The 125,149-nt window shown below is 37.9% G+C and overlaps 3 protein-coding genes and 1 long non-coding RNA gene across 6 annotated transcripts; 2 read left to right on the top strand and 2 right to left on the bottom strand.

The window, feature by feature from the left end:
* Positions 1 to 46,361: 46,361 nt before the first annotated feature.
* tmtc3 (transmembrane O-mannosyltransferase targeting cadherins 3) lies at positions 46,362 to 70,006 on the bottom strand. The gene is made up of 14 exons (XM_041037507.1): positions 69,866 to 70,006; positions 68,968 to 69,181; positions 68,422 to 68,640; positions 65,471 to 65,570; positions 63,220 to 63,335; positions 62,733 to 62,905; positions 56,479 to 56,731; positions 53,930 to 54,078; positions 53,110 to 53,230; positions 52,895 to 53,006; positions 51,126 to 51,229; positions 50,250 to 50,419; positions 49,480 to 49,706; positions 46,362 to 47,708 (listed from the first exon to the last, which is right to left on the bottom strand). The coding sequence occupies exons 2-14, from the start codon at positions 69,154 to 69,156 to the stop codon at positions 46,834 to 46,836; spliced, it is 2,808 nt and encodes a 935-aa protein (XP_040893441.1). The 5' UTR covers positions 69,157 to 69,181; positions 69,866 to 70,006; the 3' UTR covers positions 46,362 to 46,833.
* On the top strand, positions 50,568 to 62,160 carry LOC121181570. The gene is made up of 3 exons (XR_005894053.1): positions 50,568 to 50,639; positions 61,061 to 61,189; positions 62,045 to 62,160. It is a non-coding gene; the product is annotated as an uncharacterized LOC121181570 (long non-coding RNA).
* Positions 70,007 to 70,041: 35 nt separating the features above from the next.
* Positions 70,042 to 101,307, top strand: cep290 (centrosomal protein 290). Of its 3 annotated transcripts, none has more exons than XM_041037506.1 (51): positions 70,042 to 70,746; positions 71,284 to 71,361; positions 71,500 to 71,569; positions 71,671 to 71,714; positions 72,235 to 72,369; positions 72,746 to 72,799; positions 73,908 to 74,054; positions 74,263 to 74,445; positions 74,703 to 74,792; positions 75,672 to 75,794; positions 76,292 to 76,415; positions 77,008 to 77,180; positions 77,540 to 77,702; positions 77,816 to 77,916; positions 78,013 to 78,079; positions 78,568 to 78,671; positions 79,539 to 79,614; positions 79,833 to 79,966; positions 82,653 to 82,817; positions 83,933 to 84,082; positions 84,183 to 84,298; positions 84,395 to 84,497; positions 84,900 to 85,130; positions 85,592 to 85,765; positions 85,885 to 85,996; positions 86,398 to 86,603; positions 86,853 to 87,004; positions 87,652 to 87,763; positions 87,918 to 88,373; positions 88,526 to 88,690; positions 89,007 to 89,114; positions 89,374 to 89,508; positions 89,591 to 89,860; positions 90,474 to 90,581; positions 90,717 to 90,916; positions 92,142 to 92,355; positions 93,025 to 93,162; positions 93,405 to 93,626; positions 94,703 to 94,825; positions 94,915 to 95,057; positions 95,152 to 95,307; positions 96,153 to 96,276; positions 97,663 to 97,797; positions 97,972 to 98,058; positions 98,261 to 98,425; positions 98,525 to 98,647; positions 99,028 to 99,197; positions 99,456 to 99,597; positions 100,154 to 100,227; positions 100,725 to 100,819; positions 101,040 to 101,307. In XM_041037506.1, the coding sequence occupies exons 1-51, from the start codon at positions 70,642 to 70,644 to the stop codon at positions 101,282 to 101,284; spliced, it is 7,290 nt and encodes a 2,429-aa protein (XP_040893440.1). In that variant the 5' UTR covers positions 70,042 to 70,641; the 3' UTR covers positions 101,285 to 101,307. The 3 variants fall into 3 exon arrangements, with proteins under 3 accessions (XP_040893440.1, XP_040893439.1, XP_040893438.1); XM_041037505.1 differs by having other exon boundaries at positions 78,556 to 78,671; positions 86,401 to 86,603; XM_041037504.1 differs by having other exon boundaries at positions 78,556 to 78,671.
* Positions 101,308 to 101,402: 95 nt separating this feature from the next.
* Positions 101,403 to 106,042, bottom strand: c5h12orf29 (chromosome 5 C12orf29 homolog). The gene is made up of 7 exons (XM_041037508.1): positions 105,855 to 106,042; positions 104,907 to 105,024; positions 104,688 to 104,783; positions 104,482 to 104,598; positions 103,651 to 103,848; positions 103,344 to 103,513; positions 101,403 to 102,995 (listed from the first exon to the last, which is right to left on the bottom strand). Exons 1-7 carry the CDS (start codon positions 105,942 to 105,944, stop codon positions 102,810 to 102,812), a joined length of 975 nt encoding a protein of 324 aa, XP_040893442.1. The 5' UTR covers positions 105,945 to 106,042; the 3' UTR covers positions 101,403 to 102,809.
* Positions 106,043 to 125,149: the final 19,107 nt, after the last annotated feature.

The following is a 125,149-nucleotide window of genomic DNA, read 5'->3' as shown; positions in this document are numbered from 1 at the left end:
CCAATGATAACTTGGGAAAAAGCTGCCTAGAATAATGTGTTATGTTTGTGGTTGATTAGTCAGTAAATACAAAATGTCCTCTCTGAAACCTTGCCTTCAAGGTTTCATCTCTCCCAGAAGAATTTCACTGTAAGAAGTAAATCCTTCATCAAAGCAATAACATCAGTGGGAGTACTTGGCCTCAGGCCTTCTGTCGACATCCACTTCACAATGGTGCCAACATCTCACACTTTAGTACCTTGAGTATGTTATTATTTTTACGCAACATTTAGTACATTCAGCATAAACAAACAGGAATGGATTTTCATTCTCTGCCAAGAAGGAGGGAATTACGCATCCCTCATGGTCTATTTTACCCATATGAACAATCTTTGATATTACTTCAGCAACATATATTATCAACATGTTCTCATGAATAGAGAATCTTTTGCCTTGAAAGGGATCAAAGAGCTACACCTAACAAACGTGTAAAAATGTTTTGCTTTACATTTCACAAACCGTGAAAGAATTACTAGAAATCTGTATATTGTGGTCTGGGGACTATATCACCATGTGTACATCTACTACCTCTGATTTAACAAAAAAAAAAAAAAAACTTTTTAAATCTCACTGAACTAGCCTATACAACGTTAAAATGAAGTCTCACTTTCCTCTGTCCGCCCATGTAGAGCTTGTGTTAATGCAGAATGTTAATGGTCATAAGTGCTTAAGTGCATCATTGTGGGAGCCTTTTAATGGTTTGGTATTTCAAGGACTGTTCTTGGCAGGTTACTTGGTTATTTCACTGACAAAAAAGTAACTATGTCCATTTCTCTGTCTCTCTCTTTCTCATTTCTCTTCTAAATGACTTATCAACTGTGGTGTGCCACAGGCTCAGTTCTTGAGCCTATGCATTTTATGGAATTAGGCTGTGATTTTTTTTTCAATGATACAAACTGTGTCATTAAAAAAAACATGTTTATTCATGTTTTATGAAAATGACAGTAAAGCAGAAGTCCATAACTTTTCACTCACATTTTTGTTTTTCTTGGCCAGAGGTTTGGGATTTCCATAAAATCAGTTTATCAAGTGTTTTGTGGACGCCAAGGACATGTACATCACAGCATCCAATGTTATGGTTTGGTCTTTGCTATCAGGGAACAACAGGAAGGCTGTGAAAAGTCCATTGTTCATAGACATGTTACTGTACGATGAATGTACAATTGTGTTGCTGAAGCATGACTTTAAGTGCCGTGTGGGACGTGACATAAACAAGTCAACTGATCTGGGCCAGTAGCATGTATATGGAGGACATGTGACTCAGATGTTACCCAGGTCACACAAGTCTCTTCCATCCATGACCATAAGTGATTTGATTGCCCTTTAAATAATAATGTCATAGTAGCAATCACAGCTCTATGACTTCAAGCCCTTGAATGAGGGTTTTGTGTTTTTCCCCTAGTGCTGTGAGAGGGAGACTTTGAGACTTTGACTGAGGTTGGGATTTCAATGAAACATTACAAGGAAGCAAAGCAAAAAAAAAAAAACACACAAGAATGTAAACCTTAGCCTGAAGTGAAAGTACGATACAGCAGATTATATCAGTGGAATATTTGAGAGAAAATGTTCGGAAGAAAAAAAGGCAAGTCATGAGTCAGTTGTGACCCATCTGGCAGCAGATGGGTCACAACATGCCATGTCATCATCTGCCACATCATCTGTCCAGAGTGGGACTCAAACCCACGACCCTGAAAGATTGAATCTGATGCTCTACCAACTGAGCTAACTGGGCGGCGGTCACAGTAGTTGTATGAACAAAAAACGTTTGCTTAACAAGATCCTTCCCTTGATGAAAATGAAAACTTAAAAATATCACTTTGTAAATCTCTGAGTTTGAGGAAACAAAGTTTATAGGCTGCTAGCATAGTAGATAAGACCCCAGGGATCTGGGGATTGTATAGGGCATATTATATCCATAGCTCATCGCTGACTGAGGGCATCACTTCTGCGCAGGAAATGACCTAAATCCCCAGACAGCCTCTGTTGAAGTAGTTCTCCTGCTTTCATAAACATGGCCTTGAGGACTCTCTCCCAACACCATCTTTCATAACCACCCTGTTTTCTACCTCACAGCCAGGAGCTTCCGCTTTCCCATCCTTCCCCTCAGACAGCTCCCAGCTGCCCAAACCGATTAAGGCAGAGCATTGCGACCAGACCTTTTTTTGTTTTTGTGACTGTAAGCCAGCTGAACTTAGACCACAGTGTGCTGACTCTTAGTGCGAGTGCACTTGATGGATCAGTCCCTTATGTACCCATGAATGCGACTTGGACATGTGTTCAAAAAGGCTTTTGTTTTTTATCTTTGAAAAATTTGTTTTCAGTTGTACTTTGTCTCAGCCGAAGACAAATGTGCTTCAGTGTTTCTCCACCAATTCTGTTCTAGATAACAGTTCACAACTCTATCTGACAAAAAGCAGTTCAAGTGGAGTCACTTTGGAAAGGGATTTAACTGTGGGTCGTATCCAGAAATAACAATGCATGCAACTGTAGAGTGGTAGCAGCAGCTTGAAAGCCTTTACTGCCAACATCATGAGCCAACGAATAGTAAACACAATGAGAAAACATCACACTGCTCAAACAATGGCTCAACTGTTTATGTGTTCCTTGAATAATCATGTATAATACAGAAATGCTTAATGATAAAAAGGACTGGGTTCAGTGGTTTCACTGAAGATCTACATCAGATTTGAGGGAATGTGGCCAAATATCTGTCACAGCTGACGTGAAGTTTACAGAGACACAGAATTTAAAGGCCCTGAAAACTTAATTTCTCTGACAGCTTCTTAATGTGACTAATGGGATCTTGCATAAACAAAAAAATTGTCAGCCAAAGATTATTTTACATGAAAGATGTAGTAGATTTTGGTTTCAATTCAACAACTCGCAGTAAAGTACCATGACAAAAAATATTAAAGCAATCAAAGTCCTCTAAGACTGACTGTCACACTTTCTTGACATTCAAGCAAGTCTTGCGGGCTTAGACATGTCACTAAAGCAGACTCACTTTCCAAGCTTACAGTTTTGACATGCCAACTTCCAGTAAAACATTTTTGATCACTTAATGATAGGCCACTGACAATAGCCAGTGCTGTTCCTAGGTAAGCCATAACAATGGGATTGGAACTGGGTCGAGTTATCTACCAGACACTCATAGTTAAATGTACTGTTCCTGGTTAAAGAAGCCATCAAGCCAAAAATCAGGTGGTTAAACACTGGGCACAGTATCTGACATGCCAGCCTGTACAGACAGTCTATCTCTGTTCCAACTGACTGCCTTTTTGCAGTGTGCTTAGTCTATAACAGGGTTATTTTAACATAAGCTGATCATAAGATACTTTAAAATTAAAAAAAAAAAAAAAAAGCAAAGAACAGAGGATGAGTAATCAATCAGTCGGACTCGTATAACTGCCGTCATGCAATTGTAACGTACTGTGACACGTTGATCCTCTCACCACCACAGCAGCATGTGTCAGCATGTGTCACATTTTCAGCACTGGACCTTTGTGTTTGTGCACATTTTTCTCACATTTGTGTCCTCATGAGTCACACTGGTAAGAGTGGCATGTGGGTGTGAATTTTTTCGGGTGCGTCCAGGTGTGTATTTGCACAAGCCAGTATAACTGTGTGTGTGTGCGCACGCGCATGTGTGTGTGCAGGCAGCAACAGAATCATTACAGGCAAAGTGAAAGGGCGTCATGAAGGCAAGGTTGTGAATTCTCTGCTCCCCACTCTCCTGTGTTGGCGCATACATTAACAATACACACACACACTAACACAAAAAAATCCACATTATCTAGTCTCTTGAATGCATGACAAAGCTCTTTATCGTCATAAACTGTCTTTTTTGTGCATGTCTCCTCCCACTCTGTCTGTAAGTGTGTGTGGGAATCAGCACAGGACCCCAGTCACAGGTCAGGGGCTCTAAGGTTACTAATAGCCCACACCAATAGACTTGTGATCCACGTCTTGCCCTTTATGGCACTCTTCCCTGCGGCCAGAGGAGAATACCTTCCCCCCCCAGGTGGGGAGCGAGGGCCTGGCCAGCCCCGTCCCGAGAGGACGTAACAGGAGGCTTATCGGAGCGCTGTGCTGTGCTGTAATACTCCTGTGAAAGGTCTTTCAGGCCGCCTCCCAATATTGATTTTTCTGGGCAGGAGGGAAATCGAGAAGGCCCCCCTCAGAAGCACTGGAGCTGGGGAGGAGGAGGAGGAAGAGACAGGTAGAGACAGAAGGTTAGGAGGGGGGAAGGAAGGGAGGGGTGAGGGTAAGAGCGACAGACAGTAAGAGACACAGAGAAGAGCTGCGTGTACTTACACACCCAGCTGCTGGCCGTGCAGGCTTAACGTTTTTCATTAACGTTTTTCGTTGTTTACATTCACTGGCCACTGCAGACTATGTCTGCTAAAAGACTACATACATGTTTCTGACTATAAAAGTCAAATTATTCTCACAATTTACAACCCCTGTGCGGACTATTAATAAAAACAAATCACTCTTACTGCTGGTGTGGTCTGAATTCCGCAGTTTTTTTCTGTTTGATTCCTCCTCGTCGCAGGGCAGTAACACCGCTGTGCTTTCAACTTTTGGAGTGTTTACATTGGTCTTTGGTATCCTGAGATGCAATCTCATTCTTGCCAAAACCCACTTTATCACTTCATCACTTCATTTCAGGCATGTGGTCTGTAGGGGAAAAAAATATGTAAAAGATAAGAACAAAGAAAGAAAAAAGATGTATGAAAATACATAAGAAAGAGTATTGACATTCAATATATTGTCATTGGTAACATGATTTTTTTTTTCAAAGACTTTTGAAAAATGAATGGTCGCAAGTTACAAGGTTTCCAGCTTGCTCTGCAAAAACTAAAAAACAGAAATCCCCATGTAGTTTCCTTCCAGCCACAGTGCAGGACAATGGCAGAAATTCCTTCATTTCCCAAGATTCTGTTGAGTGACACATCATCATTAGGGGACCTTACTGAATGGGTCCACAGGCAGAAAACAGGAAACATGTCTACTGATGAGGTAAGGTGTGTTTACATCTTGTTTTTTTTATTTTTGTGATATATGTCTGTGATAGGTTTAGTTCAAGTTATGAGTTATGAGTTTAACATTTAATTTTTAAAATGGAGATTATGTTACTTCTCCTTTTCAAAATAACAGTTTTCTGTTGAGAGAGTTCATGTCTGAGATTACCTGATTTGCCATCTCGCATTCAACATTTATTGTATGTGGCAATAGCTATTTTGCATAAAGTTAATACAAGGAACGAGCATTTCAGTGCACTCCCATTGGGTAAAGCCCACCTACCCCACCAGTTTCCCTTGTTGATAAGGGTTCCTGCCTTTTAAGTTGATGATTTGATTCAGACAGGAACTTATTGGAGACGATGTGTGTCGAGCAGGAAATAGGGGCTGGTTGCAAACAAGTAGCAGCAGGACATTTTCTCAAACTGAAAACTTGAATTGTCTCAAACATGCATCAACCCAGAGATCAACTGATAAATAATCCAGTGACAAAGGTCAGTGCAATTTTGAGTGTCCTTGGGATATGAAGCCAGTGTGGGTGACAATATTTACAGTAGATGTAGCATATATGTAGATTTAACTTTTTTTTTGCTAGCTGTGGCAGTGTGGCTGATATTACTTTCACCCTGCTGGGTTTGTGTTTGGCTATGCATGTGTTATCATGGCAAAATGCTTCACTGGAGAGGAATTACTGTATCAGGAATTACCACAGAGGTGGTTTTTCAGTACTGTGGCAGGTGTTTACAGGTCTATCTGTCTGTGGACAGGTTTTGTCAGTGTCACAACTCTGCAAGATGCAGTCACAAAACTTTACAGATGTGTAGTTGAGATCAAAATGAAGGTTGAGTTCTAAGATGGGTGTGGTCCATCACAAGATAGTCTCTAGTTTTGTTTTGGAATAAATAGAACCTGGGGATTTATATTATGAAAATCTGCTTGATACACCTGGGTTGTGTGTGATATGCTGTATGTTCGTACATCAGTGTGTGTGTGTGTGTTTTATTTGTGATTCACTAAGGGACTGCAGATGAAATGCACACTAAACTAGTTATCGTGCAGTTCGTAAATGGCTTTATTTATGCGTGACAAAATAATCACAACTCATGGTCCACTTGTTAGCTTTTGCTAGCTAATAAAGACCATGACATGCTAACCACATGTCATGGTCTTCATTAGCAAATCATTTCTTGGTATCCTTGCAGCCATGTGATAACAAAAATGGCCTTTTTGCGTCAGATGTGAATGGCCTCCTTTATCTTTCCCTGGGTGTCCATCGACTCCAGGTTGATGGCCTTTGACTTCCTTTGACATCGACCCCAGTCGATGCTGTTTCTGGGTGTGGTCTGCACATGTTTTCCGTTACCAGTGTCCATTCAACGTTTTCACACATGTAGTGTTCACCAGAGCTGTTGTACGTATTGTCCTACACCACTGTAGTCTTCCACTCCTTCCGCTCCTGTGTTCATTGTGTACCAGCAGATGTCTTAAGGTGCTGGATGGTTTGTGCTGACTCCTTGTGACTTGTAGACGATTACTCAAGGCAAAGACAATTTTTTAATGTTATCGATTTTAAGTGGAATTGTAATGTGATGATTTGATCTTATCATGTTTTCTTTTCCAAATTTCTCTGGTTTCAGTCCAAGAGGATTTTATCTGAAATTTGACAAATTTTGTTGTTCTTTTCTTTTTCAGTTTTACAGAAATAAAGAGTTTTGTCTCATTTAATGCATAAAAGATGATATTAATTTGAGCCATAAGTCCATGGTTCCATACCAATAAATCAATTTACAAGTAAAACCAAATACTGTATAAGCACCAGATACAAAAATTAACCCAAAACAGCAGTAAAATAAGAATTTTCTGTTCTTACAAATGCAACCAGAGCGAAATAGGGTGGTTACACAGGGTGAGTGGGAGACTGAACAAAATGCTGTTGAGACAGACAGACAGTGATAGAGGGAGATAGATCACCTGTGTGGGAGGAGGCGACCGAGGGGAGGAGGGGGGAGGTGTATGGATGAATCGGTCAGACAAGGGGGCCTTGAGAGCTCTTGTTCGGTGTCACCTCAGTGCAGAGTGAGAGCGTGCAACAACTCCAGCCCCCGTCATCTGATCTAAGGTCACCCTTCCACAGTGTGACTCAGTGGCTCCTGAATGCTGCTTTCAGGCCTGTTCAGCTCTACTTGACGATGAATCACTTAACTTCAGCCTTTTATTTCTGGAGAGGATCCCGTTTCTATGCAGCCATGTTTCCGCTCCGAAGAGAACATTGGTCAGCGCCTCGCCCCCACACAAGGGCTGCCTTAGGTTTGATCAGACCATCTGGTGAGCTGTTGTTTTAATCAATGTTGAATAAATGAACCACACAGGAGCTTCCATACTGTTGTGCAATATGCTTTGTAGTGGCTTTAATCTTGTGTTAACCCCCTGCACATGGAATTTCAGAGAGATGCAGTATACTCATGCACTCACACCAACATACATACAAACATCGACACCAGCATGTTTAATTATAAATTATCTAGAAGTCATATCCTATTCTATATGTTTAAAAGTTCTTGGACAACATTCAGCAACTCCTCATACTTCATTTGTGCAGTTTATAAACTAATAAGAGTAATGAAATACTTCTGCCAAAACCAAATGTCTCCCCTGAGGCATTTTATTTGCAAATGCATCGACAAAAGGAGTTGGATGGGTGTTGCCAATATTACCTAGACTTTAACAGCACACCACTTCGCTATTCAGTCTACCTTTTGACTGATTTCAAAGGGGAAACTTGATAATACTGAAAGCTAACTGACAAAAAATGCAAACAAAAGCTATCTCCCTCTTTTAGTATTATGACATGAAAGACACCTGTTCTTTCTCAGATGTGGCACAAAAAATGTGTAATGAATACCATAGATAAGCGCATCATCTGGCAGATTGACTACGCTAACGTCTGGCATGTGAAATACAGTATGTCCAGGGTCAGTATGACTAGCTTCCTGCTAAGTTACAATCAGATCCATTTAAACATGACAAAGTGAATGTAACTCTAAAATTAAAATATTCATATCCCATCACGTCTCATAGAAGGAGACGTTTTTTGTTGTTGTTTTTTTTTGTTTTTTTGGCACACAACATATAAAAACATGTTATATTTGCCCCAACCCATGTTCACTTTAGCTTAGTTTCAGTCAGCTGTTGTGAATATTGATTTAAGAAGAAAAAAATCCCTTTGGCAAAAGGATGCTGATGGAACAACAACCTATAAGCCTGGAAAATACCCATAAGTAATCTCTGAGGCTTTGAGCTTCATACCAACTGAGATGAGAGACGTGTTGTCAGCAGATTGTCACGTTTCTTCACTTAAGGGGACGTTGCACTGACTAACATTTATCCTCAGGAGAATAACCCTGACCTTAACTATCATCACCACAAGCCAAATCCCAGCCTTAACAGGAGATGTCCCTCCGGCCTGGTGATCTAAGGCACATAGTCTCAACATTTCTGGTTTGATTTTAGCTCAGTTTGGCCCGATGAGAACATTCATATCGTATGATCCTGTCAGTATTTTTTGGCGAGCACAGTATGGTCAAAGTTGGGAAAATCTTGAAGTTATGGCGAGTTTAAGGTTAAGTCTTAGCTGTGGTTAGGCACTACAACACCTGGTTAATGATAGAGAAACACTGTGGTTAATAGTTGATAAAAAGGAGAGTATTCACTGCAGGTCTTTGATGGGAAGCAAACTCCAGTCTCCAGTTGGCCTTGACACCACCACACTCTGCTTAAATCTTACTGATATACTGATATGAATCTTGAGCTGCAGAGTTATCCATACTTCCAAGGATCCTCTGATCTTTGTCCACATTTGATTACTACAAATACATCTATACATTCAGTACAACAAACACAAAATCCAACTTTACCTTTAACTTTCCTTCAAAAAGAAGGAAAACAAAAACAAAGACATGGCGTCTCATACAGTGGCTGTAGCAACCATTAAAATATCTTTAAGAGAAGAGGAGAAAATCAAAGAGACATAAAACCTCATCATGGGATTTGAAGCCTTCTTACCAGGGCTACGGTTAAGTATTCATGATTCTTCAATCAGAGAGGAGCGTTGGGAAAATTTGTATTCATGTCAGAGGAGCAAGGCGGGAATCTCTGCTCCCTAATAAAAATACATGATTGTTTGTCTGATGTTGGCCAAAAAGCACATGATGATCCTCCGGAGCTTTGCAACAATGCTCTATGGAAAGATTAATCAAAAGCGGCGACTGTAGAAAATCCATCACCGCATTCCACAGACTCGTACAAGGGGTCAAACAAGTTGGTGGAAGGATCCCGGTGACAATGGTTGAATTGAACGATGCTCTGCTGCATCACAACCTGAACAGCTTACCAGTATGTGATGAAATATGACTTCTGTCTCTGTATCATTGGGTCAGTGCCGAGCCACAGAATTGTGGCTGAAATGCCCTTAGGCTATAAGACACAAACACGAGCAAGTTTCCTTCTGTTCTATAATATTCTCTTCTAATCCTTCTACTCTGTTTGCCCTTTGTATGCTTTTGGCATTGACAGTCGCAGCATGTTAATGATGTTTTTGCAGCAATTTCCCAACTCAACATGATACAAAATTACTGAGATTATAGGAAAAACTATGGGAACTTCACTTTTTTTTCTTTTTTTTTTTTTTTTAAATCTCTCATAGGTAAATCTAGACCTCAAGCATAGGTTTAGGATTTTAAATTTTGTGTCCTGCACCAGCCAGAGGGATTTCTGTTATGTTTGTTCTGGCTCAGTGAGACTTCTCTGGTTGTTAATACCAAAGCTTGGAATGATTTATTTTTATGTATGCATTACATCTATCGGTCATCTGCTGGCAGTGCCAAGCATGCACATTTAATCTGGAACAAAAACACCATTGTGTAAACAAAACACTGTGCAACAAACTGTGACAAATGGGGAATGACGTAAAATAGAAGGAGAGAGGAAAGACTGATGGACTCAGCTAGATTTAAAGAAAAAGGTTTTGTTTACACTCTGGGTCCTCTTTGGTTTTTTCAGTTTAATCTCTTAACATCGGTTTCCCCTGTGATGTCCCCATAAGTACTTTTAAAATTGGGAAGATACTTTTATTTTGTTTGACAAGTAACTTATACAGTAGGATCTAGTCTGAGACCGGGATCAGACTTATGGACCCCATTGTATATTTTCATGTGTCCACTTCATTATTGTAGCTACGTGATATTTACTAAGGTGAAATATTCAAACCAAGTCTCCATGCTATTTCTGGTGGAACCATTCAAATTGAAATATTGTAGATGTCTGGATTCTCAGTAACTTTTATAGATGTTTACTCCCAAACGTCAGTCATAATTAGAGCCACTAGAACTTCTCTGGGTTTAAACACAGTTTGGTTTGGTGGCACACCAGCAGTAACGATTGATCCACAGGTGGGTAACTCAGACCCAGGACTACTCTCAACCTCTTATAATGCTCACTGCCACATAAACTTGCCAACAAGTACTGAGAATTAAACAACAATGTAGAATGTTTATCCATGCCCTCTGGACGACATAAGTTGTCAGTGCCTTCCAAAGCCCTTACAAATCAGTGCTGAAAAATAAATCCAGTTTATGATCTGACAACACTCTGGTTAAGTTTGTTTAGGCTTATGGTCAAAATGACATGGTTAGGTTGATGGAAACATGGTGCTTTACTTTAAATGATTAATTTGTTAAAGCTTGGGGACATTTAGCCTCATGGTAACAGCAGTAACCACTTGGTTATGGCTATATTTATGGTTATGGTTATGGTTGTGATTTTAAAAAAAATCTGTCTCCCATGTTAAAGCAGATGCTTGATTTACGCATTCATCCACCTCCTGTCTAGATGGCTCAATGTAGTGATGGGTAATTCCTGAGAAAAGTTGGGGTAATGATAAAATATACATGTTGTGAGTCTACCGTTTTATTACCAGAAATTCTACTGATGCCCTCAGCAACAACTTTAAATGTGAACAGTGTGCAAAGTTCAACTTGTTGATATTGGAATCAGAGCATCGAGAGCAGTAACTGATTAAAAGCAGTTTTTTTACAGACTAGCCCTCCTGACATGTTCCTCCCATGCCCTCCCAACAAATTCCTCAAGTTTTCTCAACATTTGTTTTTTAATTTTCATGTTTCATCTCCCTGGGTTACCATGGGAAGCTTGTTTAAATGTTTTCATGCCTCACAGACAGAGCAGACAAACCGTTGCAAATAAGGATTTTTCACAAAACACAAAGTAGAAACACCCTAATCAAAGCAGATAACAAGGATCCAAAACAATCAGAAACATTCCAACGGGCTGTTTGTCTGCTTACAGACAAACTGTGGCCAAATAAGCGAATTTATGAAGAAACTGGCAGAAAAAAAGGTGAAAGGAAAAGACGTGAGAAATGCTTCTTACAGAGAAGAGTGTCTCTGCAGCCAGTGAAAGGGCACCAGACACTGACTGGTTCTGTTGTCTCACTAAAAGGAAGCATGGTGATTTCTTTTGCATGTGCTTCTCACAGTTTTGTCCCGTTCACGCCGATTAATTCATCCTATTCTACAATGATGTCATGCCCGACAGAGTGATCCTACAGTAAAGGAATTGTACTCAACTCTACTCTTCCGTTTTAAGGACTACAGCTCCAGCTTTTAAAGATGGTGTTTTAACACCTAACACCTCTTTCATACAGGGGACCAGTGTGTTTAACTAACCTGCAAAGGGACTGCTGACACAGGTCTCCAGATGTATACATCTGTGCACCAGAACAAATACATCAGTGCTAAACTGAAACACAGCAGAGTACTTTATTCTGAGAGGCTTGGCCCGTATGAGTGGGGTTAGGCTGATGCTGTTTACCAGCATCATGGGGTTGGACTGAATGGAGCATAGATGTCCTCTAATACGATTATTATTATTATTCTTATTATTAATGACCCCAAAATGCAGCCCCAGGATGCATTTGGAAATGTGCTATGAACTCTTGAAATTACTTTCATTAATTTGCCTTTAAAAGTTTACTGTTATTTCTCACCCTTGACATTTTTCACCCCACTGCTGATTGTTGGCCACAGAGTAGGTCTGACACTTGAGAGTTAAATGTCTGGTACAACAGAGCAGCTGTTGAATGAGGAAGGAACATTCACTCATTCACTTTTACCACCTGAGGCCACAAACATTTTTTTTTTTATTCAGGTTTTTGTGTGAGTCAGAGGGTGAGTCAGAATGAGCTGGCGCTTACAAATATGACACATACAAATGCCCACGCACAATAGGCAAGGACCAACGAGTAACCAGAAGATTATAACGCCAAATCCATCACTGGGAGATCATAGCATTTAATCTGCAGGGGATTACAGGAGATAAATAAGCAATGTCTTGGCAAGAACTCCTTGAAAAACTTGTAGAGATGGTAGGATGTTGTTCATGTGGTAAAAACCACAAAAATACAAGTCACTTACAGTTACATGCACTGTTGGGCAACCTTCGAACATCAATCAAAGAAGAAACAGTGTGGCAGTTATTTCTCTTACAAATGTAGGCATTAGGAGCCAAACTGAGCTACTTGATCAGTCAGTTCTTGAACCTCTGTGTTACATTCAAACTGATTTTCTGGTACTAAAAAATATTCTAGTGCTTGCTTTCTTAAATTTGTTGAGCAAATAAAACATTTAACTGTTAATATGTCCTGTAAATGGTTACACATTTTTGCACAATCTGACTCAAACGTGTAGCAACAATCCTAGTTTTGATCAGTTAAATTTAATGTAAAATAACAAAACGGTCCTCTGTTTGAGAATTTCATGATCCATCCAGAACGTGCATGATTTGCTTTCTTTCAGATTTCACCTTGCTGAACTACGCAAGTGACAATCATTAATAAAAAACAGGTTTGCTACAGGTAAACAACACTAAGTAGCAGTCTTCCAATCACTGACGCAGCTAAAATGATCCTCCCTCCTTGTTTCTTTTGAGATTGTGACACATGGGAATTTTGTTTTCCCTCTGTCGTCTTTTCCATGTAATAGTAAAGTTTCTTGCCTCAGGTTTAATTGCTGGTACTTGCCCAAAAATGTAGTGTTCCTTATGATTGTGAGTTTTGTGCCTGCAGCAGCTAATCCACAGTAGTGACGTTTGAGCATGTTTGTGTGTTTGTGGAGATGAGCGGCACTCACTGTTGTCTCTTTTTTCTTCAAAATGCCAATGCCCAGTTGTTTCTTGTTTTGTGTCACATGGGTCAAACATGCATGCAGAGTCGCTTCAATGGTCAGACAACACCTTGAGCTGGGGTGCATGCTGTTGTGCTTATGTTGGGACTTTAGTTTGTTGTGTAATTCTCAGAGAAATACATCAGGTTGCTGTACATAACTGCAAGTGATGTGGACATCAGCCAAAATCAACTATACTAATTCTGTGTGTGCTTTAAGACGAGTCCCTGGGAGTGGTGCTGGATTGTGAGACGAGTTTGGTGTAGTGTCTGCAGTCAGAACTGAAGGTCACATAACACCCACTGTATCTAAAAGATTCTTTCACATTTGCAACCGTTACACAATTCAGAGCTTTAATGCTGTGCCCGAAAGGCATTTTCCTCATACACCTCCATTATAAAAGAGATGTTTGTAAAACTGTTGACAAGACATTTACAACTGCAAACAAGGTTGGCTGTTTCTCTTTGCATGATATATTTTTAATCCACGGAGGCTTAATATTTGTGAAACATTCCCAGAGTCTAGAAAAAGCTCCAGGAATAACCTTTATACGGGGTCAATGGGCCAAATAAGTCAGAACCAAACACAGAAGCTAGAAAACTTTTCTGCTCAATGTGCAAGGTGAGCAATTTTTATCGAAGTGAGCGTCAGCTTTGAGTCTTGTATCCAATTCTTACAGTACATCCATGATTAAAACACAGCTGACCACACAGAAATCATGCAAACATTTCCAATTTAACAATGACTGAACAGTTTTCTCTGGAATGAATGGGGTGCCATCTTGGAACACAGTGTTCTCTTCTCTTAATACATTAGCTTTAAGATCTCAGACAGGCTTTAAGACAGGCCTCCATTTTGTCAAAACAACCGTGACACATTCTCTGGGCGACACGGTCTTTTGCCTGTAGTACGCCTCGCAGGCTTCTCCCCTGCTGGTCAGCTGCACAGCTTGACCTCTTCCACCCTTGAAATTACCCTGCCCATACTCCTCCAACCTGTCCGCCCTGACATGATCTGTCAAAAAATCTCCAAGCTGCCCCCGTCCCCCAGATAGCACAATGAAACAGTGAGACGAACTGCTACAGGGCTTAGCCATAACATTGTACATATTTCATTGCTTTCATGAGAGCAAGAGCATAAAGCCTTTTCTTGTCTTCATCTGTGGGTTTTACAAAACTTGTATAGAACTGGAAGGATTTAAATAGCTGTTGGCAGCTTCTTGTCTGTTCTACTCATCAGGTGAAATTATAGCCAATGACACAAACAAGTATTCATAAGAAGTATACAAATTAAAATGGTTGTTAAATTTGGCATCATCTGATTTTCCCTGGTCTCCCAGCTCTCAAGGGAAACAATGTTCTTCTACTGACTTGTCATGTTTTGCACGCAATCGATTCACAAAGTTAAACATACCTTATCAGCTCAACTGGTTTGCATTGTGGTTGGGTTGGGTTTCCAAATGTATTCGTAAGAAGAAAGGTTTTACGTAAACAGCTAATCTGCTGAGGAATTCAGAAGAAAGCAGCTGGTACGGATTTTGCCAAGTCAAAAGAACTTTCCTGCTGAAGTGCATCAAAGTGCATCTTTTTGATTGCCAATTGAATTTGATAGTAAAGACTAATTGCCTGTGGTGTCAGGGTATTAAGGAGCTAACTGAGGTTGTCTCTCCTGCAATGCCCCTTAGCTGTGTTTATGATCTGAAAGAGAACAGTTATAGTGTCCCTTTGCTTTGGGCATGATTAATTAAAGCTCTATGAGCTCCTTTTGGTCTACAATAAACATGAACATGAACCAAACATATGAAGCAACTGTGTACCTCAAGAGAAAAAAAAAAAAAAGTTTGTGTTTGGGGGGGGGCATTTTTAATTCTCCAAATCACTGGTATTCACAGGTGGTTGTGACTTCCCCCTGATTTGTACTCATCTACCTTCATCTTTTCCTGGATTTGCCCTGCTGGAACTAAAAACATTTGTGCACATTGTGGAGTCTTATACCTTGTGCAACTTTGGCTCAAATGTCAGCCTGTTCGCCTCAGGAAAAAACACATAGGTGGTGAGATCTAAGCACAGGTCGGAGGCACCATCAAACATGCAGGAGCAAACCTAAAACATGTTACCCAGTGACTGATTGATTGACTGACTGAACTGGTGTGTCACCCTCTTTTCACCCTCAGAGGAAGATAATAAAGTAGGCATGCACATTTTCGGCAGCAACATTTTTCAAACAGGCAGGCTGTATAGTAACTGAAATAATATTTTAGCAAAAGAATGTGACATCTTAACATACAAATTATGTGCTCTCCTGAATATCACTATATAACTATATATTTCTATCTAAACTTTTTTTTAGGTGTGATTTAAGAGAGACTTCTAAAAAATAGTTTCCACACTTGAATCACAGCAAGGAAAAAAAAAAAGAACTGCTGATGCTGCCGAAAGATGAATTGAAAGAATACTGTGGTATGAATAGAAATATGCTTTCTGAAGTAAGTGAGAGTGTTTTTAGTTATGCTCCACACACACACAAAATGTAAAATATTAGTTAAACCTGCTGCCAGGTTTCTGTGTGTTTAAGTCACTTACACTGATGGTGATCCAGGGATTTAGGTTTTGTGATGCTGCTGGCGTAGAGTCACTGTGAGTGTTGGGTAAAATAGAAGTTTTTTAAATCCATCAGCTGCAGCATGCTGTAGTTTGTAATTTGATAAAGAGTGGCTTTTTCCTTTTTTGGTTTCAGGTGACGGTCCTCACAAAACACATGCCAGAGCTGCTTCAGTTCATTTGTTTTAAAGAAGGGCTTAAAGTGGTATTAGGAAATTTATTTATTTAATTTACTGTGCACAATAGGAAAGGTTGAAGTGATATGTCAGTACTCTTTGGCTATTGATGTGGGATTCCCAGTGAGCTAAATGGAAGGACCTATTGTTTGTTTTTTGATAAAGCTAAAGGTGAATTGGATGACGGTGGCGTGCCATTTAAACGACAGTGCAGCAAAGAAAAGGCCAGATTTTCAGTTTGACAGCAACAACATGATTGACTCACAGAGGTCCTAGAAGAATCTGATTGGTCGAAGTGAAAAGTGTGAACACCTCGAGTGGCCTAATGGAATTGGAAGCAGAACAGAGGAAAAAAATAAGTTACTAATTGTGAAAGATGGTCTTCCTGATTTAATAATTTACCAGTTTATTAACTGGTCAGTTTATTAAGAAAGCACAGCAACTAGACATATTGGGAGCGATGGCAGCAGGTGTAATGGTGTGTGTGTCAGAACATATTCAACAAATATGTGTATCTCTTTATGAACTGAACCAAACAATGTTTTTTATGTACTTACTTGCAAATAAGTAGAGATTTATTGCAGTGCTTATTATCATTAGTAGCCTAGGCTAATTATTATTATTAGCCTATTATTTTTTACCATGCAGCAGTTTCTAGAGGTAATAAATATATTTTACATTCATCATGGCAAGGCAATTTCATTTTTATAGGCTACTATATTTACTGACTTTAACAGCAGCAACTGAATTGGCTTGTGTGTCTCATTATGGACTGAACTGATCAATATTTTTAGAGCCATCATCCTCCATTAGTGCACTTTTTTTTGCAGCAGTATTTATATATTTACTTGTGAATTTATTCAGGCTAATTTTATGTCAGCCCTTTTTGTTATTAGTGAGTTTTTCTTACCAAGCAATGTTTGGAGGTAATAAATATTTGACTTTCGGGAAGGCAAGGGTATTTTATTTTTACAGCACATTTTACTACCAGGAAGCCCAATGTGTTTTGCATCAAATGCATGTGAAACACCCACCCACCCTGCAACAGACAGGAACTTACATACACCCTATAGGTATGAACCATAAACACTGACATATTCAGACACACACAGAGTAACTACTCACATGCTGCCTGACACTGAATGCTGAAAAGTAATGTTTTCAGTTTCCTCTTGAAAGTAACAAAGTTGTAACAGGTCTGCATAATATAAGACTTTTTTTTTTTTTTTTTTTTTTTTGCACTTTGCCCCTGAGCTACCAAACCTCCATAAGCGCAGACACAGCCTCAAATCTGTGGGTAGTGATTTTAAAACCTGCTCCAAATTCAGCCCCAACGGAGTTGGATCATTTGTATCCTGGGCCCCTAGATCCAGGTCCACAGGTATGAGAAACTATGATTTTTGTGGAGTGGTAAAATCTCCAAAACTGCTTACTGCTAATTTCACAGTTCTTTTGTATATTTCACTGACTTGGCTGTGTAATTTTGTTGCTATGATTTTTTTTATGTCTTTTTTTTCTGTCTCTAGTAAAACTCATAAACAGGACTTAAAAACACCCACTGAGAAATTCTGGTCATTTTAATACAGTTCAGATGTTACATCCTCCCATTAGTCACTGGAAGATGAAACAAGATGAGTCATTCATCCCAGATTTTAGTTTTAAATAATGATGCTTTTGTCATGCATTTTGAGCAGAATAAAAAAAGTTTAGGATTAAGAGAGTGGTGTGTCTTGTGGATCTTTTAAATCTTATCTGGGATTAAGGATAAATTTCTATCCAGCAGATTACATGCCACCTGGGTTCTTTTTCTACTGTTTCAGACCATCCCAGATTTCATTCAAGTGAGTTTGAATTTAAGACATACACATTTACCATCCCTGTGGCTGAAGGCTTATCTAATTATAATAAAAAAACAAAAAAAAAAAAAAAAAGCTGGCCAAACATGGTGTTCCAAAGAGGAAGTGAGTAAAATCAAGTATTCATCTTTGAAGAATGGGTTGATTCATAGAGCTGTCATACTTGTGATCATGAAATCATGAGAATCTTATTTGAGATGTTTGGTTTTATTTCTGTCCTCGCCAGGCCAGAGGGCTTTGTAGTCACAGCTCAAAAATGAGAAAATAGCTTTGAGTTTTAAACTCTATAGACATTGGTGTACTTTTACATTAGACACTGTAGACAGCAGTCTTTCATCTGCCTTCAAATTTCACTTAACACATGCAGTTCTTTGCAGTTAATGCATATAGTGTATTAAGCATTGGAGATCATTCCCTTTGTGCTTATACATCTCAAACTCAATTCAAATTGTGAATCATATATCTACATGTAATGATTATTTTAATAGTCTGAAAAAAAAAACTGCTTTTCATAAACACTCAATCATTCATAATCTCATGTAGGCCCGGGGATTTTGTACTACGGTCTATGATGCTTCATTCAAACTTATTAGATACTGCACAAACGTGTTTAGTATGTTACACTGATGAAGACACCATTAACAATAATTTATCAATACCCATCATTTGAAAAAATGGTACTGTATTAAACTACTATGTATGGAAGATCAAGTGAGTTATAAAATGAGGAATAGAATGCATCCTGTTCCATCCATCCGATAGCCCTTGAGACATTTGACTCAAAACCACAAGTGTCAACCACTGCCATCACTATAGCCATGCTATTAGCATGGCTAAAATACAGTTTTGAATGCGATTTTATTTTTGTTTGTTTGGGTCCTATTTTTTGAGCTGATAGTGCTCCTGTATGAAAAAAACAACTCCATAAAGAAATGGTTTTCCCAGTTTGGTTTAGCAGAACTTGACTAGCCTGCACAGAGCCCTTACCTTAACCCCATTCAACACTTTTGGGGTGACGTGCAACATTTACAGTGAGCCAGGTCTTGTGGCCCAACATCACTGACTATGACTGACTTGGGGTAAAATCCTGCAACCAGTTTCTCACAGTCTCTTGTAGGAAGCGTCCCAGAAGAGTGGAGGCTGTTATAGTAGTAGATTACTACCCATGGCCATGGAATAAGAGTTATTAGTAAACATATGCGTATGATGTTCAGACATCCACATACTTTAATCCATGTACTTGTAGAGAGGTACAAAAAAACAAGCTAATAAGCATGGAAACTAACTGCAGTTTCCTTCCATTTTCTTGACGAGATGCTTTTTGTTACATTATTTTGTGATTATTGTATCGTACTTATACATACATATAGTATTTTACAATTACTTTACAAGTGTTGGAGAATAATATGCATATGTAATTACCTGAAGGCACTGGAACTGATTTTAGTTGGTTAAGCTTTGATATATTTTTCTCTTTTGACTGGTTGTTTTTGCCATTTTTTTGGGAAAACTTTTGCATAAGTCAAAATATCATTATTATGTCTTGATAGTCCTTTCTCCTCTCTTACAACATTAACCTATTTGCACCACAAGTATCAAAATGCTCAACATGTTGCTGTAGTTGCCTTGGAAATTTACTTTTGAACAAATTGTTTACTGCAGCCATCGAGTTCTGTTTGAAATTTCCACAAGCCACAACACTACAAATTCAAACTGTTTGAATCTTGGATCCAGATTTTTTTTTTCTTTTTTTTTTTTTTTTTTTGACCTTGTAATGCATTTTCAAAGCAACCACAGCTCTGTGTGTTGTAAGCCACTGGCATGAAGACATTTTTGTTCCCTGAGATTTACATCAGGAGTTTTTTTTACTTTCTGACATGAATTATGAATGCCACATAATGCTTTGATGTTTTTTACTCTTAACAACCCCACAAGAATTCGAACTGGAAACAACTACTGTTTACAAAAAGCTTCCCCTCCGTCATACAACATTTCTGTGATGAAGATTCATGACCGTGCCAGCATCCTACCTCACTCTGAACGTAGCACGTGATTCCTGTCATGTGAAATTGCTTCAATGGATGTTTTATCAAAGCTTAATGCTGTTAAGCCATCTGTCCCTGGAAATGAGCAGTCTTCATGATTACTGAATTAAATGTTAGGTTGGCGGTTTACTAAGCTACATACCTTAATAAATTAAAAGATGGTCTGCAGTTGTCAGTCTGTAACTAGTTCAAATCCTGCAAGAAGCCCACACATACAGGGGCTGAATGAATCTGTGAAGAATGCTGAAGGTTTTGCACTTTGACTTTGAACTATGCTTGAGGTCCTTGTCCTAGATGTGGCCATACGGATTACATTACCATACTGTTTATGTATGAGGCCCAAATGCCATCAAGACAAATTCCTGGAAATTCACTGTAGACGGTCAATGAGGTGATTATGATTATATGGTAATGAAGACAGGCTATCAGTCCATCTAGTGATTGGGGAACAAACATGGAACTGAGAATGATCATTTACTGTCAGTGGTGAAATGTAAGTCTTTACTCGAGTCACGTGCTTCAGTGTACTTTCAAAATACCTAACTTGAATATTAACTAGTATTTCTGATTAAGATTTTTCTAAGAAAACATGATAACATCTTACAAAATAAAACAAGGTGAATGAGAGTGGTAAGACCAAACTAAAACAGTAAAACAGTGGGTTTTAATAAACCTAAACAATGAGCTATAAGATGTTTAAAAAAAAAAAAAAAAACAGAGCCAAGAGGAACTGCAAAGTCACTTGATAACTCTTCACATGAATCAATACTTGAAAATGTTTGGATTTTTTTTCTATTAATAACACCATGGGTTCCTCAGTGGTACGCTGATAGTAAAGAATCTATATTTACATAAATGAAATCTGAAATTGCATAAATAATTAAAGTTATATATACTCCACTACAGTAGTGGAAACTACCACCGGGGCATTTTTAAGTACTTCTGCAGGGGTTTATATGTCTGTCTGTCTAGATTTTGTCACTGTAGTGGTGTCACAACTGTGTATGATGCAGTTACGAAACTTTACAGGTGTGTTGTTCAGATCAAGACAAAGGCCAAGTTGGAAGATTGGCGTGGTCCGGCCACAGTAATGACTACTGAGCACTCGTGTGGGAATGTCAGTATGTTGATTGGCATCGCAGCTGGTGCGATCCCAATCTCTCTAGTTATCTAGTTATGTTTTAATTCATTTCTGTTACATATTTTCGTAACGTGATGGCTGGTATATAAAAACCCCAAATTTGATCTGGCTCTGAGTAAGCTGGCAACATTTGAAACCACTCCTTAAACACTAGCAACCATCCATTATGTGCAAGCAGATGTGTAGAGTTTACTGCTTTCATTCTGTTTGAAACACTCATTGATTCTCCCCTGCCTTTTCACACTTTGGCAAGTGATGTTTTTGTGCTCTCAGAAACCGCATTTCGAAAATGCAGTTTAGATGTTTGTAGTTTCTAAAACTTTGAAATCTCAAGATTGCATCAGGAGTGTACCTGTTTAGCTTTACAAAAACTGAAGTTCTAATAAACATGAAATGCGATAACCAAGAACCGAGCAGAACTGACTTGACTTGTAAATCTTGTGGCTACATTTGTATGACCATCTTACTTATTTGGGGTGTATAATTATTATATGATTATAATAATACCCCCCCCCCCAGGCTAAAAGATTCTAAATATGTAATAAATCTGGACTGTGAATGTGTAACCCATCTGCACCCATGTAAATTGAGTCCATCTGTGGAGATTACCAAGATTGAGATCTTTGTGGTGGAAATAATGAAAAATACTAGTTTTGCTATCACATCTTAAGTGTGGAACCAGTGTTACATCCTGCTAAATTTATTTAACTGTGTTGTATATCAGTGCCCAGTACACACAGGAAGAGGCAGGATTGGCAAATGTTGCAGCTTCACTCTCAAATGACCTCCTTGTGTTCTGTGAGAAAAACTATATTTAGCCACGTGGTCACTGGCCTAGTCTTATTTTTAAAAATAAATAAACTAGTCAAAAAAAAAAAAAGTGTACTGAGCATTCCAGATCAGAACAACTGTGGGAATTTAGTAAATAGACGTTGGAGCAGAGAGGCCTGCACTCAGTTATTGGCATTAGACAAGACAAGACTCCGCTGCCAAAGGACAAAATGTTTCAGTGTGAGTGTTGTTGTGTTTTTCAAGTGCTTCATAGTTGTCTTTATTACACCAGCATATCTGTTCCTTAAGCATGATTTTAACTATTTTTGACATTTATGATTCTAATTCTTACAATTCTAATATCAATCAATTTAAATAAAAAAAAAACTCATCAGCTGCTTTTCCATAGAGTTACATGTAATGCTGAAAACAAATCAGCTAGTTTTAATAAGATATTAACCAGCTGTAACATTTACCTGACAGTGTTCATTGTAAGACAAAAAGAAGCAATATGTCACCTTGGGCTCATATATTAACTAAGAAAATAATCACACACATTAAGTGAGACTGAAAATAATTGCTAGTTGCAGTTACAGGTATTTGGGAGCTCTTTTATGCTTATGAAAGTGTGGCTTTTTTTGTTTTTTTTCTTGGATTAGTGAAACATGTCATAATGGGAGACAGGAAAAATGATGTCATGCTGCAAATTGCAGCTTGCATGTTGCCCAGTTAATGTAATCCTAATGTGCCCCAGAACAATTCAAGATGAGCATCTTTGCTTCATATGCCTCACCCCATAAAGTATTTCATGTCTACAGTGGAGCACACTGAGTACATTTTCTCAAATACTGTTCAAGTACTGTGCTTTTGAACATTATGAAATTTTTTTTGTGATGTTTTATATTATTTTACATCTTAAAACAAAAGATACTTGATCAATGAGATATCTCTTTTGCTCCATGATAATACTGCTAAAGAAAAACTTGCCTTTCCAATGACGTAAGATGTTTGTGACCAACTACACTGATACCTTTAATGGCCTTATAAGAAAATCACCTCACTAATTTCTGTAGCGTTTACGCACATCTACAAATCACATCGCAGACATACTTCTCCGTTCAGATACAGCTATATTCAGCCCCTACTGGGTCCACTCAGAGACTACATATGTAACTATAAAACTCCAAACCACTTGTGTTTTATTGTTTATTTTAACTTGTCAGTACTTGTGTGGTTTGTATTTGTGTATTGTTTGTTCAGTGGGCCAGAGGTGCCTTTAAAGAACCATTACAGAAAGTGGTGTGGCTCTTTGTTTTAACCACTCCGTAAAACGGACAGTTAATTAATTTCAGTGTAGAACTCCTCGGTGGCCTCTTTAGTTTTCTCCTTAACTCCCTACTTCACCTCGTTCCTCTACTACACATGCATCCCATACCAACCTCCATTCAGCCTTTCACTTTTCCTCTGGAACTGACATCCACCTCTCCCTCAGTGAATCATATGACTGCTTCGCTTCCCTAATTGAGTAGAGCTGCGCACTGACTTTGCGTTAGAGCAGGAATGGGAATCAATCAAACGACTGGCTGTGGTAAAAAGGATTTCTAATGTTTCATCCCTTTCATCTTGCTGAAGACAGCTCCCAACCGGGCTGCTGTGTGTTGAATTAGCTGTGACCTAGAAAATCTTTTATACTTGGATGTCTCTGAATCATATTGAAATCACTCAAAGAAAGACAGTCAGTCTTGTTCACTCCCAAAGTCCATTAATGTGGCCTGTTTCACTTTGACCCTGTCAGTGAAAAGCAATACATCAACAGCAGCAGTTTGTGCGGTCTTTGAGAGGAGCCTGACTTTTTGAATGTACGTTACAGTTTTTGGAAAGTAACCTCTCTGTGAGGGTGTACTTGAGCTAAATGCTCACATCAGCATGCTTCCATACTCTCAATTAAAATGATAGCATGCTGATATTTAGCACATATAAGGTTTACCTTGCTGAACATCTAACTTTAGCCTGTTAGTGTTCTAACATATGCTGGCAGAAAACAGAATGTACAGCTGAGGCAGATGGGAATACCATGAGTGTTGCAATTATTTGGCCATAAACCAAAGTATAGGACAAAATGACATTTTGATGATGGTGCTAGATGAGACATCAAGATATAAAAGTCCCATGTCTGCCCGAAAGTCCAAAGCAATCACTTCAATAGTCAATCTCATGGTGGGGCTAAAAGAAAAGTCGGGGGATTAGTGCTACTTCTTCATCCTCTCACGCTGAACTTAGGGCAGACAAACCTGTAGTTTAAAAAGAAAGAAAAGAAAATGTTCACAAACGCCCACAGGTTCATCCCTTTATTCAGTTGTTTTTTGAATATATTCCTTGAGCTGTCTCACCACTGCTTAAATTTACTTAAAACATTTATTTAAAATTTCCCCAGCTGTGTGCAGCTCTTGCATTTCCTGTTTTCTTTGCAAGACAGAATGCTTCAACAAAATGTTCTTAGAAAATGAAAATAAATTGTGGTACTGTTTGTAAAGATAGCATGTGACTGTGGTCTATGTTTGACAAAGGAACAGTTCAAACTTTTGGTGGTATGTAAGATGTGTGAATTGCTCATTTTTTATTTTATAACAGACAGCATTTTGTAAATAAATGAACTCTTTGTGTAATACACAGATGAGGCTTTTGATTCACAAAGCCAGTATAGAATATATCACTAAATTAATAAATTAAAAACTGATGTTATGCACGGTGCATAGCATGGGATTTCCAAAAGGGAACACAGGGACAACTATTCTTGAATATGCTTTGATATAAAGGGTAACAGTGTAAAGGAATAAAAAGGGGATTTTGCAATGAAAGAAGAGAGACTTTTATTTTTGCAAGGAGTGAAGTGAGAACACATGTTTGTCTGTGGCCTCTTTCCTAGGCTATAGTTTGATTGTCTTAACTGCACTGATCAGCCACAACATTAAAACTGGTTACCAGTTTCCAGATTTAACGTGTGTATGCATATATATTCTCATATTTACAATGAGAGTTTCATGAGTTGTGAGACATTTGACTTTGTGCTGTAAGATTTCATCTTAAAGTGGGTCAGTAGAGACCAACACACGAGCAGTGCCCTGATTTACTCATGGTGACGTTAACATGGTTCCTCTGCAGGTTCAAACAAAACTCAAAAGGTCCCTCGTGACAGCCTGCATATGGTAAAAATGCACACGCTTAAAACAGGAATCCCCTTATGTAACGCCTTATGTAGCTTCTTCTAAGCCAGTAAGATGTCATCACATTTTACTTTTTTATTCCTCAAGACTCAAGAATAATTTGGCTAACTTTATTTATTTAGTTACAGTCTTATGAGAATAATGTCAAAAAGTCAAAAACCTGACTCATGTTACTATTCCAAGTTTGAGAAAGAGCCAAAACTCTTTAGAGGATTTTGGGCTCTTTAATTTGTGGTGCACTAGAAAATTTGTTTTTATATAGACTTTGTTTCATGCATGATTCCTCTTCAACCAACCATATATTACTGATTAAGTTCATAGCAATTAGAATGTTAATCAATAACAGATGTACAACATGAATGGGACACCATAATGGCCAACAATAAATGATCAGTGATTTCGCTATGCAGAGGCCTTTTGTCTCTGTCCAGTCAGTTCTTTCGTCACCTGTCCACCCGTCCATCACATAATAATAAATCATAAATGATACATCTCTCCACTGTACTGCAGCGGTTTCAAAACTGTAACTGGATCGGAGGGCATAGGTGCTGAATTTATTTTTACCAGGAGGTGTCCAGAACATGTGAATCCATATATACAGCCTATATGATAAGAGTCAGAAGAACCACACAGACCCACATTCCTACCAACCACCAACATACTAAGAAGCTGGATTGGTAAAAAAAAAACAAAAAAAAAAAAAACAAGCTAAGTATTACAATCAAGTGTGAATACAGCTACTTTTATGGACTCACTCATCACAGATGGTGACTCTCTGGCATCTGTGGTGACTGGCCAATGTAAGTTGCCTTGTGGATGGATTACTGTGAAGTTTTATACAGACATGCAGGGTCCCGAGAGGATGAAGCCTAAAGACTTTGGTGATAGCCTGACTTTTCCTTTAGTGCAACCATGAGGTTCAACTATTGTATGGATTGTAGTGGACTTTGTCACATTCATGTTCCACTCAGAATGAATTGTTTTCACTTTTGGAAATTTTTCAGGTCAGTTTAATTTGTCCAATAATTTGGTTTATGACCTTATACCTGCAAAACCAAGAACATGCCCATCAGCTTCAGTGTTCCCTTTTTTAGTGCTAATTAGAAAATATAGAAAAGTTAACATGATGAACTAAAATGGTGACAATGAAACATTATATATATTACAAGTCAGAATTGTTATTGAACGCATTTTAGCATGCTGATGTTTGCAGTTAGCTCAAAGCACCATTGTGCCTCAAGTACAGCCTCACAGAATACACCTGTAGTAGTAATACCCTAAGCTAATTATCAAGCAAGCAGCTTCCTCTTCAAGGATTACAGAGTTTTTCTTTTACACCACAGAATGACTGGTATCAAAGTTCACGGAGGTAGAACTTGACAGGAAAGATTTGCACAGATTTACAGTACTCCGCCTGGAGGAACAAATTCTCTGATTGTGACTTTTCCTTTGACACGATTTGAATTTGATACATAAAAAAAAAAAAGTGTGGCCGGGCCCTAAGTGCTGTGAGATGTTGACATAGCTGCTTTAAAGTTCTGAGTACTGCTCATGAAAAAAATAACTTCAAGCTTCTGAATACATTTTCACTCAAAGTGAAATTTAAATAAGGAGCTTCGAGACAAAAAAGGTTTAGAAAAACAGACAGACAGCTACAACTATTCACTAACACTACAAATTCATTTTTGATGTTCTTGTTTCATATATCATTAATATAGCCTTGTGCTAATATTTTTATTTAACCTGATCGTGGTGGCTGTTTACAATGAGCAGTTATCACAGTGTGTCTTATTTATTATGGTTTCTCTGTTCATGCCATGTGTAGGTTAGACAGCCATTTTCAGATGTGGCAGCAGAGACAACCATTTCTGTCACCCATGTGACATATGCCAGTCATTCAGTTAACTGATGTAGGGCTGCAGAGATATGTACCTCCCAGGGCAACTTATCACGTCACCTTCTCTTCTGGTGTTAACATTTTTCTCCTTGACTTTGTCATGTCACGTTGCTCTCATTGTGGTATTTTTTTCCTCCTAAATCACATAATTACCTTCATTAACATAGTTTCAGTTGATTCCAGTCTTTACTTGTGCCACTGATTTTCATTTCCCACTGTGTTGACAAAGTCACTGAACCCTACTTTCTGGTTTTTTTTTTTAATACTTTCTTCATGTGTATGGGAATGCTGCAGGAACATTATACAAGTTGCTAGATTTACTAACTTTTCAGACCCCTTTAGCAATTTTTTTCCCATTAACTTATGTCTGTGGTGATTTTTTTAAGACAATGGTTCTAAAACCAGGATTTTAGCAGTGCAGAGCAGTAGCTTGGAAGTGGAAGTGACTGCTGGTGTTTTTTCTTATGTATTGTGTGATTTGTTTTGAAGCTGATCAAAAGCAAAAGATCATAAGTACCTGAAATAATGTTATGTTACATTTGTAAGATGGTTAATGATATCAGCAGCTGCTTATATGGCAAGACATAGACAACCCAGTGAAGCTTTTTATTTTAATTACAGTTGTTCACACAGCTGATTTGCTGTTACCACCAATCAACAACTGCATTAAGCTGCCAGTAAAATTTACAGCTAAGACAGAGGCCTATATCTACTAGATGACAGGATGATACTAGGTTCATGCAGCTTTGAAAGGGTCTGAAAATATGACTGTTATTTCCCTCTGGCTCCCTCTGGGTCACCTCCTGGAGGGTTGGAGACCAGCTCTAGGGCCTGTTTGACAGGAGGAAAATGTTTATTAGGTGCAGGTACAAGTCTCCAACAGAGTGACACTGATCCAACGGGCTCCATTCACAAAAGGAACCCATTATTTGTTTTTTGTTTGCTCTTCAAGAATCCCCTGCAGCTCTTACCTCTATATTCCTTTCCCTTCTAAAGAAAATCTACAGCCATGCTTTCTGGGGACTTTGATCAGGTAAAGACAAAGCTCTAATCCAATTCTGTGCGGAAAAGAAAGAAAAGAAAAGAAATACGTATTGTGTTAAATGACAGCTAAACATCTAACACCTCACATTTCACATTTTTAGGTGAGGTGTTCTATTCTGTCTTTTTTTATTCTCTCCTAATAAATTTCTACATATTCCATCATTTTTTATTTTGTACTGGAAAAGTTGCTGATGATTTCCACAAATACTTTCCAAATCAATCAAGATCTATGAATCTACCATAAGCTAAAGAGTTTATGTTGTTGTTGAGGGTAAAAACTTTTTTGAGTTTTTGTTAACTGCCCCACTTGCTGCTGTTCATTTCTATCTAACAAGCTGCCTGAGCCAATTTACATGAATCATTACCATGATCCACAACTGTTATCACAAGAACCCCAAACTGTGAATTTTTACATTTTCAGTGGAGTCATGCTGTGAACTGGAACCTCAAAAATGAGATTATTGTAGAAAAGACATGAACATTAGTAATCAGATATATGTCTGCAGTGTCCCTTGTCTATGTGGAATATGAAAACCTGATGGGGAATCATGTTTAAATGTCTGGTGCATATGTCTGGCGCATTATTTCAAAATCTGGCACTTGGCACTAACATATTAGTAATGTCCTGCTTTGATGTTTCTCCGTGATAAATCTCCACGTGGCCATGTGGCCTCTGAGAACAGAGTTCAGTTCAGTTTTTTTATCTTTCGCCCTCTTACAGTTGGAGTAAATCAACAAGTATCAACCAAATAAAAGTCACATCTGTATCCATATCTGCTGTTAATAATAAACTACATTTTAAAATGAAAAGACAAACAAATACTTCTCCTCTAAATCACTCTTCATGCCATGAATCTGTTATGGGTGGGGTTCGGAACGTGATTGCTAATAATTTGTGGATGAAAGTCACACAACAGTCTGTCATCACACATCATTTTCCCTGGTTGGCTTTGACGTTCATATTTCCCAAAAAGATATTTTTATAGAGCTGTAGTGTTTCAGGGGGAGTATTTGTCAGTGTGCATTTGTTACACAATGCAAACATAATAAATATTTTTTTCTTCCCAAAACAAAACAATGCAAATCATAAAAAAAACATTTGTTGTATATGTTTCACAGTATTCATAACTATGCTGCACAAATAAAAAGCATCAGGACACTTCAAAATAAAACTGTGCTTGGCTGACTGTTTGACTCAGTATAATCCCAAACAGACTTTGTTTTTGTTTTCCTTTTTGTTACACAAGACTGTTTGACATGAAAAAAAACACAAGAGGAAGAACTACTTGGATGTATGACAGTATGAAAACAGAACGCAGGTGCTTCTGATGCATGAGGGAAAAATTCTCGCAAGAGATGACAAGAATTTCCCAGGGAGCCTGTTTGCAGTCACTACACATCAATCTTGTTTTTGATCATGTAGCCATGTTAATTCATACTTCTTTTGTCAGAAGTTAATTACCTCTCTCATGGAAATATTTGACATGATTTGTGTAAATGGTGACCCAGACCTTATTGGGGACAGATCCACTCAGTGGTAACCGGAAAGGATTTGGAGCAACTCTGATCTGGTAAAGTTTTGGGCTGATTACTTTGGGCTATAACAATATGGAGCCTTGGCGGGGCTGATCTGATAGAGATGTGTTGTAGAAGATTAAAGTTTTGGTTCATCCTAATAAAAAAAATAAGATAAAGAATTCTCACCTACCCCCATCTGACAATTTTGTTTCAGGTGCTACCCCAGTACAGTGGAGGAGGATTTGTTTATAGTGTTTTAAGCAGTGAATAATGGAATTTGAAAAATTCAGCAGCAACATGTCTTCAATCACTGACTTCACTGTGAGCAGTTCTAACTAGAATGCCACTCAGTAGAGCACATACCTCTTCCAAGGCTAAACAACCCTACATGTGTCTGACTATCTCTCACAATATAAAAAGAAAAAGAAAAAGGAAGTTGTCTGATAACAAGTGATTCCCAGATCCCCCCTTAAACAGGATTCAAACCAAAATTGAATGGTTTCTTCCCTGACGCATGCCCCATCCCTCCACCAAATTGGTATTGGTCAGTACTTTTTGCATATATCCTGCAGACAAATAAAAAAACAAACCCACCAATGAACAGACATAGATGAAAACTAACCTCCCTGGCAGAGGTAATGAAGTTTTCACAGGAATGTTTATTTCTATTGGAATATTTTGAGGATATTTTTTGTTCAATATAGAATCAAGATGGACATTTTCAGTGTAGGAAACTAGAGCTGAAGACATGTTTTACAATTTACAATTTACAATTTCTTCTTCTCTGACAGTGTGACTGAAGAGTTTGATATTCCTTCAAAGAGCAGAATGTTGTCTTGATTGACTGATTTTCAATTGAGTTTTGTGAGTATGTCAAATTGTCAAACACAGGAGTTTGTTATTTATTTTCAAAGGTAACCTGAACTGCCCTCTGACCTTGTGCTACCCATGAGTTTATTTTACTTTCAGACTGGAAGTGACTCCCACCCTGCTCCTGGATCTGCTTTAAAACCTGCCTGAGTAACACCAGCACCTCCTCTTAGGAAAGAGGGGAGCTCAGTTAAAGTGGTCTAAATCAGTCTCACATTATACCCTGTTGTAAACAAAATTTCCTAAACTGTTGAATTAAAACTCAACTTCAAATTAAGTCTTTTCACTCTGGACTTATTTATTTTTGTTAATGCCAAAGTTATACACAGAACATTGTTAAATAGACGTTCAGTGAAGCGCACAGGAACCACATTTCTATTATTTTGAACCCTCTCCTCATTCCAGTGATTAAGTTAGTTTTTCGTGTTCACTGTTGCACAGGTGCTGTGCCTGCGAGCCTCGAGTCTTCTGAGGTCTTTGACACGAAACTTTGCCTTAAACCAGGTGTACACTGCGTAAAATGCAAATGAGTTCACAAGTATGTGAAGCCAACACAAAGTTCTTGCCCTAGGGAAAATTCTCTCTGTAGTTCCATAGAAGAATTTCCTTTAAACAAGCCACACATCAGCACGTCACTACTGTATATGAAAAAAATTCTCAGAACAAGTTTCTACAAGCAGCAGTTTACCAGTGAATTTAGCAGTGTAGTGTTGGCAAATATAAAACATAATGGACAAACTGGAAGCAAAGATTGCTAAACTGCAAATGTAATCACCGTTTATTGAACCAGGCAGTCTCTTCAGATACAATTTCTCTTTTATAGAACAGATCTGGACAATTAATTTAGGCTTTTATGTCTTAAAACCCATTTGTTTTACTTTCTTTTGAGTTTCCATCTTTTTTTATGGGTTATAGGCCTATGTTGAATTCTTATTTTTTCCACAGTTTTCTGTTTCTTTTGCTCCCTCTTTTCTTGAGTACTCCTTGTAAAGCACTTTGTCAATTTTGTTTTGAGAAGATTAACTACATGACAGTATCTTGCACTAACAAAATATCACATTGAAAAATATTATTACTTCTATGTAAATAAAAATCAATCACTTGATATTTTTGCACTGTGGATTTGCAGAGCTGATATCAAGATATTCTAACTAGCCGTCAATGCCATTGGTTTTATTTTAATGAGTGAAACAGCGCCCCCTGGATTTCAACGGCTGCTTCAAGTGAAGGACAGCGCCAGGTGAAGTTACAGACGTTAATTAAAAAAACCCCAAAACAAATAAACAACAAAACAAAACCGAAGGACTGTGAATAAACTTGACTTTTGAAGTTCAGCTAGAGTAAAACTCTGGCTGTCTTCGACAAACGAACTTGTTTGATCAGCGTCACGGAATTACAACCAGCGGGAGAGTTAGCTAGTTTTTCAGCGTTGCTAATGATATTAGTTATGGTGCCTTAGTGAGACTAGCTAGCTAGCAGCCATGAAAGGTGGAGACAAGTGCCCCGGGAGGTTATATGACATGGACATAAACCATTTCGCCTCCATTAAGGTAAGAATATTGCCCCTCTCAAATAGCATCACTCAAGTCTGTCTTTATGTGTGTGTGTGTGCATTTGCTGTGGCTCCTGAGGTTTAAAAATGCCCGCTGTGGCTTTGTCTATTTACTGGCTGTAATGTTATGGATGTGAAAGCGTGCCTGGCTTGGTCTATACACTGAAGCTGCTGTTTTATTGCCTGCCGTCTGCGCACACAGACAGCAGGGACGGAGCTCTGAATAAATAAGGAATTTCCACAGTTTGGCTTTTCTTTGTCGTCGAGACGCCCAGTCAGCGTGTCAGCGTGTGTGATCTGTGGTTGTGTTGTGACTTTTGTCTGTGCAGAAGTTGTGGTTGCTTGTGTTTCTAAGCTGCGTTGTATAGTTAACAATGAGTTTTAATAGGCAACTTAGTAATGTCGGCCTTCTCTGTTGTAAGTCATGTATTTGATACATGCATTGGTACATAAAAAATGTGAATGAAGATTGATTCAGAAAGTACACACACACACACACACACACACACACACACACACACACACACACACACACACACACGAGAGTACAAACTGAGTTTATTAGGCACACTTTTTGTTTTAGCTGGTTTTTAGAGTGGTGTTACTTTGTTAATTTTGGAGGCTGCAGTTCTTGGTGTCACTGAATTGCACTGATGTGCTTCTTTAAAATTTTGCCCAAATTTTTTATATCATTGATGGTAAACTTGATATCAGAATAATTGTGTATTTCTGTATGGCAAGAAGCTAGATAAAGGACATATATGTGATAATAATTCTTGGTCTAAAAAAAATGCTCTGTGGTTTACTAATTAAATGTGGTTTGTTGTACTGCACCGCCATGCAAAGGTACTGCAAGTCTGAATGTTGTCAACTTGTAATAGTAAAAGTATGTTTACATTGTTGGTAAAATGAACCAGCAGTGCTTTACTCCATACCTTACTTTGTAAGATGACCTGTCTCGCCTGGTTTCCTTGTAAATTTTTTCCTGAGACACACTACTGTTAAACTGCATGCTTACTTTCAGGGTTAATTTCGCTGGGCCCTCTAAAATAATAGCAGTCCACGGTGGTTTAAATGGGGCAGACGAGCCTTCACGTTGGCTTTAGTCAAGCCCCTGTGGTTTAAATGGGTCTTCATGTTTAATAAACATGCTTGTGGTAAACTTCAAGGGGAACTCACAACTCGGCATATAACACGTTACCACTTTTTAGTCCATGATAATTATTCCATTGCAGTTCTGATCATTCTGCAAAGTGCATTATGTGAATGATAATATACAACAAAATATTCTGATATATATTTTAAGACACCAGGAAAAAAATGGTAGATTGTGTTCATGTAGTTATTCATTCTTGAATTCTTGAAGTGTTTTTGTAGATTAACTCAAGCACAACAATCTCAGCACAATCAAGCAGAAGAATGTTGCTATGGTTACATGTAGTTTCATTAACTTATTTTGAATATTTGTTTTTGGTGTTCAGTTACACGTCTTTTACAGACTTAGGTCAGCCACTCAGAAAATATTTTTTCATGGCTGTGGGTTAGATTTCAAGTCATTTTTGATAAATTATTAAAATGGGTAAAATTATTAATGGGGGAAACTAAAAGGCTAAATGATTTCTCAAAAAGCAGGAATTATTCACAGACTTAAGTTATGATACCTTCTCAGCTGGACTGAACTTAATGAATAACAGATGAAAAAGTATGTAAAAAAAAAAAAAAAGACTACACAGACTGAGATTTTTTTTTTTTTAAACACACGGACTCTCATTCACATAAAATCTTACATTGTAAGCCTAATCATCTATCCCTAACCCTAATGTTTATCTAAACCTAATTCAAACCTGAACCCTAAAACCAAACCAAACTGTCAAAGAGCCCTTTTAAGAAAATGTTCTCACTTTTAAGCTCATAAAGATAGAAATACAAGAACGCAGACACAAAATGCTGAATTTACAGAAAGCAGGCTGTAGGAAAGGAAGGACTTACAAGTCAGACAAGACAGCACCACAGCATTGATTACATTTTTGATATTGTCTTATCAACTGCTGCTTCCATAAATCCCTATCTGTTTGTGCAGACCGCCTCCCTGTGCCTTGTTGGCCTCCGGTTAAAAACAAATGTCTGAACTTGGGACGTGTTTCAGTTAGATTGATAACAATTTCATGTGATTCAGTGAGACAGACTATTGGGCACCATGCGTATTTACTGACATGCCACTGTGTGACATTTTTCATCTCAAGCACTTGAGTCAGAAAGAAAAATCACAGTGTCAGGGAAGGTTGTTCCACGGCTTTGTTTTCCCCGAGTGCTGACGTACACGAGGCCATCCTCATAATGTGACTGAGAAATTAATGCTAGCAGGGAAATTTTCTTGTTACTTGTCATCACATTCAGTAGGATGAAAGACAGAGTGAGAAACTTGGCTGACTCTTGTGTTTTGTGAAAAATAGATGTGATTAACGTTCTCTGAAAACTTGAAGAGTGGCTTTCTGTGTGTTATAAACAAAGCTTCTCTCAGTGGGAATGTCTGTTATCTGACATCTTTAGGCAAGCAATATCTCAGTTGATATTCTTTCAAGTCGCTCCTGTGGGATTCTGCTAACATCTGCAGTGAGCAAAGGCAAGAAAATCTCATAATATGGCTCATTGTTTGGCTGTGAGCATGTGTTTCTTGATGCTCATGGCCTTTGTGCAGTTGTCTTGCATTTGTGCAGGAACAATGCTTATACATGTGTTTATGTTTATTATATTATGTTATAAATCAGTTCCTCTCTGTGCTGCTCAGAGTTTTGTTACTGTTTTTTCTATTGTAAGGCTGCAACTAATGATAGTTTTCATTACCAATTTATTTGACATTTGACAAGCAGGAACCAGAAAAAAAAAACATTGGTAACAATTTTAAAAAATGATTTATTGTTTTAAGTCATTTTTATGTAAAAATTCACTGGTTCCAGTTGGTTAAATGTGACTTTTTGCTGGTTTTTTTATCCTATAGTCTATTTAGTTCTATTATGGCAAACTGAATAGATTTGATGGTCTGACAGAATAATTCAATTATATATTGTGTTGTTTAGCTTTGGCCTTGGGAACTGATAAAAATGTTCTGACATTTTATAGACCAAATGATTAGTTGAACATTTTTCAGTTTTTTCTTGGGTAGCACTACTTTATTCTTTGAGCCATTAAATTGGATTTACAAACAAGGACTCAGTTGCTGGTGTGCACTCTCCTGCCTCACACAGCATGTTCAGAGATCTTTGTCTTTGCGTTACAATGTGAAGTTTACCACCTAGGGTCAGAAGGAGCCGAGCACCCAGGTGGCGAACTTGGCTTTAAAGAGGAGGAAGTGAGGAGTCATGTTTGCTCAAGGACTCAAAAGCCCTTTTGGTTGGCAGGCTTCTCTGACACTTGAATGATGTATTGTTTGCCATCCCAAAATAAGCTTATCTGCCTTGTTTGCTATGCGCCTCATCAATGAGCTACAAATATAGCGGGGTCAAAGGTACCGGGCCGAGTAAATAAACAGAGGTGACAACAGTGATCTTTCACCATACAAGCAAAACTCCTGTTTGATGGTTGCTGGGAAACTGGACACCAAACCTCCAGCAGACATCCCACCAACTACTTTTAGTTTCATCCTCTATGTGACAGTGACCTGAGCAAGTCTGTAACATCCACATCGGGTCAGTACTAGAACAGTCGTGGTTAAATGACAGTATAAAGATTCAGAGAACTTTATTGTCATTCACTTCACGAAGAACAACAAAACTGTGCGTACCTGATAGTGGAGGCTGAGGATGCCAAAATACATACATATATATATATATATATGTCCGTGGTGCGTGTTATATTATTGAAACTACAAAAGTATAAAATACAGTACAATGTGGTATATGCTGTACTTATGGTATGCTGTATATATAATATTTCTATGGTATTATAATATAATATACACATGCATACTTTCATATATATCTATATATGTACATACATATATACATAATTATATAATATTGTTATAGTAGATATAGTTACGGTTATGGTATACAGTATATATTTTATAATAATTGCACATGCCAGTGGTGACATAAATAGAAATATAGAAATATAGTTCCTCAGAGATGAAACAAGAAAGTATTGCACATGTAAAATGTAAGTATAATAACAGTTATAAACAGAGAAACTTTAATAGATAGTTCAGTGATTGGACTAATTGACATGTGGAATCTTTAAATATAGGAAGACACCAGTTAAAGATTGCTTCTCCTGTGAGTAATATTTTATTTAATTTTGTAAAATAAGTGCACCAGAGGAGGAAAAATAGTGAGTGATTTGCAGGAAGCTGCTTCAAAGTTAAGGAGCAATGACATCAAAAGCATGAAGACCTTCAGCTCTCAGCTTTGACCTTGGGACAGCCAGCAGTCCCTAAGGGACTGTAGATGCCGCTGGTGGTAAAGAGACTGCAGGTGGATGAAAGAGGCTCCTGTGTTTGTAAATTGGGTTGTAGAATGCAGGAAGAAAGTTAATTAGACACTCAAGGTTACTCATAAAATCTGTGAATAAGAAGAGAGCTTACAACATGGGAAATTGGCAAAGACAGAGAGGATAGAAATTCAGGAGAGAAGGCGAAACTGAGAAAGAAATGCAGCAATTCATCTAAAAAAAAAAATTATTATGAAGAATTTTTTTTCAACTTAATAAGGCAAAACAGGTGACTATTGGTAAAATGTTTTGGGGTTGCTGAAGTTAAGACACTGACTCTACACATTACAACATCACTCATGGAAATCTTGAGCCCTATTACCTATTTCTTTTTGTCCTTGTGTCTTTAATTACATACATTTGCTGTGTTACTCTGCACATCACTGCCACAGTGACACTTTGTGTAAAATTTGTGACTTCTGTGGTCCGCTTGTAATCATTGTGTTTTTATCTTCACACTGTCTGAAAGCCCTGGTACCTCCCTTGATTCATAGATCTGAGTAATGCGTTGAATCCTTAACTAGGATGAGTCCTCATGTTTTAGGTGACCATCTGACCTTTCCTGTAGCATCACTATCAGACCAAAGTTCCCGCTTGTACACAAGAAGAATCAAAATCTAATTGGCAAATTGCCATTTAGATTACTGTGAACATTCATGCTCTGCCTTCCAATTTGCTTTCATTACACATAATTTTACTCTCAGATGATTTGTGTGGTAACTTTTGGCTGGACCGCAACAGCGGAGCCAGCCCTATAAATGACAACGTCTGACTGACTGAGTGATGAAGTTATACCATAGGTCAGCCAAATGCCATGTGACTGAGTAGTGAAATTGCTCTATTGGTCAGCCAGAAAACTGTCAAATAAAACAGGAACTGGTTTAGGCGACATTCATTGCAAAATAAGATCTATGATACAGTCACACAAAAGTGCTGGAGAAAATTCTGGAGACCTAAATTAGAATTTCAAAAAATTTGATAGGAAGCTTTAAGAAGCTTTCTTTCATTAAAATTACTAGGATTGTTTCTCATATTTTATCAGATTAACTTTAACTTCGCTTTAACTTGTCATCCATCATCAGTTTCTCATACTGTACGTGTGCACTGTGTCATTTCTGTGGCATTCCTGCGGTCCTTTTCAAGAATTCCCCTGTCAGTCACCAACTGGGTGCCACTGTGGTATTTTTTCATTGTACTTCCTGCTGCTAGTTCTTGGTGCCTACAGTCCAGTTTTTTTTTTTTTTTTTTTTCTATGACTGCTGTGTTTTCTCAGTCACAGGTAAAGAATAACAAAACTTTTGAGTACTTAAATTAATAACCTTAAATTAGTACCCTTGAGTACTTAAATTAATAACAATAGCACTAATGCCAATATTTATTTGTGTAACCCTTATTTCGTCAAAACAAAGTTACACTTGCTTCACGGTTAGTTAGAAAAAGACAAGGCTAATGCTAAAGCATAATGCTCTTGTACCTGAATGGCAGCAAACCCCTGCAGCCAAGTTCTAAAATCATGTGGAAAGGGTACCCAGGAGAGGGGAGGGTCTTATAACAGCAGATTATTGCCAGTGGTGCTGGAATTTAATGCTCAGCAATCACACATAGACGTTCAGGAGTCCATATGTTGTGCTTTTGGCCATGTAGTGTATATCTAGATAGCTAGCACAGCTTTCTTACAGGAGGCTGAGGCTGAGTTTGTGTATGCACGGACTTAAAAGGCCACAAATGTGTGCTGCAGATCTCTAAGCACATTAAAAGTTAAAAGTAGGATGTTCCTAGAATAAAGTGCATGTTGTGTGATCTCTCACATTTGTTACAGTTTGACGTTTGGCAGTGAAATTCTGTCTGGATCGTTTTTTTCTGTTTATATAGGTAAACAGAGTTAAAGTGATCAATTCTGTGAAAGATGAAAGGAAGAAGACTTTCTCCAAGTCATAAAGCTAAAAAATAGAAGGACAAAAAGTGATCTACTTTTTGTCTAACAAGAGTTGAATCAAGGGCAGCTGGACTTGGTTGTAGATATTTAAGACTTTTCATTTCTCATGATGAGAGATGAAAGATGATTCAACTCTTGATTTAACTCTTCTTCTCCTAACCATGACCTGAATGACTGAGAATCTTCACGGACGACCTACTTCTTGAACAATGCTAATGTGATAAAGACATTACCTTCTCAAGTTGCTTGACATAACAGATTTATAGCAGGGCTTGAATTGGTCCAGTACTCACTGGTGCAGAACAGTGTTGGGCAAAAAGGGCCCGATTCCTCCTCAAACAAGCTGCAGCAGTGAAGAAGAAATATGTGAAACAGTTCAGTCCGAAAGCTGCTGGGTAAGAGCTTAGATTCTTCTGCCCATGAGCAGTCTATTAATTTGTTTGAAGGTGTTCCCATTCATGTCAGTAGCTTGTCATATGTACCCTTTCTGTGCTCAGTGTGTGCCTCCAAATGCTGCATGCTGTGCAGGCTGCTGTAGTGTTCATTTTGTCAGGCATTTTTTTATTTAGTCCTAGTCCTGTGTCAAATGTCCTTGTTTTTTTTTAATCATATTTAGTCAACAACATCCTGTTTTTTTTTTTAGTCAGGTTTTACTGGACTAAAAGTCTGGGCATTTTAGTCTTTAGTCTCATTTTAGTCAATGAAAACTGTTGATATTTTAGTCTTTTTTAGTGTCCAGATTATATTGAACATTTCAGTCAACCTAGTCTAGCCAAAAGAGATTATACTCAGTCTTGTGTTACCTTTGCCCTAATTTTCAGCACCTTTTTCAGCTCCTTACTACCGGTAAATTACAATAGTCCTCACTGTGCTCCATGCTGTGCTCATTGTGGCCTGCCTCTCTGTGTCATCCTAATATGGCACGCGCAGCACAGGAAATGGAACTACTGCATTGAAAACAAGGAAATGTGGTCTGTAGTACTTTGTCTCCTCTTTTTTTTGTCAAGGAAAATAAAGAGAGATTTTTAATTTAATTACATTTGTCATTTTTTCAACATCGCATGTTGATGTAGTCACAGTTTCTGTTTAATGATGTTAATGTCTCGTCTTAGTCATGGGAAAAAAAAGGTTGTTTACGAACACATTTGATCATAGTTTTTGTAGCTGGTTTATAGTACTTGCGCCTTTTTTATTCCAATTTGTGTGCTATACTGATAAGTTGTTTTATTTACCAGTACTTTTGTAGTGTGGCCCTCCAAGATGTCCCAGAAGCCAGTAAAGATATGCCAGAATTATGTTCAACCTCCAGCTAATTTTTTTTCTCCCAGTTTTAGTCTTCTGTTTTGAGGCAAAGCAGAGACAGTGACTTTGAAAAGACGCCAGCAATTGTCTGTTTTTGCTAAGTAGCTCAAGGCTTGCTATTAGACTGCCATACTTAAAAGCCATACAACCACTATTTTAGATAACATCTTAGACAAACATTCCCCCCCAGTTAATAAAAGTAGATAAACAGTGGATCTTTATTGTTTCTCTGAGAATGCTGCCATCTGCTCACACATTGATATCTGAGAGCTGCAAGGCGCAACCACAGATTTAATCTCAGCCGTGTTGTATTCTTCATCAAGGGCACACCGAAAGTAATTACTCAGAGTAGGAGAGAAAGATCCTACATCTACTTCTCATTTTCACCAGTCAGTCTGAGGGTTGAGTGCAGCATCTCGAAAGTCACGTGACAACGTCTTTTGCCTTGAAGCTACTCCTGCCCCCACCCAGGTCATTTCATCCCAACAATTGGTAGGAAAAAAAACATCTCATAAGCACACAGCTTAATTTTGGGTCATTAGCATTTCAAACTCTTTAAGCTCCCTTTACCTCCCAGGATACTGACAGAAAGAGTGCATGGTTGACTAGTTTTTTGTGCCCCCCCCCAAAGGAAAGTTTTTTTGTAATATAAGCATTCACATGCGTATTTTTGTGCCGCATCCCACTGAAGATGGAAATGAACTAAAGCCTTGAGCATTTTCTCCAAGAGGATTCTCTGGTTTTTGAGTGATGGACAGACCTCCTTTAGTAGCTTGTATCACAACAAAACTAAGCACTGCAGGCTTACATTCCTGAAAGTTATGGCCCTAGTTATAACTAGGGTCAGTCACACAGTGTTTGTGTATACAGGCACGTCTTTCAAACTGTGCACAGATAAGGCATATGTGTGTACATATGTGTGTGTGGTTTGTCATCAGCTCAAAACGATGCACAAACAGCATAAGATGCACAGTTTTGTATAGTCTTTTTCGGAACATGTTGCCATTGCATAGTTTGTCTACCAGGAAATACTGACATAGTCTGTGAAATGTCCAACTCAGTACATATCCCGGTCACAGTTCTCTAGTAATCAAATTGATCAAAAATTCGATTTATCTATCAGATTCTTTTTTTTAGCTTCTGTGTTTTTTAAGCCTTAATTAATTAATTAATTCATTAATTAATTATTAGTAATTAATCAATCAACAAAGGAAGCATTTTGAAGACACTTGTGCTTTTGTAAATTGTTACAGATACTTTTCACAGTTGTGTGATAGTTTATAGACTAAACAATTAAACAGTCAGATAATTAATTATAAAAGTAATTCTTAGTTGCAGCCCGTTTTTTCCACAGTGAAAAGGCAGTAAAAATCAAAACTGTCCAACACCCTCGAAGCAGATATGATCATCAGCTGACATCAGTTAGTCACTAGGGTCTCGGGTCTCGGATAATAACTGCACAGCAGGTATGTGTGTGACAGCAAAAGCCCTGAAGTAAAGTGTTCAGGCCAACAGCTCATCACACTGCATGAAAGCCACATTGTGACTGGCAGCTTGACAGTTACACTCTGCTTCAGTCATGCTGACAGATCAGGCTCTGGCTCCTCTCATAGTGTTGACAAGCTCTCACTTTGATTTCCTGTGATGCTTCATTCCCACACTGTTTTGAAAGTAATTACCAGAGGCTTTATGCAGTGAAATGTTGATGATCCACATGCTGTGTTCATATTAACCGCTCCATCTTTCCTCTTTGTCCCAATACATGAGATGTCCCTGTCACCAACTATTCAACACTGCGAACAAATCCATGGCAATAGACAAGGAACAGGAAAGTAGAGTGTAACATTATTCGCTGTCGTTTTTCGAGCATTCACGTGCAACTGCTTCCTTAATGAGGATACAAATAGTTTGGATGTTATCTCTAAGTATGTCTCTCCAGAAAGTGCAGTGCTTATACTAGATATTCCACATGCTTCACCACAGACAGCTAGTGAAAGAATAGACCATGTTGTATAAATTCTGGTCTTCATGTCTTCTGTGGATTATTGAGAAAGATGGAGATACTGATTCTAGAGACAGATGTTGCTGTGTAATTTTTAATTTAATTTTTCACTGTTGGAAGCATCACAAACTTCCCCATATACACTGCTCCAATGCAGGAAGTCAAACCATGTTCATGGGACAGATATTTGCATTAGATTCTGTGTATTTGTAAATTACATTACACTGAAGACATGTTGCAAACAGACACAGTAAAACAAAAGTGACAAGTTGTTATCTCACTTTATTTAATAACCTAGACCCCCACCACCAAGGCCTATTGCATAAAAAAAAATCGTACGAAAATCAGTCACTCAAAAAAATGAGGAGAAACAGAACGTGTTGCAAACCGAATGCTTCCTTGTTCAAAGCTGTACCTACTGTTTGGGGCTGATTGAATATTTCATAACATGTTTAACACTGACATGGGCTCTGTTTAAAAAGTGGAAAACATCTATGACATGATTTACAAGTGACAGTACACACTGAAAATTAGTAGAGACAAAAAAATGCACCATGAATTCAAAGCATACAGTCACTGGTAAACAAAAAAAAAACATTACAGCATTTGCAGTGCATATAAAAGTAATAAATAACACTGGATACAAGTACACTGTAATTATATGTACATAGAATTTCAGGGCTCAACAAGATCAATGCATAGCAAGGCTTCTTAGTACCACCACAGTTCTCCTAACTTACAGTAATCCGTCTTCTTTCCTCAGTTCCACTTTGAAGAATTGCACTGAGCAGAGCCGTGGCACTGAAACAAATTATTGCACTATAAAGTGAAAACAGGAACATCATGGGAGCTGTGAAGATGTTAACATCAGCTTGCAAGGAAGAAGCAGTTGTATTTAATTTGCTTTGTGATGAGCATGATGAATTGAACACTGCTGATCTGCCTCACAGCAACAATCACAGGTCTGCTCACGTGACTATCAGGGTTCCTATTGAGGCCGTCTCCCATTTGTACAGTAGCATAAGTGTTTTTTGATGATGAGTTATTGGCCTGTTGTTTCTTCAAGTGCTCTCAGTCAGAGCAGAGACTTGTTTAAATCATCAGACCTCTTAGAAAGCAGCCAATGGCAGGCTCTGAGTTTTATAGTGGCGTCGTGATAGAAGAGAAAAGCCTGAGGAAACAGGAGCAGGAGAGATTTCTGCGTTTTTAAATTGTGTATTTGCCCACAGCAGTTTTTAGTGTTTGCAGTAACAGCAGAGTATGTTTTGACTCAGCGTGATCACAGCTGTTAACACTGAAGCAAGTGAATACAAAGGCTACTACAAAAACTTGCAAATGTAGATTTTTCAGTGCCAGTAAGCTAAAACATCCTCATCACTGTGGAGCAGGATGAAGGAGGAGATCTGTTTTCTGCAAATGTGCTGTGAAAATTCCCCCTGTGAAGTGGAAGGAACTTTGGAAAATGAAGAACACATGATGAAGCCTGACACTGAGGATGAGAGTGCGTCATTGTTGACCGTCACATAAAATGGGCGTCGCCCAGGTCAAAGCCACGTGTATGGGGCAGTTTACCGAGAAAAGCGGGAAAATCATCTCTAATGAGGCTGTAGTGTCTAAAGGATGGCACGCAGGAAAGTGGAGATGCAAGGGGGTTAATGTGACAAAGGGACTGAGATAATCATCTTTTGATAGTTGCTTCAGGCCTATATTTGAAGTGGGCTTGTATTAGAGGCAGGTCTTTAGTTTTAATTCCCTTGGTTTGACAGGTGTAATAGGGCATATTTTAGCAAGAAGCCTCTTTTTGATCCGCTTCTGTTTGCCTTATTAAAGTTTTTGCATTCAGGTGTTAATACAAACTTATCACTTTCTGTAGCTGTTTCAGATTAAAAGCCCTCTAGCTCTTCAGTGGACAGAAACCCTTCACTTCTTAACAAGGCTTTTATTGTGAAACATTGTACGTTACTACAAACTACAGTTGGCTGAGACTTTAGCACACATACGCCCATTGGGACTGAAATAGGACAGTAATACTTTAGATGAGCCATCCAGAATAACAAAGTGTTGAAAATAGTGTGATTATACTGTTGAATTTATTGAAGTGGTAGAAATGTCCAATATGTTTCACTGGCATGCACATTATATGACAGGCACCAGGAGCTTATCCACCCCTGTGTTTTCCCTGGTCTGTATTCTGGGGCCAGCCTTTATTTGTTCATGTCGACTACACCCCCGGCCATTATTGGATACTCAGCTTTTCACTGACCACCGATTTTTGTTTGAGGAAATGCGGTATTTTCTACTGAAAGAATAGGCCCTAGTGTATAAAAACAGTCCGTCATGTAATCTGTGGATTATCCAGAGTGATGGAGATAATGATTCTTGAGCAACCACAAACTAAATTCTGTTTACCTTCATTGTATTGGGCTATAAGCAGAAAACTCAGACACAGATATTTCAAAACCTGAGCAAGTCAAATCACCCACATAGTCAGATACCACTACAGGTAAGCGAAAAAAATGTGTTATTATTATTTGTTTTTAGAATTTAGGTGAACTGGCCCTTTTAAAACTCCCCAATGCATTACTATACTCCTACATCTCCAGATTTTTCTAATGTTGTGAGCAGAGCATGGTAAACCACACTGTTAGAAACAGAACTCATTAATTTTCTGTACATTTCCTCACAGACGCTGCACCACTGCAGGAAGTCAAATCATGTCAAAGGACAGATGGTTGCATTGGATGCTGTGTATTTAAATGACATTACACTGAAAATTTAGGTGGTCAGACACTAACAATAACATACTTTTGGTACATTGGATTTAAATTTGGAACTCAATTTGGGATTTAAAATTGGATTAGCTCTTGACCTGACAGCCTCTGAGGAATGGCATGATGCGCCTGTGATATGAAATGAACTACAGGATTTGATGCTGTTCTTTCGCCACATATTTCTGTAGCAGACCAACAGGAACACTGCAGGCATTGGCTTTACAGTGCACATGTTGCAGACAGACACATTAAAACACACGTGATGAGTTGTTATCTCACTTTATTTAATAACCTAGACCCCCACCACCAAGGGCTATTGCATAAAAAAAAATCGTACGAAAATCAGTCACTCAAAAAAATGAGGAGAAACAGAACGTGTTGCAAACCGAATGCTTCCTTGTTCAAAGCTGTACCTACTGTTTGGGGCTGATTGAATATTTCATAACATGTTTAACACTGACATGGGCTCTGTTTAAAAAGTGGAAAACATCTATGACATGATTTACAAGTGACAGTACACACTGAAAATTAGTAGAGACAAAAAAATGCACCATGAATTCAAAGCATACAGTCACTAGTAAACAAAAAAAACATTACAGCATTTGCAGTGCATATAAAAGTAATAAATAACACTGGATACAAGTACACTGTAATTATATGTACATAGAATTTCAGGGCTCAACAAGATCAATGCATAGCAAGGCTTCTTAGTACCACCACAGTTCTCCTAACTTACAGTAATCCGTCTTCTGTCCTCAGTTCCACTTTGAAGAATTGCACTGAGCAGAGCCGTGGCACTGAAACAAATTATTGCACTATGAAGTGAAAACAGGAACATCATGGGAGCTGTGAAGATGTTAACATCAGCTTGCAAGGAAGAAGCAGTTGTATTTAATTTGCTTTGTGATGAGCATGATGAATTGAACACTGCTGATCTGCCTCACAGCAACAATCACAGGTCTGCTCACGTGACTATCAGGGTTCCTATTGAGGCCGTCTCCCATTTGTACAGTAGCATAAGTGTTTTTTGATGATGAGTTATTGGCCTGTTGTTTCTTCAAGTGCTCTCAGTCAGAGCAGAGACTTGTTTAAATCATCAGACCTCTTAGAAAGCAGCCAATGGCAGGCTCTGAGTTTTATAGTGGCGTCGTGATAGAAGAGAAAAGCCTGAGGAAACAGGAGCAGGAGAGATTTCTGCGTTTTTAAATTGTGTATTTGCCCACAGCAGTTTTTAGTGTTTGCAGTAACAAGAGAGTTAACACTGAAGCTGTTAACACTGAAGCAAGTGAATACAAAGGCTACTACAAAAACTTGCAAATGTAGATTTTTCAGTGCCGGTAAGCTAAAACATCCTCATCACTGTGGAGCAGGATGAAGGAGGAGATCTGTTTTCTGCAAATGTGCTGTGAAAATTCCCCCTGTGAAGTGGAAGGAACTTTGGAAAATGAAGAACACATGATGAAGCCTGACACTGAGGATGAGAGTGCGTCATTGTTGACCGTCACATAAAATGGGTGTCGTCCAGGTCAAAGCCACGTGTATGGGGCAGTTTACCGAGAAAAGCAGGAAAAACATTCATCTCTAATGAGGCTGTAGTGTCACGCAGGAAAGTGGAGATGTGGGGAGTAATGTGACAAAGGGACTGAGATAATCGTCTTTTGATGGGATCACAATGAAATTTTGAGGTGAAGGCTGCTGTGAGCACAGAGGCTGATGATGTAGTGGCAGGAAGTGCCGAGTGAAATCAATAAAGATAAGTAGACATTTTTGAAATAGAATATAAGCCTCGTGTTAATGTAGCGTGGAGGGTTATTTAGCTTTCTGTGTGGTTTATGTTATTTAGAGGCACAAACTCATCCTGCCTTGAGGAAATCTGGGGAACACGTCATTTCCTTTAATTGTCCGTAATACAATCATTCTGTTTTTAAAAACAATAACACACAGAAGTGAGTCATATCTTAGTGATAAAAAAATCCAGTGATAAACAATGACTACACATGGAAAAACAAAACAAACTACTGAAGATCTATGATATGTGAAATCACATTCAGATGAAGCACACACATTGGCATCTACATCTGCCATAAGCTTTTAATAGATGATTCCAAACTGGCTTTTGTGCTTTTTGTTACAGGAGTTTCTCTGTGCAGATCAACATTTCCCTTCTTTATATAATTAGTGTTGGAACAACAGGACCATGCTGAGCGGCCTGCAAAGACATGATTAAATCAAAGAAATAAAATGGCAGTTGATTAAGAATACATACTTCTAAGAGGGAAAATGCAGTCTTACCCTGGAGCATTAAAGAGCTCTATAAAAGTAGTCCAGCTATAAATTGCAACAATGTCAATCACCACTTAATATGCGCTCAATCTCCTCTAGTCTCTTCAAGGCAGCTGCCCTTTTTTTCTCTATATCTTTAATCTCTTTAGTGGACTTACCCTTAGTCCGCTTGTCAGACTGGCTACTGTCCAAAGACTCTGATTGGTCCACGCCCACACCTCCGAGGCGTTCTGTAGAGGATTTCCGCACATTCTTCTCATCCCCAGCCCCCTTTCCAGCATCAGCACCCCTCCCTTCCTTCTCACCCTCAGTAACCTCTTCTGCCCCCTCCTTAACGCTCTTGGGCTTTTCTTCCTTAGCTGTCATGGTAGCGCCCTCTGCTGCAGTAAGCGGTTGCCCGGCTGCACTCATAGCAGCCATTTTACTTCGCACAATACTTAAGTGACGGCGCACATACTCCTCGTTTGGTGCTAGGGCCAGTGTTTCCTCCAGGCAGCGCTCGGCCCGTGGCAGGTCACGCTCCTCAAAGTATACCACGCACAAGTTGTGCTTGCCTTGCACGTTGGTAGGGTCCATGCGTAAAATGCGCTCAAAGCAGGCTTTAGCACCACGGGTGTCCTTCTTGTGGTTCATGAGGATGTCTCCCTTCAGAATCAGACCCTTGATGTGTTCTGGGTGGTGGTGCAGCAGCTCGTCCAACACAGGCAGTGCATCCATCTCGCGTTTGGACTGAGAGTAAAGCAATGCCAGGTTAAACAGGGCACTGCGGAAACCGGCCTGCAAACCAATGGCTTTACGCATCCACCGTTCAGCTGCTGCATTTTCATTGGCATCCATAGCCAGCATGCCGAGGTTGAAGTAGCCGTTGGCATCTTCAGGCTCCTCCTCCACATAGGTGAGGAAACGACGGTTAGCCTCAGGCCAGAACTTTGGCTCACCTGCCACAGAAAGCAGAGACACAATATAAGGTGTAATTTAGGCTTTATAGTCCACTGCTGATACTCTACATTATCTACAGACAGTTAAAGTCTGGGTTATAGTTAATGTTAGGAATTAATGTTACAGTTAAGAAGTTTAGGCCAAAACATGCTCTTCTCAGCTGGATCTGATGATGCATCAAGAGGAAAAAGAACTACACATACGCTTAAAGAGAATATCATATACCCAAAAAATGCTAGTCGGCCTGTTGTTCAGAGCCTAGTTCTGTTTTCGGTTGAGAAATTTAAACCTCTCCAAAAGCAGACCACCTCTGTAATCGCTACAGGCAATTGGTGATTTAAAAATGTGAACAGAAAGACTAGTGGAAGAAGGAATGTGAAGAAAGAGAAGAAAATAATTAGTGGTATGCTTGGTGGTCTGTTGTTGTGAACACCTGTGTGCACCTGGCTGCTTGCTGCAGAAAATCAAAAATTAGGTCACACAAACCCCCAGCTGTTGATTCAAAAACAGCTTTCAGGCTTTCTGCAAAGCATCTGTTACTTTCCGTTAGGGCTACAGAGTCTGTAGTGCTGCAGCATACAAGTGACCCTTTGTTGAACTTTATTTGTCATCTGAGAGATAGCGAAGTATTAACAATGGACTATACAAATAAAGAGCTACTGTAGAATGCAATGAAATTTTAAAAACAATCAAATCACATGTATATGTGATGTTCGACATGATGTTCACAGTGAACATCTGTAATTAGTCAGATGCTGTGATCAGTCAATGCTGTGTTTCATGTCCATACAACCCAGTGGTTCTCAAACTTCTTCTGGAAATGCCCCATTCAGAAGAAAATCTTGGTCGGGTGAAATACTACCTTCTCTTCTCATATGCAAACACCTATTTGCAAAGTTTACGCTCGACTACAAAATGCAGCCACAACGACAAATGCTCTGACATGGTTGCAGTTTTTAACCGACCCCATAAAGCAGAGGTGTCAAACCTGTTCCACAAAGGGCCTGTGTGGCTGCAGGTTTTTGTTCCAACCAAGCAGCAGCACACTGGACTTCACTCATTTAATCAACTGATCTCAGTCTTCAGACAGTTGATTGGTCAAACTGTGTGCTGTTGATTGGCTGGAACAAATACCTGCAGCCACACGGCCCTTTGTGGAACAGGTTTGATAAGGTGATAAGATACACCTTTATTAGTCCCACAATGGGGAAACTGCATGGAGGAAACAAGCTACATGAATCTGGCAAACAATGAGCATGTGGTCCAGTATTATTTACACAGCAACTGTTTCCTGCTCCATCAAGGGATTATTAAGGAAAATTATATTCAGAGGTTGACTGGTCTCAGTTGTGCTGAGGTGAACGTGGTGGAAAACAAGCTCTGTTGACAAGAAATATTGCTACGTTAATGACTCACCTCTTTGTTATTTCTGTTGGAACCACCCTATATAAAATTAAATAGACATGTCATGCTTAATGTTTTTTTATTGTGAAAGAGCCACTGAAGTGTGAAGAGACAGAAACTTGGCCATAAACTCAGTGCAAGCAGGGTTCATTGCAGGATGAGGGCTTACTCTTAGGAACCTGGTTACACCCTAAAGGTAATATCAAGTTATTTCCTTTGTTCATACCAGTTGAAGTTGGAAGCCCTTTAAAAAGTGCCAAGAAGTGCTTTCCATTAGCAAACTGAATGCCACTTGTACTGCAGCTGGAGACTGAACAGATTTAAACTATTCACTTCCTCATTGCAGACCTAGCAGACCTCACTCACCAGACTCCTGCATGAGAAGTGCTGAGTTGAAGAGTGCCAGCTTGTGGCGTGGGTTTAGTTCCAAGGCGTGGTTGAAGTTCTTCAGGGCTTCTGATGGGTCCTTCATCTCAATGTTTACGATAGCCAGGTTGTACCACAGGTCAGCGTTGGCGCGGTCAAGCTCCAAGGCTCGGAGGTAGGCGTCCCGGGCCTCAGTTAGCTTGTTCATCTTTAGCAGTAGCTCCCCTCTGAGTCAAACAAATAAAATAAATAAATGAATGAATAATAATACACGACTAATGATATACTGTGAAGCCTGTACACTTCAACTACATACCAAAAAAGCCAGACTAGTTGCATTTTTGTCATTCCTGAATGCAAGTTGTAATGGAGTGAGAATCTAGAAACACTATATCACTTATTCCAGAGTGGAAAGGACAAACAAAAGATGAGATCTGCTTACAAGGAAACTCAACAGAAATGTAGAAAGTATAGTATAATTATAGAAGGTGTTTTTGGTATTGCAGAAGGAAGAGGGCATTGAAATTCAACAATGTATTTGTTATTTCCAGGGGTTTGGATTTGTTAAAGTCTCAGCCAACTGTAGGATTTGCATTTTGTAACTTGTTTCCACCAAACTGGAAAAAGTGCTGGGGTACTCTAGTTAAAAGAGATTGAACGTGAAGTTACTGGACTCCTGTATGTGTGGAAAGAATGAAGGCTGATCAGTTGTGCTCGTGTATGTGGATTAGCATTACGTTATCTGATATGTAAAAAGTTTTAAATCTTGCCTGCTAATGTAGGCTTGTTTGAAGTCTGGTCTCATGCTGATTGCTTGTCGGTAGAGCTGGTCAGCCTCTTCTAGGCGTGATTCGTTGGCCCGAATCAGATTGGCCAGGTTTATGTAGACGTTCAGATGGTTAGGGGCCACACGTGTTGCATACTTCTTACCAGGAATAACCTGATGAGTGGTCAAGAGAAGCAATTAGTTTCACTGCTTTGGTAAAGTCTGAAAACAACAGTGATTTGAAAAGAATGGAACGTGTCTGTTGAGAGTGTTAATGTGCCTTTTAACTTTAACCCTCCTAACTGTCAATGTCTCTATTTCTAGTGTGAGTCTCGGTGATGGTGACGGCTCTGGATCAGCTGCTATGGTGACTAGACTAATATTGAAGATTATGGTAAGTAAGAAAATTAATAATGTAAGGTGGGAGATAAAAAAAGTGCAATTTTAATTCCAATAGGTTCACCCTAAAACTAGCCTAGAGGCAGATATTAAATTGCAGTGTGCTGCGCCATTAGCCAGTTGCCCTGCTGCAAGTTGGTGGCCATGATTGACAATGACAAACACATAAGTTTGGACAAGAGTAGCTCTCTAATGAAAGATAAACAATCACATTTTGTGGTTATACAACACAGCTGCTCAAAGAAGCAGGGGGATAGTGTGATCCACTGCCATTGCTTAACTCTGCCTACAACAAACCTCACTGCCACAGCATGAATAACAAGTGCACAGGAGGAAGCAGGAAAATATATAAATGGTGAGGAGCCAAGAGTTGTTGCTCTGCCGGATTGCTGAACAAAGAACTTTCTTTGATTGAGCTTCTGCTAAGCTCCATGCAGCTTTCTCCAAACATCGGTTGGCTGTATGGAACATGATGAGATACCTGTGGCATGAGGGATTTGGCAACCAAGTATGCATCTTCTGCCTCTTTGGACTTGTTCAAGTTCTTGTAGGTTCTTCCAACATTCATGTGAGCACCAATGTCATCTGCAAAAACATTGCATGGAGTATAAGAAAAGGCAACAGTATAAAATAAAAACAAACAAACAAAAAAAACTCATCTGACCCTGTTTATTTCTACTGTATTTTAACAAGGTTTTTCCACATTGTTTACTTAACCCAACTAATGTTAAAAAAAAAAGAAAAAACAAGAAATAAATCTTTATGGTGCATTTAAGCAAAAGTGCTAGAAAGAGAATAATCCCTCTGGGAACCAGTAAGAAAAGTAAAGTGTTGAAAGGGGTCAGTCAGGACAAGCAGAACCGATGCTTGATGATTAGCATAGCAGGAAATCCTCATCGGGTTAATGTGTTTACATCATTAATCTTGGGGAAACACTCTTGGGTGGTGAACTGGCAAAAGTGTTGCTGTCTCAGCTGACGACAGGCTTCCTGAAAAATAAGCAATGAAGCCAAACAGAAATGCTGGGAGAGGCCGTATCAGCTCTAACTGCACAAGTTATTTATTGAAATGAAATGTAAGTTTAGTATAGGTTCATCAGGGGCATGCAGTCATGTGTTCTCAGATTACAATTAGTGGATTCATCAAACAATAACTATATGTGGAGGGAGGTTTCTGAGCAGGGAAATGAAAATCCAGCAGAAATATATGTCCATGAAGAGCCATGGGCTTATAATTGAATTAGAATTTAAGTATTACTATATCAGTATTTAAGTTTATTTTCAACAGGGATCCCTTTGATCACCTCTGAGATCCCTGGAAAATCTACTCATTCAATTTTACTATTAAAGAGTACCTTCTTACATGTTCAGTTGTTCATTTGCCACATTTTGTCTAAATATAGTTGGTCTTTGGAGTTTTATTTCTTCCTCGGTTTGTAATAATTTGGTCTATTTCCGCTTACTTTGACGCATTTTACATTTTTCCTGTTTGTTTTCTTTTAGTTCCATTGTGGACCATATGAAAACTAGCAACTGCATCAGTGGAAGCTATTAGTGATCCTTGAACAATAAACAATAGCCTTTGTTGGCCTTTGTACAGTATAATTCACAAGGGATCAGAGCTTTAACTAACAGAGGGTGGAAACATTAACAGAAACACTTTACAATAAAACATCCCTATAATTGTGAGGTGGTAGGTGGTAGTACACCTCAATATAATTTTCTTTAGACAATTGTAGCTTACAAGTTTTTGTGACCGATGCAGCAACTATCTGGCAACTACCTGGCATTTTTTTCTCGGTAAACTTCCTCATGCTGCCCTCAGAAGTTGCAGAGAAAAATGAGTCATCTCACTTGTGTAACTGCACTTGTCAGTGTAATTTACAGTAGTTTCTGCTGTCACATAAAACACACACTGACTAACAGAAGCAGACCCTGACTGAAAAAAAAGACACTTAAATGCACTTGAAAAGGTATTTGCTTAACGGCTTCACAAATTCAAAAATTACCACTGAATTAAATTCAACTCTGCACCTCTGACAGTCTCAAACAAAGGTTCATTATTAGTGTGCTGTTTATCCCACTGAAAACAGCACATCATGGGAAATCTCACAATATTTCCTTTAACCCTATTATGAAATAATCTGACAAGCCCTGATAGATTTTTTCTTTACATGTGTGATACCATCAATTCATTCACAAATGTCAAAGTAGCGTAATGACTTATGAAAGTCTGATTTATGTTTCTTACCTGGCTGAACTCGAGTGGCCTGGAGAAAATATCGCAGAGCTTTTGCGTAATTGTTTTGATTCTCTAGAGCGTGGCCAACATTGTTCCACAACTTAGCATTGTTCTTGTTGACCTGAAGTGGCAGACATTTTAAGAAACATGACAAAAAGCTTGTTATGATCTGTGAAAGACTGATCTATCATCTGGCATTGCTACCTTAATTCTCCCAGTCTTACCTTCAGGGCAGAGGTAAATAGAGTGTATTCTGACTCCCAGTCCCAATTCCTGTTGAATGTTTTCACTGCATGTGTAGTTAAAAGCACTCCAATCATCAACCAGGAGACCTTCTTCAAGTGGCTACAAAGGAAAGAGTAGAATAGAGTTAGAGTTTGAAATTGTATTGATGTGGTGCTACAATAAACCAGACTTAAGACTGCTCATATTTAACATTTCTGATAATTATGTATCATGATTATGTTGTTTGTAGCATTAGTGTGCATGATGGTCTTTATATTAATAGCTATGACTGTTAATATGTAATAATGTGTGCACCTCATTTTAGAAAATGAAGGGCAAAACTATAGACACACAAAATTGGAGTAACTCTTACCATTATAACAACAACTACCCAGTGAAAAATATGTTCACAACAATAGAAATTGTGTGTTCTGTTATTCATGTTTCCCCGAGGCACAGGATTGTGAGTAATTTGTTTTGATTGTTTGGTATAATAGACAGTTTATGGTTTTTATGCATCCACTCCGGTGACAGCCGTGACTGGAGGCATTATGTTTTTGGGGTGTCTGTCCACCTGATTCTCGTGAGAAACAGGAACATTTTAGGGGAATTTCGTTGAATTTGGCGCAAAGTTAAACACAGACTCAAAGATGAACTGATTAGTATTTGGTGGTCAAAGGTCACTGACCTCACAAAGCACATTTTTTAGCTATAACTTGAGAACTAATTATATTAAATGTATTCATTAATTAATTACAGTAATTCTAGTTCGTTTTAACATTGTATACAGTTATGTAACAGTTTTGGACAAGCACTCACCCTTTATGCATGACAATCTTGAACCCATGTGCAACAAGAACACAGAAGCCCATACTGGGCACATAAAGTACCCTCTCTGCTACGACAAAACCCACAGGGAAGAATAGGTTGGACGCAGGAATAAAAGGCAGCACGATCAAAGACAGGGCCTGAGGGAGAAAAAAATACAATTACTTCAAAAAATGACTCCGTATCAGCCGTCTTATTTCAATGCACGGCTAACTAAATATCAGTGTTTAGAGATCAGAGCCAACTGATGCTGTTTCAGTGGATAAATGAGATATGAACAGGGTTTACTGATTACGGCTAAAATCTACCCATCTCAGCATGTGTGAAACAAGCTCATACCAAGAGATCTGATACTGTTGCATGGCACAACCTGAAGCCTTAGGGTTTGACAGTATTTATATACAGCATCAGTGCTATCAAAAGAACAAAAAACAGTCCAAGATTAATGCAGTGAGCTTCTTATTGAACAGTGTCTTTTTGTGGAAGTTATATGGTTGATATATGGGTTAGTGCCAGGGTATTTGGTGAGTACTAAAATATTTATTTCCATTCTTATTTCTTATTTAGTGAGGTATCTCAATACTTGTATTTGTAAAATATATATAGAGCAGCATATTGGCTTAATTTTCCTCCCTCCCCAACAAGACGTATATAAAGAATACTCGTCATCACATTAGACCAAGGCAGTGTTGGTCCCCAGGTGACTGCTGGCTGCTTCTCAGCAGACAGGAAAATTAAATGCACAGGACAGAGTTCCCCACAGGGATCAACTGAGTGCAACTTAAATCAAACCCATTGAAAGTTTAACTTCTGTATTTTCAATTTTACTGACTGAAAATGGATGACTTTCATTTTTTTAAGATCCTATAATGTACCATATATCCCATTATGCTAAGTATTATGATGGAGAGTCCATCTTTCAGCATAAAATCCTAGTGTCATGAAGATGTAATACAGACACTTAGGGCCTCATTTGTCATTTTTAGGCAAAGATGCCAATTTCACAAGTTCCTGATTATCCAGTGAGACCATGTGCTGATTTTCTTAGTCCATTCATTGTCATATAAGACTGTATGGTTGGACAAAACAGGCAATATTCAGATATTAACTTGGCCTTCAGGAGGTGTTGAGGGGCATGTTTCATCATTGTCTGAGATTTTTTAGACAATTCAACAACCAAAGAAACAATCAGAGATAAATAGATGAAAGTAAAGCCAGCAGCCAACACACCGTAGGTAGGAAAAGGCACTCCAGAGCAGGGCTCCTCAGTAAACAACTGTTATCTAAAACAACTGAATGTGTCTTGTGTTCTATGGGAGACAGCTGGCAGCCTAGCAGTGATGCTAAGTGGGCTGATGTGGTATGATATTGTTATGCAATATATTCCAAAATGCTCTTAGCAAACCAGAGTAAACACTACAAAGGTCATAATTCAGTTTATTTTGTGGTGATTTGTGGTCCCCTTTTCTAAAACTGAAGCTAAGAGCAATACAGTGAGGAAGTTTACTGACCTTTAAGTACGAGAGTCATGGGCCTGTTGCACAACAGATGCTAATTTGTTTCTGTGTGCCACAATGAACAATTACCACTCATTCATTCCTTCAAAGAGCTTATGTTTTATCTCTCTTCATTTGTGCTGGTCTTTATAGCTTTTTTTTTTTACTTGGTTTGCTAAATTCAAAAATACTGTTTTTGATTTTGTGATAAAGCTGTTAATGATGTTTCACAATCTGGATTTTGTCCCAGTTACTGATTCAACAATGTAATGTAGCAAACGTCACAAAAATTATGTTACCAATAAAAACCAGAATGTTAAAAACAAAAGTGAGAACCTTCGCAATACACAAGCTACGATAATAAAAATTTGTCTGAAGCAAATAATGATCATTTTAAGCACTGGTTAATCCGATACCCAGTTTAGTAGGATTAAGTATCACGGCTGGTGAACACGTGGAACCACTTTAATTGATGGCTTTGATAAAGCCAGTTTCTTGACCTTAAATGGCATGAACTTTTCAAGGGTAAAAAACACAAAAGGAGTCTTTTCATATCTAAAACGTTTACATCCAATGAAGCTGTTAAACCCAATCTGAGTAGTTTAGAGGGAACATATCCATTACCCATGTCAGTAATGGTGAGAAAGAAGGACCTATAATGAGAATTTCCTAGAGGGCAATGTATAATAAATATCAGATGCTCCTTTGAATGTAAAGCCCTCATTTGTTTGCAGAGAGGAAAAGATGTACATTGTGTTTTACAAGAGGGAAACACTCCAAAATGTGTTTTAATAAGCTTTAGTGTATGGGTATCTAAGGCATAAAAATCTTTTTAATCAGTCTTTTCTTATGATGGTTTATTATGCGCTAAGACTTGGACATGATTTTGTTTGTTTTGAAGTTTTGTGTAGCAATAATACTGTTGCACCCTGAGCTTGGTAAGCAGATGGTGGACAGAACAATGTTGTACTTTCAACAAATAATTCAAGAATCTTGCAGTGTCGCCCCAAAACGCATTTGAGTAATGAGACCAAACTAACTCACCATGATGACAGTCTTGGCAGAGCTGTGTCTGTAGCGCAGGCTGTGGTAAGCTAGCAGGCCCAAAAAAGTGTAGAACACCAGTGTGGCCAGGTTACGCAGGTCTAGTACTGACTCCACCAGAGGGATGGTGCCCATTGTCCAGTCACAGCAGAGCTCTGAGGGATTCAGCAGAAGCCATGCATTCACAGGAAGTAGGTAGTTGAAAGTGAGTTGTCTAGAGGGGGTGGGGCTGACAGCTGCTGGGTTATCAAATCTACAAGAGGACACAGAAAAGAAAAAAATGTTAATCTTTCCAATAAAGCTAGTTGGAGAAGGAGACGGTGAAAAAATATCTGTATTAAGACATTATATTTGTGAGGGAAAAAAAGTAAGACAAAATAAGACAATGATGAAGACATTTTTCAATTACACTGAAATAAAACAAAAGTTCTCAACTTCAAAGCTGGATCTAAACATAACCAATAGACAATAGCAGACATAGAGGAGAAACAGAATAAGGCCACGGAGTAGCAGCGACTGTACTCATGTTGGAATGCATGTCAAGCTTTGTGCTCTTTTTCCGGTGGCATTGAGGCTGTATTTTCTATATGTTCCTTCTGTCTTGTTTAGAAAAGCTATTGTCCTGCAATGTCTCTGTTGAGCATGTACAGTAAGAACATATACAGGGAAACACTTCTGTGTGACTTATTTGAAATGCGACCTCATTCCACTGCTGCCATAAAAACTGAGCAGAACTAAGGGAACTCATTGATTGGATCTGGTCAGTCATGGGTGTGGGTTCAAGGAGGTAAAGTGTGGCTTAAACACAGTGTCAGGAAAGGACATGTCAGGATGTAAAGATACCTCCTCACTTTACATTATTTTCAACCTCAGATACTGTTTCCCTTCAGTCTCATTTGGAATGAGATTTGGGATTTTCACCTCTTATAGGCCTTTAAGTTAACCATGTAGTCATGTTGTCAGCCCTCCCAGCTAATCAAAATGGCTTTTTACCATGGCATATTTCATGCAGCCATAATGTGGTATCTAAAAAGAGCAGCTGTCTTAGAGAGCAGAAGCTGAAGTACTCTTCTTTAAAACAACGATGCCATAGCTAAGCAATTAAATAGTGAGAATCTATTTTGAGGCACAGAATTTGATTATGTGCTACTGTACGTAGATATAACCAGTCTTATTTTTCAGTGAAAACATTTGGTTGTCAGGGTAACCCAAGATCTCTGAAAACTAAGTGAGGTATCTCACTATGGAGAAGAGCCATGTGTCAATCATGGAAGCTCCACTACCACCACATCTTTCAAAGGGCAGACTGCTCAGACAGATCTGCGCTGCATTGGCCTTTATAAGCACCTGCAGTATAGCATTCTCAAGTGTATTTCACATACAAGCAGGGCAGTTTTCAGACTCTGTTTAAGACTCTGGTAAACAAATGTTCTCTTTCAAACCTCGCTTGTTATCTTTCAATATGGTACAGCCTACTCTTGGATTGATTGCTCTAAAGCCCTTAATACTGCAACCCAGGAAGGTTGAGACCAGAAGCCCTCCTCATGGGCTAACACACAATTAAGATGAACCAATACTAAGGACAGTCACATCCAAATATGTGTGTTTTGATGCCTTACTAGTAGCAGCAGAGATATCACTAACAGAAATTCCCCTGAACAGGGCCCATGAGGTGGCCACCCCTTAATGGAAGTAGCCCACATGCTCTCTGGGGGCTGTAGTCCCTGCTGTCATACGCCAAAATGACTGCCTCTACTGTCCAGTGTGATGGATGCTGATGCTGGCAAGACAGAGCCTTACTCCCTCAGTGAAAAGGGGCCCAGTCCCTCTTGCAGCCTAAGCAAAGATCCCTATAAATCTCTTGGTTCTGTCCATGTAGATGCACAAGGCCTGAACAGGATAGATGGCATCAAGCTGCCTCTTGCTCTCCTGGGCAAAAGGAAAAAAGCAAGCAGTTCCAGTGTGGGGTAGTTATGAGACGGCATGTTAACATTACTCTCTCATAGCCGGGAGAAAACTGCAAGCAGGATGCATGCACAGACAAAGCATGTAACTCACTTATCCGTTTGGCTGATGTCAGAGCCAGTAACAGGATAGTTTTGAGTGATAAGCACCTCTAAGTCAACACACTGAAATGACTCTTAAGGCAACCCTGAGAGTGCCTAAAACTCTGAGGTTTACAGGCCACAGAGGGCGGGCTCCTCCTCCTCCGAAAGCTGACCAATTGGCATATTACTAAAACCCACATGACAAGGCTGAGATGGTTACCAAATAGACCTTAATAGTGGAAAAATCATTACCATTGTCCAGTGAATCCTGCAGGAAGCATAACATCTGGAACAGAACACTGAAAAGAAATGATGTCCCTAATTTCACACCATCTCTGAAACCAACATCACTTGCAATCATACGAGCATGTGGATGGCGCCCTTGCACGTAGTCACCCTCACAGGCTGGCCCTTCTTTGAAGTTCAGCCTGTCATGTGCCAGGCCCAATGAGCCAGACGCTCAGAGACTGGATGAAATATCTGTCTATGTGCCTGTGACACAAAGTCCCTGTGCAGTCTGTCTCAGAAGGGCTCAGGGCAGGGATCTCCCTGAATGCAGACTGCTGAGCCTCTGTTGCCACTAACCACAGCTCCTAAGTCGACTGTCCCTTCTTTCCATCCGGGGGCTGGGAGGAGCAGTTCAATGCAGGGGTGGCGGTAGCGAAAAACTTTTTGCCTCACGCAGGCCCTGAGAGACCTGCTGGTGAGTTGCCAGCTGCTCCGGGACCTGAAATCTAGGGTTCTTAAAGTTCCTGCTGCACCCTCTTGCTGCCATAGCCATAAAGCCTGGGCGGGATGGTGGTGGCTGGCAAGATGTTGTGTTGAGGTTGATCACCTCACCCTGCTTCCTCCTCAGGTCGCTAGCCTGCAGCATAAAGACGACAACTTCCCCAAACATCCCGTTAGCCTTTGACAGGTCATGAGGGGACTCTATAAAGACATGCTTAACCTGCTCCGCCAGCCTTGAGAGATTAAGTACACCACAGCCAAGCCCATGACTGCTTGTCTAGTGTGGAGAATGAGACAACACATTCCACCCAAATGGCTGGAATTGGAGAACCATTATCCAAAATGTGGCCCAACTCCTGGAACGTTTTGGCCTGATAAGTTGTCAGCAGAGGAACCATCAGGTTTTTGATGGACTGGGCTGCTGACTTCTACAGAGGAGATCCAAATTAACATCCTCCTACCATGCTGTTCAGTCAGGAGCTGACTGAACAGTGGGGAAAATTCTGCATGCCCATCCTCCTCACTATCTAATTACCATCGCATGGGACATTCAGTGTTCATCTATGTTCCCGTTCAGTACATCAGATTGATGCATCTTACTGTTGTAATCTCACACTCTTTCATCATGATGAGCCCCCAAAGCTGCCTACAACAACCATAATCAACACTAGTAGGAGATGAAATTTCAGTGTTGTGCTAAACATGTTTCTTTTTCATCTAGTAATGCTAAAGCAAAGGCCATATGAGGCTACCTAAAGTAAAAAGAACCTATTGTTCTTATTATGCCTTTACGAGTGTAAGAGTGTCAGGGGTCAAAAGAAACATGAGCATGATGCTGTTCATGGCAAATATTAGTAGAAATTCTAAACTAATGCTTTACCTGTACCAGTGTCAGATGGACAACCATCTAAGTGATGTTGACATGCTTAGACTCTGTTACTTGTGGTACAAAAATAATTTGACAATAAAAGCAAATGTAATAAAAAAATAAAAATCTATAACCCATCTGGTGACAATAAAAAACATATGATCTAAAATGTGAAGACTGTTTATTCTGCAGTCACCGTGAACATGTTTTGTCTACAGAGCTGCTATGTGACATCCCCACACCCTTAACTCATATCTATTTATCTTTAGCTTTGAAGGTATGCACCTAAAGCCCCTGTTTGTATCTGAACTGCTCTGGGACAACAAGTAGTCCTAAATTGTTTTAGAGGGCACAACTGGGAAAGTGATACCCTAAACACGTGGTATTGTTATGGCTTGAACACAGAATTTGTCAGACAATCTGGAGACAGCTTTAGGATTACAACTAAGGGATTAGCACATCTAGGCTAATTGTCTGGAATTTTATCTTCATGAGCAAATGCCATTAGTTTGAGTCTGTGTGGAATCCTGTACAGATAATTTAAAAATAGGCTAGAGACAGTAAATATTTAATCCAATAAAACTATTAACATTTGTGCATTGGCACAGTGTTCTCACTGGTCACATAGTTCATCTAAATCATAATGCTGGACTTTCTCCTTCTGAATTATTACCTGTCAGTGGTGGAATGTAACAAAGTATTTGTACTTCGTTACTGTACTTAAGTATTTTTTTTTACGTATCTGTACTTAAGTAAAAATAATAATGCATACTTTCGATTTTACTCTGTTACATTTTGCAGCAATTATCTGTACTTTCTACTCCACTACATTTCTACAATTCATGCCATTACTTGTTACATGTTATGAACATAATTTCCTCAAAATCTTGCATGAAAAAAATAGACTGATTGCGGTTTGTCATTTCCAACCAATCAGGTGGCTCTATTACCTCCAATGATGGCAGAGCACGTTTGGTAGCAGCACGAGCTAGTGGTCTGGCCTGATTCCAGTGAGAAGAAACGACATGCAACATGGCACAGCCCAGGTACTGAGACAACCCATTGTGTGAGTACTTTTACTTTAAAAAAAATACTTTAAATTTAAAAGAAAGTACTAAGTACTTAATCCGACTAAGATTTTTGTTGTAGTCTCACTTGAGTAAATGTTTTGCGGGATATTTGTACTTTTACTTAAGTACTAAGCTTCAGTACTTCCTCCACCACTGTTACCTATGGCAGCTATGCCTTCACGCAAGCATATGTATGTGTCTTTTTCCCCTTCAGATTGTGATTTTCGCCGCATCAAAATTGTGATCAAAATTGAATTTAAAGACATTGATTTTTCTATTCTCTGCTCTGGTAATTTTAGTTTAAGTAAGAACCACTGGCTCACTGCAGTTCTGTGTAGGTAAATGCAGATACACGAGCAGTTTAATGTAATGAGTAACTCCTCCATTCAGTCTGACATAATTCATCGTCCCTGATTTGATACACATCATTTTTTTTCTGTTTATTAATTGGAATAGAGTAGGTTTTAGTCATCTCTTAAATTACTTAAATTTGAACAGCACAAAACGATTGGAGGAATCCTCATTAACTTTTTTTTCCCAGAGAGCAGCTGAGATCTTTGATAGTTCACTGTGTTCTTAGATTAATGAATTTCATGCTTGTTCTTCGTATTTAAATACTTAATAAATATTCTTTGATAATTGGTCCATAAATCACAGAAATAATTACTCAAACACTATAATGTGAAAATGCGATTAGTCTATGAATTGTTTTAGAATACTAACTGAGCTCCATCTCAAAAATACCGAAGCTACTTTGTCACTAGCAAAAGAGGTAATCCGGTGCTCTCCACAAGCTCTGTGCAACTGCCATGTAACAGGACTACAGGGAACATTTTCACATTGGTTTTCAGGTTGCTGAGGCATTGGCCTTTGAACTGGTTGCTGTCAGCATCTGAGAAGGAGGAATTAGAGCAACGCTGAATAAGAACCACTACAATGCAAATGTGTGTATGTATAATTCAACCTGATGTAGAGCTCTGTGCGCTACAAAATAAATGTATGCCTGTTAGTCACATCCATCAGCTGCGGGAAGTCAGAAGCCATGGGAAGATTTTGCACTTTAATCAAATAAAGACATTATGTAAACTATTACATGATCTGAAATAAATAAAGAACCAGACTAGTATAATATGTTTATATAATCCTTCAGTCCATTAACATTCAAATCAAGACTTTCACTGTATTCCTCTGCCCTTTTGTATCTACAAATGTCGTTTCCTTTAGTGCAGATAAGATGCAGCAGCTGTAGAGCTACGCTTTTTTTAAAAATTGGCCCAACTTGAAGATTTGACTGCAACACACTAAAAACAAATTATCATCCTAAAAATAATAAAAAATAATTACATCACGCTGTTCAGAGTAATAAAAGTTCCTGCAACATAGCACGTTTTTAGTATATTTAATTTGTAAAATCAATTCTTGGCACTGTAATAAAAACCTATGTAGTAAACAAACAGGGAGAAATCAGTTTAAAGGTTTTAAAACTGAAATGAAGTTTAAAAAGCATTTTGTTGCTGCTGGTGGGATAATGCTGCGTACCTGGTGAAGACAGGAAGCTGGGACTGAATGACTTGGACCCTGATGATGACAAGCAGCAGGGTGCTAATGATGAGGACAATGAGCTTCAGCAGAGTTTGCAGGACCGCATAGGGGAAACCATCTTTACCCTGCAGGACTTGTCGCAGTGTATCTAGCAGCATGGGTAAGGTGAACTGAGGGTAGCAACAAGAGAAAGACAGGAAGGAAGGGTCAGCTCAGCAGGGTGAAAGGGTTCCTACACACTTTCAGATTTAAATTTCACTTATTTTTATAGTTGAAATGACTGTTCCATAATAATTTAAGTTGTTCATGTAAAACATTTTTAAATCCATTTTGCCAAACGATTAAGAAATGTTCAGTGGTAACTATATTCGATAATAATGTCTCATATATACTGTTAAAAAAACCTAATCCAAATGGCAGCTGCTTGTTAACACTACCTTCAGCTTCAGCTTTGTCTAAGCATCAGGAGATTAGGGAGCCTTACCCCTTGTGCAACAAACACTTCATGGACACAGCAGATGCCGACGACAGTGATTCCCTGTTCCTTACACAGTGTTGCGGCAGCCACTAGAACAACTGTCAGAGCGATGGGAGCCCACACTGGAAAAAAGATAATATACATAAATAGCAGATTTGGGTTTATCCATTATGTACACATTTGCCTGTTATTTTATAGGACATATTCTCTTGAGCCACATAGCACACCCAACCCTATAAGCAGCCTTATATTGCCTTAATTTGGACTGATGTGCACTGATCCACATCAGTCTGTGAAGTCGGGAGGTGTCACATAAAAAGGCATATGTAGCTAGGTGGTCATCTTTCATGTGTAAAATACCACTTTGACTTCACTAGACCCATAAAAAAAAAAACTGTGGGGCGAAAATAATGGAAGTCAGGCATTAACTCCTGTATTTGTTCCTGTTAGCGAGACGGATTTTGAACATTTCAGGGAAATAGAAGTTATGTGCACATATTTTCCATTAGCCCAGAACCCAGCATTTTGCCAGTTATCCATCATCATGAGTTTAAAAGAAACATCACAACTTGTCCTTTAAACACCATCGTGGAATTTGTCCCTGTTTCATAGAGCTATTTATTCTTTGTTAGCCAACTAAGGGGAATATCTTGGCCATAAACTTGGATTTATTTGACTCGGTGAGCTAATGAGAACTGTCTGAATGGACCATTAGTTTTGGTCTCTGTGAGGCTAGAATATCTCATTAGGGAAGGAAAAGCAGGTTCAAGCTTTAGGTCCTTTGATGATCTATCATCTGAATAGGGACACAGCTTAAAAGGACTGCCAGGTGCCTGAGGAAACGGTTTTAACTAATAATTCCAACACAACAGCCTGTACGAAAACAAGCCAAAAAATGATCAAAGTGCTTAGAGATTTACAAGTTAAAACTAGAGTCTGACCAATATGCTTATGATAGATAAATTGGTATCTGTGCACAGTTTGGCCAGTGAGTAACAAGAAATTGCAGTACAGAAGTGCAGAAGACAGTATCCCCATCACGCAGTTTTGACCAGAGAGCACTGACAAGTTTATTGTTCAACCGTAATATGTCCTGCTCAGTATGTTGTCAAAAATGTTAAAGTTAGAGTCTCAGCAGAAATACCATTATCTTATTTTAAAAAAAATCTTTTTTAAGAGGCTTTTTTTTGCCCTTATACGTTGGACAGCAATAGTAGAGAGATGAAAGGAAATGAGGGGAGAGAAAAAAGGAACAACAAGCAGCAAAGGTCCCAGGCCAGATGTGAACGGGGAGCACAACCCAATCCCTAAGCCTCCAGGGCGCCCCTTCATATCTATTAGTAACAACCTTAAACATCTAGTATTGGTTGGGATGTAATTAAAACTTAAGTTATTGTCACAATTTGCTGTCCTGGTTTCTGTTGGTTTGTTATGTTGAAATGTAAACAAAAGACTGAGACAACTAAACAGCAACTCAGTGTAAATCCAATTAAAAGTTGACACTGAAGGCCCTTATTATAGATGGTTACTGCCTGTTGCATGTGTAAAATAAAAGGCATGTGTTACGGCATAGAATTTTCCTCGGGGTACAATTATAGACACAAAATGCATACCCCGCTTATGGACTAAATAAGTTCCAGTGCATGGAAAACCACCAACATATTCCCAGTCGTATATGAATTACAGAAAATACAGGTGCGTCTTCATCAGAATTTCAATAATGAACACTGCAACAATGTAAACAGAATTACCCCAGACATCCAGAGACAGGTGTGGTATTAAATGAGATTTGTTTTAATAAGTCTCTGCAAAGCACGAATACTGATCAAAACATTTCAGTGTTCTTTAAAATGGATTTGGCCCTGAGCCCAGACAGTTTTCCTCTGAACTGGATGCGTGATGCAATCCATACCCCTCCTGTTGCCACAAAACTTCCTCTTTCACATAGTTTGAAGTTGCGCTACCTTGAATTGCCCCCCAGGGGACAAATAAAGTTCTTGATTGACTGATTGATTGATTTCTGCCTTTTAATGAATGAGGAGGAGTGCAAGTTTTCCAAAGGCATTGCCAAAGATCACTTGTGTCCTACAGTCACAAGTTGGAATTTTGGATTTGGTTTTCTGCCCGTCTTGAATGTTTGCAATAATGTCTTAGTATAAGGGCACATGAAAAAAAATCTTATATGACATGAACTCAGTTTGTCCTACTTACATGGGACATACATAAGTGAGAGACTGATGAAGTGCATTAGACTTACCTATGGAGTGATCTGCACCTGTTGATTTTGTGTAAGCCAGGAAAGCAGCCAGGAGGAAGATTGAAGAAAGAAGTTCAGCTCTGCCAACCACACCTGTGACCTGATGATAAAAAGTCACTGTTGTCAGTATTTCAGCTCATCTATACAGATTCAGCAGGAGTGTTGGCTTAATTTACTGAACCTGTAGAAAACTGGTAGAAGTGGAGGGCAACTTCCTGCAATAGGATATTCCTGATACAACTTAAGTAAACCAGTATATAGAATAAAGCTCTGCTCCAGTTTCTTTGAAAACACTACACACATGTCTACAATTGGCAGTAAGGAGAGTCCACATGCTTAAGTCCTTGAATCCAGCTGTGAAAACAGGTCTATTTTAGGTAAATCATCTCAATGGATGGCAGGCAGATATACGTCTCTGTAAAGTAGGCTCTCTGACAGCATCATCTGTCGTTTGTGTAAATGATGACTGCCCTCCTGTGGAAGAAACATCATCTAACTTCTACCATAACCAAAGGCCCAAATTCTTAGAAACTTACATACCCTAAAACAACACACAAGGTCAAACAAGTGGTTCTACAAAGCACTTTACAAAAGAGGAGTCTATTGTGTCTAGTGTGTATCCCTTAACACCACACTAAGCATTATAAGAGGGTTACAACTTCCTAGAAAAAGGTATTAACATCTAGATTAAACCAGGCACATGCATTGTTCTCTGACCTTCCTGCTATTTGTCAGTTGCTGGCAGAATAAATAATTCATTGACTGCCCATTTATCTGCACCCAGCAACCTGGGAGAAAAAAAAAACTCTCCACACAGTCACACTCCTTACCTACACTTACTTGATCAGGCAGCCACATTGCTGCATTAGCTCACTTGGTAAAGTGGCTGAATTCATAGACAGGGACTTAGATACAAGGATATTTGTTTGTGGACTGGAACCTGCATTTATGAGTACCCCAAATTATGCACAAATTACTGTACACATGTTTTCTTATTTTTCATTTGTAAATCATAATCACATAATCATTTGTGAATCTGATTTCTCTCCATACAAACTTGACTTGTCAGCCCATCAAAGCTAGTTCAACAGAATGATAGAAAGGCTCACTACAGTTGGCTCAATTTGGCTGAATTACACAAACTACAAATCCCATTTTCTGTCTGCCTCTACAGCATTGGGGGGGGGCAGCTTTTCAGTGAGTGCTTTCCCATATTGCCACTTTAGAGCCTTAAGATACTGTTGTGGAGTACACTAAATAATTTGTATTTGAAGGTACTTGGAGATACTAAAAAAAAACTGAAGTCTCCATTCAAAAAGACAGATAACCAAAAAACACACTGAGGAAGACATGGGGACACACAGGGACTCTTTGTACGTACTCATCATGAAGGGACCTTCAGTGCTTGGAGCATAACTCAAAAACAAATGATCCGTTCAGAGAGAGATTCCAGACGACGATAACATGAAGGGCATTTGCTGGACTAACTCTAAGGGCTCATTTGTGAGGCAAATTGTTTCCATTCAAGAAGTCTGAGAGACTCTGCATAGATTAGAGAACACCATGATGAAGACTGGTGCAGTGGTGCATGCTGTGTAACAGTAGCACTCCACCCCAAGAAGCAGAATGTTTTCTTTGTTTTTCTGCTCTGGTCAGGGCCTGTCTGGTCATCAGTTCAGCTATGCTGAATAGGATGAATTACAAGTCCTAATTGGGGAGGAGGCTTTTCAGACAGGCCCTATAGAAGAGAATGAGATTAAGATCAAATGATCAACAATAAGCAAAAAGGTTTTTGGTTTCCAATAAAGTTCACACAACTTTGTGATCTTGATAACATCCATAATAAACAGCTGTAACAACTGACTTTCAATTTTAAATAGAATCTTAAAGTTCTAAAAACAACTAGTGTTAAAAATTTCAAATGTAACACAAAACAATGTCGACTGGCAGAAGAAGAGACAATAATTGCAGCTGCCTTAATATCTTTATAAGTGAGTTAACAGCATGTACGTAATCACAGTCCACCACAGGGGAGGGAGTGTCCTGGATAAGGTATGGTCACACCCTAAAGGGCAGGATCCATCATACTATGTGGACAGTTGTTTCACCTTGTGGTCATTTTTATATTATTTTGTAAAAGTCATAAAATTGATGCAGTTAAATGTGGCTTCTTTAGCTCTGCTGGTGGGTAGGAAATCTTTAGTACTGATCCTGTGGAGAAACGGCCACATGTTCAGAAGTGCCAAAACTGAGAGACGTTTGATACTATGTAATGTCGTACAAGTGATTTCCTAATCCTCCTCCTTTGTTCAGTGAAGGCATGCACAGTATGTACATATACATGTGAGATGTATTTGTGGATTGAATCTCATGACATAGTGAGTGTTGTTCCTAAAATATTTGGTTTTACAGTTGTAGATGGATGCTTGTGAACTAATGATTGTCTTGTTGCATGTTGCCTGGTTTGAAACATACCAAGAATGTTATGTTTTGCATACATTTTGCCCAATTTAAGTTCAAGTGGATGGTGAAAGTCAAACAGCAGAACAGTAATATACTATTACACCAGTGATGATTTGTGTGAACGTTGGAACTGCAAGACTGATGTGGTGGCCGCATGCTGCACTGGTGAGTGTAACTGAAAAGTCCTACAAACATCACAGCTTCATTTCTCTCCATAACTAATAGCTCATTACTTTACACTTAAAATGCATCACTCAGTGATTGTTTCAACAGGAAATAGATCACATTAAGGAAGTAATGATACAATTTCAGTGGATCTTTTAGCAGAGAAACATCTTCAGCTCTACGCCTAAACTCAGTGATTCAGTGTAACACATTAATTGTTGCTGTGATGTCAGTTTGTCGTGTTAATCTTGCCAAGGTTTTGCATTTTTTTTGCCATGACATACATTATATAAGTTGCCTTCACCCTGTAAATGTACACTTACAGCTTCAGTATGGATGGGATGCACAGCAAAAAGCAAAGCTGCCACCAAGCTGGAAGTCTTGTCCAGGAACAGTCGGCACACTCTCAGGAAAAGCACGCATACAACGCCGTGTAAAACCACATTGAGCAGATGGTACGACGCTGCACTCAGCTCACTGAAGAGGTAGTTCAGACGGAAGGTGAATACGGTGAGGGGTCGGTAAGATTTATGGCTCCGCTCCTGTAGTGGGACACATATTTATGCTGTCATACTTGACTAATTGAGAGACATTTAAAGCTGACAAATGTTTGGTTAAGCTTTGGAGGGATTCTTTGACTTAACCACAAAGTCAGGTTAATCTCAGAAGGTTGTAACTGAATTTCTTAAACTTTCACTGAACATATAATTAAACTAATTAAAACTGCAAATAAATGAAATTTGATCCTTGACACGAATTCTGGAGAAACATCACTTGAGCTTTAATCAATAATGTAATGTTTCTATATGTCAGCTAAAAGTAGGTCTTCACTGATAAAGTGCAGAGCTGCGTGCTGGTCCATCATTTACCTCAGCCATGGGCGTACCCCAGAAGTCATTGAGGAACAGGTTGCGGAGAGGGGTTGAGGGTCGTAGGTCCTTGTTGTCAAGGATTGCTGAGACATCATCAAACACAAAGCCGCACCACAGACTATTCCAGTAACATCCCGCCACCAGTCCAGTCAAAAGTAAAATCTCCTTCCATGACACGACAGCCATGGCTGACCAAAGCCGTCATTGATCACTGTACAGGAAAAAAAGAGATCTGACATATGTATCAAAACTAGCTGACACCCAGATTTGTAAAACAGGCACCTGATCATGTAGATGGATTTGGACTTACATTTAAAAACTAACCAATCCTACTTACAATGCTACTCTCCAAAGTACTTGTATATTATATTTATACACAATAAACTCTTGACACAATCACTCTACGTTATAATGACTTTAAATCTGTGATGCAACTGTTCTCCTCCTCTTTTACCACCCTTATCATCCGCCAACCTGTTTTAGTATTTAGGGCTGTGGATTATTCTAGTTTAGAATGTTGCATGCTGAAACATCAAATAGTCTAGACACCGGTCCGTTATAGTGTCAACTGGCTGCAAAAGCGGCGGAGGGTGTACCTTGGCAGCAACATAAAACCTTTTATAACGAATATTAGAGCGGTTAAATAGTTGTCAAACTATGTGCTTTGGTTAAATTATTAAAATCTACATTTCTACCGGTCGGCCGCGGGAATGTACGGAGTACGGAGAGCCTACAGGAGGATGTTCTGAGATCTTTAGACTGGCTTCTGCAGCCCAATGTTAGCTAACGGTAAAGCTAATTTAGCAGCTAATGCTAACTAGCTTGTTATCCGTCTGTAAGCAGAATAAGGTGGACGCATATGTCATTTTAGATCCTTCTTGAATTTCCTACTTACCGTGTCTATGGCAGGACAGGCAATGACTGCAGAGCTAATTTCAAGAACTTGGGACACTTATACACATGCGGAGTATAAAAGTCAGCAAGCGGTATTCCACTGGAGCTAGCTTCAATCACTTCCGGTGCAAAGGTGACCGCGCAAGTTAAACGTTAGCTAACGTCGAGTCGGAGCTCTTTGACAAACTACGTGTATACGGCCAGTACCAGCGTTAAAGAGCGGTTGATAAGCGATATGTGTTAATGTTATATCCGCCATGTATGTGCAGTGTGTTAAAATTCCCGGGAAGCGTGTAGTCGCCGCTTTTTACTAATTTTATGTTGCTGTGAACTAGCTTAATTAGCTAACCGTTGTTGTCAACGGTAACCTAGCAGCCAAAGCATCACATCATGGAAACCACAGGATGGATGCTTACTGTAAATTAAACTTATTTGTAGCCTATATTCTGCGTCTACCACATTAAACTTGCCTTAGCTTAAATAGTAACAGACGTTCGGTTCTAACGTTTTAACGTAGAAACCTTAGCGTCTAACGTTAGCTAGGTGTTTCACGATGAATTTCTCGTAGCAGTTTGTGGAGTAACGTGCCTAACGTTAAACGTCGTCACAAATATCAGCGTAATGCGAAGAATAAGTTTTTTTTACGAAATTTAACGAGCACATCAGTGTTAGCCTAACTACAGTGAACTAGCTGTCCAGCTAACGAATATTTTGTAGTTCTCACTAAACTGACTGCCCAATTCCTGGTTAACTCTTTACAAACACACTATAGCCAAGATGCCTGCTGCTCTTGAGTGGGATAAAGTGACAAGAATTGACCCGGCTACCCTCCATGAATGTGAAAAAGACCATGTGGACGAGGTCTTCAACATGTTCGTTTTGGTAACTGTCCACACGGGTTCTCATTACACCTCAAATTTCTGCTCAGGTGCCCAATCACCAATACATTTCTATATGTTTAGCTACGGCAATGGCTATTTGTTCAAAGAAAGTCGTCTGTTATGCTGATCCTAGATTATTTGTCGAGGGTGTTACAGCTCCTTTGTCTTTAGCTTTGTCATCAGTATATAGCTATCAGATTATGTTTCTTTGACCGTGCCCTGCTTTTGTTTTCACTGTTGACGTGGATATCTCAAATCTTACGTCTGCATAGCTTGAAGTTTATGCAGATGTAAATTGTGAGGACTGTCTGTCATCTTAATTTTGATCAGCCCATGAGAAACTTAAAATTTTATGTATCAGTGGTGCTTTTCTTTGAATTCCACTGCCACTTCTGTCTCTGCTTTAGTCTAGGCTATTGAATGTTGTCAGATTACTATTTTTATCAACTATTAATATTAGTATTATTATTATTATTATTATTATTATTATGACCCTACATTTTATTGTTTCTCAGATTAAACTACTTTTTCTATGCAGACAGAAGACTGGGGGGTGAAGGATAAAACTCCTGAAAACATTATTAAAGTCCTCAGTGTGTTCCAGGCCATGCTGAAGGTGTTCAATTTTGTTATTGCTTTATCCTGAACTTTACCATGCACATCTATCAACAACTCTCCTTGCATGTATATATTTTCCGTATACATATATTAGACATTTTATGTTATTGTCTTCTGTCCCTTCTCTGCCTGTTAGATTAGGGATCGGGAACTTACTCTTGCCTACAAGCTAATGGAGGATATTGTTGTTCAGCAATCTAAAACTGGTTAGTGCATAGATAAAGTTTTGTCATATGTTAAATATATTGGAGCTTTGCTAAGTAATAACACATTGCATTATTAATATGTAATAACATATGTATTGTAGAGAAGCTCAATGTCAAGATGTCGAGGCTGGAACAAGAATGCCAGGTAAATTTGTCTGTATGTCTGTGTGCTGTGTGTTGTGTGTTACATAGTGTATGTTAGTCGTTCAGCTGGGAGGTGTTCTTTTTTTGTAACTGGGATGAATCCCACCACCATCATATATGTGGAAAAAACTGTGTGCAACAGCAAATCACCCTTCATGATGCCTTACTTCCGGCAACATTACCAAATCTTTCGGCCAGTCATAGAGTGTAACCCTGGCTACAAAGGGATTGGTTGTGGTGACTGAAAGACTGCAAGACACATAAGAAGATTACAGCTAATTCCCTTCATGCTTGCAGCCATTACTCCTAGTTTCAACTTGGTTATTATGTTTTGCTGTTTGTGTATAATCAGAATTTGTCTTTCTACTATTTGCTTTGCAAAGTTCATTCTTGTGTAAGAATGTGTAAATGACAGTTTATGAATATATTAGTGTTGTAAACAGGTGGAGGTGGTGGGAGAATAAGAGGTTTCTTTGTGGGGGTTGTTTGGGTATGTCTTGTTTCCGGTTCATACGGCTCAGCACTCCGGAACCGGGCCAGACACCCGCTTTCTGAGAGATGAGATTCGGCAGCTCGAGACCCAGCTGGAGCAAAGAGAGAAGGAGTTGACCCAGTTAAAGAGAGAGATGGGCAAGGAAAAGAAAACCAACGAGGAGGTATGAGTATGTTACTCATAGTTCCCATAGCATAGGACTATGGATTATGTATTGAGTCCTTGGATGACCTACAAATGCTAGTTAATATATTGAAGTGATAAATAATTATTTTCACAAATAATTTCAAATTCCTTCAAAAAACATTTTGTCAAAGTTAGAGGTTCATTATGAAAATGACATTTTGAAATTCTTTGCCTAATAATCTGTAGTTCTAATTAGACATTGTCTACTTACAATCACTTTCCACTGATTAATACTCAGTGTAATACACTGGAGCAAGGCTGTTGGCTAGTGTAAATGTAACAGATGTTGCATTTAATGCGGTCACTTTTTTCTTGTGTTTCTGCATTTTGTTCTCTGTGTTTTGTTTTCCTAGTTGGTTGTGCGAGCAGAGGAGGCTGAGGATGAGGTTAAGAAGCTGAAAAGAGAGGTATGTGGAAGCTGGAACTACATCATACAGATCACAAAGCTTTCTGAAGCAATTTTTGCATTCATCCTGTCAGTACCCAGTGAAACCCACCTATTCTTACTTCATTTAAGCTCATGTCATCCATGTGCTCTGCCATCATTTGCTCATATGAATGCTTTCTCAAAAGTCATCACTCTCTTTTCATCTCTTTCTATTCCACTGCCATAGATAAAAAAAATTAAGAAGAAGGTAAGAAATGTAGTGTAGTTAGATTTTCAGTCATTCAAAATAAATATGAGTTTGATAGTTTTTGTATTTATAAAAAGTTACCAGTAGCCAGTGTGAGTGCACATTTTGAAAATGTTTCTACAGATGGTAATTTACTGTACATGTATTACTACTGTAGAGCTGTTATTTTATTTTTCCACAACTTTTTATAGAACAGGATACAAGCAAGGCATAATCAAAGTTACACTTGCATGCTGTAGACAGTACTTTATTCAATATCAGTGTACGTATAGTAGATTTCATAGTAGCAGGTTACATTTGAAATATATATTAGAATATAAATTCAAAGGTGATCATTCCAAGAAATCCAAAGACTGTACTAGTGAGATATTTGACTTTTATCATCCAAAGGTTACTGGCCTGTGTAGTAGCTGATCCTTGCTGGTGAACTTGGCATAGAGAAATTTTACCAGAATTTGTTGGAAATTAAATGTGGATATTATCTAATAGAACATATGTAGGGCTGCAACATATAATTATTTTCATTATCTTTTAGTCTGGCCAAGGTTTTCCTGATTAATAGACTTCTTGAAATGCTCATTACAAGTTCCCAGAGGCCAAGATGTCATCTTCAGATTTGCTTGTTTTGTTAACAGTTTGCATTTTTTCTTACATTTTTACATTTCTGCTTGAAAACAAGTGAAAGACATAAATGATTCTTAAAATTGTTGCAGATAAATTTTCTGTTGGTCAGATAATCTATTAATCAACTTATCATTTCAGATCTTGACAAATCAGTTCATGAAATGTAGTGTCTAGATTAGTGTATGATCACAGGGCATAGGGTCAAGCTCCTTTTCTCCTTTTCAAGATTAATTCTGTCCTTCTTGTACCGCAACAGAATGAGCAGCTCCAGCAAGATGTAGACTTCTATCGGGGAGAGCTGGACCAGAAGGAGCCGGGTCCATCCAGAGACGAGAATGCTGAGACCCAGAGGAGGCTCAACTCGGCCAACCGCCAGCTCTGCCAGTGCTTGGAAGACATTCAGGTACCTGGAATTCTGCCTTTTATGAAGACCCTAGAATAGTGTAGTGCCAAAAACATGAAAGATGAATGTTTTCAATTAATATTTTAACTTTTACTACTCATTTTTATGGTTTTCATCTGTTTTTATTTCCTGCTCTTTGTATCACTGATTTGTAGCATGTAGAAGTATGTGTCTTCATATCAAGTTGATCATATTTTGTGTCCATTAGCGAGTCGAGGATGAAAACCTATATCTGAAGACGCAAAACGAGCAGCTGCAGAAAAGTCTGGAGGAGTCTGTGAAGGATATGGACAAGATGACAGACAAGTACAACAGGATGAAGATTATTGTACAACAGACTGACTCCAATATGGACCAGCTCAGGAAAGAGAGAGATCATTCAAAGCTTCAAGTAAAAACCCTCTTCAGTGAACTACTACTATTCTCTATTCTGTTACCTCTGTTATGGGTCATTCATAAAATACATACGTTTATGCTGAGAAGAGTTACCTGAAACCATTTATCATTTCACCGCGAGATTGTCATATACAATAATGTTGCTTATCATGAAAAAAAGACTGCAACCTTGAAGCTGATATGACTTTTTCTAACATGCTGAAACTGTGCGGGCCACTGAATCCCGCCTTTGTGTGTGTGTTTAATTTGCAGGTCAGAGAGTTAACAGATAAGATTCATTGCATGACTGAAGAGGATGACCCAATTATGGCAGCAGTCAATGCCAAAGTGGAGGAATGGAAGGTGGCATCTCTTGTCTGTTTTTCTCTTTTAGCCAGATGAATGTAAAACATATGTGTAATAGTGGAGGAGAGAAAAAGTAGCCCATGGAGCAGAAATGTGACCGCAGGAGGTCATCAGGGAGCCCAGAAACTTTTTAATGAACTTTTTATGCCTTTCAACCAAAGGAACCAGGGTATAAATATAGTTCCTGGCTAGCAAGAGTCCCTGGGAGGGAACTTTTTGAAAGCATAGAAACAGTCTGGGTAACTTTCTCGCTATTGAGTAACATAGCTGAAGGCTGTTAACTTGTATACAGCTTCATTCATAGAGTGAGCAAACACTGGTTGTATCAAGTGGAAATTTCTTTCTTTTAATTTTATTGATGTCAGAAACAAGTTATGTAGTCAAACTACAAACAAGTCTAAAGAAAGTCCAAGTTTGATAAGGGCAGTTTGTGAATGAGGGGAAAAAAAGAATGGCAGTTGTATAAATGTAGTCACGTAGTAAAACAGAAACAAACAGATATACTCAGCATAGTGTTGCTACTTGGTAGACTGGCGAGCAATATCTGATTTTCCATCTCTGCATTTTTCCTTTGCAATAACCATTCAAACATCACGGTTACACAGTAAAGTACAAAGGCCAGGACTGTATCTCTGTGTTGCTGTTGTTTCAAACAAAGTCATTAATTTTCCTAAATTTTGTAGTTGTTCAGATGCAGTAGGAGCACAAATGGGAATCTGCAAAAGGGGCTCTCTTGCAATTAAAACTCTTGTAAATGCAGATCACGCAATTGCGTCTTTACCATCACCACTGAACCTCGCTCTTTGTTGTTGTTGTCGTTGTTTGAAAGGACGTGAACCTTCCATTGTGCTGATCTGATCTTTTCCTCACACACAGAGAGTTCTATCTGGGAAGGATGATGAAATTCTGGTGTACCAGCAGATGATCCGTGATCTGAGGGAAAAGCTACGTTCAGCCCAGCTGGACTTGGACAAAAGCAACATCATTGCCTTGCAGCAGGTCTGTCCCAAAACACGTGGTGTCTTTGCAAATGTGTCAAAAAAGCTGTAACTCTAATAATGTGTTCCAGATATATTTCTGCTAGACCTTGCTTACTTAAATATGCAGGAGGAAAATTGTAATTACAACGTAGAAAGTCACTATGTGCATATGCCTTCATTTGTGTCCTTTTGAGCAGTGAAATCCTGGCTCGGAAATGATTGTAATTTCATGTACCAGTACTTCCATCTATCTGCCATTTTTCCTACTTTCTGCTTTTCTTATTTTTCCTTGTCATGTTTTATCAACCTGTCCTCCCTTTTGCTGCCCTGGGCCAGGTCATATATGAACTCTGTACTGTAAGTTTCATCTGTCATGTGCCTGTTATCCCCTGCCCTCCCCTTGTTTCCATTCCATAAATGTCTTTAATGGTGAAAACTCGGATAATTCAGTTTTCTGCAGCTGTGCTCAGTCAGTCACATAAGTTCTCATTTAAATTGTTGGTGAATGCCCAAAAGGCCGTCCAAGAGAGAGATAATCAAATCAAGATGCTGAGTGAGCAGGTGGAGCAGTATACAGGCGAAATGGAGAAGCACACCTTACTCATTGAGGAGCTGAAGACATCCACGAAGAAAGACAGAGGTGCGTGGATACCTGCTCAGTATTCCTAACGGAAGACTTCATATTAACAACAAATGTCATCAGGTCATTCGGTGTTCTATCCAAAGTGATCACGATACTCATCATTTGAGTTCTGACAGCTACAGCATACTTTCACCAGGCTTTCTAATCTTAATTGTGGACTTCAGACATTTGGAGTGATAATGGACAAAGGAATTAGCCCCAGTCACCATGAATGTGTTTAACTGAGGTGAAAATTAATTTGCTCATATGGCTGATGTGGGGGGAAAAAGTTGAACTTGTTAAAAAGCAGTTATTAACTGCTAACATTAACCATGGAATGCAAATACCAAGCATTCTTTGGTTCCAGGCTCTTAGATAGGATTTCTTGCTTTTCTCTGTTTTATATCACTGTTTAGTATAATTTTTTATGACATTTCAAAATGCTCAATCAATCAAGAGCATTTGGCATCTTTCAGTTAAAGGTTTATAGCATATCTAGTCTGTAAGGTTACCTATGCATGTTATGGGGAGAACTAGAGGAACTGTAAAGTAAATCTTGGTATTCTGCAATCACCTGCAGTTAAAGAATTACTTTGTTTTCTTGTTCAAGGCCTACCATCGACCATACAGCAGAGAAAGATGGAAGAGCTGAAGTCTAAGCTGGAAGCTGCATTAGCCAGAGCAGTGGAAGCAGAGCGGGGAGTAAAGCTTGCGGAAGCTCATGCTGAGGAAAAAGACAAAGCACTCATTGAGGCTTCAAACCGCTTGAGCCAATACGAGTCTGTAAGTCTACAAATACCCTCTCTTTCCACTTGTTGTTGTTTTTTTTTTTTTTGGTTTACATGAAAGATTTTTTTTAATCCAAATCAAATTAATTGAGGCTTAAATTCCCACATGCACGGCTTATGGTTTTTTTTCCCTGTCCTTCCTCACTTTTAATAAACATAGAAATGACTATGTGACTATGGTGTGATCAGCATGCTTTTTGGGTCTACAAGCTAAGTGTTTGTCTTTCACCATGTCTAATCACATCCTGATTTCCTCAAAAAGCGTATGAGTTGGAAAAACAAAGAAATAAAGGAAGTGAAACAAGACATGCTTTTTGAGGGATGAGTAACTACAGCTTTGTCCCTGTATTGCAGGGCACTTATGGCCTGGAAGCTGCCATTTTAGAGATCAAAGAGTCTAAAAATCAAATTAGAGTGAGAGATTGTGAAGCAGAGGCCATGACCAAAGAGATCAACCAGCTTGAGATGAGAATCAATGACCTCATGGACGAAAACGAGGATTTCCGAGAAAAACTAGGTCAGGTTTTTAAAAAAATGTTACTGTTCCCATCTTTCAGTCTAAGTTGTTGTTAGACAACAATGACTGACCTTTTACTTTTGTTTATTTGGGTCTTTTTCATGACTTCAAAGGTCTGGAACCAAAGCAGGAAGTGGATCTGACAGAATTCAGGCGAGCCAAAGATCTCAGGCAGCGCCAGTACAAAGCAGAAAACCAAATCCTCACTAAAGAGGTAAAATGGGATTACACTGGTTCTAGCGGCAGCTTTTAAAACCACTACATTCTCTGACATACATTCATCTCACTGCTTGATTTTTTTTTTTTCTAGATTGAACGGCTTGAAGAGGAAAGACTGGAGCTAAAGAAGCAAATAAGACGCATGGTGAAGGAAAGAGGTGATACAGAAATCATGGAATTAAATGACACCAATAAATGTGTTAGCTTTCTTTTACCATGTTTTAAAATCAAAGGGAGAGGTTATGTCAGGGTGTTTCTATCTGTCTGTTTGACATTGTGTTTTAAGTGATATCTAGTAAAACTTTGAGGAATAAATTGACTTCTTTTTTGTGTTCAGGCCTTTATATATTTACACTGTTTAGCCTCATGAGGGCACACTTAAAGAACAGCGCTTGTAACTCTGAAACTTTGTTTCTGATTTTTGTCAGAGCCTCAGGGATAATGCCCATTGCTGATTAGTGGTATCCGATGAATAGATAAATTATGTACATATTTTTGTGAGATATCACTTTTAAAACTTCCACTCTAATACAGTGGAGTTCACGTCTTTTTAGCTCTTTGTTACTGTGTTTTAGATGTGTTCAACAGACAGAATATAACTTCATATAAATATTGTGCTGTTTCTCACATTCAGCTGTCTCTGCAGGGATCCCACAGTCGAGCTTGCTTCTGGAGGAAGACATCAGGCCCAGCAGAGCTGTGCCACTTAAACAAAGCAGCACTTACACAGATGAAGAGATCGGACAAAAAGTAAGCCCCTGGCTAATGACTCATTTGTTGCATCTCAGCATAAAGCAGGCGATTTCCTGATTAAGCCACAGAAATAATGAATTTTGCAGAGCTGATTTCAGTTGCAACGCACAGCACAAAGGTTCGCAGTTTTCTTTCATTTTTATTTGTCCGCTGTGGTTTTTATGACCTTTACCACTTCATCACTGGTGGAGTGAGTACCATCCGCCTTCCCCATAGAGTTCAATGTTGACTGAGAGCAGGATTTTCAGGAAGGAGCTGAAAAAAGGGACTTTCCTAACTCTATTTCCAACATTTTTGACACTGCCACAACATATTTTAGATCAGTGCATTCATGAGAGTCCCCTGTCTCTCACAATATAAATAAAATTTAGAAGATAAAATCTACAGACTTTGATAAGCCAGAGTTTGAAAGGTGTCTCTCAGCTTTATCCCTGTCTTACCTGGGACTACCTACCATCACCATGGCAACCTTTAACTGCAGTTTGGCACACGCAGCTAATTCAGATGAACTGATTAGACTGCTTCCCTGATGTCTGTCGTGTTTAACAATCGCATGACTGACATTTCTGTCCAATCTCTATGTATTGCATCTGTATTTAGATGACAGGACCTGTTAGAGGGGATAAAAATGTAGAGCATCTCAATCTTTAAACAAAACAAACTGGCAATGAATTAGACAATCAATTAACCAGACATTACACAAGCTACATCTGATTTTTTTAAAATTATTATTATTTTTTTATTATTTTCTATTACAGTGTTTATTCACCCCTAAGTACATGTAATTAGGAGCATCCTCGGTTGACATCTGAAACAGACCTGTTGTTGTTTTAACATTGAAACTGATTTAACTTGTATTTGCAGAATGAGTACCTAGAAAAAGAACTGAGCAAAAAGGAGAGAGAGCTGGAACTTCACAAGACCCAGTTTCAAGTCAAATGTAAGTACAGCCCGGCTGTCAATCTGAAGTTCACAAGGACATTTTGAAAGTTCCATGGGCCATAGATTTTGTTTGTCTGGTAACAGTTAAAAGCTGGAGAATATGTACCAATGGGATCATTATAATAATAATTTTTAAAAATGAGAATTTTTAGGTGAATAAAATACCTGAGTGGCCACAGCTTCACCGATATTTCTCACACCTATGTGAACTCATAGTGGACGAACTGTCAAAAGTGAAACAAGACCTGGAGGCAGCACTGAAAGACGTCCTCCAAGCCATGAAGATTAATCAAGAGACAACTCCATCTCATGGTGCCATTAATATTGCCAATCTGGAAAGGGTGGCTAATGTAAGTATCTCTCATGCACCAAATCTTATCTTTAGTATTGATTACCTTTTAAAGAGAGGCTTAAATGTAATCTGTTGCCAGTTTGTTTTTTCCCATGACCAGTGACAGGTTTTGATTGGCTTAAGCTTCAGAATTTAGTTTCTGTTACCTTTACTACTACCCTTAGTTGTTCAGAGTTTGTTACAGGTCTTCATTTTTCCATTACCATCGCTCTATCATTCTATGCTTTGGGTCATAACACCGCAGAGCAGGGCCTTAATATTTGTACACAGAGGGCAGATGAAGGAGCACAAGGAGCACAGTGTCTTCTGGAGGAAGGAGATTTCAGTTAATCTACATAGAAAACAACAACATACAACCTAAGAATAGATCTGGAAAATTATCTTCTTGCACAAAAAAGAGTGAATCTACTGAAGAATATAGAAAGGTGAATATTCATCCAGCAGCTTATTTTCCTGAGACTGGGAGGAACAAGTTGTATGTGCTGCTACAGTATTTTTTTGAGACTCCTGGTTAATTAAAAAAAAAAAAAAAAAAAAAAAGTAAATAGATCACATTTATTGCTAAATGCAGGTCAAATTTCGAACTAATAAAGATTAGACAGCTTATTTTTTAAACTGCACAGGTCCAGTTTTGCAGACCCGCCCTGCACCTGCACAGCTCATTACCCACAATTATCAAAGTGAAATTTGGACTCCATCCAACTCATTACTATGTCCTGTGACCTAACCCATTCCTGAGAAAATGTTAAATTCCCAGGCCTCTTTAACACTCATCTTTGACATCCAGATAGTATTTTACGTACTTATGTAGGGCTTGCGTGACGGCAGGTCTGAGGTTATCTGGCCTTTTTGTGTGATGTACTGTCCCACTCAGAAGTGTAAAGCGCTCCCTCAGTCAGCTCCCACCTGTTGATATGTTTCAAAGTAACACAAAGATAACCATTTTTGCACTATTCATCTGTCAACATGTCCAAATGACTCCTGGTTGTTGTCAGTCATCTGCGTTCCCAGTTCTGGAATGATGATGATGAATTGAGGGGTGAGAGCTTGTTTCTCAGACGTTCACAATGAAAACATTCTGGCAGCTAATCAGTTTGGTAAATGATGCTGGTTTAGATTTTTAAACAAACTGTACTTTTATTTTCATTTGTTTTCTGTTTATTTCACCGGGGGCCCACCTGCATTTACTTCATTTTTATCTGTGATTAATTTAAACATATCTTTGACCTTTTACATATAATTTTTGCGATTTACTCGTCGCCTAGCTAGCAGAGGAAATCTCTCTGTGTCTCATATAAATCACCTCACAGAAAATGATCAGATGTTTACTGAGACCCCAGCATTTAAGCATAACATGTTTAGTTCAACAGTCAGAGCAGCAAATGGGTTTTTTGTTTGTTGGCATGCCATTCCCACAAACGGTATCTCCCTATCCATCTTTAGGTTTCAGTTACAGTTTAGGCCTGTGTTTATTGTAAAAGAGTTTTGGCAAGTCTCTCATAAGTTATTGTTGGTGCTTTATCTGTGGTTTTGTGTGTGTCTGATCAAAGCAGCGTTGTGACATTTTCTTGGCTGCATGTTTAAAGCTGAAAAACTAAAACTTTTTTTTTGTCTCAACATATATCTGCTCTGTAAACTGTAATATAATAAAAGGCTGCTTAACTTAAATGCATTTAATTAAGCTGCATTTTAATGCTTTTGAGAATAAAACGGAAAATTTCCTTTTTGAAGGAGATTAGTGTAATGAGTAAGTAGCGGCACTAGTAATATAAGCAGTTAGTGGAAGTTTTAGGTTGCATTTATTTCATATTTTATAGTAAGATTACTTTTTCATTATATTAATGTTACAGATGCAACGTCTCAGTTGACATTCAGGTTAAAACTAAATAAAACCTAAATGTAATGTTGCGTACTTTCTGTATGTATCCTATAGTTCATATCTATATCAGTTAGAGCAACGTTTTATCCCTCAAAAATCCTTTTTTTAATATATTTTTTTAATAAATGTATTAAGTTCACATTAGTGCTCAGGTCCAACGTCATTCTAGAAAGTTATGACATATTTCTAACATTAATTTTGCACCTTGTACAGTGCTTTTACAGTTAGATTTGCTGTGCTGAAAACAATGGGCACACTTCCCTCACCTCCCAGGTATTTCAATGTTTTTGCCCGTTGATGAAACAGAAGGCTTGTCACATAGCAACTTAATAAACAACAAATGTGATAAGTCAGAAAGAAGCTGAGACGGACGTCTGGTGGATCGTGCTGCACTTGAGTAGCACGTCAACTTTGAGACAGCAGAAGATATTTGTTTGGCTTTGTTGTCACGCTCCTAGACACAGCATCAGACATGATCAAAAGAGGAAGCAGCAAGCAGTACCAGGTGCAAGCCAACAATCATAACCAGCGGTGTTTATGGCACATTTGCTGTCAACAGTGGGATTTTGAGAAACAATCAGGTCACATTTGTTTTTCTGTAGTGTTTGAGCTAGGAAGTGAATATGATAATAGTGGACCTGTTACACAAGCTGACAGACAACACTTCAAATTATCTTTTCTATTTCACAGGCTTTGTTTTTTTTTTTTTTTTTTTTTTTTGTTTTTTTTTTTTTTTTTTTTTTAACATCCGATTTTGTTGGTCTGTTTGTTTTAATGACATTTCAACTGTGCTCATGTTTTACAGGCTGTAGATGTCAACAACATGGGTGGTCAGTCTGAGTCAGCCCAGCACCTCAAGTCCCAAATTCATCAGCTGGTGGGGAGAAATGAAGAACTGAGGCAGGAATTGAAATCAGCCCGTGAGGAAGCAACAAGCAGCTTTAGCCAGTTTGCCAGAGCCAAAGAAAAGGTACATTCAGGTTGTATTGCAGCAAGACAATTAGATAATTCTGTTGACTGATAATGACAGACAACTTGTTAGCTGTTTTTTTAAGGGTGATACATTACCGGTAACTGTTTTATCTAATCCGTTCTTGGCCACATCCCTGCCTTTGGCAAGATAACAAAGCAGTGTTGTTCACCTAAACAGGTTTTTCTAGCTACACAATTAAATATGATTTGTCTAGTTGTCCAGAGTCAAGCAGTCATTAAATGCTGGTTAATTAACACCAACTTCACATACTTACAGCTGTGTCACAACTCTCTTTTCTAAACCAGCGGCATAAATATCTCACATGAAAGTAGTTAACCACACACACAAAGATTTATTGAGACAGTGGCAATGCTTGACATGTGATCTCAGGGTAATTAGTCTGACTCAAACATTTCTTTGATGAATCAGTCTCAGTTTGTCCCATACGTAGGCTCTACTTGGCCAAACTGCTGGTGTAGATTAAAACTCACCCGTGCAGACAAAATCACTCAGTTGCAACTTATATCTTCCACCAAACGCCTTATTTCATTCTTTTCAGACTAACTAATCTTTGGCCACACACCTGTCTGAGCAGCAGTAATCAAGTGGGGACTAGAGGCTTCTCTGCTCCTTGCTAGCATCTACCAATAGCCACATTCAGGCTATTGGTAGAAATAGCCTGAATGTGAAATAGACATTTTGGGAACATCTGTAAATTACACTCTGCCCTCCTAAACTGCGTGAGTCTTCACATTAGTCACACACCACGCCACCCACCGCCACAAGAGAATTCTCAGCCTGTGAGAAACACTGAGTCTCCTCTGTTTTTCATGTGTTGCTTCTGTTTCATATAACAAGAGAAATGAGGTAAACAAACCTGTCTGAACTTTTCAGCTTACATAGAGTTTCTATATTTAAACTGATGCAACATCTCTGAGAAGTAATGTTTCATAGAAACCGTGTCTTATATCAAAGCCTTTCCTCTGGGCAGCTATCATCTCATCTTTATGTTCCTCGTGTTCCTGTTTTCAGTGAATCTGAAGTTGGTATAAACAAGAAAAAGGTGTGACTGCCAGACTGTGCTTATGATTTCTTTCATCTGTGTTTGTCAGGTGAGCCAACTAGAAGGTGAATTGGAGCTGCTCAGGAAATCAGGCAGCAGCGGAGTTGTGCTCCGACCTCTGACTCTTCCAGAGGGCCTGGGGCCCAGTAGCTCTGAGATCATCAGTTCCCTGAATGAGTACACTGTTCGACTTCTTCAGGTCAGTGTCACTGTTTTCTGTAGACCTGGATGGAAATTACTATAAATCAACTATATGTGTCAACTATAAATTAAACTTTTATAATACCTAAATTAATTAGGAGCTCAAAAACAAGGAGGACCAAAGCAAGAAACTTGTGGGAACACTGGAGGAATACAAAGAAAAGTTTGCTGTTATCTGCCACCAACAAGGACTCCTCTATAAAGAATACCTAAGGTGGGTTCACAAGAAAGTTTCTCACAGGTTATATCTGGTTTGTAACCTAAGGTGCAAAATTTAGAATCATCTTTATTGTGTGTTTTTATTGCTCAGTGAAAAGGCTGAATGGCAGAAGGAGAAAGAGACATTTACAGAGGCGAAGGACAAGCTGGAGGTGCAAAAGCAGGTGGATGCTGTTAAAATCCAAGAGTTCAACGTAAGTCAGACAAACAAATGTTTAAAATGTTAATGGTACTTAAATGTTGCAAGATGGACGGCTCTTTATGTAGTATTTGTACCTGAAGGGCTTTATAGTGTGCCTCATTCACACACACACACACACACACACACACACACACACACACACAGGTTTTAAGATGGTTAAACATTCAAAACCTACAATATGGATATATACTCTTCCATGTCCCTGCTGTTGTGTTAGAGTTTTCCTCTAATATCTCGGCTCTGGGTTTTAATCTTTGGTGTCTGCACATGCTTTCTAAAAGTTTTTTTTTTAAGCAGTAACAGAGATATTGTTTTGCTTCACTTCACTTATCTTATCTCATAGTGAGTTTTCCCCCAAAATTTCATGAGAGCACTTTTCTGTTTCACCCATCAGGAGCTGCTAGACACCCTTCAGAAGGACCCAGAGGAAATCAGGAGACAGTTGAGTGAAGCATTGCGCAAGTTGACGGTGTTGAGGGTCAATGAGAAGAAACTGACACGGCGCTACACCACCCTGCTGGAGCAGGAACAGCACCTCCGCAAGGAGAACAGCAAACTAAGGGACGAGAGCAGCCACATGCAGGCTTCCGTCACTCAGCGGATAGGCTACCTGCAGAGATATAAGGTACATAGAATCAAAACGTTAAATTCGTCCAATAGAGCCTAAAACAAAACCAATTGTAATATGTTTTCCAGAGTAAAACAGCAACAACGTGGGGTGAATCTGTCAGATTTATCCAAAGATAATGCAGAAAATGAAAGATGGTGCTGTTGTTTTCTTAAACAACTTGAGTAGAGCAACACCAGATACTTCACAATCAACTGAACGTTTTCAGTTTAATAATTATTTGGATAAATAGTGACAAAATCTTCCAGATGTGAAAAGAAAGCAGTGTTAGAATATGAATCAGTAGCAGAGAGAAAGAAGAGATGTGCAAGTACAAAAGACACATAAATAAAATCCAGTGGAAACATTTTTATTTGACCTGTATTTATCCTAGTGGATTGACTCTTATCTTATTTTCAAATATTAAAATGTTAATGATGATATGAATTTAATGCCACTGCCTTTTGTTTTGTCTACAGGAAATGGCTGCATATAAGATAGCAGCACTGCAAAAGGCCTTGGATGACAGTGTGCCCTCATCAGACCTGGAGAAGGCTAATAAACAGTATACAGAGCTCACAGTCAAATACAGAGACATGCTGCAGTGGGACAGCCGCCTCATACAGAGAACCACCAACCTTGAACATTTGGAGGTACTGAAACATTATCTGGCCAAGTATTTTTATTCCATCTTTAATACGCACACCTTTGTGTTTTTGGCTGTTCACAGCTGACTGACGGTAACATATTTCTGTCTTTTTTCCTGTCTCAGAGTGAGAATCAGTCTCTCCGGGAGCAAATCTCCGCCATGAATAAAGAACTGGAGATCACAAAGGAGAAACTGAATACTTTGGAGCAAGCATGGGAGAACGTCAGTTCAGTTGGTAAATGATGAATAGAGCTTATTCAATTCACTAAATTTAGTAAGTTCAGTAAAGCTCAGTCTTTGACAAGCTGAACTTCTGGCCATTATTCTTATCAGCATATGATTTGAGGGATGCAGTGACGCCACTACGCGCTGTCCTCTGTAGTATCTTGGATACATGCAATGTTGTAACACAGTGGATGATTATCTAAGAAAGTTACCACTAACCAGGAACGTCAGCCAGAACTAAAAAATATCTGTAAGGGTGGGCTGCATCAGCTGGGATTAATTTCGAGTAAGAATAGTTTTTTCTTGCTTTGATGCAGTACAATAAATTTTTAACTCGAGTCAGTTCTAGTTTTTGGATCCCACCTGTAATATCATATTGTCATCCCATATTGTGTTTTTCCTTAACATGAGGAGGTGAAAATGGCATGGATAAGGCAAGCAAAGCACTGTCCAACAATGAAATGGTATCGGCGGCCAGAAGAATCACCACTCTGGAGATGAAGGAGCTGAATGAGAGGCAGAGAGCTGAGCATGCCCACAGAATGTATGAACATGTGAGGAATTCTCTCAAGCAAGTGGAAGAGCGCAATTTAGAATTGGAGTCCAAGTTTGCAGAGGTAAGAGGCCAAGGAAAATGACAGATGAGTTTGGGGTTGTTTTTTTCCACACACTTCAGATTTGTGTTGTTGCTCAGGGTGTGCAAAGTGTAAAAGGCCATCAAGTTCACCAGGCAGACATACAGTCTCACAATAAAGAAGCAAATTAATTTGGATTATACAAGTTAAGAATCCTTTCTTATGCTGTACAGAGCCTGTTTTGAGATTTAAAGAATCTTATCAAGCAGTTATACCTCTGTTTTTCATCAGCTGACAAAGATGAATGTAGAGGCCCAGAGGGTGGAGCGGGAGCTGAGAGATGAGCTGGCAGACAGTGTCAGCAAAGCCGTGAGCGACGCTGACAGAGCCAGGATTACAGAGTTGGAGAAGGCTGAGGCTGAGCTCCGCATCGAGGTTTCTAAGTAAGTTTGACGATGTGCAGGACTCAGATTGATTGTTAAAGTTCTTATCTTGAGATGTGTTTTGTTTAAGATTGCAGTTACAGTCCTAGAATAAATGGAATTTCGAAATAAATGATATCAATATAAATGTTTTTTAAGGTCACAGCAGTTTAATCAAGAATTAATCTGTTAACAAAACTGTCAAATGGCTGTGAAAGATAAGATTGCCCTTGGCACAATGGGAGATGGAGGAGACTTCCAATAAAAAAGTAATTTTTTGCTTATTACTGTTAACTTCCTGTTTTATGTCATCTCTGGTATTATGGCCTCTCATTTCACAGTAAGATCAAGTTAAATATGTTGTTGAAAATCATGTTTTTTGAAAAAAAAAAAAAAAGATACTTCATTTTGGTCTTCTGTTGATAGTTGTATAACTATATTAGACTCTTACTGCAACTCACCAGCAACTAAACTAAACTAATAAAGTATCTATATCAGCCAGTACGGTAAAATGCTGAGGCATCTCTCTGTTATGTGTGAGCATTCTTTTGCTTTTATTTTACATCTTGTTTGTGAGCTGTGATACTCAAACTTCAAACTTTTTATTAGGTGTATTTCAGTGTTTGTAAAGTATGTAATTTTTTTTTTTGTTTTTTTAACATGTACAGGCTTCAAGAGGTTTCTGATGTGGCCATGATGCAGGTGTCTGCTCTACAAGCCAGACAACAGTCCAAGGAGAAGGAAGTAGAAGCTCTGAGGAGACAAATACTGGACTACCAGGTAATTGGGTGTAGTGTTTTTTATATTTTCTTAAGGTTTATTGAACCTTAAGAAACAACCACAAACCTGGCTGTGTAGCAGGACGTTACATACATTAGTGAGTTGTGTCAAATAGTTTTAAGCCTTTGTCTTTACTGTCATCTCTTTCCCTCAGTCACAGTCAGATGAGAAGACCCTCATTGCAAAGCTCCACCAGCATATCGTGGCTCTCCAGCTCAGTGAATCAGCTGCTTTGGCCAAGCTGGAGGCTGCCACCTCTCACATCCAACAGCTGGAGGCCTACAAGCTGCGTGCTGAACAGCGGCTGGATGCTAGTGAGCGCACTCTGTTCCTTGCCCGCCAGGAGGGCAGAAATCGGTCCAAACACCTACGGCAGACCATCCAGTCACTGCGTAGGCAGTTTGCTGGAGCTCTGCCACTTACCCAGCAGGAAAAGTTCTCTGTGACTATGGTGAGCCTCCAGGAGGATAGAGCAAAAGCCCAGGAAGAGAAGAGGAAGGCAGAGATGGAGAGGAGGAGAGCAGAAGGCAGGGCTGAAGAACTGGAACTGAAGCTTCAAGGGCTGGAAGAGCTCATCTCAACACTGAAGGATGTAAAAGGGGCCCAGAAGGTCAGTGGGGGAAAATGTTGTCGGTACAGGTCAAATTATGCTATGTCTCCTAGATTAAAACAGTATCATTACTGGTTCAGAGTGTTTGAATAACACACTGTTGGTCGTGTGATAACACTTATGTTGACTCATAACTCATAACATTCAAACAGGTAACAGAGTGGCACAAGAAGATGGAAGAAGCTTGTCTACAGGAGCTGAGGAAAGGCAGGGAACTCACAGTCCAGAAGGAGGAGATCAGGTACCTGAAGAATCTTGTAGAGGAGCAGGAGAAAACCATTCGCTCACTGGAAGAGGATATTGTGCAGCAAAACATGGTGAGAAAAAAAAGTCAAGTGCAACGTTTTTTTTTACACAATTTCACAAATTTTCAGATATTCAGACACAGATTCGTACATTTGTGCGTCATGGTTTTCAAAATGAGTCGATAAACACATCAGGGATATATACAAAAGGGTTACTGTGATGTGACTAAATTGTCAAAGAGTGGAGAAAAGTGTGTCCATGAAAACCTCACAGTTTTAACTACGTCACCTTAAGGAGGTTTTCAGAAGAGAAGTGTGGCAGTTGGAATGTAATATTCAAGGTAACTGTCAAAACAATATAGAAAACTCTTCTCTTTATCATGTCAAGCTTCAAGAAGAACGTCAGCTTGCATGGGATCAGCGAGAGGTGGAGCTGGAGCGGCAACTGGACCAGTACGAGAAGCACCAGGACGAAATTCTGAGCAGTGCAGAGAAGGTGAGCCATTGTTTACAGCTGACGATGAAACGCTCAAATTAACAGCAAGGAAAACATGACTATTCAGAAACAGACTGATTTTCCAGCTCTGTCTCAGTTTTTAAGTTCAGGATTGGTCTTAGTATTAAATGAATTATATTTATAATATTGTGCAGATAGTTCAGTCATACACATAAAATTGTAATTGTCTGCACATTATTATAGATATCGTGAAACACATTGCTTTTCCATTAATGACCAAATCTTTGGTTGTTTTCAGTTTGAGGAAGGTACAGGCTTCCTACCAGACCCGAGTCTACCCCTTGCTCATCAGTTGGAGTTTGCTTTGAGTAAAATCAGAGAGCATGTCCGCACCATCTTGGACACACAGGCCACCTGCAAAAGTTTGGATGAGGTATAGTATTCCATCCCTCTTCATTTGCACTCCTTTTAAATCAAACACATAGTTAATTGTTTGAATTCTTCTTCACGTGCAGAAGTTGAAAGAGAAAGAAGCAGCTCTGTGGAAGGCAGAACAGAACATTGTGTCCAGGGATAAAGTGATCAACGAGCTACGTCTTCGGCTCCCAGCTGCTGCCAACAGAGAACGCCTGCTAGCTGACCTTGCGAAGCATGAAGAGGGCCAGTCAGACAGTCAGCCTGCCTTCAAGCTGGCTCACCAGACCATCAAAGACCTCCAGTGTCGACTTGACAAAAAAGAAGATGTGCTGAAGAAATACCAGAACCAACTGACTCAGGCCAGACAGGTACAGTAATACGAGGAGAAATACTGAGCATGCAATGATTCTTAATTCATCAAGTCTCTTACATAGTTCCTTTGTGATGTTTAAAAGGCATTAGCTGATCTGTGAGTAACACTTTATCAGTCATTAGCTGCAGGGTCTGTTGCAGTTAGGGTTGATAAATGTATTGAATCTCCTGTGGGTGGAAAACCAGAAATCTCAACACTTAAATATTAATATTAATAATATTTAATTGTTATTTATTGCCTCTGCAAAAGTATACCTCTTTAGGCCTTCTACAGTTATTTAAGTGAAACCATCTGAGAAGTTTAGAGGGAGAATATCTGTAACACTGACATCTGAAATGTGATAAGTGGCCCCAAACAGACACTAATTTAATCTTTAACAATGCACTGTATTTTAGCATATTCTTTTAAGCAAGATATTAATCTCAAAAGTATTTTGTAATCATAACTGTACAATATGCCATATTTCCTTCCAAATGTAGTGAAGTAGATGTTTAAAGTAACATACAATTCAAATTCTTAAGTAAAATGTGATAAAAATGTGATAAAAAAATAAAATTATTTATATATAGAGTGTTTGTTTCATTCTAACTACACCTTGTTGATCTCAGGATCAAGAGGAGATGATAAAGAGACATCAGGAGGAGCTTAAAATGCTGCATCAGAAACTGGACTTGTACACGGACACCTCCCTGGACCGCTTCAAACAGACAGCAATGGTGTGCATGTATCCACCTGTGTATCTGTGTGAACTTTATTTATTTTATTTTTTTTCACTGCTTGAACAATTTTGACTCAACCAGTAGTAGCAGCAGTAAGTGGTTTGTTTAATGCTGTCTCCTTTCTTTGTCCAGGAACTGATGAAAAAGCCCATTATCAAGGTGCCAACCTCAAAGCATCTGGAGCGCCTGGCTGAGTTAGAGCAGACAGTGGCTGAGCAGGACCTCTCACTCTCCTCTGCCACAGAGAAACTGAAGCTGACCACTGCCGAGCTGGAGCGACAGAGGACCGCCATGGAAACACAGGCTAAGAAACATGCAGAGGAGATGTCAAAGTGATTTTCCCTGATGCTTTTTTTCTCAATTTGAGCCCGTGGTCAACTGTGAAGATTATATTAAATCAGAATCTGAATCCTTTATGTTTCCTTTATCTTAGTTGTTTAAGTCAGTACAGTCACGTGAAATGGATATAACTGTAAATATTGTCAGCAACAAACACGCGTTCTACAGTTTTCTAAATTGAAGGCCTTAAATAAGAGTAAAATATCTCAGACACCATCATTGAAGGGTGTAAGCTTTTACTGTGGAACAAATCATTTCTTTGTTCACTTTTAAATGGACTGACACAGAACAGGTTTAGTATTGCAAGATTCTGTATCCTTTGCTTTATCTTGTGGATTATGAAGAACTGGGTTTGAATGAGGACACCGATCAAGCTAATAATGTCAGGCAGTGTGGAATAAGATGATTTACCAACCTTAAAGCTACTGAAGGGGACACTCAAGAAAACTGGATGCTAAGAGGTTAAAAGTTTAATAAAAAGCTGCTAAAGCAAAGCAGATTAAAGAGGGCTTTCAGGGTTTAAGTGGTGCATTGGGACACAGGCATTTCAGCTACATGAGAACACATCCAATGACATGAATGGGGGTGAACACGATATAAAAAATACTTGAATATAATGCAAAACTGTTCATCACCTTCCTAAGTCCCATCACAGCAGAGGTCAGGTTTCTTTCTGGAGTTTGCTGCTTATTGTCCATAATCTGTTTATGCAAAATATCAATAGAATATTTGTCTTTTAGTTTGGTCAAGACTTTTTGTAGACATGTATGTCAAATAAATAAAATTTAATGTAAACAGTGACCTAACAAAAAGACATACACAAAAGAGAAATCCTGGATATATTAACAAAGGGTACAGCTTTCTATCCATTCAAATAATCACTTCTAGTAAAGATGGCCTTCGTCCCCATGTTCAACACTTATGTTAACATACAATTTTATTTGTATAAGTGCAGTTGCAGGCTTTTTTAATTGACCCTATCCATGACTACACCGTCTGCATACCACATTAGCTACAGATCATAAACACAAGACCACATGTTAGTCACATCTTGGGACTCATGGGTCACAAACTGTGAACTTCACCCCCACTGTATGGACTCCAGTATTAACGACCTGGCGCAAGAACTGTTACAAGTATTTAAAATGATGCAATAATACTAGTTTAAAAAAAAGTCTGACTGCTATAACACAAACTAACGAAGGGGATTTGTTGCAGGCTGGAGGAGTATCACGCTGCCCGGGTGAAAACTCTGACTCACGAGACTGAGGATCAGAGGAGCCAGATCGCCCAGATGGAGAGGGAGATTAACTACCTCCAAACTGAGCTGGAGGCCCAGAAGGAGGCTAACGTCCGCTCCCCCAGCAACACCATGAAAAACCTGGTTGAACGACTCAAAGCACAACTCACCCAGAAAGAGAAACAACTCAAGGTTGATCTTTTATCATACTAGTTTAATTGTTTAATTGTACCTTTTTTGAGCAGCCTAAAGTAGTTGGTCTTGTTTCCTTGCCAAAGCCCCCAAACTAATTTCTTTAGGAATGAGGAAATGCTGTCTCTTGTTGGCATGTTCGCAACACATGCTTTTGTTTCACCTCTTTCCAAAGGTCTGTATGCCAGGTGGACATGCAGAGTGCTCTGAATTCTTTGTGCTAATAAATCCTGAGTGAGTGTCCTCAAGCTCTGGGTTGAGATCTGTGGGTTGTCTGTGTGATGGACTGGCAGCTTGACCTGGATGCTTTCCTGCTGTTCACTTAGTATATACTGGTACTGAAACTCGAATGAAGTGTATGAATTTTTTGGCTTTATTTAGCTGCATAACAAATAAAAAGTAAGTTGATCTGGATAACAACGACAGGGTTAATAAGAGTACCCAGAGCATTTTTAATAATACATACAGTACATTATTTTCTAGTTGTGTCATTGTTCACCACATACAGAAAAAAATGTTTATCAAGTTTATACCAAGAATAAGTGTGAGAGAGAGAGGAAGTGATCCATGCAGCTATGGATGATGGTGTGTTAACTGTAAAATGAGGTCAGACCACTGCACTCATCATATTTATCATTACAGGCATCTCTTTGTTCCCTGTGTTCTCAGGCTCTCAGTAAGGCTCTGTTGGAGCTGCGGGCAGAGATGATGTCTGCTGCAGAGCAGCAAGTCATAGCCAGTGCTGCACAGAAAGAGGAGAGTCTCAATGTGCAGATGTTGATTGACAGGCACACCAAAGACCTAAAGGTGAGACCCCCGCATCATCAGAACAATTGTTGTTCATGTTTATGTTATATTTCATTACTGACATTTAGGGGAATAAGATAATACCAGGCTTTGGATACACCCACAGTACTTGTTAGTAGCATCGCTTCTCTGATGGTTTTGGACTTTTCATGGAATTTGTTTTCATTAGGAAAAATATAGAATATCTCCAGACTCATATTTCAAATTGAAAAAGACCTTGAAAAAAGACCTCTTCTCCAAAGATGCGGGTGCAAGAACTTAATGAAGAACTTCAAGCTGCAAAAGAGTCTGCCAAGGCAGCCAGAGGTCGGGAGAACACCCTGAAAGAGGAAGTGGAGTGCCTGAACCAGGACCTCCAGAGAAGTCAGAAAACCCAGAGACGCCTGCAGACTGAAAAGGAGGAGAGGGAGCAGGAAATCCAGGAGGTTAAGCAACAAATGAAGAGGCTCAGCAGTGCTCTTCAGGTTAGTGTCTCTAAGAAGGTTTTTAAAGGAGCATGCAGCTTGCTTTGATTTTGATCTGGAGGTTATTGTTATCGCTGTTGTTATTGTTACAGAAGCTGTAGAGTGATACAGCTATAGGGGAAAATGAGACCACTCCAGATTTGTCCTTGTGAACGCTGCGTGAATCAAGTCATGTACAAGGTTATCCTGGAAGAAAACTTACTTCCCTCTGCTCTGACAATGTTCCCCAACTCTGAGGAATGTTTTTTTCTAGCTGGACAATGCTCCATGCCCCACAGCCAGGTCACCACCACCACCACCATCAGATCAAGGCCCTTTCATGGTCAGCCCAATCTCCAGACCTCCTGAAAACCTCCAGAATGTGATATAGGGGCAGATGGATTGTCATCAAACAAAGCCGAGCTGTCTGAATTGTTGTGTCAGGAGTTGCATAAAGTCACCCAGCAGCTACATGAAAGACTGGTGGAGAACGTGTCAAGACTCACAAAAGCTGTGATTAAAAATCAGGGTTATTCCACCAAACACTGATTTCTGAACTCTCCGTAGCTTAAAATATTAGTATTGTATTGTTTAAAAATGAATATGAAGTTTGTTTTCTCTGTATTATTCAGTGTCAGAAGGTTATTTTACTTAAACGCATACCAATAGATAGAGAAACTGATCATTTTGCAGTGATCGCTTAATGTTTCCAGAGCTGTATGCTCAACAAGAGCCACATGACTCAGTTACTATCAGCATAACATCATGTGGACAAGTGACAAGAATCCTCTGACCCACGGCAAGACATGCAAACCCTACTGGGTTCCTCCACAGCAATTTTTTTTAAAAGATCGAGGAATGCATCAAGAATGGACTCTCACATTCCTCTAAGATTTAAGATAAATTCTTCCAGTGAATGTCAGAGCTGATTCAATTATTTAGGTATTTTCAGGTGTGTGGCCAAATCCCCCTCATATCTTTTGACATGATGCCATGTGGTATGACCCTAACCTTTGCATTGCTAGAGTCTTACTTTTCTCATTGAATCCATGCAGAGAAAAGTGAGGTGCTATCTAAATCTTCTCTGTACTGATTAGAATCAACCAGAACCAGATGGGAAGGGGCCAACCATCGAGAATCTGCAGAAGAAGATCAGGAGGCTGGAGTCTGACTTGGAGAAAAGAGCAGAAATGAAAAATATCAAAGACGATCATGCAAAGGTTTGAATATCAATCCAGTCAACGTTTACTGCATGATTATATCATTAGTACTATTATTGTCATGCAATACATGTTAACTTGTCTCACAGACCAAAGAAGAAATTGTGCGGTGGGAGGAGGGTAAGAAATGGCAGGCTAAAATGGAAAAAGTGAAGAATTCAGTGAAGGAGAAGGAACGAGAAAATGAGTCCCTGTTCAAACAGCTCAGCACTCTTAAAGACCTCTATGGCAGGTCAGTGTGACAATTTAAACGGCATGTTTTCTTCTTGCTCTCTTTGTATGCATGGCAGAATTGCTCCACTCTGTTATATTTTTTGTGTACGCAGACTGGAGCAAGAGAAGGGCGCACTGCAGAAAAAGCTGAAGGCCAGAGGAGTGACTGCTGATCAGGTGGTGGGGGTGAGATCCACTGAAATGGAGAAGGAAATGGAGGAGCTAAAGAAGAAGAACTCGGACCTGGAGACACAGATCCTCACCATAAAGTATCAGTCTTTAAAGATGCTCGCTATTATTCAAAATGCTATGATTTTAGTTGTTTGGCTTATTTAAACTATAAGTGCATGGGGGTTCAGTATACTTTTATATATGCTTTAGAAAGCTGAGTTTGTCATCAGTCTAGATTCCCAAGTACTGGTACCCAATCATTACAGGATTATTTTTAGAAAACCAATTAAATTAAGGCTTTTTAATAAGTGGCACTGTTGCATTTAGCTGATTTCAGCCCTGAGGCTAAAGTGCAAGTCGTACAGTATTCTCCAAGTAACTGGATATCGCTTCAGTCTGAGCTGTAACAGCAGAAATTAATGACCACAAAATTTTTGCCTAATGTCTAAATTTCATGGAATTCTGTTGTGTAATTATGTATAATCATATAATCTTATCACCATTATTAGATACACATGAGAATGTTATGGAGCTAGAAATAGTTGAATTACCAGTGTTTAGGTAGGAATTTTACATCATTTATCTGATGTAGAGAGGAACTGATTGTGGATTTTTTTTTGTAGGCCAATGGAGTCAACAAGTCTCTTACCAACATTACTGGCCAATATTCATTTGTTACATAAACATTTTTGCTCATTTTAGCTGAATATACAGTTTAAAGAAGGAAAACCTGAGAGTAGAAGTAAATAAAGAACATTTAATATAAATAAAATATATAATAACATAATTACATACTGGAAATTACATGTATAGAGAATTTTTTTTTAAATAATTCAAACATTCTATAAAATCTGATTTGATCTGAGCCAAACTCCTGTAGCTGTGGCTCATTATAGGTCCATATAATCCAGACACAGACCTCTGTATTTTGTTGAATTTGCAGACAGCACCAGGCTTTACCTCGTGATGACGCCATGGAAAACCTGACCACGAGGAACCGCTACCTAGAGGAGAGAGTCCACACTTTAGAGAGTCAGATGTCCAAAGAGCCACTGTCAAGACCCTCTGTAAGTGCTCATCAATATAAAATAGATAATGACTGTAATACATGGGCTGGACTTTGTCACAAATATCCTAATAACTCGGACTAACATAAATACATATATACTTCTTTATTAGGGGGAGTGTAGGCTCATTTGGTCACAGTCCTTCACATATGATGTGGCCCTGTTCTGTTTGAAGGACTCTTCCTTTTACTCTATTTCTCTGTTCACCATTCTTTACTCTCTTTCTTTATGTATCTCCTTCCTCTACTGGATTTAATGTGATTCATGGCCTGTGAAGGTAAAAAGCTCCTCCTCCCAGGCATTGAGAGGGATTTGTGCTTTCACTTTTGATGTTGAGGATTGGTCGCGCAATGGGAATGATGCACCCCATCCTGCTGAATCCTCCAGCCCTGAAGCTGCTGGAGACCCCTCTGACCATGAGAGGGAGCCAAAGTGGAGCCAAGAAGATAGAGAAACTCAAACCAGCTTTGTTGGAGAAGAGGGTGTTTGCCTTGAACAGGAGCAACTGAGCCCTGATGTGGCAGCTGACAAAACACAGCAGCTGACAGAAGAAGATGATGGTGACGCTGATCACGTTAAAGAAGATGAGACACAAACAGAAGCAGATCATGTAGAGAATACACAAGACATCCCGTGTTCTTCTGTTCTTGACGTGCTTGAAGAAAACGCCGAAGAAAATGAGCCGGGGCCTGATGACCTGTCAGAAAGACCAGGATCAGTTGTGTCATCCCACGAGCCAGAGGCAGCAGCAGCAGCAGACGGCGAAACTATGAATAAAGAGGGTGATGCTGAACTGGATGTTCAAGATACAGATGATGATGATGTGGGGATCAGGCCCAAAAAGTCAGAAGAGGCTGACAAGCAGGTTGAGCTGAAAGATGTAGTGGTTGAGACTACAAAGGAGGAAACGGAGGAGGTTAATCCTGAACAGTCCTGCTCAGCAGAACCAGATGTGGAATCCAGGACCACACTGAGCAAACATCCTGGGTTTATAAGTAGAAAAAGGGACGAGCGTGTGCGAAAACGAGAAAGCAGCTCTCTTAGACATCTGAAGGTACTCCAGGCTTCTGTAGTCACTCAGCTGAAGTCATAGTGCTGTGATGGCATTTCAGTAGATGTGGCAGAGTAAAGCTCATAATACTCAGTGAGTAGTAAGTGGCTTGTTAGCATGTTGGGTGTTTTCCTCCCCTGCAGAGGTTTCTGTGGTCGTGTAGTAGGTAAATAGTTTCATGACCCCAAGCATTTACTGAAAAATAAAGCTGTTTTCCTTTGATCCCTTAGAGCTTTTGTTTTTGAAGATGCAACATCTTCCCTCATAGCATTTGTACTAATCGCACATGTTAAATTATTTTCTTAGGCTCATATGGTGTCTTTGCTTTCCTCTAGACTTCAGGACGAGGCACTGGCACTCCCTCACAGAGAGATCAGGACCTCCAAAAAGAAAATCTCAAGCTGGCCTCTGAGAACCTGGAGCTGCGCTTCCAACTGGAGCAGGCCAACAAAGACTTACCAAGGCTCAAGGTACGAATAACAGAATACAATATCAACAATATCAGTGCTGACTGCAAGATTTTTTAGAGAAGTAGTCTGACATTTATACAATACTGATTTGGGAAAATGCAACTTTTGTTTGTGTATTTAGTTTGTGTTTTATATGATTTTATCCATTCATCCATTTTTTTTTTTTTTTTACAGAATCAAGTTGCAGACCTTAAGGAGATGTGCAGTGCACTGAAAAAGGAAAAGGCAGAGGTGCAGAAAAAACTGGCTCACATGCATGGAGTAAGTTGACCTTTAGTCACCTGTTTACTTTCTATATAGTTATTTTCCCAGAAATGACTAAACACAGAAATAAACCTATACATTTACACATATGAGGTAAAATAAATTAGGCAGCAGCAACTTTCTCCATTGAAATTGAATTCACCAACCTGCTGTTCCAACTGTAGATCGTGAACATGATTTGTAATGTGTTCCTCATCAGGCTGGTCACAGTGGGAAAACAGTACCTGAACTTGAGAAAACCATTGGGTTGATGAAGAAGGTGGTGGAGAGGGTGCAGAGGGAAAACGAGACGCTGAAGAAATCCAGCGCACCTGCAAATCAAGACAAGGTCGTTGCTCTGGAGCAAGAAAACGAAAAACTGAAGGTTGTTGACCACGTCCCGTCTCTTGTCATATACTGGACAAGTTTATGTACGTCTCTGTTCTGTCACTACAGCTGACAGTACATATTGTTTTATTTTTAGGCTGGTTATGAGAAACTGAAGAGTGAAAGTGAAGCTGAGCTGAGTTCAAAACTGGAATCTAAAACCAAAGGACTGGAGAAAATAGTGATGGAGAATGAACGTTTACGCAAGGACATCAAAAGGGTGAGCACATATAAGCACACGTGTAACTTTCAGTGGTACTTTCTGAACAGAAACATCTTACTGTTGCATATTTACTTTTTTAAAAGCCGTGTTTATGACTTAGATGATACAATATAGATTCCTAATTGTAATTCTGACATTTGTGAAGAGTTGTGCAAGAAGCAATCAAGTGCAGAATATATGAAAATGTACACATCCTGTGTCCTTCACAGCCTGTTTATGATCTTAACGGCTGGTGGAAATTAGCTGAAGGTGCTTAAAATTGGGGCGTCTGAATGAATGCTGTGATGATACTTGTTTTTAGGACAGAAGTTGTCTTTATGAATACACATTTTCACCTGTTGTCTTGCCTGGATGTACGTGTTTCATATTGTTAACAGGAAATTGAGGCTGCAGAGAAACTGAGAGTGAGCAAAACGAGTCTGGAGGTGAACAACGAGAAGCTGGAGGCAGAGTTGGAAGAAACAAAGCAACGGCTTCTGGCAGCTTTGTCCAGACCCATCACAGAGGGAGCAGACAGCAAGACCTGGAAGGCATCTGTGGTCACAAGGTCAGCAAACTGTTTGTCTTATTTTAGCAGGTATTCAGAATAAATTTCAAACCTTTAACTGGGTGATGAACAGTACGTTATATATCTATCAAACTGTATCAACCAGCAGTAGAAAATAGCAAGAACCCTGTCTCCGTTACCTACTCTGGCTTTCAAAGTTGGCCTGCAGATTAATAACCTTGACCTTGGGTAGAAGCTTCAGGTGACAAGTGTGTTTTACAGAGTGTGAGCTTGTGTTTGTTTGACTTCCATGTGCAGAATGTTTGAGAACAAGATGAAGGAACTGGAGAAGGAGCTCTCCCAGAAAACCTCCACCCTCTCTGAACTCCGACAGCAGCTGAAGGAAGTGAACGCTCGTGAGGAAAGAGCTCAGACAAACATCCGACAACTCGAGGATCAGGTACAGGCTGAATAACAGTTTAATTTAAACAACAACAGTCAGGCACAGAATAACTGCGGCTGGTTTTCTGTTTCGGCTCCTGAGGGACTGGAATGTTTTTTTTTTGGATTTGAGAGCAGCCTGGTGTCAAACATGGAATCAACATTTTTTACTGAATGACTTTTATTTTCGAGGTTTACATATGACACTGTTCATGTTGTGTTTTCCTATGAAGAGTCAGGGCTGTAACAACAGCTGCATCAGTCAGTCGCTCAGGTGGGTCGTGTAGTAGACTTTGCAGTTGGAGATGAGATGCAGCTGCAGCATGAGATCAGTGGGTCAGTTGTGTCAGTAGTCTGTTGTTAGACTCTCCACACCTGGTTACCCACTTCTTTCAAACTCCAAACACCATCAGTTTGAAACACAGGCTTTGTGTTAACATTTGAAGTCTCCCTGTCCAAGCTGAGATGACCCTGATAACATAATGAAGGGTCATTTTCACGGACTCTTCCAGTAGTTGAAGTCAGTGTTCTGTATAAATGTGTTTAGATTGTTGTTATTGTTTGTCATTTCTTAGGTTGACATGTTAAAAAGCTTTCCCACCGCTGCAAAGACGGAGGCGGGACTCACCAAGGAGTTTCAGGCAATGAGGTATGTGGAGTCTTAGTAAGTCACATTCAGTCTTTTATGGGGATATTAGTGCCGGGCATTGTGGTTAATATGATCAGATTTCTGATATCCATATATGTCCTGACATGGTTAATATGTGCACAGTGACATTTAATCATATACTGTATGATTAATCTGAAAGTTGATAAACATTATAAGTGATTTATCACCAAACCATCACTGTAATATACTGTATGACCTCAAGAAGGAATTTAACTTCTGTGCTCCACAGTCGTTAGTAAGTCGCTGACTGTCACTGTTTATCAAGCAGAGCTAAAAACAGTGATTTGGTCTGAGTGTCTCACACAAAACCAAATTAGAGCAAACAAACTTGGAGAGTTTAGCAGTGTTTACATGGAGGGCAGCACTAGTTCCCCATCCTGAGCATGTTTTTTTTTTTTTTTTGTTTTTTTGGATTATGTAACTTGTGGAGCCGAAATATTGCTTTTGACAGAAGTCTGATTTTTATTTTGTTTAAGATTGGTCAACACTGAGCTGCAGAAGGAGAACAGAGATCTGAAGAAGAGGCTCAACGAGTACAGTGAGCGATATGGCGAGACATCTTCTAAACTAGGTGAGACTTCAAACGCGTTTCTTAAAACAATGAAAATGAATCTGTGTTTGATTCATTCATGTTTTCTAGTAATAATTTGCTAGTAATTTCTCACTGTCAAGTGAGGTAAATATAAATCATATTTTAAGCTGAGAAGTAAAGAAAAAAAAAGCTTGAGCTGAACATATTGTTATAAGAAACAGTCATCATGTCAGTTGTTTGTTCTTTTTTCTATTTGTAGATTACGGGAAGGTCAAAACTCTTCTGCAGGCAGCTGAAGCTGAGAAAACGAAACTTGAGGCCGAGGTCAAAAAGCTGAAGAAAGAACTGGAGAACTTTGACCCAACATTTTTTGAAGAGATTGAGGACCTGAAATATAACTACAACGTAGAAGTCAAGAAGAACATTCTGCTGGAGGAACAGCTGAAGAAGGTGTGTGATCAGTTTGGTGTAAAAGCTGAAATGCCCGGTGTGTCCATCAGTTAACTCAGGGTTACTGTGCCTACAACCTGTCAGTCTTTAAAACACTGAAATTAACTTTTCAGGTAATTTCCATCGTAGATCTCTGAGGCAAAATGAACCAAACACCACATTTGTAATCTTGTTTACTTTTCTACTCATTTAAATCGGAGTCTGGCTGTTTTTATTTAGACAAAATTTTACACTAAAGAACTTCATCACCTTTTTGGTTAAAGTTATTGAAATCAGCTTGGTATTAGTACTGATGCTCAGGTGTTCTATCAGCAAAACTTCCAAAATCACACAAAGTCCAACATTAGTCCTTAAGAGATTGAGTCCTGATATAATAGCACTGTCCAGTCATGACTTTTAGGTAATGCACAGTCTCCTTTAGCCTCTTTCATAAGGCAGCTTTTTTTGTCAATACTAAGTTGTTGAATTGTTGATGTAGCATATTTATAAGATTTCTTTATATTTGTACAGGTCTGACATATTACGCTTCTATGTAATTGTCAATAAAGCAGCTCTGATATTAATCAGATTGTTAAATAAAACTGTTTACATACTCGTTATTTGTTCCCCAGTTAGCTATAACATTACAGTATTTACAGTTTATTAAAGGAACCTTTTTAGCAGCTACAGTTGCTAAAAATGTCCAGTTGGTCATTTTTTTTACAGTGAAGGCGTATTCACATTGCTGCAGCAAAAACAGCTGTTGTGCACGGCGCCGCCATGATTGTGTACGTAGTGTGCTGCGACGGCTCTGCGTGGACGTCTGCCCCGCACTGAGCGTGGCAGAGGAAAAGGTTAGAATTTGTAGAACTTAGATTGGAGCCGCTCTGACCTCTGTAACATACGAAAAACGATTTACTTGCTTCAGAATTTCCAGAACTGTATGATAACCAGCTGGCCTCAAACTGCGACCAGGCAAAAAAAAAATATTCTCGAGCTGAGAAACATCAGCATGCAGATGCATTTCCCAAGTTAGTTAACGACTCAAACCAATCCATCTACTGCTGCCAACATTTGTACTGTAGCTAAGGTGGCAGTGTTTCGGCACAGCACCACCAGGAGTTTACGAATGGTAAATACTGCACCGACCATCACACAACGCTCAGAACAAGATGCTTGTTTTCCCGCTGTAATGTGAATACGCCTTAAAGATGTACACGTTTCTGCAAAGCAAACGGCAAACTGTCTTCAGGCTTTAAAACAGTCCACGGTTCCTGTTTGGTGCTGAAGTTCTGATCTTCCCACAAACAGAAGGACACAGGTTTGACCCTCTGTGTGACAGTGAGCCCTGCCTCATCATAAATCACTCTGATTAAGACTTTCAGCTCATTTTGATTTAGAAAACCTGTAGTTCTGCATCAGTGCACTTCAGTGGTTTCCACAGAAAAATTAGGTGCATCAAACGGTGAGTTTTAAATCACTGATCTGGAGCTACAGATAAAAACATCTGGCAGCTATTGGCAAAGTGACAAATCCTGAACAGTGTCACAGCAGAAGCTTTAGGAAAGTTTAGGAATGTTTGGTCGTCTCAGACCTGGTTTTATGGGTCAAACTGGATGTCCTGAAGCCGACTGAAGCAGTGTCCATTTAGTGTGGAGAAAGATGCGAACAAGTCCTTGCTGTTGTTGTACTCATCAACTGTCCCGTCCACATGAATGACCACCGACCTGTCGGCAAAGCACGAGTTCCCATCAGGCCACCTCAGTCCCAGGTGATGACGATGAACCTGCCAACAAGGACAGAACAGCTCAAGACCTTATCTTTATTTCTTTTCTTATTTTTCACACTAGTCTTCTAGCAGAGGTTTAGGAGAACAACACACTTACTGCACAAACTGTGCATGTGAAACCTTTAAATCTTTGCATGCAATTAGAGCCAGTTACACACATATAACTTAATCTTAATGAAATGTATTTTCTGTTTTCTAAATTAGAGAACTCTGCAGCTGCATCTAACATATCCTCACTTGCATTAGTAATTCCAGTTTCCTTTGCTAGTCTTACGGTAGAATAAAAAAAATAAAATAAAATAAAATCCTTAGCCAGCCTTAATTCAGTGCATAACCTCATCCCACCTTAATGAGTGTGCCGTCGTTGCAGTGCCAGACAATGCCCTCAACTCGGCCCTCCGGACTCTCCTGGAACCAGGAGCACAGCTGCTGGAAGTCCACTGGTGGAGGGTTTCTGATTTTAACACTCCCGTGTGACACCAGGCAGTGGACAGGCTGCTTCTTACTCCCCATTCCTGTCAGGACAGAAACACTGAACTATAGTTTACAATAAACAAAAATACTGACACCTGATAGTAGGATTAGACTTTGTATAATTCAGTAAATATTCAGGAGCCATTTTCTGTGGAAGGAAAATACAACGTCACGTTACCATAAGGGTTCCCGTTGACATTGGTTCCGATGAGCTCCAGCGTTTGTTCCATGAGGTCAGCCAGAGGAACCGCTGCAACTTCTAGCGCGTCTTCATCGTCTGCGCTGGGCCTGAGAACGAGAGCTGCCCCGACTTCATAATCCACCACAGAGGAGTGCCAGCAGTACTGCTTGTTGTCCTTCTCCACTGGAACCCAGCCTGAACATTTACAAGGACCCAGTCAATACTGCAGGTAGCAGCCTCCACAGCCACATAAAATTAAAGTATTTTTACACCACCCTGATTATTTCCACAAGAATTCTCATCTTAAATGCTTCAAAATTTCAAGGAAAAAAGTTTCAAGGTTTGTTCTAATCCCTACACTCCTACAAAACATGACAAAGTCCAGGACATGCAGATGTTTCATTTTTAAGTCGACTCGTGTGTCATCTGTTTCGGAGCGATGGTTAACACACTAACGAGCCACAACATTACAGCCATTTTAATGCTTCACAATTTTAAGAATAATATCCTGAATATCATATATTTATATATTGATACTGTCAACTGAACAGAAGGGTGAAGATCTTACATAAGCTTTTCTCTGGTTGTGTGTGGGAATCAATGGACCATGGGTAGTATTAATAGTCCTAATGACTGAGGTGGGTGATGTAGCCCTGACAGCTGAGAAACTGATGATAACTTCCATTAACTATTAAACTAATATGACCTACAATGGCAACATGTGAAGTTACAACAGCTTTGTTAACTTCTGCTGGTTAACTACCTGCTGGTTTCAGCTAAAAAGGATGTCAGTGTCTATGTTTATATTTTAGAGAGAAAGCAAAGAACCTGGAATGTGTCCGTGTTCATCAGGCACCGGGCGGCCGTGGAGATGTCTGACCCTGTGAGCTGGGATCCACGCCTCGGGTACGGTCTTAAAATCTTCCTCTACGTTCCACGTGAAACCTGAAAAGGAACACGAAGACAGTAAAACGTGTCCGGTCTGTCTGCGGAAATGTTTGGACACATGATGCAGAAACAAACGGGACAAAGACCTTTACAGCTCCTGTGAGAGTGCTGGTACTTTTTGAACCTCTTCTCTGCTTGTTTGTTGGGTTTCCTGTCGAGTCGAGCCCAGAGGTAAGGCTGCCCTACAGAAGAAAGAGATAAACCGTTAGATCACTGCTGCAACAGACACAACACTTACTATTACCAAGTATTCAACATAAACACAATATGAAGCATTTGAAAATAAAGTCCTGTTAGATACTCACCTTTATAAATTGTAACATAACAGCAGGTACCATCCAGTTTTTCTGTGGCAAGCGCACAATCGACGTTAGCCTCCAGAGCGACGGGGTTCACATTTTCAGTGGCAACAACCTGAAATTGCTGAAAACAGACAGACAGAGATGTTTAACCATTATATGTTTGACAGAGGAAACAAACAAAAAAAAAAGTTTAGGTGTGAAATATCAGTGGAAAATGTCATAGAATGATTTAGGTCAGTAAACTAATTGTGTTTCTGGTTTTATGCACTTTGGGTAAAAACGATTCTTTGTTTTTCAAAGAATCCTCAATTTACTTTTAGTGTCTAAAACACGGTGCTGTATGTCCCTGCACTCACGGACACAGAGATGCCATAATAGACAAACACACAGTGAAACAAAATGCACAGAGAGAGAAAAAAAATTGCATGGAAGCTATTTAAGAATGATATTTCTATTAAAATATTATTAAATAAATAGATTCATATGTATGATTACGGGGAGTGGCCTCTGTGGTCCAGGTAGACACACGTTTTATAATATCGTTTGAACCAATAGGTCACATGACTTGAAAGCTGCAGGAAAAAAAAATCATAATATTTACAGGATGAATATTATTCATAATTGAAGCTCTGATATTCGGAATTAATCGACGTAAGCTAAATGACAACGACTTTTCTACACTGCTTTATTTTTCAGTGTTTTCTGCTCTAATTCTCATTAGTGCAGATCATCGTGCAGTTATTGAAAAATAAAAGTGCGTATGTGTCACTTGCAGATGGTCCCTGACTTCATGGCCTCATGGCGGGGCCGCTGAGCTTCGAGCCCCGTGTTCACACAGCGGCAACACCGGCTGTCCTCAGGTGGTCTGGGCTGAATACGTGTTGAATAAGGAACCTGGAGCTGATTTATTCAGCTTCGTGTTGTCAGTGAATCAATGGCAGCTGAACTCACCTGACACTCTCGTTTTCGGGACTGTTCTTCTTTCACCTCCGTGAGAAAAACGCACGGTATCTTCTGCTGAACGGAGCCCAGGCGTCGCATCTCGGCTTGTTGTTTAACATCCACCAGAAACGCTCAGGTTTACTTTTCACACGCAGAGCAGAAATTTTAACGACGTTTCAGCATGGATGTGGAGTAAATCTCCGGTCATGTGATCCTTTTCTTCTTCTTTATTTTAGGTCGGTTGAACAATGAAGCTGCTCCTTAGCGCCCCCGTGCGGTGTGAACAATTTCCCAACTCAAATCCTGCCATCAGTCATGTTTGTTTAATATATATATACTATCAGATTATGTGTAATTGTATATATATATACACAATTACACATAATCTGTGTAATTGATTTCATATATATATTTATAGTTTAAAAAAATGTTAATCACATCTCCTCCTTCTCTGTTTAAATGTGCAAAATCTATAAATATTTTTCCATCAAGTTTAACTTCTTCACAAAAGATTCCTCACATCACTTAAAGGTTGTACATGGGATAGCAAAGCATTGCAAGTAGCAATGTCAATTTCACAACAGTCTCATGTTCCAGTCCAGTTTTTTTTTTTTTTTTTTAATTTATTCAAAAGCCTAACACAGCTGACTATGGGCGAGAGGCAGTGTACACCTGGACTGGTCACTAGTCAATAACAGGACTGACAAACAAAGACAGACAATCACTCATGCACACACACAAGGAGAACATGCACCTCTGCAACGCAGGGGTCGAACCTGAAACCTTCTTGCTGTGAGGCGACAGAGTGAGCCACTGCACCACCACCGTGCCACCCCTTTAATCAATGTTTTCTAACTGAACTGACTGAGAGACAGATTATATTAAATGTGGTGTTGTACTGGTTGTATTACGTAGAGGTGTCTCTAAATTTCTCTCAGTGTAAGGCAGCCCAGTACAACACCATCACTAACTATAAAACAAAGGCTGAACATTATAACATTTGTAAAAGTAGAATTGATGGCAGAGAAAACAGAGGAAAAAAAGTCATAAGATGTACAGTATGTGCATATTTGCAATCACATTGAAAAGTAAACTCAAAGAATTTTCAAAACTCAAAGCAAATTAAAGCCGCAAGCAGTGATTGGGGGGCCCTACCACCCCTTATGAGCCACAGGAGTCACAGCCAGCGCAACCACACACAAGGGTCCTCCTATGTCTTCTCCTCTCTCCTGCTCTTCTCCCCAGAGAAGAAAAGCAGTAAACAGAAACAGAAAAGACATGGCCCCACCCAGCAGGGGGCGATATGAGTATATCATCATTTGAGCATATAAATGTCATAAAAAAGATCATAGTATAGTAAGTCTTCAAAATCGGCCAAAAAAAGACTTGTTATGGCCTTAAAATATCATAAAAAACTTCATAGTATAATAAGGCTTCAAAATTGGGAAAAAGAAACTCAAACTTTAGAACGGCCACAAAAAATGCCAAAAAAAAGGTCAGAGTATAATAAGGCTTCAAAATCGGCAAAAAATAGTGATACTTTAGTATGGCCTCAAAATGTCATGAAAAAACAAAATAGTATAATAAGGATTCAAAATCGGCCAGAAAAAGTCATACTTTACTAGGGCCTAAAAATGTCACAAAAAAATGTCATAGCATGGTCATACTTTTAGATGGCCTCAAAATATGCCAAAAAAGATCAGAGTATAGTAAGTCTTCAAAATAGGCCAAAAAAAGTCATACTTTAGTATGACCTAAAAATGTCATAGAAATGGTCATAGTATAGTATGGCTTCAAAACAGGCCGAAAAAGCCATACTTTAGTATGACCTAAAAATGTCATAGAAATGGTCATAGTATAGTATGGCTTCAAAACAGCCCGAAAAAGCCATACTTTAGTATGGCCTCAAAATATACAAAAAAAAAAAAATTCATAGTATAGTAAGGCATCAAAATCGGCCCAAAAAAGTCATACTTTAGTATGACCTCAAACTCTAATAAAAAACGTCATAGTATAGTAAGGCATGAAAATGGGCCAAAAAAAGTCATACTTTAGTATGACCACAAAATGTCATAAAAAACGTCATAGTATAGTAAGGCATCAAAATGGGCCAAAAAAAGTCATACTTTAGTATGACCTCAAAATGTGCCAAAAACACGTCATAGTATAGTAAGGCATGAAAATGGGCCAAAAAAAGTCATACTTTAGTATGACCTCAAAATGTGCCAAAAAACGCCATAGTATAGTAAGGCATCAAAATCGGCCAAAAAAAGTCATACTTTAGTATGACCTCAAAATTTCATAAAAAAACGTCATAGTATAGTAAGGCATCAAAATCGGCCAAAAAAAGTCATACTTTAGTATGACCTCAAAATGTGCCAAAAAACGCAATAAGGCATCAAAATCGGCCAAAAAAAGTCATACTTTAGCATGACCTCAAAATGTGCCAAAAAAACGCCATTGTATCGTAAGGCACCAAAATCTGCCAAAAAAAGTCATACTTTAGTATGACCTCAAAATGTGCCAAAAAACGCCATAGTATAGTAAGACATCAAAATCAGCCAAAAAAAGTCATACTTTAGTATGACCTCAAAATGTGCCAAAAAACGCAATAGTATAGTAAGGCATCAAAATCGGCAAAAAAAAAGGCATACTTTAGTATGACCTCAAAATTTCATAAAACACGTCATAGTATAGTAAGGCATCAAAATCGGCCAAAAAAAGTCATACTTTAGTATGACCTCAAAATGTGCCAAAAAACGCAATAGTATAGTAAGGCATCAAAATCGGCCAAAAAAAGTCATACTTTAGTATGACCTCAAAATGTCATAAAAAACGTCATAGTATAGTAAGGCGTCAAAATCGGACAAAAAAAGTCATACTTTAGTATGACCTCAAAATGTGCCAAAAAACGTCATAGTATAGTGAGGCCTCAAAATCGGCCAAAGAATGTCATACTTTAGTATGACCTCAAAATGTCATAAAAAACGTCATAGTATAGTAAGGCGTCAAAATCGGACAAAAAAAGTCATACTTTAGTGTGACCTCAAAATGTGCCAAAAAACGTCATAGTATAGTGAGGCCTCAAAATCGGCCAAAGAATGTCATACTTTAGTATGACCTCAAAATGTCATAAAAAACGTCATAGTATAGTAAGGCGTCAAAATCGGACAAAAAAAGTCATACTTTAGTGTGACCTCAAAATGTGCCAAAAAACGTCATAGTATAGTGAGGCCTCAAAATCGGCCAAAGAATGTCATACTTTAGTATGACCTCAAAATGTCATAAAAAACGTCATAGTATAGTAAGGCATCAAAATCGGCCAATTAAAGTCATACTTTAGTATGACCTCAAAATGTCATAAAAAACGCCATAGTATAGTAAGGCATCAAAATCGGCCAAAAAAAGTCATACTTTAGTATGACCTCAAAATGTCATAAAAAACGTCATAGTATAGTAAGGCGTCAAAATCGGACAAAAAAAGTCATACTTTAGTATGACCTCAAAATGTGCCAAAAAACGTCATAGTATAGTGAGGCCTCAAAATCGGCCAAAGAATGTCATACTTTAGTATGACCTCAAAATGTCATAAAAAACGTCATAGTATAGTAAGGCGTCAAAATCGGACAAAAAAAGTCATACTTTAGTATGACCTCAAAATGTGCCAAAAAACGTCATAGTATAGTGAGGCCTCAAAATCGGCCAAAGAATGTCATACTTTAGTATGACCTCAAAATGTCATAAAAAACGTCATAGTATAGTAAGGCGTCAAAATCGGACAAAAAAAGTCATACTTTAGTGTGACCTCAAAATGTGCCAAAAAACGTCATAGTATAGTAAGGCATCAAAATCGGCCAATTAAAGTCATACTTTAGTATGACCTCAAAATGTCATAAAAAACGCCATAGTATAGTAAGGCATCAAAATGGGCCAAAAAAAGTCATACTTTAGTATGACCTCAAAATGTCATAAAAAACGTCATAGTATAGTAAGACATCAAAATCGGCCAAAAAAAGTCATACTTTAGTATGACCTCAAAATGTCATAAAAAACGTCATAGTATAGTAAGGCATCAAAATCGGCCAAAAAAAGTCATACTTTAGTATGACCTCAAAATGTCATAAAAAACGTCATAGTATAGTATGCCGTCAAAATCGGACAAAAAAAGTCAAAAAATTTTTTGACCTCAAAATGTCATAAAAAACGTCATAGTATAGTATGGCGTTTTTTGCGGGCAAAAAAAGTCAAAAAATTTTTTTCACCTCAAAATGTCATAAAAAACGTCATAGTATAGTATGGCGTTTTTTGCGGGCAAAAAAAGTCAAAAAATTTTTTTTGACCTCAAAATGTCATAAAAAACGTCATAGTATAGTAAGGCATCAAAATCGGCCAAAAAAAGTCATACTTTAGTATGACCTCAAAATGTCATAAAAAACGTTATAGTATAGTATGGCGTTTTTTTCGGGCAATAAAAGTCAATTTTTTTTTTGACCTCAAAATTTCATAAAAAACGTCATAGTATAGTAAGGCATCAAAATCGGCCAAAAAACGTCATAGTATAGTATGGCGTTTTTTTCGGGCAAAAAAAGTCAAAAAAATTTTTGACCTCAAAATGTCATAAAAAACGTCATAGTATAGTAAGGCGTCAAAATCGGACAAAAAAAGTTATACTTTAGTATGACCTCAAAATGTGCCAAAAAACGTCATAGTATAGTGAGGCCTCAAAATCGGCCAAAGAATGTCATACTTTAGTATGACCTCAAAATGTGCCAAAAAAACGTCATAGTATAGTAAGGCATCAAAATCGGCCAATTAAAGTCATACTTTAGTATGACCTCAAAATGTCATAAAAAACGCCATAGTATAGTAAGGCATCAAAATCGGCCAAAAGAAGTCATACTTTAGTATGACCTCAAAATGTCATAAAAAACGTCATAGTATAGTAAGGCATCAAAATCGGCCAAAAAACGTCATAGTATAGTATGGCGTTTTTTTCAGGCAAAAAAAGTCAAACATATTTTTGACCTCAAAACGTCATAAAAAACGTCATAGTATAGTATGGCGTCAAAATCGGACAAAAAAAGTCAAAAAAATTTTTGACCTCAAAATGTCATAAAAAACGTCATAGTATAGTATGGCGTTTTTTTCAGGCAAAAAAAGTCAAAATTTTTTTTGACCTCAAAATGTCATAAAAAACGTCATAGTATAGTATGGCGTCAAAAACGGACAAAAAAAGTCAAAAATTTTTTTGACCTCAAAATGTTATAAAAAACGTCATAGTATAGTAAGGCTTCAAAATCGGCCAAAAAAAGTCATACTTTAGTATGACCTCAAAATGTCATAAAAAACGTTATAGTATAGTATGGCGTTTTTTTCGGGCAATAAAAGTCAATTTTTTTTTTGACCTCAAAATTTCATAAAAAACGTCATAGTATAGTAAGGCATCAAAATCGGCCAAAAAACGTCATAGTATAGTATGGCGTTTTTTTCGGGCAAAAAAAGTCAAAAAAATTTTTGACCTCAAAATGTCATAAAAAACGTCATAGTATAGTAAGGCGTCAAAATCGGACAAAAAAAGTTATACTTTAGTATGACCTCAAAATGTGCCAAAAAACGTCATAGTATAGTGAGGCCTCAAAATCGGCCAAAGAATGTCATACTTTAGTATGACCTCAAAATGTGCCAAAAAAACGTCATAGTATAGTAAGGCATCAAAATCGGCCAATTAAAGTCATACTTTAGTATGACCTCAAAATGTCATAAAAAACGCCATAGTATAGTAAGGCATCAAAATCGGCCAAAAGAAGTCATACTTTAGTATGACCTCAAAATGTCATAAAAAACGTCATAGTATAGTAAGGCATCAAAATCGGCCAAAAAACGTCATAGTATAGTATGGCGTTTTTTTCAGGCAAAAAAAGTCAAACATATTTTTGACCTCAAAACGTCATAAAAAACGTCATAGTATAGTATGGCGTCAAAATCGGACAAAAAAAGTCAAAAAAATTTTTGACCTCAAAATGTCATAAAAAACGTCATAGTATAGTATGGCGTTTTTTTCAGGCAAAAAAAGTCAAAATTTTTTTTGACCTCAAAATGTCATAAAAAACGTCATAGTATAGTATGGCGTCAAAAACGGACAAAAAAAGTCAAAAATTTTTTTGAACTCAAAATGTTATAAAAAACGTCATAGTATAATAAGGCATAAAAATCGGCCAAAAAAAGTCATACTTTAGTATGACCTCAAAATGTGCCAAAAAACGTCATAGTATAGTATGGCGTTTTTTTCAGGCAAAAAAAGTCAAAATTTTTTTTGACCTCAAAATGTCATAAAAAACGTCATAGTATACTAAGGCGTCAAAATCGGACAAAAAAAGTCAAAAAATATTTTGACCTCAAAATGTCATAAAAAACGTCATAGTATAGTATGGTGTTTTTTTCGGGCAAAAAAAGTCAAAAAATTTTTTGACCTCAAAATGTCATAAAAAACGTCATAGTATAGTATGCTGTCAAAATCGGACAAAAAAAGTCAAAATTTTTTTTGACCTCAAAATGTCATAAAAAACGTCATAGTACAGTATGGCATTTTTTTTTACCTCAAAATGTCATAAAAAACGTCATAGTATAGTAAGACATCAAAATCTGCCAAAAAAGTCATACTTTAGTATGACCTCAAATTGTCATAAAAAACGTCATAGTATAGTAAGGCATCAAAATCGGCCAAAAAAAGTCATACTTTAGTATGACCTCAAAATGTGCCAAAAAACGTCATAGTATAGTATGGCGTTTTTTTCAGGCAAAAAAAGTCAAAATTTTTTTTGACCTCAAAATGTCATAAAAAACGTCATAGTATACTAAGGCGTCAAAATCGGACAAAAAAAGTCAAAAAATTTTTTGACCTCAAAATTTCATAAAAAACGTCATAGTATAGTATGGCGTTTTTTTCAGGCAATAAAAGTCAAACATTTTTTTGACCTCAAAATGTCATAAAAAACGTCATAGTATAGTATGCTGTCAAAATCGGACAAAAAAAGTCAAAATTTTTTTTGACCTCAAAATGTCATAAAAAACGTCATAGTACAGTATGGCATTTTTTTTTACCTCAAAATGTCATAAAAAACGTCATAGTATAGTAAGACATCAAAATCTGCCAAAAAAGTCATACTTTAGTATGACCTCAAATTGTCATAAAAAACGTCATAGTATAGTAAGGCATCAAAATCGGCCAAAAAAAGTCATACTTTAGTATGACCTCAAAATGTGCCAAAAAACGTCATAGTATAGTATGGCGTTTTTTTCAGGCAAAAAAAGTCAAAATTTTTTTTGACCTCAAAATGTCATAAAAAACGTCATAGTATACTAAGGCGTCAAAATCGGACAAAAAAAGTCAAAAAATTTTTTGACCTCAAAATTTCATAAAAAACGTCATAGTATAGTATGGCGTTTTTTTCAGGCAATAAAAGTCAAACATTTTTTTGACCTCAAAATGTCATAAAAAACGTCATAGTATAGTATGGTGTTTTTTTCGGGCAAAAAAAGTTAAAAAATTTTTTGACCTCAAAATGTCATAAAAAACGTCATGGTATAGTATGCTGTCAAAATCGGACAAAAAAAGTCAAAATTTTTTTTGACCTCAAAATGTCATAAAAAACGTCATAGTACAGTATGGCATTTTTTTTTACCTCAAAATGTCATAAAAAACGTCATAGTATAGTAAGACATCAAAATCTGCCAAAAAAGTCATACTTTAGTATGACCTCAAATTGTCATAAAAAACTTCATAGTATAGTAAGGCATCAAAATCGGCCAAAAAAAGTCATACTTTAGTATGACCTCAAAATGTCATAAAAAACGTCATAGTATAGTAAGGCATCAAAATCGGCCAAAAGAAGTCATACTTTAGTATGACCTCAAAATGTCATAAAAAACGTCATAGTATAGTAAGGCATCAAAATCGGCCAAAAAAAGTCATACTTTAGTATGACCTCAAAATGTCATAAAAAACGTCATAGTATAGTATGCCGTCAAAATCGGACAAAAAAAGTCAAAAATTTTTTTGACCTCAAAATGTCATAAAAAACGTCATAGTATAGTATGGCGTTTTTTTCGGGCAATAAAAGTCAAAATTTTTTTTGACCTCAAAATGTCATAAAAAACGTCATAGTATAGTAAGGCATCAAAATCGGCCAAAAAAAGTCATACTTTAGTATGACCTCAAAATGTCATAAAAAACGTTATAGTATAGTATGGCGTTTTTTTCGGGCAATAAAAGTCAAATTTTTTTTTGACCTCAAAATGTCATAAAAAACGTCATAGTATAGTAAGGCATCAAAATCGGCCAAAAAAAGTCATACTTTAGTATGACCTCAAAATGTGCCAAAAAACGTCATAGTATAGTAAGGCATCAAAATCGGCCAAAAAACGTCATAGTATAGTATGGCGTTTTTTTCAGGCAAAAAAAGTCAAACATATTTTTGACCTCAAAACGTCATAAAAAACGTCATAGTATAGTATGGCGTCAAAATCGGACAAAAAAAGTCAAAAAATTTTTTGACCTCAAAATGTCATAAGAAACGTCATAGTATAGTATGGCGTTTTTTTCAGGCAAAAAAAGTCAAAATTGTTTTTGACCTCAAAATGTCATAAAAAACGTCATAGTATAGTATGGCGTCAAAAACGGACAAAAAAAGTCAAAAATTTTTTTGACCTCAAAATGTTATAAAAAACGTCATAGTATAGTAAGGCATCAAAATCGGCCAAAAAAAGTCATACTTTAGTATGACCTCAAAATGTGCCAAAAAACGTCATAGTATAGTATGGCGTTTTTTTCAGGCAAAAAAAGTCAAAATTTTTTTTGACCTCAAAATGTCATAAAAAACGTCATAGTATACTAAGGCGTCAAAATCGGACAAAAAAAGTCAAAAAATATTTTGACCTCAAAATGTCATAAAAAACGTCATAGTATAGTATGGTGTTTTTTTCGGGCAAAAAAAGTTAAAAAATTTTTTGACCTCAAAATGTCATAAAAAACGTCATGGTATAGTATGCTGTCAAAATCGGACAAAAAAAGTCAAAATTTTTTTTGACCTCAAAATGTCATAAAAAACGTCATAGTACAGTATGGCATTTTTTTTTACCTCAAAATGTCATAAAAAACGTCATAGTATAGTAAGACATCAAAATCTGCCAAAAAAGTCATACTTTAGTATGACCTCAAATTGTCATAAAAAACTTCATAGTATAGTAAGGCATCAAAATCGGCCAAAAAAAGTCATACTTTAGTATGACCTCAAAATGTCATAAAAAACGTCATAGTATAGTAAGGCATCAAAATCGGCCAAAAGAAGTCATACTTTAGTATGACCTCAAAATGTCATAAAAAACGTCATAGTATAGTAAGGCATCAAAATCGGCCAAAAAAAGTCATACTTTAGTATGACCTCAAAATGTCATAAAAAACGTCATAGTATAGTATGCCGTCAAAATCGGACAAAAAAAGTCAAAAATTTTTTTGACCTCAAAATGTCATAAAAAACGTCATAGTATAGTATGGCGTTTTTTTCGGGCAATAAAAGTCAAAATTTTTTTTGACCTCAAAATGTCATAAAAAACGTCATAGTATAGTAAGGCATCAAAATCGGCCAAAAAAAGTCATACTTTAGTATGACCTCAAAATGTCATAAAAAACGTTATAGTATAGTATGGCGTTTTTTTCGGGCAATAAAAGTCAAATTTTTTTTGACCTCAAAATGTCATAAAAAACGTCATAGTATAGTAAGGCATCAAAATCGGCCAAAAAAAGTCATACTTTAGTATGACCTCAAAATGTGCCAAAAAACGTCATAGTATAGTAAGGCATCAAAATCGGCCAAAAAACGTCATAGTATAGTATGGCGTTTTTTTCAGGCAAAAAAAGTCAAACATATTTTTGACCTCAAAACGTCATAAAAAACGTCATAGTATAGTATGGCGTCAAAATCGGACAAAAAAAGTCAAAAAATTTTTTGACCTCAAAATGTCATAAGAAACGTCATAGTATAGTATGGCGTTTTTTTCAGGCAAAAAAAGTCAAAATTGTTTTTGACCTCAAAATGTCATAAAAAACGTCATAGTATAGTATGGCGTCAAAAACGGACAAAAAAAGTCAAAAATTTTTTTGACCTCAAAATGTTATAAAAAACGTCATAGTATAGTAAGGCATCAAAATCGGCCAAAAAAAGTCATACTTTAGTATGACCTCAAAATGTGCCAAAAAACGTCATAGTATAGTATGGCGTTTTTTTCAGGCAAAAAAAGTCAAAATTTTTTTTGACCTCAAAATGTCATAAAAAACGTCATAGTATACTAAGGCGTCAAAATCGGACAAAAAAAGTCAAAAAATATTTTGACCTCAAAATGTCATAAAAAACGTCATAGTATAGTATGGTGTTTTTTTCGGGCAAAAAAAGTCAAAAAATTTTTTGACCTCAAAATGTCATAAAAAACGTCATAGTATAGTATGCTGTCAAAATCGGACAAAAAAAGTCAAAATTTTTTTTGACCTCAAAATGTCATAAAAAACATCATAGTACAGTATGGCATTTTTTTTGACCTCAAAATGTCATAAAAAACGTCATAGTATAGTAAGACATCAAAATCTGCCAAAAAAGTCATACTTTAGTATGACCTCAAATTGTCATAAAAAACGTCATAGTATAGTAAGGCATCAAAATCGGCCAAAAAAAGTCATACTTTAGTATGACCTCAAAATGTGCCAAAAAACGTCATAGTATAGTATGGCGTTTTTTTCAGGCAAAAAAAGTCAAAAATTTTTTTGACCTCAAAATGTCATAAAAAACGTCATAGTATACTAAGGCGTCAAAATCAGACAAAAAAAGTCAAAAAATTTTTTGACCTCAAAATGTCATAAAAAACGTCATAGTATAGTATGGCGTTTTTTTCAGGCAATAAAAGTAAAACATTTTTTGACCTCAAAATGTCATAAAAAACGTCATAGTATAGTATGGTGTTTTTTTCGGGCAAAAAAAGTTAAAAAATTTTTTGACCTCAAAATGTCATAAAAAACGTCATGGTATAGTATGCTGTCAAAATCGGACAAAAAAAGTCAAAATTTTTTTTGACCTCAAAATGTCATAAAAAACGTCAGTACAGTATGGCATTTTTTTTGACCTCAAAATGTCATAAAAAACGTAATAGTATAGTAAGACATCAAAGTCTGCCAAAAAAGTCATACTTTAGTATGACCTCAAAATGTCATAAAAAACGTCATAGTATAGTATGGCGTCAAAGTCGGCCAAAAGAAGTCATACTTTAGTATGACCTCAAAATGTCATAAAAAACGTCATAGTATAGTAAGGCGTCAAAATCGGCCAAAAGAAGTCATACTTTAGTATGACCTCAAAATGTCATAAAAAACGTCATAGTATAGTAAGGCATCAAAATCGGCCAAAAAAAGTCATACTTTAGTATGACCTCAAAATGTCATAAAAAACGTCATAGTATAGTATGCCGTCAAAATCGGACAAAAAAAGTCAAAATTTTTTTTGACCTCAAAATATCATAAAAAACGTCATAGTATAGTATGGCGTTTTTTGCGGGCAAAAAAAGTCAAAAAAATTTTTTCACCTCAAAATGTCATAAAAAACGTCATAGTATAGTATGGCGTTTTTTTCGGGCAAAAAAAGTCAAACATTTTTTTGACCTCAAAATGTCATAAAAAACGTCATATTATAGTATGGCCTCAAAATCGGACAAAAAAAGTCAAAAAATTTTTTGACCTCAAAATGTCATAAAAAACGTCATAGTATAGTATGGCGTTTTTTTCAGGCAAAAAAAGTCAAAATTTTTTTTGACCTCAAAATGTCATAAAAAACGTCACAGTATAGTATGGCGTCAAAAACGGACAAAAAAAGTCAAAAATTTTTTTGACCTCAAAATGTTATAAAAAACATCATAGTATAGTAAGGCATCAAAATCGGCCAAAAAAAGTCATACTTTAGTATGACCTCAAAATGTGCCAAAAAACGTCATAGTATAGTATGGCGTTTTTTTCAGGCAAAAAAAGTCAAAATTTTTTTTGACCTCAAAATGTCATAAAAAACGTCATAGTATACTAAGGCGTCAAAATCGGACAAAAAAAGTCAAAAAATATTTTGACCTCAAAATGTCATAAAAAACGTCATAGTATAGTATGGCGTTTTTTTCAGGCAATAAAAGTCAAAAAATTTTTTGACCTCAAAATGTCATAAAAAACGTCATAGTATAGTATGGTGTTTTTTTCGGGCAAAAAAAGTCAAAAAATTTTTTGACCTCAAAATGTCATAAAAAACGTCATAGTATAGTATGCTGTCAAAATCGGACAAAAAAAGTCAAAATTTTTTTTGACCTCAAAATGTCATAAAAAACGTCATAGTACAGTATGGCATTGTTTTTGACCTCAAAATGTCATAAAAAACGTCATAGTATAGTAAGACATCAAAATCTGCCAAAAAAGTCATACTTTAGTATGACCTCAAATTGTCATAAAAAACTTCATAGTATAGTAAGGCATCAAAATCGGCCAAAAAAAGTCATACTTTAGTATGACCTCAAAATGTGCCAAAAAACGTCATAGTATAGTATGGCGTTTTTTTCAGGCAAAAAAAGTCAAAATTTTTTTTGACCTCAAAATGTCATAAAAAACGTCATAGTATACTAAGGCGTCAAAATCGGACAAAAAAAGTCAAAAAATATTTTGACCTCAAAATGTCATAAAAAACGTCATAGTATAGTATGGCGTTTTTTTCAGGCAATAAAAGTCAAACATTTTTTTGACCTCAAAATGTCATAAAAAACGTCATAGTATAGTATGGTGTTTTTTTCGGGCAAAAAAAGTCAAAAAATTTTTTGACCTCAAAATGTCATAAAAAACGTCATAGTATAGTATGCTGTCAAAATCGGACAAAAAAAGTCAAAATTTTTTTTGACCTCAAAATGTCATAAAAAACGTCATAGTACAGTATGGCATTTTTTTTTACCTCAAAATGTCATAAAAAACGTCATAGTATAGTAAGACATCAAAATCTGCCAAAAAAGTCATACTTTAGTATGACCTCAAATTGTCATAAAAAACATCATAGTATAGTAAGGCATCAAAATCGGCCAAAAAAAGTCATACTTTAGTATGACCTCAAAATGTGCCAAAAAACGTCATAGTATAGTATGGCGTTTTTTTCAGGCAAAAAAAGTCAAAATTTTTTTTGACCTCAAAATGTCATAAAAAACGTCATAGTATACTAAGGCGTCAAAATCGGACAAAAAAAGTAAAAAAATTTTTTGACCTCAAAATGTCATAAAAAACGTCATAGTATAGTAAGGTGTTTTTTTCGGGCAAAAAAAGTTAAAACATTTTTTGACCTCAAAATGTCATAAAAAACGTCATAGTATAGTATGGCGTTTTTTTCAGGCAAAAAAAGTCAAACATTTTTTTGACCTCAAAACGTCATAAAAAACGTCATAGTATAGTATGGCGTTTTTTTCGGGCAAAAAAAGTCAAAAAATTTTTTGACCTCAAAATGTCATAAAAAACGTCATAGTATAGTATGGCGTCAAAATCGGACAAAAAAAGTCAAAAAATTTTTTAACCTCAAAATGTCATAAAAAACGTCATAGTATAGTATGGCGTTTTTTTCAGGCAAAAAAAGTCAACATTTTTTTTGACCTCAAAATGTCATAAAAAACGTCATAGTATAGTAAGGCATCAAAATCGGCCAAAAAAAGTCATACTTTAGTATGACCTCAAAATGTCATGAAAAACATCTTAGTATAGTAAGACATCAAAATCGGCCAAAAAAAGTCATACTTTAGTATGACCTCAAAATGTGCCAAAAAACGTCATAGTATAGTAAGGCATCAAAATCGGCCAAAAAACGTCATAGTATAGTATGGCGTTTTTTTCGGGCAAAAAAAGTCAAAATTTTTTTTGACCTCAAAATGTCATAAAAAACGTCATACTATAGTAAGGCTTCAAAATCGGCCAAAAAAAGTCATACTTTAGTATGACCTCAAAATGTGCCAAAAAACGTCATAGTATAGTAAGGCATCAAAATCGGCCAAAAAACGTCATAGTATAGTATGGCGTTTTTTTCAGGCAAAAAAAGTCAAAAATTTTTTTGACCTCAAAATGTCATAAAAAACGTCATAGTATAGTATGGCGTTTTTTACAGGCAATAAAAGTCAAAAATTTTTTTGACCTCAAAATGTCATAAAAAACGTCATACTATAGTAAGGCATCAAAATCGGCCAAAAAAAGTCATACTGTAGTATGACCTCAAAATGTCATAAAAAACGTCATAGTATAGTATGGCGTTTTTTACAGGCAATAAAAGTCAAAATTTTGTTTTACCTCAAAATGTCATGAAAAACGTCATAGTATAGTATGGCGTCAAAATCGGCCAAAAAAAGTCAAAAGATTTTTTGACCTCAAAATGTCATAAAAAACGTCATAGTATAGTATGGCATTTTTTTCAGGCAATAAAAGTCAAAAATTTTTTTGACCTCAAAATGTCATAAAAAACGTCATAGTATAGTATGGCGTCAAAAACGGACAAAAAAAGTCAAAATTTTTTTTGACCTCAAAATGTCATAAAAAACGTCATAATATAGTATGGCGTTTTTTACAGGCAATAAAAGTCAAAATTTTGTTTTACCTCAAAATGTCATAAAAAACATCATAGTATAGTATGGCGTCAAAATCGGACAAAAAAAGTCATACTTTAGTATGACCTCAAAATGTGCCAAAAAACGTCATAGTATAGTAAGGCGTCAAAATCGGACAAAAAAAGGCAAAACATTTTTTGACCTCAAAATGTCATAAAAAACGTCATAGTATAGTAAGGCATCAAAATCGGCCAAAAAAAGTCATAATTTAGTATGACCTCAAAATGTGCCAAAAAACGTCATAGTATAGTAAGGCATCAAAATCGGCCAAAAAAAGTCATACTTTAGTATGACCTCAAAATGGCATAAAAAACGTCATAATATAGTATGGCGTTTTTTACAGGCAATAAAAGTCAAAATTTTGTCTTACCTCAAAATGTCATAAAAAACATCATAGTATAGTATGGCGTCAAAATCGGACAAAAAAAGTCATACTTTAGTATGACCTCAAAATGTGCCAAAAAACGTCATAGTATAGTATGGCGTTTTTTTCAGGCAAAAAAAGTCAAAATTTTTTTTGACCTCAAAATGTCATAAAAAACGTCATAGTATAGTAAGGTTTCAAAATCGGCCAAAAAAAGTCATACTTTAGTATGACCTCAAAATGTGCCAAAAAACGTCAAAAATTTTTTTGACCTCAAAGTGTCATAAAAAACGTCATAGTATAGTATGGCGTTTTTTTCAGGCAATAAAAGTCAAAATTTTTTTTGACCTCAAAATGTCATAAAAAACATCATAGTATAGCATGGCGTCAAAGTCGGCCAAAAAAAGTTAAAAATTTTTTTTGACCTCAAAATGTCATAAAAAACGTCATAGTATAGTATGCCGTCAAAATCGAACAAAAAAAGTCAAAATTTTTTTTGACCTCAAAATGTCATAAAAAACGTCATAGTATAGTATGGCGTTTTTTCGGGCAAAAAAAGTCAAAATTTTTTTTGACCTCAAAATGTCATAAAAAACGTCATAGTATAGTATGGCGTCAAAATCGGACAAAAAACGTCATAGTATAGTATGGCGTTTTTTTCGGGCAAAAAAAGTCAAAATTTTTTTTGACCTCAAAATGTCATAAAAAATGTCATAGTATAGTATGGCGTCAAAATCGGACAAAAAAAGTCAAAATTTTTTTTGACCTCAAAATGTCATAAAAAACGTCATAGTATAGTATGGCGTCAAAATCGGACAAAAAAAGTCAAAATTTTTTTGGACCTCAAAATGTCATAAAAAACGTCATAGTATAGTATGGCGTCAAAATCGGACAAAAAAAGTCAAAAATTTTTTTGACCTCAAAATGTCATAAAAAACGTCATAGTATAGTATGGCGTTTTTTCGGGCAAAAAAAGTCAAAAAATTTTTTGACCTCAAAATGTCATAAAAAACGTCATAGTATAGTAAGGCCTCAAAATCGGACAAAAAAAGTCAAAAAAATTTTTGACCTCAAAGTGTCATAAAAAACGTCATAGTATAGTATGCCGTCAAAATCGGACAAAAAAAGTCAAAATTTTAAGGCGTTTTTTTTAGGAAATAAAAGTCAAAAGTCAATAAAAGTCAAAATTTTTTTTGACCTCAAAATGTCATAAAAAACGTCATAGTATAGTATGCCGTCAAAATCGGACAAAAAAAGTCAAAATTTTTTTTGACCTCAAAATGTCATAAAAAAACGTCATAGTATAGTATGGTGTTTTTTCGGGCAAAAAAAGTTAAAAAATTTTTTGACCTCAAAATGTCATAAAAAACGTCATAGTATAGTATACTGTCAAAATCGGACAAAAAAAGTCAAAATTTTTTTGGACCTCAAAATGTCATAAAAAACGTCATAGTATAGTATGGCGTTTTTTTCAGGCAATAAAAGTCAAAATTTTTTTTGACCTCAAAATGTCATAAAAAACATCATAGTATAGTAAAGCATCAAAATCGGCCAAAAAAAGTCATACTTTAGTATGACCTCAAAATGTGCCAAAAAACGTCATAGTATAGTAAGGCCTCAAAATCGGCCAAAAAACGTTATAGAATAGTATGGCGTTTTTTTCAGGCAAAAAAAGTCAAAAATTTTTTTGACCTCAAAATGTCATAAAAAACGTCATAGTATAGTATGGCGTTTTTTCGGGCAAAAAAAGTCAAAAATTTTTTTGACCTCAAAATGTCATAAAAAACGTCATAGTGTAGTATGGCGTTTTTTTCAGGCAAAAAAAGTCAAAATTTTTTTTGACCTCAAAATGTCATAAAAAACGTCATAGTATAGTATGGCGTCAAAAACGGACAAAAAAAGTCAAAAATTTTTTTGACCTCAAAATGTTATAAAAAACATCATAGTATAGTAAGGCATCAAAATCGGCCAAAAAAAGTCATACTTTAGTATGACCTCAAAATGTGCCAAAAAACGTCATAGTATAGTATGGCGTTTTTTTCAGGCAAAAAAAGTCAAAATTTTTTTTGACCTCAAAATGTCATAAAAAACGTCATAGTATACTAAGGCGTCAAAATCGGACAAAAAAAGTCAAAAAATATTTTGACCTCAAAATGTCATAAAAAACGTCATAGTATAGTATGGCGTTTTTTTCAGGCAATAAAAGTCAAAAAATTTTTTGACCTCAAAATGTCATAAAAAACGTCATAGTATAGTATGGCGTTTTTTTCGGGCAAAAAAAGTCAAAATTTTGTTTTACCTCAAAATGTCATAAAAAACATCATAGTATAGTATGGCGTCAAAATCGGACAAAAAAAGTCATACTTTAGTATGACCTCAAAATGTGCCAAAAAACGTCATAGTATAGTATGGCGTTTTTTTCAGGCAAAAAAAGTCAAAATTTTTTTTGACCTCAAAATGTCATAAAAAACGTCATAGTATAGTAAGGTTTCAAAATCGGCCAAAAAAAGTCATACTTTAGTATGACCTCAAAATGTGCCAAAAAACGTCAAAAATTTTTTTGACCTCAAAGTGTCATAAAAAACGTCATAGTATAGTATGGCGTTTTTTTCAGGCAATAAAAGTCAAAATTTTTTTTGACCTCAAAATGTCATAAAAAACATCATAGTATAGCATGGCGTCAAAGTCGGCCAAAAAAAGTTAAAAATTTTTTTTGACCTCAAAATGTCATAAAAAACGTCATAGTATAGTATGCCGTCAAAATCGAACAAAAAAAGTCAAAATTTTTTTTGACCTCAAAATGTCATAAAAAACGTCATAGTATAGTATGGCGTTTTTTCGGGCAAAAAAAGTCAAAATTTTTTTTGACCTCAAAATGTCATAAAAAACGTCATAGTATAGTATGGCGTCAAAATCGGACAAAAAACGTCATAGTATAGTATGGCGTTTTTTTCGGGCAAAAAAAGTCAAAATTTTTTTTGACCTCAAAATGTCATAAAAAATGTCATAGTATAGTATGGCGTCAAAATCGGACAAAAAAAGTCAAAATTTTTTTTGACCTCAAAATGTCATAAAAAACGTCATAGTATAGTATGGCGTCAAAATCGGACAAAAAAAGTCAAAATTTTTTTGGACCTCAAAATGTCATAAAAAACGTCATAGTATAGTATGGCGTCAAAATCGGACAAAAAAAGTCAAAAATTTTTTTGACCTCAAAATGTCATAAAAAACGTCATAGTATAGTATGGCGTTTTTTCGGGCAAAAAAAGTCAAAAAATTTTTTGACCTCAAAATGTCATAAAAAACGTCATAGTATAGTAAGGCCTCAAAATCGGACAAAAAAAGTCAAAAAAATTTTTGACCTCAAAGTGTCATAAAAAACGTCATAGTATAGTATGCCGTCAAAATCGGACAAAAAAAGTCAAAATTTTAAGGCGTTTTTTTTAGGAAATAAAAGTCAAAAGTCAATAAAAGTCAAAATTTTTTTTGACCTCAAAATGTCATAAAAAACGTCATAGTATAGTATGCCGTCAAAATCGGACAAAAAAAGTCAAAATTTTTTTTGACCTCAAAATGTCATAAAAAAACGTCATAGTATAGTATGGTGTTTTTTCGGGCAAAAAAAGTTAAAAAATTTTTTGACCTCAAAATGTCATAAAAAACGTCATAGTATAGTATACTGTCAAAATCGGACAAAAAAAGTCAAAATTTTTTTGGACCTCAAAATGTCATAAAAAACGTCATAGTATAGTATGGCGTTTTTTTCAGGCAATAAAAGTCAAAATTTTTTTTGACCTCAAAATGTCATAAAAAACATCATAGTATAGTAAAGCATCAAAATCGGCCAAAAAAAGTCATACTTTAGTATGACCTCAAAATGTGCCAAAAAACGTCATAGTATAGTAAGGCCTCAAAATCGGCCAAAAAACGTTATAGAATAGTATGGCGTTTTTTTCAGGCAAAAAAAGTCAAAAATTTTTTTGACCTCAAAATGTCATAAAAAACGTCATAGTATAGTATGGCGTTTTTTCGGGCAAAAAAAGTCAAAAATTTTTTTGACCTCAAAATGTCATAAAAAACGTCATAGTGTAGTATGGCGTTTTTTTCAGGCAAAAAAAGTCAAAATTTTTTTTGACCTCAAAATGTCATAAAAAACGTCATAGTATAGTATGGCGTCAAAAACGGACAAAAAAAGTCAAAAATTTTTTTGACCTCAAAATGTTATAAAAAACATCATAGTATA

This window comes from Toxotes jaculatrix, chromosome 5 (genome assembly GCF_017976425.1).
Source record: "Toxotes jaculatrix isolate fToxJac2 chromosome 5, fToxJac2.pri, whole genome shotgun sequence".
NCBI classification, from domain to species: domain Eukaryota; kingdom Metazoa; phylum Chordata; class Actinopteri; family Toxotidae; genus Toxotes; species Toxotes jaculatrix.
This window is presented reverse-complemented; position numbering and strand designations above follow the sequence as displayed.

Coding starts and splice junctions, on each gene's coding strand:
- c5h12orf29 (XM_041037508.1), bottom strand. CDS start 105,944: ATGCGACGCCTGGGCTCCGTTCAGCAGAAGATACCGTGCGTTTTTCTC. Junction 104,784..104,906: donor TTATGTTACAATTTATAAAG/GTGAGTATCTAA, acceptor TTTCTTCTGTAG/GGCAGCCTTACCTCTGGGCT. Junction 103,849..104,481: donor TGAACACGGACACATTCCAG/GTTCTTTGCTTT, acceptor GTAAATGTTCAG/GCTGGGTTCCAGTGGAGAAG.
- cep290 (XM_041037504.1), top strand. CDS start 70,642: ATGCCTGCTGCTCTTGAGTGGGATAAAGTGACAAGAATTGACCCGGCT. Junction 75,795..76,291: donor ACATCATTGCCTTGCAGCAG/GTCTGTCCCAAA, acceptor AATGCCCAAAAG/GCCGTCCAAGAGAGAGATAA. Junction 76,416..77,007: donor ATCCACGAAGAAAGACAGAG/GTGCGTGGATAC, acceptor TTCTTGTTCAAG/GCCTACCATCGACCATACAG.
- tmtc3 (XM_041037507.1), bottom strand. CDS start 69,156: ATGGCTGTCGTGTCATGGAAGGAGATTTTACTTTTGACTGGACTGGTG. Junction 63,336..65,470: donor AGGTGCAGATCACTCCATAG/GTAAGTCTAATG, acceptor TCTTTTTTCCAG/TGTGGGCTCCCATCGCTCTG. Junction 62,906..63,219: donor AAGTGTTTGTTGCACAAGGG/GTAAGGCTCCCT, acceptor TGCTACCCTCAG/TTCACCTTACCCATGCTGCT.